A 144,179-nucleotide genomic window follows, 5' to 3' on the forward strand; every position below is an offset into this window, starting at 1 on the left:
GCCTGTCACAATAGCACATTTTGAAGTATGATATATTTCTGAGGAAAATATAGATGATAAATGATAATATTGAAACAAATTTATCCCACTTACACAAAAAGCAGGATCCTCAAAAAATATTCTAATTGGACAATGTACTTAAAAAAAAAAACAGAACACAATGAAATACTTTAGTAGAAAGGATACATCTTTACATCTATAATGAGTCATAGAAGTTTTTTATGCAATCCTGATTAACAAAAACTTGCCCACTAGTACAAAAAAAGTGCCCACGATAAATACTGACCCCAAAAATACTTGATCCATCTTTCATATATTGAACAATAAGTATATAGTAATTATACAGGCCCAATTGGTACAAACATCATCATATAGTGGTTAAAGTTGCAGTACACAACTTTTCTGATGGAGGGTCCGCTACCTACTTGTTTCCATGGAGATGTTATAGCTTTTCCATGGTTGATTAAACATATCTGTCTGCATTTATTCATTGTGGGTGTTTCTATTACTAAGAAATAAAATAATTCCTTCTGTGAAGAGGGGCGACTCCACAGATCTGACTGGTAATGCAGCATAGTGCTGTAACCTGCTTGTCCGCCTTTGATAGATAGGTTTAATCTATACTGCGGAACATTCTAGACAACGCAATAACATTTTCATGGAGACAAGCATGTGGCGGACCCTCCACTAGAAATGTTACGCAGTACACCTTTAAGAGTAACACACACAGAAATCAGATTAGCAACATTCATGGGATGCAATAAAAGACCAGGCAACCTCTTCTATAGGTTTCTACATGTGCATTTCACTGGTGTCAGCACACTCATAAATCTCAGCTGTTTGGGCGAGCGGGGCCATGTAAATGCACAGATAAAACTCAGCCGTGCATGTTGTAAAAGCAGCCTGGAGCACAATCAATAACTTCCTGCTGATGAAGAAGAAAACCTGATGACAGAATATTAAATTAAAGAGATTGTTTTACACTGAGAATGTATTAACAGCTCACTTAGCAGAATTACTGAGCAATGATGACAAACAAGGCTTTCTCTGCCAGGCATTGCTGCTTGTTAGCATGAGAATCTGTATCAATAGATTCAGCTGAACACTTACTGTACCTGACCATATTTGATTAAGGGTGGCGGTGGATTAAATAAAGCTAAAGGCAATAGACCCTACAGCTTTTAGAGGAATTAAAGTCACAAATTCAAAGCGGTGTCTTCGCAGTTCACAGGCAATTTCCTCCTCGGGCTAATCAAAGTCATATGCTACAGCTACAGGCTCTGCCCTTGAAGCTCTGGTCTGTTATGGGGACGTGACAACATATCATCACTGTTTACAAGCCAAAACCAAAGACTGCATATAGACATCATACTTAACATGCTCAGTGGGATGAAATAATAAATATGCAATAGGACTGGACTGGGAAAACCGGACAATGGAACAATACGCAATATACTTACATCGATTTGTTTTACTTTTAGGGGTGACACAGGTGTTATTTTGTTAGTTAGTAACTGTTCAGTTTGGAAATCTACATTCACCTAGGCCTGTCACAATAGTACTATACTATAGTACTAATAAACTATAGTAGTATAGTTTAAGAAAATATAGATGATAAATGAGAATATTGAAACTAATTTAAGCAACTGGCACTGACACAAAAACCCCTACTGCAGGCTTATCCCCCAAAACTATTTTAAATGTACAGAATAGTTACACAAAAAAAACTGCAGTAAATAAATAAATAGCAGATTTATATTTAAATCACTCTCCACAGCTCAAATGTAATCATAATGCAGAAAAATACTAAAAAGTTCCTCCAAAGAAAAAATCCCCACAATAAACACTGACCCCCAAAATGTATTGCTCGATCTAAGATATGTTGAATGATGAAGTCAATATAGTACACTATAGTAATTATCATGACCAGCAATGACCAATGACCAGTCATGTATGCCATGGTAAAGGAAAACTGCATTTCACTAAGAGCATGCAGGTATTATAGCTAACTACTCTGCCACTGCAGACATAATGAGTAAATTGTAAAATAAAAACATGTAAAAGAGAAGTAAAATATAAAAAAACAACATGTACCTAGGCCATGTGTTTCAGAGTAATGAAAATTTTGCAAAGTTTCCATAGCACTTACCGATTTAAAACAAAATAATGTATCGTTTGAATGGCGAAAGTCCTCAAAATGTCACCTATAAACAAACTGAAACCCAATATGATTCCATGTATTGTTTCGATTCACTGCCCATTGTGCATATAACCCACACATCCTCAAATTGGCTCAACATTGCCCTTTCCCTGCCTTTGTCTTCCATTTTTTTTGCACTAACAAGCGCGCTGTATTGTTATGAGCTTCCAAAATAAAAGTTTATGCAATATAATTATTCCTCCCTCTTCAGCACAATGTAATGATTTTGATGTCCCCGCCCTCTTGATTGATTTGCATTCCAATCACTTTTTATTGGACGAGGCAGAACCCTGACTGAGTGGGACTAATTTGCCATGCTAATGAGATGGCTCCGACAACACAGCCAGCTGGAGACCAGAGTAAATGATCCTGTCATCAGTCAAGAACACAAACACGGCTAACAGCTAATTAGCTCGCGGCAGTTTGTAGAGGTGACATTCTATCTGATCTCTGCTGTGTGAGAAAAGAAGGAAGAAAGGAGCAGGGGACAATAATGGGCAAGAAAGCAACATTTTGCTTTCCGAAAATGCTCACTTGTGGTATGTCTGGACACACATAGACACGCACATGCTGCCATCAATCCACCCTTTCTGTTCCCTGTGCACAGCGCCATGCAATAAAGATAAGAGTGAATACGTGCCATCTGAGGGGAAAGAATATGCTAAGCAGACAATCAGAGGTGTACCCCCCAGCGCTAAACAGCCAATCACGGCTGTCTCAGTGTGTGCCACCAGCCAGCAGGAGGCAGAATTAGTCCTGGTTAGCGGCCAGAGTCCTGCCGAGTGCTTGATTAGTCTTTTACACTGAAGAGGAGACAGAATGTTAAGTCCGTCCGCCCATCCCACTATGGTCTACACACCACATACTGGGAAGACTGTAACCAAAAAAGTTAGCAGCTCTATTGTGGACTAGCAACTGGGGCCCCGAATCCCTTTTAAAATTTAACATGAAATTCATCATTACCACAGTTTGAACAATTTGATTAAATTATTTGCACAAGACAAGTCAGGTGAAAAAAGGTCTTAGAAGCAGTTGTGTATGAGAAGTGCTCGCCACCCAGTCACAAATGCACATTCAAACTAGCAACACGGGCTCATTTCTGTAACAGAATTTTAAATGGCTCTACCAGCAGAGCTAATGATGCAGAGAACGCATGTGACGCCATATGCCATATGAAAGCACAATCCCAAAACAGACAGCCTAACAGACCGATAGCTAAAACATCGAATCCCTTCTGTGTTGTATAATGGTGAAGTAAATGTTTTTTGAGCTACAGCACTTTGTTTTCAGAAACTCTTGTTAAATTCAAAATCCTTGGACTACAAGTGCATGTTATAGTGAGAAGGTAGAGGGAATTAGTGTCATTTACTTGGCGTTACTCTTATTAGCTTGCTCCAGTCTCCAAACCCAAAGGAATAGGTTCTTGTACAGTTTCTGGATGTCACCACTTCAGTGATAATTAATTGTTCCTCATAGGTCTGTCTGCTTCTTTTGTGCTGTGAGGAATTGTCATTTGATCGTTACACGCTGTTCTGGTTTTACCCGAGCAAATACTTCATGCTTCTATCTCATTTGTAATCTAATATAGAAATGGCAGCAATTTGTACTTTCCATTTTCGGGCAGGGGGACTAGATGACTTTGAACACCAGATGCTGATGCTGTAGCCCTGAAGTCGTTATGGTGACAGAGCCCATTCTTAACTGTCTCCCATAATGCCACACACAAACATACAGGCACACGATGAGTTTCTATGCTTAGTGTTTTGGGGACCTTACATTGATTTACATTCATTACCTGGAGACTGATCCTATAACCGATAGATTCATACCATACCCAAAACAAGACATCCTAATGTAATAGATAATGTTATATCATGTCCATTTTCATTTTTTCTTCTTACCCTGTCTTGTACATGACTTAGATATATTTTAAAATTCTAATATTTTATTCTACTTCTATACAAACATTTGTGATTTATTTGTTATTTACTTATTTAATTATTTCAATTACCATTTATCTTTTGTGTCCAAGTTGTGTCCAAATAATTTCCCTTGTTGATCAATAAAGTTTGTCTAAGTCTAACCACAGTTACTAACTTTTCTTAATCTTCACCTAAAACCCAAATCTTAACCTTAACCTATAAAACTGACTGATCTAATATTGAAGGATTTACGTCATGCAGACCTCGTTTTTGGCCCCATAAGGAAAGCTGGTCCCCATGAATCGAGCACAAATTTCACTCCCCACAAAGTGATAAATACCCGCTCACACAAACACACTCAAACTGCCTTACCGTGCCTGGCCCAGCGTGAAGTCCGGATTAACCTGCTGCTCGCCGACTCAATCCAGCTGCCTTCACCGTGTATTGCAGTGTGAGGAGGTCGCTTATCCCTCGACGGCGCTACCCATTGAAAAAGGCCAGGCCGCTGGGGGATTAATGGTGTGTTAAAGGGGAGATCACGGAGGATTGACGCGCCGCTTGCTGTAAGGACAGGAGATTTGAGGGAACACGGGCCAGTGGTTAGTGCTCAGCGGAGGATGATTAGTTAGACATCAAAATGATAGACAGGTGCTATATTGTTATCATAGGGAGGAGGAGGAGGGGAGGAGGGGAATTCTTGAGGGTTAGATAAACAGTTAGTGTGCTGGTCCATCCCGGTTGACCAGTAGGACGACAACGGCTATGTCATGTCAATGTCACCAGATTGGAGTTTGTGTCAGCAGCTATGGCAGTGCTATGGCAGTGAGTGACAAGGTGCAAAAGTCACATAAAATACCAACCAATATTTTTTTTTTAACAAGCATCGACGAAGACTGTGCATGTAGAATAAAAAATGCACTTGTGATAGAGTACCCCACAAAAACTAAGATCTAGCCAAGTTAAGATTACTTGAATTAAAAAAGTTTTCATCTTTCACTTGACAAGTAAAATCATCTACCAATGGAACAGACTTTTTGTACTTAAAATATGAAAATACATTCTACTACACTAGAGACAGAAGATAAGAAAACAGCAACTTTCTGCACTAAGAAACACAATCTAAAGTTAATTGAATTAAGGAAAACACACCTATTGAAATTGTATACACAAAAAAGTAAAAAAAAAATAATTTAAGTAATTACTTTTTGCAGTGTAAAAAAGCGATCAAAAAAGGTCAGATGCACTTGGTTGGAAATATTATAAAAGTCTTTTATTAGTTACATGGGACAGGCCAAATGCATTTCGACCCAGATAGTGTCTTCATCAGGGGACATGATATGATCTCTTCTGGCCGTTTTTTACTCTATCACTGTAAGTTTTTATTCCACTAGCATGGTCATCTTCACTGTTTGTTAGCTTTTGAGCCTTGTCCTTGTGGAGCACCTGTTTTTGGACTTTTAACTAAGAAAAAAATCCCCTGAAGTTCTCACTTCTGGTATGTTTTCATATTTATTTTACTTCTGCTATACACAGGTACTCAGTGAATGCATTGAAATGACTGGGCAGTGCTCTACTTTCAAAGATGTGAGTTTGCTCTGAGGGTATGCCCGGGCAGGAGTTTCCACAATTTTTAAGGTATATTGTGCCAAACTGACTCTTGCGAGCTTTAAGTCCTGTTAGAATGTTGTTTCCTCATCGAAAACATACCTGGAGTTGTGTTTTGTTTATTATATTATTATAACAGACATAAAAAGAATTATATGGGTCCTTTAAGGCTTTCAATTAAAGATGCACTAAGTAATTGTCAATAGGGGGTCTGCCTCTTGTCTGTCTGTATGGAGGTGTTGTTGCTTTGTCTGAAGTATGGCTTTAAACTTACCCCTCTGTATGTAGACAAAATAGTGGCGCCATCAGACTAAGTTACAGGTCTGCTCTGTGGAGAGATGACCCCACTTTAAATAAGAATACTTCTTTTCAATGTATATTTAGACAATAAATATCTGTAACTGAATAAATGCAAGTTAGCTAGGTGTAATGCCACACTGTGAAACACTGCAGACAAAGTAGAAATATTACATAGAGCACATTTAAAGAAGATCCTTGTGATTATAATTCATACAATATGCTAAGAATATGCTAAAAACAAATAAATTTTTAAATATATATATATATATATATATATATATATATATATATATATATATATATATATATATATATATATATATATATATATATATATAATACATAACAAGTTTCATCATTATTATGTTGTACTGCCATTTTGTAATATAATAGCAGATCACTGTGTGTTCTGAAAATATTATTATAAATTTACTACAATGTTTTTGATTTTTCAGACAGACTTTATATTTTCTGGGGCATTATCCGCGAAACAGCCTTTATTAAGCTGCTTGTTTAACTTGTGCAGCAATGTGTGAGGGTGTTGAAAATAATGGATTTTGTTGTTGCTACAGCGTTACAATCTCATTAAAATCTAAAATGCCCCGGGTGTCTTGTTCAGACTGAAGGTGGCTCACTCACTGGATCAACTGTGCAGACTGCTTTCAGGGTTTCACTGTTCAGATATGGACCAGCCAAGTCCAAATACTGTGCTACTATGAATAATGGACTTGAAAAGAAGTGCAGGAGATGTGTAAGATGGGAAGAATATGGAGGAGAGCAGTGTGAAGGACAGACTGAGAATGACAGAAGAGCAGCGGGCTGAGGTGAGATTAGGAGACATATGTACAGGTGATGACCGCTCAGGATCAAATGTTAAGGCCAGCTCTGGTCCCTGCCTCCTCCCCTTAATCCCCCTCCCTTGATAAACCACTCCACTCTTCATACTCACATCCAGCCAGCTACAATCTCCCATCAAAATCCGCTCGGGCGCAATCTCCTGTGCATCAGCTGCCAAATGAAGTTCCTCTCTAGGAAAGAAAAAAAAACTTGGTTGTTGAATGGTGTGAGGCCTGGCGGGCAGCGAGCATCGGCGGGCGGCCCTTGTGTTGAAGCCAATAATCCAGCGGCGGGCTTCAGGTGCGCATGGGGCCATGATTGACAGCGCTTGATATGAGGCCCTCGCCTCACTTGACATTTGGGTTTCATAAGGTCTGGAACAAAAGGCAGGGGCAAAATAATCAGAGAGGGGCGCAGGCAAATAAATCTGTTTATTCCTCTTCACCTGCCCCCCCCTCACTCCGCTCCGCTCGCCTACACCACTGCTCAACCCTCGGAGGCGAACGAGGGAGGGCACGATATTACCTTTTCGGAGCCTTAGTGGATTCACGCTCCACGACAGCAGGTCACTTTAGGCCCTGTGCTTACCTGAGATATTAGTTTGTATGTGTGCCTCACAGAAATGTGTATTTGGAAGGCTGGAGCTGTACGTGCAGTTCCTTGTATGTATGGGGTAGAAGCTGGGACAACAGTAAAGAGACAGACAAGCAGAGATGTGGAGCCATATAGAGCAGAGATAACCATTTGTGTGTGTGCCGAAGTCTGAAGGAAAATATGAAAGATACATAAAACAAAGACAGAAGCGGCTTCAATGTACAGAACTACAATATAAGGGAAGAAAACAAAGGGACAGCAAATTGAGGAGATCTATAGAGGGTAAAGTAGCACAAGCACATCATTAGTATTATAGGAGCAGTCAGTTAGAGCAGCTAGATGACTGAACGTGGTGATTAGGCCAACCAACAGTGTGTTTCATCTGCCCACACCAAACATGGCCGCAGTGGTAGATACAGCCAGGCACACTTGCTCCCTTCAACTCCATCAGCGTGAGTCTGCAGGGACATAAAGAGAAAGCTGACTCCTAAACTGTGAGCTTAGTTTAATGATTGCTATCATTAAAATCAACAAAGAACATAACTTATTTAATCTGTGTAAATAGGACAAAAATATGGATTGCAGAGAATTCATTTACTGGGTCTTGAAAATGTAACAAAGTTTATAAGGAAATCAACTTTCTCACATGCTGTTTTGATGCAAAGCTAACTAACAGCCAAAAATAACAGTGTGCAAACAAGGAATACAAAGCATGTATGAAAAGTCTACTGCGCTACATACACTACCAAGTTGCACTTTGAATGCCCCTGATAATTGCTTCCTTCCTGCATCCTCATTTTGGTAATTGTCTGTCCTATGTACCAGGATATGGGTACTTCCTTAAGTACTAAAAAGTATTAATTAATAATGTTGTTAATGTGGATGAACTGCGTTGTATACACTTAAAGGGGATTCATGGGGATAAGAGTGTAACTAACTACCTCATTGGCAAGATGCTTTCCTGGAGTAGGTTGCTGGTTCAGTCATTAATTATTATTGCCATGGTGTATCCCTGAGTAAAACTCTTTAAGCCAATTGTCCACTCCAGTAACATTAAGGTGGATTGTGAAGACAGGAACAGCATCTGGTGTAAATGTCAGATCACCACAACTAGTCTGCAAGGCCAGATTATTAAACCATATCATGTAGTGTACTGAAAGACAGTTACGAATTACTGACCAATCACACATATTAGACCTCTATAGTCAATAAATAGAAGCAATTATATCGTCGCATTTGTAGGATGCATGCTAACAATGTACAGTTGAATGAGCACATATTTTGAGCTATAAATGTAAATGTTTTCAAAGGTTTCAATTAAAAACGTGTAAAAGGCAGTGCACCTGGGAGCTGTGTAGTCTCTGGAAATCTCTATAAAACACGGGAGGCAACAGATATTACATTAATCCTTGTGACATCTTTTAGCAGCAGTCTCCTCTGGACCCCACGTGGGGAGAGTGCATAAATTGCATCCTGGTGTCAGTGATTGGGCGAGAGAAACAGCGATGGAGCGCACCTTGTCTTGTCCATTGGTTGCCATTAATGGGCGCTCCTCCTCGAGACCACACACCATTGGTTTCTGGGGGCATCGTGGGAGCAACCGGGAAGTTGTAGTTCTTTGGACCAGACGCGAATCGGCAGCGCTTATTATCGACTAATATGAATTAAACTACACGTCCCAACGTCACGCCACACGGGCTCGCGTAATCGTCGTGGATGTGTAATTGCGTTCGCTCGACTGGTTGCTTCTAAATTTGGCGTAGCATGGGTTGGCCGCTCCAGTCTGCGAGGTGCTCTGCTGCTGCTGCTGCTGGGATGTGTGGAGGAAATTGAGCAGAGTCACCTATGCATAAGGACGGAACTCACTGGAAAGGATTGTGAACAAGGGTTATGTGACAGGGGACACTCAGTTAGATGGCATTTGCCGAAGATTATCGAGGAAAAATGAACTAACTCGCACTTCTATCAAGAATGGACTTTGAGGATGTTTTCCCAGATGGCTACTGACTGACCAGCCGTCGCGTCTTGTGCTTTTGTTTTCACACAGAGGAACTTTGCTATTGCTTTTTTAATGATTCGAGATCTGAGTAAGATGTACCCCCCGGCGCGGCATCCGGTAAGTGCTCAGCTCGTGCATCCCCAGACAGTGCGCAGATTAACAGCAGCGCGCATAATCACTTTCAGTCAGTTCCCGTGCCACCGCGCGCTCGCACGGACAATCGCGCCCATTGTCGCTGGTGCAGCTGTGTGTATGCCGTCTGTGTGAGAGGAATCCAAGGCAAACCGAAAGGCCATCTGAAGCACAGGCGCGTATTGTCACCCTCGACTGTGCTTCGTGTGTGCGTGCACTCACTCCTGCGTAAAAAGGGCCAAATAAGTGAGCGGCTGTTTCCCCTCAAAGTGAAGTCATCTTTGAACCACGCACCTATTTTCCTCATCTAAAATGGGTTCAATACAAGCCTAGGGTCACGTCAGGAGTACAATTTAGTTGCTGTTGTTGGGAATCAAGGTTATTTGCTGCTGAGCTACAACCAGGGAATGACCATGAACTTGGGGCAGGGTACATGAGCTTTAAATCATGTGGTCATGTCTTGTAATTGCCTAAATTGTTTTATTTTGTGTTCTGCTCAGTATCTAATTTGTCAGTTTTTCTCATCTAATTGTATAAATCCTGTATGTGTAGGCTACACACCATGCATTATTGCCTAAAAATCACCTAGTCTTACATTTCTCCTCTCTTCTCTCCTGTGGGTTGGGCTCATTGTGGAGGTCCCACACCAGCCGGGTCAGCCGTTCAAATTTACTGTCACAGAGTCCTGTGACCGCATCAAGGAGGAGTTTCAGTTTCTGCAAGCCCAGTACCACAGGTAAGCACAGCCAGCACAGTCAACAACAGCTCAGCAATGAAGATATACTGTACACAAAGTCCTCTGCATTCATCACTATTGTTTGGAGTAAGCCTCAGTGGCAGATTATATTATTATACATCAGGTTTGACCATGACTGGTGATACACAGTACAATGGTCTGCTGCAAATGCCAAACCTGCCGTTCAAATCCACCAAGCCTCCTTTGTATAGAGTAAATACTGATTCATATCTTGTTATACACTCCATTTTTTACTTATGATAATACAGTATTCTCTTACAGGCTAAATTCTTATTTCTAGTTTATTACAGAATTACATATAACACTGACACTGATCCTGTGTTGCCAGATTCCTACCAAAACCACTGCGTATGAATCATCTTGTGTGACAATAATTTTCTGGGAAATGTATGACACAGTGACATGAAATCAAAAGGCAAACACAGATGTTTGCCCAGAAATTAAATTTGCATACTGTGAATGAATTCCTTGAGGAAGACTGCGCTTGTTTGAGGTCATCTATCACCAGCGCACTCTCGGCAGGTGAACCCATCAACCTTGGTATTCACGTCTCTCTCCTAGTGCAAGTGCTGTGAAATACTTTTAGCCAACATGATGAAGTGTGAAATACATTGCTCAGGGCAGAACCAAAAACATGATACCAATGCATAATAATGGCCCACCTCTGGCCAACCCATAATTATAGACCAATGGCCTTGTGAGATGAAGCAGGCTGCTGGTGTTCTCGCCTGTCCCGAGGATGAATGGACTCCATAGGGCAAGTTGATTTACAAGCAAACGCATGGGGGGAATGGGTGTCTTGACAAATGTGTGAAATCTCTTTATCTCAAAAATTGTTAGGATGGAAAAGGCCAAAGGAAATAGGATTATTTATTTATTTATTTTGGTCTATATAGAAATTTGTTGTACAGATGATGGTCCCCTCACAAACTATAATACGTTGTTTCAAATATTTCAAAACATACACTTTAGAACTTATTTTTGAATGAAAATTGAACTCAATTGACATCACAATATATACTACGAGTCATCTCTATTTATATTTAAAACTGAAATTTTGGACTGCAAATTATGATGCATTTGCAGTATTTTAGATGTTGTCCTATCTAAAAACAACAGTAACATTGGGCTACATTTCTCCACATTGTCAAATATTTGATTGTGGTAAGGTTTTTGTTCGTGTTTGTTGAATTTTCGCACCGTGATTTAAAAATAGACCACCCCAGCTTTAATTTTCTGAAATGACTCGCTCTTTTTGTTGTTTTGTTGATTTGTTTGCTCACAAAGGCTTCATCAGACTAATTTTTGTTTCGTTCACTCATTCCAAGGAGGGGTAGGGTTCTTGTGTGTCCTGACATCACCTGCATCGCCCACCTGGCCATTGTCCTAAGTAGCAGATGCTTAAGCTTTTTTCCTGTAATAAGCAACATTTGAAGCTTAAGTGTAACCACTGTTAAGATGGATCCTCATTATCCTCCTGCTTTTTGCCTATGATGCAGTTTGAGCATCCTCTTCGCACTGTAAAAAATATATGATGAGGTTTGTGTGGTCACATATTGATCCATTAATTACTGCTCCGTACCTGCTGAGTAAGTGTCTGCCTCTCAAGGGGAATCTGGTCGAGTTTTTTGTCTTTGTCTTAGTTGTAAGCAAATTTAGAAATGCAAATGTAAGGAAACAGGATGTTGCTTTCACTTCTTAGTTTTTTTTTGTGCTCTGTTACTGCAAATGGCACCAGAGATTTAGAGTCATGCCTCTGTGATATGTTGGTGTAATCATTTATAACACATTTTTCAAGGCTGGTGACAATGACTAAAATTTTCTTTTCGCCTCTCAGTCTCAAGCTGGAGTGTGAGAAGCTGGCCAGTGAGAAGACGGAGATGCAAAGACACTATGTCATGGTGAGTCTGCGCTCAGATGTTAAAATTATGCTAAAAAGGAACAAGACAGAATACATTTGCTTGATTCGGCTTTGATCTGTGTCTCTTCAGTACTACGAAATGTCGTACGGGCTCAACATTGAGATGCACAAGCAGGTAAGATGCATTGCCACATGTATCTTCCTCATCATAGCTTTTCTATAACTTATTTTGTAACAACATATTTTGTCTATAGAGGTGAAAGCAAATAGATTTCTCTAACTTAAGCGCTTTATTTGGGATTTAAAATGTTTTGTTATATGTTTTGGGTGTATATTTTTTGTTTGTGGCTACAAAGTGGTGTCACGATAATTACGATATAGACTTATCATTCAACGTATTTACTGTGTGTATGTTTTCTTTGCAGTACTAAAGATATTTTAGTTATTTTAGTTGCAATACAATCAGATTTAAGCTGTAGAGGGTTGAATAAGTAACTTCTATGGCTAATTATTGCTTCATTCTGCTATTCATTTGTTGCATCTTAGGCTTTTTAATGATTCTGCCTTTTTAAAAAATGGTTTACTGGGATTATCATGCTTTTTATTGTGTCAGTGGCCATAGTTTCCATAATATCGTTTATCATGCTATCATCACAGGCCTAGATAAATTGAAATTCGCAGTAGTGCTGGTGATAGTAGTAGTAGAACGATAATTGTAATCCATTACTTATCAGACCTGTATATGTATTTTGTTACTCAGTCTAGTAACTGATGACGTGTTTTCGTTAACTTCTATAATATCCAATTAATGCGATATTGAAATTGTAGCTATTTGTGTTATTCCTTCCAACCACTGTCTTAATAGTTTTTGCAGCTTTATTTGTATTGATTTAGTCTTTCTGCATTGAAGACTATTATTGTTTTTCCCAACTCATGTTTGTTTCTTTTTGATAATCATCACCCATAAACACTTTCAGTTTCAAGGTTGTTGTATTCTAGCAAACACATCCCACATTTACACTGTATTTCATATCTTGTACAGGGTCCAAAATGGCCACCCTGAAAACGCCAGTGCCATTTGTCATCTCAACTGTTCTAGCTTAGCTCTGGTGTGAAGCTAAGGAGAAATTCATCAGCGTTAGCAAATGAGGAAATGGTGTGAAAAATGAGCGCAGTGAATGAGGAGTTCACCTTTACATTACCGCTGCCTCTTTTAAACAGGGCCAGTCATTAGCATAAATGTCTCTGTTAACCACACATCAGCTGCCAGGTTAAATGGGCCAGGGAAACGGTGTGTGTGAGAGCAGTGATAAATGGCCCCCGTTGTCTTTGTTTCTTCTGCATGTGTGTCTTTGGCCTATATATATTCTACGCGTGTTTATTCAGATTGTATGCATAGGCCGTAGCAGACATTTACTCAGAGCTGTTTGCCGGTTGTCAGTGTGTGAAGGTAGCAGCTCTTCACACTCGCACTAATCACACGTGTCTGGTGAATGTGGGAGTAGGCTATAAACGCGCTGTCTAAGTGTTTGTGTTTATGCTGCTGTTGTGGAGATTGTGGTTCCTCTGTCAAGCCTGTGTGGAAGACATTAAGGCGGCCAGTCTGCTTTAGTAACTCTTTACTATTTATGAGCGCAAAGAGGAAATGTGTCCAGGTTTAGTTTGCACAACTTTGGGCTTCAGGTTGGAACACTAACGCTTGTATTCTTTATTTATTTTTTGTATGCCATTTGTAGGACTTCTGACAGTTACAAAGATTAGGTCTGTCACGATAACAAATTTGGAAGCATGATATATTGCTACAGAGAAATATTGCAATAAGTGATAATATTGAAACTACACTCTACCACTGACACAAAGCAGGATAATCCCAGTAAAGCAATTTCTAAATAGACAGTATCATGAAAAAGCCTGAGCTGCAACAAATAAAAGCAGAATGAATTGATAATTAACCATAGAAGTTAATTATTCAACTCCATTGACAGATAAGTTGATTACTGTGACAGGCTTAGCAAAGATCTTTATTTTGTTTTGAATTGTTAAATATATGGCACTTAAAAGTCATATTATGTCCACTATTAAGGGTGCACTTAACTTTTCCCAAGGAGATACTTTGCGTAGAAGGTTCCACAGTATCATTTAACTTCTATCTCCATGGAGACAATCAGACAAGCCAAGTGATGGGTTGAATCTGTGTAGTAAGCTGTAAGAATGCTGGCTTTTCACTGTATTTTTTAGCAAAAAGTGCCATAGGGTGGAACAATAAGTCAAAAAAATAACATTTGCATAGATACAGTCAGGTGGCGGACCTCCCAACCAGAGACATTACATAGTGCAGCAACATTTAGGCTGATTGTTTCACTAATACAAGCACATATTCTAATGGGTGGAAGGAAATTGGTAACACAGGAAACAATATTGCCATGCCATCATGATCAAATCCAGAGTATTGTTGCTGGGAGGCACCATACACTCTTTAAACTGGTACATTTCAGTTTTGGCTTTAGCTTGTCTCAGTTATAGACGCACATTTATGCTTGCTCTACAGTTGGAGGCACTTGAGAAAAAAGTTTTATATAATCCCGCCTTGACACTGTATATATATCAATAAAGTAGAGATCAGGACAGTAACAGTATATGGCTATTCCAGAGTGCATGTGGAGACTGAAAGCACGGCGCATAGATCTACTGTGCCATTAGTAGCCAGGGCCTCCACTTCCAGGCGAATTGCTAATATTGCTTGTTTAGCATTTTCTGGGGGTAATAGGCCCATTGATTTCTGGCTCGGCTCTCTGTTTTATTTACACAGAAGGGCCCGGGTGCCTGGGGAGTGAAATGTAGCGCTCGTTAAAGAGAAATTGACTCGTCGACAGAGCAGGGGTGGGAGGAGAGAGGAGGCGAATGAGGGAGGAGGAGGAGGGCAGAGGAGCCAGTTGCTGGAGGACAGATAATCAATTGCAAATTAGCGGGACGATGGGAGGAATAAGGCAAAGCGGGGATAGGGAGAGCGCGGGGCTGAAAGTGCTGAAAAAAGGAAGCAATAAGACAATGTGATACTGAAGAGTGGCAGTGGTTTCAATCAGCCCTGACAGCTCATTTTACTGCAGCAGGCATGGGGCTGTTTGGCTGATTTGGCAGATTCGGTTCCATTATAATATATACAGTTTTATGTATGGCCATATTCTTTGTCTAATAATGTGAATTACATGTTATTTGGGATTCTCATATCACTTTTCTAAAAAAGTCAACACTGATCCCCAAAACACCACACACTTTCTATATAAGATAAAAGATGCAACAGTTAACAAAAATGGCTAGTTATATTAAGATAGATTAGTTCAATGTTTAATAATTTGAAACGTGCCATAAGAATAGGCTCTGCAGAAAGGAGCAATTTCTCACTGATCTCAGAGTGATCCAAGTTAACCGACTGTCTCTTTTGCTTTAAAGACTTCATGGTGTTGTTGTGCACGTTTAACTCTTGATTTTGATACTACAAATGATTAAAAACAAAAACACTGTTTATACAATAGAAAGTCATTTTTTAAATAAAATAATAGTAGTTTCTTTACGATTACCATGTGCGTTTATACGGGTTCTGATAAAGAAGAAGACCATTGGAAAACTATTTAAGGAATGTCCTAATTATGATTTTTCTAGTTTTAGTGTTCATTAGTATCTGTCTATTTTTGAAAATCCTTGAGCATGATTAAAACAAAGTAATGAACTTTCACTAAAACATTAAAGGGCCCATATTACGCTATATTCTGATCTATGTTATAATGTTGTTTCCCCAACATGCATGTTTAACACAAACGCATAAGTTCTTCTCTCAAATGGAAAACACACTTGTGTTGGCATGTGGTAATAGAGGAAGTGCTCCATTGTGTTTTTAAACTTCATACAACTTCACTACAATCATTTTGCCAATCTCTGCTAAAAGCTAAAAGGTGGCTGTTAATTTAAAAACTACCACTACATTACATCACGAGGTGGAATGAGTTCGAAGAGCATTTTGAGCTTTGAAGATGCAGACAGACTTGAAAATGTGTGAATGAAATTAAACAATTCTAGGTATGCTTTTGGTAAGGTAACAGCATTATAACATAGAGTATCTTAAAGCCCAGAAGAGTCGATTTTGTACATAATAGGACCTTTAAGTTATACAGCCAAGGTGCTGATTATTTATTTATTTAGTGCTTTACAGTTAAGTTTACTGTTTGTGTGCATGCTTCTGATAATCCATCTTTAGTCTTTTAAACTAGCTCTGTCTGGGTGAGCATGGATGTGCGTCTCACACTCCCAGTCTAACCTCAGGTCTCTGGGGAGGGCAGCCTGTGTGCGCTGGGGTCCATTAGATGTATTAGCTGCTGGTGAAAAGTGGTGCTGCTGATGTGGTGCTTACAAAGCTCTGTGGGGGAGATGGACATTTGATCTTGTATCTGACCCAATCTGACTCCAGGGCCACAGTCTCACCTCACTTTAATGTGTGTGTGTGTGTGTATGTGATGGGGCAAGGGGTGAGGGTGGGGTCTGTTCTCTCTCCCCTGGGCAACCTCTGATGGTAACCGCTTGGACCTTTAATGTTTCTGAACTTCTCAACATTATAATCACTAGTCTAACTGAAGAGCCTAAAGCTTAAAGTGAGAGTAATAAGTACTCTTCTGACTCGTCTGTACTTCAAAGTATTGAATGTACAAAGTAGGACTAATAACAACACTGCTACCCCTGCAACTTCAAACATTGCCAAACATACTATTATACCTAAGCTATACATGTTTTACTCTAGTATTTAGATCTTACTTCACTAGCAAAACATCTCATCAAGCATGTCCAATATAGCTTTACAATTGTGATGTGAAGTTAAATAATTCATATTTGAAAGATACAAATTGGGTCCTAATATATTGTGACAGTTAAATTTTGAAGTGATCTGATTTCTGTGATGGTCCTGTTTTGGTGATATCATCATGTCATGATTCAGAGCTTCTCTGTCTGATGCAGCTCTGTGTACAAACACATAGCACTCAGCCTACATCAGGCTCTGAGTGAGTGACAGGCAGACATAACCAATCACACGAAGACAGTTGTTACATTGTAAAGATGAATCATGATCAAATTGAAATTATGATCTTAGCTATAGAAAAACTGAAATATGATTTTTTTTTTGTTTGGCAGGTTGCCCAGCCCCTATTTTGAAACATTTATAAACTTTCTTTTTCTCATATTGTCTATGACTAAGATCTTTGGTCAAAGTTGAGTTCAGTCTAGTCTCATGTTTTTGAGGTTACCTGGTGGTTTGTGACCACACAGTGCTCACACCAAACCATCCAAACTCCTCTATCGACTCACAGCTCTTTTTCTAACCTTAGAGTTTACTGGTGTGTCCCATTCCTATTATTTATCCACTGACAGGACGACGATATGTCTGGGTTAAAGACAGGGCTGGCTCACCAAAGAAACAAATCCCGGTCGCTCATGGTTTGTACATAACCCAGGGCAATTTGACACGACACAGAGAGGAGACTTTTCCTTTGGTCTTTGGTGTGAACAGACAGGTTGGTCAAACACACACAAAACACAGCAGCCAATGTCAAAAGTTACCTGAAACTGTCAGTGCTACCTCAAGGATTGGAGTCTGGTTTACCAAAGCCATTTTCTCTCAGTGAACAAATCAGTTGTATGTACTTTGTGACAACAAATAATTGAATGTTATTTTTCAATTTTATTATTGATATTGTTGAGAATTGGTTTAATTCCAGACCATTATAAACTGCATACATAGTGCAATTAAAAAAAAAAATCTGGTTCACCAACATTTCACACCAGCATGAGCACAGCTATGGGCAATTTGAAACATTCATTTCAGTTTAAGATCTCAACTTGTAATTTTGGGCTATACTTAAATTTATAATCTGGAGTTGATTTTGAATTCAATTTAAAATTCCAAATAGTGTATTTCTTGCATAGTGGCTTTTTGTAAGGTGTTTCTTAGCACTTTTAAGCTGGTTGCATTCACTGTATGACGAAATACTACCTTATAGATTCCAGCACAATTGATTATCATATTTGTACATATTTAGTATCAGATTGTGGTGTTTTCTGAATCAGAGCAATTTCTTATGTTGTTTGTGTGTTGTGGATTGGAGCTGCACTGCTAGCACTCCCTTTGGGCCAGTGGATCAGGAAATGTGGTGTTAAACCCCACCTGAAGGCAGCAGAGACAGGCCTGTATAATCTTTAAAGGCAGCCCAGGGGTGCTGGAGACATCAGATGAATACAGAGCAGGCTACCCAGATGTGTGTACATGTGTGTGCGTGTGTGTAGTTTGTGTGTTTGGCCTCCGGGGGCGTCTGTTAGCCCTGATATCGAGGGGAAGATCAGCCCTCACAAGGTTACATGAAACACCTTACCACTGGAACCTGTTACCAGTTATTTGCTACGTATGGAATGCTTTGACTTCATGGTAAAAATCTGCTCTTGAGGATTTGATTTAAACTTAAATTAGTACTTAAGTACTTGAGGACTTATGTTTTTATTTGCTGATAGTAACATTTTTGGATGCCCCACAAACTATCATATAGTAAGATGTCATAAGTAAGTAGTCACAAATGAAAGCAACAATTCACTTGTGGATTCTCAACCACTCTGTGCAGATTAATGGACAGTCCATTACCCCAAACTTGAAATTCATTGTTATCACATTCGCATAAACCAAAGTCAGAAGTTTGTACATTTGTATTGAATTACTATGAAATAGGTTTTATTATCCAATAATGCAGAGGCAAATAGCCTCTCAGAAACCATTATATCTTATCGTGCTTTCTGTTTTTAATTGATTTCTAATTAGCATTAATAATTATACTCAGAGAATCAGCTCCTCATGACTTTATTACCAGCAGTTAAAGCTATTTTTCCTGCATATGCCACTTTTTATATAACTTATTATCGACAAATGCTCCATTGCTCATTTTTCTTTTGACATTAAACAAATATAGTTCAAATAAACTAAGAAAATAATATTATGTAAATTCATTCAGAGCCGCCTTTTCTTCTTTCACATACCTACCTATAACCTATCATTTTATTGACCAATCACAATCCTAGTTTCCATGATAGGCTGTTATATTTGGCTTTGTTTATTAAAACAAACACATGAACAGGCTGTACAAATGGCACAATTGTTTATTTGTCACTCTTGATTGCAGTGTTAGAACATGTCTATATGCATGTATCAACAGAATGGATCCTAATGTAAACACTAAACCTCATATCTACAAGCACACACAGCTAAAATACTGTAAGTAGGTGTGTTAAGATGTATTCGTACTAATTGTGCTTCCCTCCCCTCTCTCTCTTACAGGCGGAGATTGTCAAACGTCTGAATGCAATCTGCGCCCAAGTCATCCCCTTCCTCTCTCAGGAGGTAAGCCCCCCATGGCTGTCAGTGTTGGTTAAATGCAGGTGGGAGGAGAGGGAGGACACGTACTGTAGAAAGAGCAGAAGAAGAAGTGTGCTGCGGATTGTGCGCCCAAAAGCCTCACGCAGACATACACATCCCCAGAGATTATCCTGGGCTAATCCTCTCTGCGCAGGATAGCCAGATATGCAGTAAACTTATTAAATGTCTCCCACTAACATATGCACAGGCTGGCAGCTCGCGTGTGAGGAAGAGCTTTGGGTTTGTTTAGCACCACTGTTTGTCCACCTGCACGGGCATATTGTGCTAAGGCGCTGCAATATGTTGTGGTACAGTGGAAGGTGTGAGGCGCGTTTGATTTTTACACTTTGTTTATTGCAGACGGCGGGGCTGTGTGTTTGGGTCTGATAAATGCGTTCTCTGGAGGAGTGGAGCGTGTTTGTGTGTGGGGTGGGAACAGCAGGGAAAAGTGTGTGTGGGACTCCAAAGCTCTCCTCCAGATTAGCCATGGATTAGGAGGGTTTAGGGTGGATTAGGAATAATGGCATTAGACTGTAGTGCTGCTACACAGGCCCCGGGCCCGCAGAGAGGGAGGCAGCCTCTCACCAAGCAGCTTTCACTGCATTGTTTTGATGCCTCAGACACTGCAAGTCAATATAAGGCAGAACACAGTTGTATTATTAAGCACCAAATGGAGTGTATGTGCAAATACATGACAGTGTCTTTATTTTTAGGGATGCACCTATTCTTCTTTTTCAGTTCCGATACCAATATCTGTACACTGACTGCTGATACACAATATTAACTGGTCCCAGTGTAGGGATGAAAAGGCATTTATTTCTTTAAAACACAGTTAACCTATTACACAAAACATCCAACTGTGTTATGTAACTGTGATTTATCCTTCACATCACTACAGAACAACTTTGTATGAATAAAAGTTCAACCATTGTGAGACATTTTAGGCCAAAATCAGTCTGAAAATAGTCTTATTACATTCATTTAAAGGTCCAAGGAGGATATTGACATGACCAATATTATTGAAGTTTTCCAATACCTTGTCAATATCAGATATCAGTATTGATATCAGTGCATCCCTATTTATTTTAAGACCACTGTATGCAAATTATGCACCGTGGGCTAGTGTGGACAGTACTCCTGACTCTCAGTGAGGAGGTTGTGGGTTGGATTCCTCATATATTATTTCACTGTTCAGTGACATTGATATGTTGATGAGTCCAACCCTAGACTCCATTTTCATCCAGTAAGAGAACAACATTGTTCACATCATTTTATTTAAAAAAAAAATATCCACCCTCCTTATCACATTGTCTATATCACCTATAGGCTAGACAAAATATTGCGTATATGTTGACGAATAAACAGATTGTTGTTTTTGACATGAAAAAGTACAGTTCGTAATATCCAAATTGTAAATCTCTGTAGGACATTTTAGGCCCAGCACCAAAGTAAAACTACTTTCATGTGTATGTGTGAGTTTAATGTATAGGAAGAATAAATTCTCCTTATGAAGCATTTGCTAATGTGAGTTTTTAGGTTGGTGTGGTTTTCCTCTGTAGCAGGCGTGTCTCTGAACCTGGTGGTCCGGTTCATTTCCACACCTGATAAGCTCTTTCATCTTGGGCCCACTTTGATGTGTGCTGCAGGTGAATCTTCTGCCTTCTGTGTACCCTCTGGATGACTTTGCCCTGTAACCGCCTGTCCCCGCGTATATTCATTTTTTTGTGCTGGTAGGAAACAGACTGGTGGTATTTTGGAGAAGGAGAATCGCTAAGGAAGAAGGCACAAAGCAATAACAAGGGCTGGAGTTTACTGTTGCATTGCTTTTTAGATCTCTCAAATTGGATTTTCAAATGGCAAATCAGAACGTTATTTTTACGTGCAGGACCATACATACATGTTCTGAGAACACAAAAATATAATTATGTAAGAAATACACAGAAAATGTACACATACTGGTCCTCACTTTATCTAAATGTATACAGTACAAGAGCTATGCAATTATGCAATTACTGCTCCAATCAGTGAATTACCCTGCATATTTAGGCTGAGTCTCAAACTGAAAACTCTCTGTTCCACCTTGTAATGTGGAAATACAGCAAGTGCCCCACTGTGTTTTTAAACTCCATACACCTTCTTCACTAGAATCATTTAGATAATCTCAACCCTGGAATTTCTAGTCGTTACTGAACAAAATGTTAAATGTAGCTATTAACTTGAAAACTACTGCTTCATGACATCACAAGGTAGAACAGAGCATATTGAACTTTGGAGCTGTAAGCACACTAATAAACCAGGAACCAGAACCAAAATAAAACATGTGTTTGAGGAGATAACAGCATTATAACATGGCTTAAAGCTCACAAGAAACCATTTTGTGTAATATAGGACCTTTAAAGCTTATATAGATGTATTTTTAAATTCTCTCGAACATCTGTGCTGCATATAAAACGTATTCCTTCTTTTACTTGCAGCATTTCTTTTAATAGATTCATTGAATTATGTGTAATATAATTAGTTTCTGCATTCCTTTCTGTTACTGTGCTGTGGCTAATGTTATCAGTGCTACGTGTGGCTGCTTTTACAAGACAAAGTGTGTGTAGAGGAAAGGTCAGTGGTGAGTACATTGAGCGCGAGGGCATTTGTGTAAATGGTAAAGAGACAGAGATGACTCAGAGGTGTCTCCAGTGCCTTTTAAATCACATTTGCTCAGACTCAGGTGCACGGCTGTTTAAACTGAGAAAAAAAAAGGATTGCTCACTCATTTACTCATGATTTCTCAGCTCTTAAAATCAGGCTTTGAGAATAGTAGGTTGGGCTGGGTCTGTATTCATTTCATGAGGATGTTTTTGTCTTTTAATTAGGAGCATTTCCATTTTTTAAGAAATAATGCATGATTTTGTGATTGCAGTTATATACTATATATATAATAACGTTATAGAAGTTTATGAAAATGTAGGTAGTTTGTGTCATTTTTCATTCATTTTATTAGTGAACATGCTGGCCACCCAAACATGTCTACTAATGAAAAATATAACTGTTTTATGATTAATAAAGTTGACAGAACAGTACTTACTACTTTATCTAATAGTTAGAAGCAGTCCACATTAGGGATGGGCATGATTAATCGATTAATCGATAATTGATCATTAAGATTTTCATCGATTACGTAAATTTTAATCGACAAACCGAATGCAGGTTGCTGTGCGTAGCGTGACCAAACAGGGGTTCGTACATGTGTCTCTCTGCACTCAGAAGGAGCGAGACACAAGCAGTCGGTCAGTCTGCAACGTACCGAAGCGCAAATGCGTATTTAACGATGATTTGTACAAGAAATTCCACGCTTTCCGTTGCGTTCGGGACAAGTGTGAGTCCATGTGGACAGTGTACAAAGCAGGAACATATGTTTCGGTGTCCCGTGGGAAAAAGTTTTGCCAGGTGAGAGTCGCGCAATGTCGATGACAAGTCCCCACCTCCGGCCCCTGTACGGTGTCCTGGTTTTGACAAACGCAAATATGGTCACACTAACCTGTATTCCACTGAAGTCATGTCTTTTAATCCGACAGAAGTTGACCGCATCAGCGACACAAGAGCTGTAGTTTTATCTTCGCTGAGTTTATGCAAATTAGCGATGCGGTTTTAAGTTTCGTTTCTGTGAGAGTTGCGCAAAACTGAATTAAACACATTATAATTTCAAATGGATTGATGTGGCTCTAGAGTCGTTACGGTTTATATGTCGTAAAGTTGAATTTATTTATGCAGATTAGTAGTGCAGATAGTAATAATAATGATGATCATTTTAATATAAAAACGTTAATGATTAATCGATAATTGATCGTTAATTCTTCCGACGATCGATTAAGAAAATTTCATCGAATGCCCATCCCTAGTCCACATGCCTTTCCTTTCCTAATCTGCAGTTTTATTTGACCTCTTTTAAGGACCCCCTGGGGACTCACTGAAAATCACTGGGTCCCTTAGTTGGGAATCACTGCATTAATGTATAATAGTAACCTCAAGTATTTTATCTTTATTGATAGCAACTACTATTACTATTACTAGCGAATCTATGAGCATATGGTATGATGTGTTATTTTTTATTGAATTACAATATTACAATATAACATTTTATGTAATAAAATAATAAAATGTTTAATTTATAGTTTTTTGCACTGGGTGAGGCCATATTCAGCACGTTTGTAGACATTTGTAGAGATGGTCTTTTTCTGCAGTATTCGGAAAACATATCCAGCTACAGGGCGACCCATTCATTGTTGTGTTCGTGTCCCCCAAAGCTTGAAAGACCCTTTCTCAATTCATTTTTCATATCTGTCCTCTGGTTGGCAAAAAACTGAAGTTGTCTAAAAGTAGTGAGAAGTGAAGGAGTGCTCCTACACCCATTAACTTAAAGACTTTAAAATGCACAGCTTGTGATTCACAGGTGTGCAGGACTTTTCTGATCATGTTTGAAGGCGTTTTCTATCTTTACGCCATGTGAACCTGCGGAGGAGGTGTGATGTGTTCCTGTAGTGTCCATGAGGTCAGGGGCATCTCAAGCCTCTCCCAAACCTCACACAAGCACAGTGTATCAGAGACTAATGTGTGTGTGTGTGTGTCTGTGTGTGTGTTTGTGTGTGTTTCAGCATCAGCAGCAGGTGGTGCAGGCGGTGGAGAGAGCCAAGCAGGTCACCATGGCTGAACTCAACGCCATCATCGGAGTGGGTGGACTGCGCACACACACACACACTCACCATAAGTATAATAAAAAAAATTCACGATGACAAAATAAGATCCAAAAAGTATTTATTAGTTGACTAAAATAAATATCAAATATTATCTTTAATCATTATACAATTAATGTCATGTGTAATACACTTATTTCAGCGTAATTTTTTTATGTTGTTTATATGGCAAAGTTGAAACAGAAAATACAGAAATCAGGATACCGCTGATTCACTGTTGTGTTTATGCAAAAAGTATTTTCTTTATGAAGAAGAGCTGTACAGTTTGCATTTGACCACAAAATCAACATGGTGGAATTGACTTTGCCCACACAGGCTATATTTGCACATATAAACTGTGATTAATAATAGTTTACTTAGAATTGTAATAAAATTAACACACATACAATATTTTTATGTATTTTAAAAATAATGACATTGTGTTAATTCTACACAATGCCACAGTATCACTACACTTACAGAAGAGACATGTAGAAAACATGGCTAAGTCTAACTCTTCTTCACCACATGAAACTCTTTCCTTAATGATGCGCTTGTGTGTTCCAGCAGCAGCAGCTCCAGGCGCAGCACCTGTCCCATGGTCATGCCATCCCTGTGCCCCTGACGCCCCACCCGGCCGGCCTGCAGCCCCCCTTACCCCCCGGGGCCAGCGCTGCCAGCCTGCTTGCCCTGTCCTCCGCCCTCAGCCACCAGCTGCCACTCAAAGACGAGAGGAAGCATCACGACAACAGCACTGAGCACCAGAGAGGTACTGCTGCCTATATATGTCTCATGTGGTGGATTGCACTGGCAAGGATCCATATAGGCTTGTGTGGTTAATATGTTCTTTATATAATTATGATATCATGCAGAAAGAGAGCACTGTTGAGGAAAAAATACACTTGCTACAATTACAGATACACCAATACAGCTTTTTCAGTTCCCATACAAATACACAGAAGCAAATAGGCTACCTGATATCAATCGATATCAGTGCACACTGAAAATACCATTTATTTCCTTAAAACTCAAATAACGTACAACAAAACTGATCCACAAAGATATTGGCCATACCGATATCCTGTAAGTGATACATTTGTGCATACCTATTCTTAGATGACATTACACATAAGAACTGGAAAAGAAGTGTTGTAAAATAGTCATTAACAAGGTTAGAATCAGATGTCACAATTACAGTATTACTTGCCACATTACATTAATAGGACTAGGGTTGCAAATCATGTAGTAATACAGGGAGGGCCCTACTGTGTTTTTAAACTCCACACACCTTCACTAAAGTCATTTGAATCATTTGCCAATTGCTACTGAATGAAAAATCAAAAGTAGTTGTTTACTTGAAAACTGTTGCTTCATGACATTCGCAAGGTAGAACTGAGCATTTTGAGGTTTTGGAGATAGACACTCTAATAATGCAGGATTACTCAAATATGTGTGACCGAAACAAAGCAAAACTGATAAGGTAACAAATTTCTAACATGTCTTAAAACTCATGGCATAGGACCTTTAAGTAATGAGTCATAGAAGTTCATAATTCAGCCCTCTAGAGCTCAAATCTCATCGTATTACTGAAAAATAACCAAGTATCACAATAAATATTGACCCCCCCACAATTATTGTTCCATCTGTCTTTTAATGAATGATAAATCGATATAGTAATTATCGTGACAGGACTAACCATAATAGATATACATAGGAACATAAGCTTTAAAGCCTGTTAAAACCCAAATGACCCAAAGTACTGGATTATTACACCATGTACTGACAGGTGTCTAATTGTTGGTGCTCTGAATGAACAGTCTTCAAAGCAATTAACAGCTGATTTGTCATTATGCCATTTTAATTGGCCTAATAGGGAGTGAGACAAGAGCTCCACAATGCCTCTTTTCTCTGGTAAACACGCACTGATCTTACTACAGCTGACTTTGAGCCGGTCTGTTTAATTAGCGTGCGGAGGTGTGTGTGCTGCAGAAACGCACTGTGCCAGCTCTTAATTACTGCGTGGAACTGTGGCTGGGACTTTTTCATACAGTGCACTAGAGCAGTTAACCCTGCCCTTTAGCAACAGAAAAGCAAGCTACTGATAATTCACATAAAACATACACAAGGCCCATTAAGAGTGCAATCAATAACAATGCGATTTGCTCCCTCAGCTGACTTCCTTCCTGGGCTAAAAGTGGATTAGTTTGGGGTTATTTTTGCATTTCCCAGCCTGCTCTATTTACAGTTTTCCAAGATTTTGTCCTTTATTGGCAGAGAAATGAAGGTAGCTTTCACCTTGAATTAATAATACTTAAGACTTAATAATAATAATAATACATCATTTTTATATATAGCACTTTTCATGGTAACTCAAAGATGCTTCAAAACTGTGTAAAACAATAACAAGGACAGGAAAGGCAAAACAACTAGTGAGGAAGCAGTGATGTGGGGGTTATAGCCTTTGAGGAAGAGATGAGTTTTGAGCTGTTTTTTGAACGTGTTTAGTGAGTTTGAGTTTCTGATGTGGCGGGAGAGAGAGTTCCAGAGGGTCTGCCAAGGTCCGACTCTTTGATTTGATTGTGGGAGTGAGGCGGTTAGAGTCAGCTGATTGGAGCCAATGGGAGGGGCTGTATGTATGCATACTGTTAATTTTGTATTCACTTTAAATGGCTAATGATGGTGTTGCTTTGTTTTTACAGATCGAGATTCTGTGAAGGTATGTCACTTTAACATTTCTTTATGACTCCAAAGAAAATACATTTTATATTAAATTATACTGAGTTTGGTCTGTCTCAGTCTTTCATTCTTATTAACAGATCAGTGAAATATATCTTTGTTATTAGTTATTGTGTTGAACTAATTTAATTTTAATACATTGTCTATCATTATTGCAGTACTTCCCTAACAATCAGTACCTGTCAGGGCGTGAACACACCCACTTGAACATAACTCAAGAGTGTTTAAAAAAAAAATTTAAATAGGAAATTTTAAAAAAAATTTATTAAAACTCTATAGACATTTTTTTTCTGCTACACTGCAAAGAGTCACTAATTTTACCAAGCACAGTAGATAATTCTTGAATGTTGCATCTTATAAAAAGCTAGATTTAAAAACATAAAACCACCTCTTCTTTACAGTTGTATTAGCTACAAGTAATACGTAATAGTAGGTTATATGTAAATTTATGGTTAAGTTTTTAAATGTATCCCCATGAGCAGTACGTTGCCGTCATTTTCATTTACTAGTGCACCTTTGATATGATGCATGTGAATGAAGACAAAGGGCTGATACAAAAACCTTTGATAAGCAGAATAAACTGTGCGTCTATGGCAGGCAGCAGAGAGTGGAGTCAGGCGCTGCTCTACATCCCCTGCTTGTAGTAATTAGTCCCTTAAGCACAGCCTTTCTCCCAAGGCAAACATTTGGTTTGTTGAATACTCAATGAGGAGATTAGCATTTCTTTACTCCAGCAGCCTCAGCTCTGTGACACTCTGGCATCCGTTTAGCGGCTGGTGTTTTCTCTGCTGTTTCAGAGTCTGGGAGACAAGAGAGTGTTTAATATGTGATCTGCTGCTCGTGCCTCATGCGCATATATAGGCTTGTGATTAGCAGTTTGTGAGAGGTCAGAATGCAGGGGTTAAGATGGGGATGGATGATGAATGGCGTTCATTAGCACACATGGTGATGCCTGCCTGCGCACACACATTCAGAGCTGCTCTTTGACACAGCGGCCAACAGTCACTTCATGAAACCAATAAGCCCCTCGTCAGTGGTCCACAGTTGCCCTGGCAACAGTCCACTGGGTACAAGTGTGTGTGAATAGCATGAACATCTGTGCCTAATGTCCTTGGTGTTAGCACCTTGTGAGGGCTGAAGGTGTGGCGGTGTGGGACGGAGATGTGTGTCAGCTTCTTGTTGTCATGTTCAAGGTCTGCTAGAGGAATCAGTGCATCTGTTACAGTCATCATATCAGTGCAGTTTATATCAAACCCAAGTTCACACCATGTCAAGACAATCTGCTGGCATTTTCCAGAAAGGGCTTTTTTTGGTTATTAGATAATGTTCTCATGAAAGGTCGACCACTAAAAGCAGAAAATGTGAACAGTATGATTTTGATGGTTTAGACAAAGATAGAGAGGCTTAACAAGCTGAAATGTGCCAGGAAAATAAGTAATGGACCAGAAAATGTTGAACTTCACATTCAAGAACATTCATCTAGAGCTTGATTTACCAAAAGAGAAGTATGTCCTCTGTTTCTAAATGAAGAGAGTAAACATCTTTCATTTACTCTGTCCTAATATAAATGGTACATCATAAATGGAAGGAAAACATTAAAGAAATGCACCATTCACTCCACACATCAAGCAGCAGTGGGTTGACTTTTTTTTTTTGAATGGGACAGAGATATCATTATCAGGACTTGTGAAATCAATTGAAATTAGAAGCAAATATAATTATATGTGGTAAATGAATAGTTTTATCCAGATGTGTTTAGTCATGCTCTCAATGCGCCCTGAGCCCACAGAGCCTCCATTTGTCTCTGCAGCCAAATTAATTTGCCTTGATGTTTTTGAGAAAGCTAATTTTCAGACTAATTAATCTAATCAGTGTGGGAAGAGGAGGAGACAAGGTGAGGCTGTGACCTGCTCTGTCTCCTTCACTCACTGTTTGTCCTGGCGCTGCACTAAATGCAAACAGATACTAGTGACCTGGGCTGCAGACACATACACATGCACGGACTCCTCCCTCACACAATCTGTGGCATCAACACTTGCAGCACGCCAAAGGGCAGCCGAAAGGTTACAGGCGTGAGTTAGTAGAAAGGTCGACTTAAAGGTCCTGCTTTATTTTTCTTCTGTGAGCCGAGGAAGACAGGGACGCACTGCTCAGGAGGGACAGGCAGAGAGAGACGTGTTCTGATGACCTTATTTTGAAGATTAATCCCTCACTAATGGTATTTAAAAGAGGACATGTTTGATTACTGACTTCCTTTAGTGTGCTAATCTCCACTGCCCTCAAAGTAATTGTCATCAGACAAAGTCATGATGGTATAATTAACTGTAATGAATACAGCACTGGCGTTGCCTGGTTGAAAGTGAAATGATTTAATAGTCTTTTAATTGGCAACTTTAAATGAGATAATCTCAGTTCTTGAATGGTGAATCCATTGTGAGCTATGACAATGGATCTATTGAATTTGTAAAAGATATTTTTTTTTATTTTCAGAGCTCCTCTGTGTCACCATCAGCCAGTTTTCGGACTGGAGAAAAACACAGGAGTTCTGCTGACTACACCTCAGACTCCAAAAAACAAAAGACAGACGACAAGGAGTCCACACGATATGTAGGTGTAGCACTAAATGCTGTAGCTGTAACTTATCCAAATGGGACATTCAGGGTCTCTTTGCATTGGGATGTATTAAAGTGTATGTTTCTTGCTCTCAGGAAAGTGACGGAGAGAAGAGCGATGAAAACCTGGTAGTAGACGTCTCGAATGAGGTAGACTCTATTTCATAGTTCTGTTAATACTTTCACACAAGAGTTTTTTTACAGAAAGCAATCACTTTATCTGCACCTCCAGGAACCAGGCTCTCCAAGAGGAAGTCCTGCCCACTCTCCTCGAGAAAATGGGATTGACAAGAGCCGCCTTTTGAAAAAGGATGCCCCTCTCAGTCCTTCCTCTATTGCTTCTTCAAGCAGCACACCTTCATCCAAATCCAAAGAGATCACTTTGGTGAGCTCACATATTGTGCAGTTTATTTTTACATTAATCAGTGGATTTTCATTTCATTTATGTTGTCTTTTGTTTTAGAATGAAAAATCCACAACACCAGTGTCTAAATCCAGTAGTCCAATATCTCGCACAGACGCTCCGACCCCGAGCAGCACCTCCACCCCTGGTCTGAGAACATCTGCTGGCAAACCAACTGGCATAGAAACTCTTGGTGCTTACACTTTAAATTGTTTATTCCTCAAAGGAAAGAGAAAATACAAAAAAATGGATTGATTGATTTACTGATTGACTGGTTTTATTTATTTATTTAATTTGGACAACTCAAAATATCCATCATTTTCCATAATTTACAGAACATAGTCAATCATATTAACATAACCTTACCCAAAAGGAGTAAAGAGAGAGAGAGAAAAAAGAAACTAAAGCCTTTGATTCTTTTCACTGTGTAGCCCCTGGCCTGCGGACCCCCCTGGCAGTGCCCTGCTCTTATCCTGGACCGTTTGGGATGGTTCCTCACCCGGGCATGAATGGGGAGCTGAGTGGAGCAGGAGCAGCCTACCCCGGCCTGCACAACATCTCTCCTCAGATGAGTGCGGTGGCGGCTGCAGCTGTGGCTGCCTATGGACGCACTCAAGTGGTATGGAAACACACTCATGTATTTATTATGTACCACACTAAATAATTACTTTGATTACAACAAAAGCCAGTAATCAGTGAATACACAAACTCTACATATTTCTCAATTCCGGTACATTTACAGACACTCATATGCATTAATTACAATACAGGCGATGGAGGACTTAGATGATATAAGAAATGGTATAAGTATAATGCTTTATTTTGAGCTCTCAACCTCATTATATAGTTTTTTTCCTATGAAGTTGTGTTTTCTCCACTTAATGCTGTTGTAATCCAGCTTGTTTATGCAGTCAACTTCTCCAGCGCTTTCCCCCTTCTGATCCATTCATGTATTTTATGTCCACACCGTTTCACAAGACTCATACTGATAATTTTAACACTCAGTATACCAGGGCTGTCAAACTCATTTTGGTCTGGGGGCCGTATCCAACCTACTTTGATCCCAAAGGGGCGGGAAAAAAAATAATGGCATATATACCCCAAAAATAGCAAAAAGTTTAAATATTTGTGCAGAGAAATGCAAGTCTATTACAAAAATCTTTTTTAATTGATAAACTCTTTTACAAAATATTATAATATTATGAACAACCTGAAACTTTAAGAAAAATGCAATTTCAACACAATGTTTTAACATTAACTTGTACGCAAATAAGAATAAGTAAATTTTTCTTGGAAAATCCTGCACTCGCCGTCCACTCATTTCATTTAGTTTCATTGTTGTTTCATTTGTTCATTTTGCTGATGAGTGTGTCACGATCAACCGTCAAAACGATTGTCCTTTAAGAGCGTTTGGAAAGAGGCAAGTCTTCATTGTGCTGCTCTGGTGGGAGGGGCCACGCACAGAGGCGCTGGAGACACTGCTATGCTAAGCGGCGCAGAAAATGACCAATATTTTAATAGAAAATATAATTCAAATATTTTAGTAGAAAATCAGCCGAGGGCCAGATTAAAGGCCTTGGAGGGCTGGATCCGGCCCCCGGGCCGTATGTTTGACACCACTGCAGTATACCTTCAACTTAATGAGATGGATAAATTGTACCCCAGTTTTGAAGGTAGCAGCTACTGTTTTAAGTCTGATTTAACCTGCCTCTGTCCTTAATACATTGTCAGAAAACAATTGTGGTGTACTTTTTCTGTTTTACTAATTATTTAATTCTTGAGACTATACCTAATTGACACAGATGCCATGCGCAGCTGTTGTTTATGATAAAATTCATATTTCTCCTGTATATAATGTACCTTATGTTTTTATTAGTTTCTTATATGTCTACAAGATTAAATTTATACAGTATGTTATATGAGTGTGTCAGAAACTTCACAAATAGAAAGGTAGTTAAACAAAAGTTGTCCAGTTTATTAAACTGTAAATTCATTTAACGGAATGCAAAACTTCTTGGCATTAGACACATGTTCATAAACATATAAATAAAATAATAATCTGTTAACAACTGTTATTAATTAATAACAATTTATTTATTTGTGTGTAAATGTTCTGTCAGTAGGATGTAACAGAAACCTTTCTTTTTACTTGTTGTCCATATTGTTAAAAATCTTGCTCAAGCCATGTCATTGTTTGCTGTAGGTGGGATTTGACCCCCATCACCACATACGAGTTCCTGGACTTCCTCCAAACCTGTCAGGCATCCCTGGGGGAAAACCGTAAGTGTTTTCAAGTAACACAATTCCTGTACATTAGTTAAAATGTAAAATAAAAATACCTTTGCATAACTCCACTATGTGTTGTTTAGAGCCTATTCCTTCCATGTGAGTGCTGATGGACAGATGCAGCCTGTTCCTTTCCCTCCGGATGCTCTGATTGGTCCTGGCATCCCACGTCATGCCCGACAGATAAATACCCTGAGCCACGGAGAGGTGGTGTGTGCTGTCACCATCAGTAACCCCACCCGTCATGTCTACACTGGGGGGAAGGGCTGCGTTAAGGTGTGGGACATCAGTCACCCAGGAAACAAAACCCCAGTGTCTCAGTTAGACTGCCTTGTAAGTACACACCACTATATTGTTAGGTGCTTTTGGTAGCATTTACAACAGGGAAACACTTGATTCACAATAATCATTTAGCAACATTAATCATCAAAATGTACAAATGGGAAAAGCAAATGTCTTTTCAATCTATACAGTGCAAATCTTTTTATACAATTATTGGTTGAAGTTCTGAGACTCATTACAATAATATAGTTCGTTCATCAGGTATTAAAATGCTTCGTACACAGACATCTTACTAAAGTTAAAACTCCTGCTTAGCTTCAGTTCCAAAAAGGTTGTTTACTTATTATCATGACAAAATATTATGATATTTTAATTTCTTTTTACAGAGCAATACCAGTATTTTTGTCTTGGAGTAAGTTGTGTGTGTTGTAACAGAACAGGGATAACTACATCCGCTCCTGTCGCCTCCTCCCTGATGGACGGACTCTGATTGTGGGGGGCGAGGCCAGTACTTTGTCCATCTGGGATCTGGCTGCTCCCACTCCGCGCATCAAGGCAGAGCTGACCTCGTCTGCACCTGCCTGCTACGCTCTGGCCATCAGCCCAGACTCCAAGGTCTGCTTCTCCTGCTGCTCCGACGGGAACATCGCAGTGTGGGATCTGCACAACCAGACACTGGTCAGGTATGAAGCATCAGGTCACAGTATGGCCCCTTCTGCCAATTATGAGTTGGATTTGCTCCACTGAGCACAGTTACACATCTCCATGAAATGTTTTTGCTCAAATTAAAATGTACAAATGATTTATAGTTGCTAATGGTTCATTTAATTTTTGTTCACTTGTGTGTACATCAATTTAAAGGGCAAATATTACTCTATTTTCTAATCTATGTTACAATGTTGTTTCGTCATCAAAAACAACCGGCAGTTGTGTTTTGTTTCATTCACTTGTAAAACACACAAGTCCTGCATATTTATGCTGAGTTAGAAATACACTCTGTTCCACCTTTGGATATCATGTGATAATACAGGAAGTGCTTCGCTGTGTTTTTGAAGTCCATACACCTTCATTAGTGCAATTTCAGCCATGAAATTGCCTATCTCTACTTTTAACAAAAAAGTAAAAGGTAGCTGTTAACTTGAAAACTAGCGCTACATGACATCACAGGTGTAACAGAGCTTTGGAGATGGAGATGCAGACAGACTAATAATAAAATATTACTCAAACGTGTGAATGAAACAAAACACAATGCCAGGTATGTTTTTGACAAGATAACAGCATTATAACATTAACAGCTGTTAAGAGTAAATTATGTGTAATATAGCACCGTTAAAGCTCAAATTCTGCTTTGAGACAATTTGGTTACAAAGACAAACATCACTTTATTATGTTTCATAAATCTTTACTTAACTACAGAATAAAATCTAGACTCTAGTAACATTATTATATGACTCTCCAGTCTGTTTCCAGTTTCTTTAAGTGAATCATCTGTTTTTGCTGTGTTTTTGTACAGGCAGTTTCAAGGCCACACTGACGGAGCCAGCTGTATAGACATCTCTAATGATGGCACTAAGCTGTGGACCGGCGGCCTGGACAACACTGTGCGCTCCTGGGACCTGAGAGAAGGTCGGCAACTCCAGCAGCATGACTTCACCTCTCAGGTAAACACAACAAATACACTTACGACAAATACAAGCTCGACCTCTAATGTACTCTTTTGTCTTACAGTGCATCCTGCCCTGGTTTAAGATAGTTAAATTTCAGATTTACTTGCTCTTTATGGCAGTTACATTTACAAGTCTGTTCTCACAAATGTTCCCTTTGCGACATTTGTGATGGAAAGTAAAATGGCCCAGATTGGGGTAAATGGTGCATTGCGAGACCAGTCACACACTTTTGTGATTACACACGCCTGGGCTGTGATTTATTGCAGTCATTCAGTGGCTCAGCTCACAGCGTTTAGCTGACAATAAAGGCCGAGCTGAACACTGGCTTTCCAGCTTCAACTCACATACCATAATAATAGTGAATTTTGATTTTTTTTTCTCGATAAGGAGAAGAGCAGCAATAATAGACTATTATAGCAATTTTCCTGAAAAGCCCATTTCACAAGCTCAATGTGCACAGGAGGAGGCCAGTGTGTACTGTATTTAAGAAAGCTTACAGTGCCAAGGTCTGTGAGAACAGCACATCAAACGTAATATCAGCTATTTACCACTGCTCTGCATTCTCTTGTGTAACATCTTATTGAAAGTAAATGTCAATTTCATTTAAAGAAAACTATGTTATATAGTAGTTAATAGAGATAAATTCACTGCTCATGTAGCATTAGTGGGATAGAGTAAAATATTAGTCAGTAACAATTGGAGTGTTTAATGGGTTGCATAAAGTCAATAATTTGGACAGTATATTTAAGCTAAACCTTTGTATACATATTGTGTTGCAGATCTTTTCTCTGGGCTACTGTCCGACTGGAGAGTGGCTGGCTGTGGGAATGGAGAACAGTAACGTGGAGGTTCTACATGTGACCAAACCCGACAAGTACCAGCTCCACCTGCACGAGAGCTGTGTGCTGTCTCTGCGATTCGCTCACTGTGGTAAGAGCTCAGGCAGTTACCAGAGAAAATAAAGGAGGGATTTTTTTTTTTTTTTTACTGCTTTTAGGTATTTTTATTGGAGCCACAGCAGGTGAATACTTTTCTTTGAGGATTAATACAATATTCTGACTATTTTACTACTTGGCTAATACTTGGCTGGCAAGACCAGCAGCAGTAGCAGTAGTCTCATGCCACAAGATCTTGTGAGATAAAACTGCACACAAGAGAAAAATTATTTCATGAGATTTTCCCCCCATTGTTTTTAATTTTAAATTAGACAAAACGGGTCAAACACTAGTGAGTTAGGTAGTTAGTTGAGAAGCTGTAGTCTCACAATTTTATTTATTACAATTTATGTCAAAATCTTACCTTGTCTCTTTCTCGTGGACCCAATCTCGTATCTAGTCTTGGCTTTTGTCTCGTCGCAACCCTAATAACCAGTACAAGTAAGGCTGGACTTTAACTAGTGTCATTAACTAGTGTCACACAATAAAACCTTTTTTTCTCCAAAGTGTGACCTGTGCTCTGAACTGCAAACTGAAATAATTACATTTAAATTCTATTAAAATTCAATTTGGCATTAATAGGATGCTTTATAAAATAGTGCTTTTGCTAAGTATTTATGTAGTTACTATTGATCTTTTCACCTTTTAACATTAACGTATTATTGTAGTATGAGTATTGTAATTCTGTAAGTATAATAAAAATAGAGCTTGCTTCTTTCATCATTCCTTTTCCTTATTGCCCTCTTTCTCTTCTTAGTGATTATATTACTTTCAGTCTATATTGTGCCTTTTTCAATAGAATCGTATGTGGCACCTAATTGTAGGCTATAGTTTTGACCTTTTTTGTCTCCTCCAGGAAAATGGTTTGTGAGCACCGGAAAGGACAATCTTCTCAACGCCTGGAGAACACCTTATGGGGCCAGCATTTTTCAGGTAAAACTTGTTGAAGAAACTATATATATATATATATATCGCTGTCCAAAAGCATATACATGGGCTTCAGCTTCCTGATATATGCAACAATTTGAGGACTTTTCCCCCATTCAAAATATCTAATATCTTTTTTTTTAATTGTTAAATTCTTTGTCAATGGTGCAAATTTTTTGTCATTCTGAGACCCATGGCTAGGCTTTAAATACAAATTACAGAATGGTTATGAACCATAAACAACAGAACACAAAACAAAATGTACTACATTAACTCAGTGCAAACCAATAGCTGATATAGATGCACACATAATGGAGTCAATATTTACTTATTTTTTGCTATTTTTTTAACAATGGACACATTTGTAAAAAAAATAAAAATAAAATAAAAAAAGACTACCGATGATGAATGGTCATTGTTATTACATATGAAATAAGCAGAAAATTCATGAATTAAAAGAAGCAAATCATTACGATCTTAATCTTGTACTTGCACATGTATCTGAGAATGATAGTGTTCACTTCTCTTTTGGGTTTTGTACAAGCGAAGAAGAGTGCTCCAGTCATTGTTAACCCTCTTTTCTTCTCATTGTAGTCAAAGGAGTCTTCATCAGTGCTGAGCTGCGACATCTCCATAGACGATAAGTACATTGTGACGGGATCTGGAGATAAGAAAGCCACTGTCTACGAGGTCATTTATTAGGAGCCAGTGTATGACATGTCCTCGGCCCCCTGTACAGTTTACAATGTGTTTCAGTAGACGTGAATGCATTGGAACAAAGTGGACCTTCACATGTACACTCCTGTTGTATGATGGACTAAAACCGGAAAGCAGATCTAAGCACAGACTTCTTTTCCTTTCTTTACTTTGAGTGTTTTGTAATGATGACTGAATGTTCAAATGCACTGAGAAGAGGATACTTATCTCATAGCACTACCCAGTATTTCTTCAGTTTTATTCTAAGGCAAAGCTACATTTTGTACAATGTTTAATAATTTGTGCTTTATTTTTTAAGTGTGTCATATTTGCCTTTGTATGTTGTACCTCACACCAAGATTGTCTTATCTGTTTACACTTAAGGTTTTGATCATTCATTTGATAGATACTTGGGCAGGTTTGGCCAATATTACACAAATACAGCTACATACTGAATCACCTGTCCTCTATATAGTAACTTGCAGTGGTTCATACTACAGTGGCATAGGTTTAACCATAGAGCAGTAGTTCTTTTACCACCTTAGAAAATATCTAGCCTTGTAAGTACCACCCAATTGAAACCAGGTCTATACTAAAATATGACTACACTATTTCTCTATTAGTTTTAAACAATGACTAACTCAAAGTTAGTCTTAAACTTAAATTGATTGCACTGCAGAGTAACATGTGTACCAGCTCCCGTACCACATTTTGAGAAACACTGCCATAGAAGTTATTAATGAAGCAACCTTTTATCCAGGCCTTGGACCAAGAGTATACCTGCTAGTGGAGGATGATTCCAGATTATTTTAAAAAAGCTATGTACAGTAAACATTTCTTGAATTAATAAGCAAAAAGGTAAAAAAAAAAAAAAATCTGCTCTTAACTATGTAAAACTCAAATGACTTACCAGTGAAGTTTGTTTATTTCAAAATATTCAGTAGAAAGGTACATCATAGCCATTATCTTCCATTTCATTAGGACATTCCCAGCATTGCTATATTTTAAGCCCAAACATAAGTAAGATTTAAAGCAAATTTAACATTATTTTGCACTTACACTTACATTTTTTACGTTGTGTCTTTTACCTGCTTGTCTGTGTCTATTTTTTTAATATTTATTGTAAAGACTTTTTAACTCTTCTGTTGACATGTGCAAACTGAAACTGGACTACCTTCTGAACTATGACTACTGATTGATTCAACATTGCTCTGCCCACAGTTTCAATGGTCGATGCTTACTCCACACAGTTGTCACACTGACTTTAAGAGGTCAACCATTCCTTCCTTTGTGAAATTTCAGTTGAAAAGACAAAAAGTGGACACTCGGATTTCCTGGTGTTGTACAAGTAACACAGTGCCTTTTATTCTGCGCGCTTCTGCCTCCATTTTAGCCACACAAACACGAAACGCAATGGACTTTGTTGTCGAAATGGTTTTACAATTACCGATTTCAGTGTACATTTTGAAACTTTGGGAATAGATTCACTGAATAGCCCCATTATGAGCAGATGAACATAAAACAGTGTCACATTTTCTGGTCCAGTCTGTAACTCTCTGTGGTCGACTTTGATGTTTGCAGGACCAAAGCGCTCTTTGTTTTGCTGTGCTCTACACTTGCACGTTAACCCTCATGGCTTCAGTTTACTGTAAGATGCATGGCACTGGTAAAACTGTATTTTCTTTACTGTGCTATTTATACATTAAATACTACCATCTAGAGCTGCACAATAATTTACCACACATTTTAATTTGCAGTAATGTTGAATAGTTCATTTAAAATTAATTAATTGCCAGTTTAAAATATCATTTATAGGTCTCAACACTATTGTGAAACGTCTATTTTTTTCAGAGCATTTAAAGGTGCATTGTGTAAATTTTCTGGTGGAGGGTCTGCCATCTCCTTTTCTCCATGAATATGTAATTGCTTTGTCTGAAATGTTTCACAACATGGTATTTCTGTCACGGAGACCAAACCAGGCCAAGTTACTGGTCAGATCTCTGGAGAGGCAACCCTGCTCACAGTCAGAATGCCTGTTTTTCTAAGTATTTTGGAGCAATGAAACCACCAAACAAGATGGCGACAGACCCCAATCAGAAAGATTAGTGCACCTTTAAGGCAACTGCTTCCAGGGAAAAAACACATTTGGGTTCTGTGTTGCAGAATAACTCACCCCCTCTGGATGGAGTCAGCCTGTACTGGCGATCTAATATGTTTATTGAATTAATGAGAGGGAATAGTCACCAGTCCGTCAGTGGCTGTCTAGTTGCTATTAAGCAATGAGTTATTGCGTTTCCATGATATAAAAACATACATACATTTTCAGTATATTGTGCAATGCTACATAAGCCTCACACATTTCAAAGGACACTTCTATTCGACACAGATCAGGAAGCGTATATTTAAGTTACTGCTTTACTATCTTTTATAATTGGCTCCAGTCAGCTTTAAATGCATTTTCATTCAAAAGCAGTTGTTGACTCCGCTACCATTGATGCTGTGCAATCTGCTTGTACATGATCAACTCACCCTGACACCATCTTTTGTATGTAATGGATACTCTGCAACCTTCAGCCATAGTAATATGAAGTACACGATGGTATTAATGTTAAGAGTCTCTCAATCAGATAGTTGACAAGAGCAGATATACATGATGTGAATAACATTACCTTACCTGGCTCATAAGGTGTAACAAACATGTGATGTTTGGAGCTTACAGTCAAAGACACTTCCTGTTGCTATAGTTGAGCTTCAATACAAATGCCTCTGCTACCTTTTCTAGTCTGTGGTGATTTTATTAAATGATCATGTAAAAGATTTGGGCTGAGATTCATTCATTGCTTGGACAAAAGTGATCACAAACATATCTACTGCTGTGTTTTGTTTTATTCACACATGTTGGAGACACAAACCCTGCATATTTAGGCTGAGTTCTTCTCTCAAACAAAAAAAACAAAAAAACAAACAAACACTCTGCTCCACCTTGGGATGTCATGTGGTAATACAGGAAGCCCTCCACTATGATTTTAACATAATTTTGGAATCATTTGGATAATTTCAGTCCTGGAATTGCCAATCTATACTAAACAAAAAGTAAAAGTTAGCTGTTAACTTCAAAACTGCTTCATGACATCACAAGGTGAAACAGAGCATTTCGAGCTTTGGAGATGTAGACAGACTAATAATGCAGGGTCACTCAAATGTGTGAATGAAACAAAACACAACTTCAAGTATGCTTTTGAGGATGTAACAACATTCTAACATGGCTTAAAGAGTCAATAATATAGGACGTAATATACAAACTTAAAAAATGTTGGAAAAGCATATGCAAAAAGCTCAATATAAAAAGCTCAATTATATAGTTTTTAATTTGAGCAATACTTAAAAAATATATAAAAATCTACTATTGTTATTCACTTATCCATGTGCAGGTTTTCAAAAAAATTGTTCTAAACTGGATTATTACTGAAAGAAGAAAATAACATTCCAGGTATGCTGTGCCGACAGTTAACTTGTCACTCACAAAATTGGGAATGCATTTTGCAGTTTTAAATTTTTTTACTTAAACCATTATGGTAATTTCATTCTAATTATTATAGCAAATGTAACCGCATCGCACTCTCTCAGTGGATGAATGCACTTGTCAAGACAACTCTTAATACACAGTCGAGAGCAGATAGTAAGTGCAAGATTTCAAAAATCAAGATATGAAAAAAAAATATTGACAAAGAATAGTAATTAAAACAACTCTAAAAATCTAAGATTAGTTGCAAAATTACACAGTGGTGGTACTCCAGTTGAACTTATTGTGCTGTATCCAGGACTGCATTGGACTGGTGAAGATGAAGAGATCCAAGTGAGAGTTGTGGAGGAGTCTAGTGAATGATAGAGCGCATAGACACTGGGAAGAGGAGGTGATGCAAAGAGGGACCCTACTTCAACATTTTTATATGAAGTGCACTTAGCTCTTGCAAATTACCCACTTTTCAGCTAGACGTGGTTTAAACAAACAGACCACACAATAGCAGTAAGGTGTGTGTGGCTCACTGCATCGCTTTAATGAGAATAATGTTGGCAGTTTGTTTGTCCTTGGCCACCGCTGCCACATGAAATTTTAATGGGAGGACCTGTGTGGCTGTGTCAGTGACCCGGGAGCTGGCTGACGCTGTATCTGTGAAGAGCCACTTTGTAGAGCCATTACCACTCTGTGCCAACACAAGAGCACTTTGGAGACTGTTCTGAAATTATTCCAAAAAGATTTTTTACATAGTTTAGGAAGGTTAACATTCAGAAAACATGGATCAAACAATATGAACATGTCTTTTTCTTTAAATACTTTTCTATGAAAGTGGAGAATTAAATACAAATTATGCTTTATTTACATGCAATTTAAGCATCTTCATAATATGTTACTGAAGCAAAAGTTGCTCTTCTCAATGCAGAGCATACTAAACAGACTAACTTCTTAAAACAGCTCAAACTTGGGCTTCTTTCGTTTTCTACTTCTTAAACAGAGTCAAAGAAAGTGTCAGTCAAACGACTGTATAAAGCAGAAAACTTCTATCTCTTAAGGAAATCCCTTGTTTCTTAAAGTTTGGCAACTGCAAATATGTGGCAGTGCTGCTTATCCAAAATACAGAAGCAATAATAATGAATCGAAGCCCAGAGCTTCCTGAAGCAGAGCCAGTAGTATCAGTTCAGTTTAGTATATGCTATGCATACTTTGAAAATGTTACTTAACAAAACACAATGCATTGTATGCTAGAATCTAACTGGTTTGTCATTTGTTTCCTTTGTGAGACTTTTGTGCATAACTTCAAACAGACTTAAATGATAGACCATTTTTTGATGGGATACATGGAGACAGACGGAGGAGACCATGACTGCAACAGTGTCAAGCTGTTGTGCATGTAAAGAAAAACAGAACCTTTGATGAATACGGCACATAATGAACAATTACATCTCGCAATGTCACAATCTTTCAATTATATAAGGCAGACATTTCTTGCCTCATTTTATCATTATGTATTTTTCTGGTGGGTGCCCACCACCTGCTTGTCTACAGATATTGTTGCCTGGTATTTTTTACATGTTATCATTATTTTCTAGTTTATTTTTCATTTTAGCTGTTTTAACTAAAATATCTTGAAAAAAAACATGCACAGCCCTTTCAAGATTTGACATACATTTTAACATGTAACATGGCCTGGGCGATAAACCACCTTCATGGAGCTAGATAAGTTTAATGCCATAACGAAGGACATTCCAGGCATAGCTAAAACAACTCCTTGGAAATTAGCAAGTGGCAGACTCCACCAGAAAAGTTACATAGGACCTATAACAATTTCTATTGGCCTTATTTCTTATTGGTGTTATTTGATTCAAGAGGTAGTAAATAAGCATTTATGAAATAAAATGCTGAAAGCCATAAGAATTCTAGATATAAAAGATTATGGAATCTTGTCAAGTACCCTACATAAACAATGGCCCGTGGGCTGTACATCAGACATATTTGATCTTTTACCTTTTGTAGGAGCTCAGTTCTGTTAACCGACCTATTGCTAAGATCAAACCTTATGAACCATTATCAGAGAAATGATATTGTGAAGGCAATATTTCTGTTTGAATCAGAGGATCAAAACAAGGGGACTGCTGCAGCTTATACTGTTATTATTGTGAAGGATTGTGAAGGCAGCCAATATGATTGTACAATAGGCTATATGAGTCCTCTCTGCTCATAATTTCTATTGTACTTGACCTCACACGACGTGCCCTCATTCATTTTGCTTATCACATCTGCCTCTGTGATATCCATCTCCTCCCGTTTTTCACCTTGCCACTCTCATCATATCCGTGCGAGAGATTGGGAGATTGGGAGAGGGCGCATAGGGAGCCAGCGTGTCCGTCATTTTATCTGCCGGAGTAAATTTGGCACTGATCCTACAACGAGATGAAAGATTTGTAAGGATTTTTTATACAGTCTGAAGGGATTGAAAAGCAAATTTTTTTTCTTTACAACATCTGATGCCTCTGCTACTGACAGTCTGGCGGAGAGTTACAGGTCGACCATGATGTTTAATTCATGTTTGTTTTAACAAGGCGGTGCGGTTAGTGGGCGGGACGGGGGCGCACTCGCAAAAGCTTTGATATGCTACATTCAAGGCTGTGTCACACATTAATGACTTCTTTGAGCCTGGAAACGAGAATCATTATCTCCATCCAAAAAAGAGGAGGATGAGTTTTTTTTTTTTTTTTTTTTTTTTTTAACGCAGCTGGCATGAAAACATTTGGATGCACTGGTATGTGTGAGCAGTTAGTAGCATTTTTAAAGTGTTAGGGCCTATAAACTGACAGACAAAACTTGAAAGTGAAGGCATTTTGAGGAACAAAATGTGGTAAGGATGTGGTAAAGGATAGGATACAGTATGCAGAGGACATAACTTTTCTGGTGGGGGTTCTCTACCTGATTGTTTCCATGGAGATTATTGTTTTAATCTGGAATGTTTCACAGTATGGCATTAACCTGATCTGTCTTGTATTTATTTGACTACAGGTGTTTTAATTGAAAAACATGCACTGTGAATGAGGTGGCTTCTCAATGGATGTGACCAGTAATGTGGTCTGGTAATCTGCTTGTCTCTGTGGAGATAGATAGACATTTAAAGGGCCAATATTATGACATTTTATTATCTCTGTTATAATGTTATTTCCTCATCAAAAACATACCTGGAAGTTGTGTTTTGTTTCATTTAAACATGTTTAATACACAAATCCTGCATATTTAGCCTTTCTTCTCTCAAGCAGAAAGCACAATGTTCCACTTTGTGATGTAATAAGTAATATAGGAAGTGCTTCACTGCGTTTTTAAACTCCATACACCTTCACTAGAATGATTTCGATCATTTCAGTCCTGGAATTGCGAGTTTCTACTAAACAAAAGTTAAAAAGTAGCTGTTGTGGTGAAAAACAGTTCATGACATCAAGTGGAACAAGGTGGAACAGAACATTTTGAGATTGGATATGTAGACAGATTAATAATAAATAAATCTGTGAATGAAACAAAACACAATTCTAAATATGTTTTTGATGAGGTTATAACATTTGAACATGGCTTAAAGCTCACAACAGCCAGTTTTGCGTAATATGGGACCTTTAATACAATACTGTGTAAAATTCTGAGCAAAGCATTATAGCCATGGAGACAAGCAGATAGCAGACGCTCCACCAGAAATGTTAGTTAGAGCACCTTTAAATAGCCTACCACTACATTACTAACAGATATTCTACCTGACATTACTATCATTGCTATTACTGTTACTGTTAGGGCCTGCCACAGCACATCATCTGAAATGGCCAGCTCTTGCTCTTATTGCATGTATCTTGACCTGGCACAAAGTAGAGTAGGCACAGATTTTTTTCTAACAGTCTGTGTCTGAATTACTACCACTTGGCCATGTACTATGACAATTTAAGAGACCATGCATATTTTATACAGGTCTATACTATTACTACTACAAAACCAAGCAACACTGAGCAAAAGATATATAAATAAATGCATTGAGGACAAAAATTAAAATCAACAATAGACTGTTTTCTCTCCATTCTGTGGCCTCACCTGGTCCATTTTTATTTAATTCATTTCTTTTTTTCTCTCCACTAAGAGGCTTTTCATGCCTCTACATTTATTCCCTCTCTTCACGGCTGCCGCAGTGAGAAGGTCAGGGGCCACGCTAAAGTAGAGAGAGCGGTATGAGTGAGAGGGGGCAGGTTCAGCGCAGAGTGGAGGATTGTATATTTCCTAAGAAAACAGGAGCAGTCATTTGAGTGGGGGTCATGGCTGCCTCTGTGTATGCTGATAGAATTGGTGGGAGTGCTGGAGGAGAAAAGGCCTCTTACAACTAAATGAACTAAAAGCTCTTGGTTTGAATGCTCTTCAGTTTGGACTCTGCCCAATGAACCTGGAATAAAGCGTGCAGGTCAGAAGGTGTGGATTTTTAAAGCTTTTAGGCTAACTCTTTAAAACAGATCCACATACTCTTCAAAAGAGTTTATCAACAATTTTGGCTTTATTATGATAAAGTGGAGGAGAGATAGTTGCTAGAGGTGGTACACAAATATCAAGAAAATACACATTCGGTGCAGTCCATTATTGTGGAAGGCAGTGCTCCTGTCTTCTGAACGGTATCAGCTATAAAGATGACATTGTTTAGTCCATGTCTATACCCTCATTAATATCATTGTGTATTACCACAGGTCAGGAGTCAGCGCTCTTAATGAGCGGCTGGTGCCAATGCCAATTTAGTAGCTGTCTGTGGCACCTGAGTGAGGCTCTGTATTGAAGTAAATAGGGCTATTTGGTAAATCATACCCTCCTCTATAAGAGGTGACTGATGGAACCTGTGGGTTTATGCCTGTCTAATCCACTAGATGGCAGTTTAGGGCTTCAACCGTATTACAATGGGCAACCTTTCAATACAAGTAGGATACATTTTTAATTTTACTTAAATTCTTAATAAGTTACAATAACACCTGTTGATACAACCTTGAAAGCAAAAAATAAATAATTAGAGCTCAGAATCATTACGATTGGCAAGGAAGTTCAACATGTCTGTGATATGTAGACATACAGAAGCAAAATTAAATAGAAATGTCAATTATATGTGGATCTTCCAGGCTGGAGTTGCACATTTGGCTTGTTTAAGACACGCATCTTGGTAAAGGGGTGTGAGTGTCCACAGTCAATGTTATGTTTTCTGTAATGGACTAAAATTTCCAGCAGGTGACGCTGCGGTACAAGGCGTCCTGTTTGACTTTACCAGAAACCTAGCTCTGTGTTTTTAGGACATAAACCTCCGAGAGTACCATTTAATGAAAGAATAGGGCTATTACAGCATCCAGCTTCACCAAGGAACTTAACACGAAAGTCTAGACCTCCACAAAACATTTTTTTAATGCATTGTCAATGCTAGGTTAGCCAGCAAGCTAGTCCCTCCGTGCTCACCTCAGGTACATTTCATGTGAAAATGCTCGTCCGTGGTTTTAGGCCATGGCTGCTACGCTGCAGGACGCTCCCTGTGACTGCTGCACGACCTTACCACGCAGATCAAGTGGCTCGATTGGGATCGCAGCCTGATAAACAATCATCTGACTATCAGGTAGGTTAGCCAAATGCTAAGAGTAGCCACAGACCTCTCTGTGCACAGTAGCCTTGGATTTTGGATGTCCACAGCTACTGTGGTATAATTTAATGTAACATCAGTAAAGTCATTCTAAAGTTAGAATACACATTTAATTTAAGTAATGTCATTTGTATCACCCCTCATTAAAATATACGCCTTACGATATTGAATGTTCATGGAAATATGGGTTAATCGCATGTAGTTTTTATACTGTATTCTCCTATTAGTGAGACTCTTAACATGGTAATGGTTGTGCAAATGCCTACATTTCCCTTTTTCCACAGGAAAACTATCAGCGTATGAAAGTTCTTGTTGATGAATTGAAAACACGGACAGGGAAGATCAAACTGGGTATAATGTGCCAAATAATCTTTCAACAAAAATGGCTTTATTAAATACAGTGAATTAAAGATTCACACCTAGAATGTATTTTAATTAGGACACAAGTCTATGCAACCTTTCCTTTTAGGTGGTGGTGAAAAGGCTAGAAAACTTCACACATCAAGAGGGAAGCTTTTACCTAGAGAGCGCATAGACCGACTACTGGACCCAGGGTACTGTAGATATTATAGTTTTTTTTTTATATTTTTAAAAATGTTTTATACTATTTTACATGTAACACTCTCAATTTACAACAATGTATTGTAAATTTGCCTGCTTTTACAGGAGCCCTTTCCTAGAGTTCTCTCAGTTTGCTGCATATGAGCTGTATGGGAAGGAAGAGGTGCCTGCTGGTGGCATCATCACAGGGATTGGTCGAGTTTCAGGGTAAGCTCAAACAGCAAATTGCCAATAATTTATTCTAAAATACATTTTAAACACTACCAGTTTTCTTTTTCTTTTCTCCCATAGAGTGGAGTGTGTCATTGTTGCAAATGATGCTACTGTCAAAGGCGGCACATATTATCCAATCACAGTGAAGAAACACCTTCGTGCCCAAGAAATAGCTCAACAGAATCACTTGCCATGCATTTATTTGGGTGAGCAAATAACATACATGTAGTTGGAACTTTACATAATATCAGTGTTCATTATTATTATTATTATGTATTTATTTTAATTTATTTTTTCACTTTTCTCCTTTAGTGGACTCTGGTGGTGCCAATCTGCCCAGACAGGCTGATGTCTTCCCAGACAGAGATCACTTTGGCCGTATTTTTTTTAACCAGGCTAATCTATCATCACAGGGAATAGCACAGGTAAATAATTATAGTCAAAAATAATTTGTTAATTTGATCAAAGTGAAGCTCAATTGTGAAGACGACTCACAATTTCTTCTCCTATGGCAGATTGCAGTCGTCATGGGATCCTGTACTGCTGGAGGAGCCTATGTACCAGCTATGGCAGATGAGAGTATCATTGTCAGGAAGCAAGGAACAATTTTTCTCGGGGGACCACCTTTGGTATGCTAAAATGATTTTAAATAAATGTCTTACCTTTTTGTTTATTGTAATAATTCAGTAATGATAATTAATTTTAGGTAAAAGCTGCAACTGGAGAAGAAGTATCTGCTGAGGATCTTGGAGGTGCTGATCTGCACTGCAAGTAAGAACAATGGCTTACATGATGTTTTAATATGTTGTTCATCTCACAATTACTGATGTTATTTTTAAAAAACAGAAAATCAGGTGTAACGGACCACTATGCTTTAGATGACAACCACGCACTCCACTTAGCAAGAAAAGCCGTAAGAAGTCTCAACTACAGGAAGAATGTGGATGTATGCTCATGATTTTAACTGTTTTAGTGTTAGTTATGCAGTGGGAATAATATATGTGTTTATTTTAGGTGACCACAGAACCAACAGAGGCACCTCTGTTCCCTGCAGATGAGCTCTATGGCATTGTGGGAGATAATCTAAAGCGCAACTTTGATGTCAGAGAGGTATGCTAGTGACAGTGTTGTACATATAAAATACATATTCAGAATACTAACTGAGTAAATGTATTCTGGTACAGTTGCTTTCTCATTTGGTGGTATTCAGAATACAATTACTTTCCTAAAATCAAAGAAATCCATTTCAGTGCTTGATTACACAAATTAGGGTTCAAACTCCACAGTGTTAGTGGGATAGATAGAAAACACAGCTCCTGTGATGAGTGCAAATGTGATTTTAACTTTCAGTTACTGATGCTATTTCCTATCCTGCTGTTTTTAATCCTATGTTGCACTATAATTTAAATGCAACTCTGTGTAAAAGTATTCTAAGTGTACAGCATACCTACAGTACTCTGGTATCAAAATATGTTACAAAATGCATTTTAATTCATGTATTCAGTATTCTGTAGCTAAATGCATTTTCAAAGTACTCTTCCCATTACTATTACTTATATATGTATTGTTACCTTGAAGAAAAATGCAGTATCTATACAGCTTTTAGACTTTTTTAGGCTGGGGGTGCCACAGATGGTAAAATCTGCCAAACTACTGTGTGACTGGTTAGATGTAACGCGCCTGAATCAGGAAGGACTTTGACTAATGAAGAGAAACAGAGAAAGAATTATTGTGGATTTTTTGTATAGATCTGTATCCTTTTCATTGCAGGTCATTGCCAGAGTAGTAGATGGCAGCAAATTTGATGAGTTCAAGACTTTCTATGGAGATACACTAGTTACAGGTAAAACAATAAATGAACAATAATACTTTTTATTCTTTATCAACTGACTTGTATTTTCTGCTCAAAAAGGTTTCGCTCGAGTTTTCGGATACCCCGTTGGTATCATTGGCAACAATGGAGTCCTGTTTTCAGAATCAGCCAAAAAGGTAGATTTTATTTCATTGTTTCATTGCATTCAATGAGTATACACAATTGGAAAGTTTCACACTTGTTTTCTCAGTTACTATGTACAGGGTATATACATTCTGTTTGTACTGTAGCAAGCACACATACACAGAGTAAGCATGATTTTCAACACGCAAAACATATTTTATTTATAAACCAACTGATGCTTGACTGAACTGAGCACCACCTCCACCAAAGCAACACATCTATTTGCCATTACAGACTTGTATGCCTGCGCACTGGTTAAATTAGGTTACTAGATTACACCAAATATATTTTTTTTACTTTCATTTTTGTCTGGGACCTCAATTTGATGGTTGAGGTATGATTATCTCATCACCAGCATGACTGTTGTTGTGTGAGGCACTGTGTTCAGATGGACACCGACATGCTCTGAAAGCTAATCCACAAAAATCAATACAGCACACACATTTTATGACACCATTTCATCACGTGCTGTAGTTTTTATTCTTCTAAACTGCTGAAAGCTTTCCCAAGTGTCTGTGTTATAGACTGAAATTAGATTTTATTCTCTCTAAATGACATAGTCTTATTGTATGTAACCATTCTCTTGATCGTGTCTCACTCCAGTTAAAGCTGTTATATTTGGCTGTTGTATTTGATGGTTTCCTGTGTCTTTGTAGGGAACACATTTCATTGAACTATGTTGTCAGCGAAACATTCCTTTAATTTTTCTCCAAAACATCACAGGTTGGTGATCACGAGTATATTTTGTTTGGCTACACTTTATAACTTGAAAACTACACTATTTGTAGCCTTAGTAAAGCATGAAATATACTTAATGCTTAATGAACAACTTATTTATTAAGAATGATTCAGGCTTAGTAACTACTAATTAATAATCCTACCCCATAGTTAAGTAGTTACAATGCCTGAATCACACTCAATTCATCATCATGCTTTAGTAACAGGCCTCTATTATGCTATTTTCTGATCATTGTTATAATGTTGTTTCTTTATCAAAAACAGACCTGGAGTTTTATTTTGTGTCTTAACACACAACTCTTGCATATTTAGGCTGACTCTGTTCCACCTTGTAATGTCTTGTGGTAATACAGGAAGTGCGCCAGTGTGTATTCAGACTCCATACGCCTTTACTAAAATCATTTTGATGATGTGGGACCTGGAATTATCCATCTCTACTAAACAAAAGACAACCACTACATGACATTACAAGGTGGAACAGAGCATTTTGAGCTTTGTAGAAGCATACAGCCTAACAATGCAGGATTATGCAAACATGTTGATGAAATGAAATACAATACAGTACAACACAACCCCAGGTATGTTTTTAAGGAGGTAACATGACAAGCTCAGTAAATTTTATGTAATGTAGGACCTTTAATGCTAATTAAGGTGTAGTTAGTATAAAGTGTCACAATTTGTTCTAATAAATAAAAATAAATAAATACTACAAATTTCAAATTTCAAAGTATTTAAAAATGTCACTTCTTAGGCTTCATGGTTGGCAGAGAGTACGAAGCAGGAGGCATTGCCAAGGATGGGGCCAAAATGGTGACTGCAGTTGCCTGTGCCAGTGTTCCTAAGATCACTGTCATTATTGGAGGTTCTTATGGTGCTGGAAACTATGGCATGTGTGGAAGGGCTTACAGGTATGGTATTTTATTGCTATTATATAACTGTAGTCCTGTCACGATAACAAATTTTTAAGCATGATGTATTGAAACTACTTTATGCTACTGATACAAAGCAGGATAATCCCAGTAAATCTATTTTTAAATATACTGTGTCAATTAAGAATCAAATAAGGAGAATCATAATTAGCCATAGAAGTTATTTATTCTTCTCTCTACAGCTCACATCAAATCATATCATAGTACAGAATAATGTCAAAAATCTCCTCACAATATATTGTACCAGCTTTCATATTTTTAAGTCTGTATAGTAATTGTTGTAACAGGCCTATGTAACTGCATAATGTATTGTGTGTCTTCTTGAAGTTATTTCTGTTATTTCTAGCCCCCGGTTCTTGTACATGTGGCCCAACTCTCGTATTTCAGTGATGGGTGGGGAGCAGGCCGCTACTGTGCTGGCTACCATCACCAAGGATCAGAGGGCACGCGAGGGAAAGGAGGTAATCTTTCATATTAATTACAACTGCTAAAATTAGACTGAGGAATCGCTGCCAAAAGCGTAAACATTATGAACCACACTTGTCCTCGTCAAATGGTTTTAACTCGATTATAGAATAAAATCAAGTGCCTGTAATTGGACTGCATCAGAAAAGCTGTTATGGGTTTATTGAGAGTGCATTAGCGGCTTTATTAGATGGGGCATTAGACATTGGTAGCATTTAATTCACTTCAATCAAGGACTTACTGAAATCGCCGTCAGTTTTCAGGAATGTAAAGATATGATCAATATTAATTGTCAATATAATGTAATAGTTCTTTTATCTGATTGTTCTTCTGTCTTTATTATCAGTTCACTGCAGAAATGGAAGCTGCCATGAAGGAACCAATTGTGCGCAGATTTGAGGAAGAAGGCAGCCCGTATTATTCCAGTGCTAGGTGAGATTGATTTTAATGGATTTTAATATTAGTAATGGTGCATAAAAGGTGAAAATTACTTCTGTAGTTGAAGAGCTTGGAAAAATATCTAATCAGATTCTGTGACTGCAAATTATGATTTATGTTTTATAATACACTTCAGTGCACAACAACTTGAGCATGTCCCAGAGTCTTAACATTTCAGATAGAACGAACATGCTAAATACAATGTATATCAGAATATGTTTTTGGAGGTCTGAATTACAGCATTTGTAGAGAAAAAGAAAAAAAAAAAAGACCTGTCGGCTTTTTGCCAGTTTTTATTGCGATTACTTAGAAATGCTGAGAACTTCTTTCCTCAAATTTGAACAAAATCTGTTTTAATATTTTTATTTGTGATTATTGCTTTGAAAGAGAGCCAAGATACAGCTTGTTCTGTATCTAACGCTTATAGCTGAGCGTAGGCTTTGGCTGTGACCTTGAGAGCAGAGCAGAGAAGAGGAAACAGACAGTGCTTGATTAAGACGTGAGGGCATTAAAACAGGAAGATGAGTGTCACAGCATCTTGATTAAAGTCTCCCATTATAGAGCAGTGCTAACGTGCTACAGGAAGCCTCGCATGAATCAGGCATAATGTGCATCTAATAATGTGATGGCTTTTTTGCAGGCTGTGGGATGATGGAATTATCGATCCAGCTGATACACGGCTGGTCCTTGGGCTTAGTCTCAGTGCTGCGCTCAATGCACCAACCAAAAAGACACATTTTGGAGTTTTTAGGATGTAACTGGACTTATTTACAATTTGTAAAAACATATACTTTACTTAATATCATGTACTTTTAGCATAAACTTTAAATAATAACTTGTAAATCTGAAGCTATTAGCAGTTGAATTGATGATGAGTGGTACTTCTGGACTTGTGCCTTATTAAATTCTCTTCTACTGTAAATTGTATGTAGTGTATAGTGTGGAACATAGTGGTGAAAAATAAAAATGTGTGCTGGCTGTTACAATTCCTATGATCTACATTGCTTTTTTAATATATAATATGAACCATTATTTTGCAACTAAGTTATCATTCTTGTTCCTAGGGGGCGCCATTAAGCCATCTTAGATCTCAGCGAAAAGCATAAGTAAGGTAACAAGTATTGTAGGTAGTGTATTATACTTGGGGTTAATTGGTGTTCCATTCAATTATAAAAACTCTTCTAAAAATAAGTTACTATAAATCTACTATAATTGTTTATTTAGCAGCACAAATACTCAAGCTGCTCAAGTCATTAACAAATATATTGCACAATTATCAGTACAAAGAAGTCAATCGTGAAAGCACAAAAAAAAAAACCTCTGCAAAATGATTCTCTGTGCCTTTGTGCCTTTGTCAGAGCAGAAATACTGTCCATGATATAGCCTGTGAGCCTATGAGGGTTTATGCCGCCTACACACATCCTCCTCCAACTCTATTCCAATTTTTTATTATGTAGTTTGTGGAATAGTTTGCCCTTTAAAAGTCCTGGGGTGCTAATGTGAAGTTACTTGTTGGGTTTACTCAGTGCTGGGAAAAACTACTAATGACCTCTGTTTTTTAATGAAGCTTAATGTTTCATGAGAAGCGCCCTAATAGTAAGAAAATAGTCATGCGAGACTAAAATCTGTAACTCATGAACATATAATTGTAATTTTACTGCTTGCACGTACAGTTTAACTTTATCATAGAGGGACACATTAAAGAGACCTGGTTTAAAAAGGACCATAAACGCTAGCTGCACTAAGAAAATTCTGTCCACTGGCAAAACTGTTAAATCAAAGCATTAAAGACTATTTGTATTCGACCCGATGTCATATAAAGAACATTGACCAATTTTTACATTACAGGAGAGTGAACATTTAGCCATGTTAGAATGTTGTTACCTCATTAAAAACATACCTGGAGCTGTGTTTTGTTTTGTTTGTAATCCTTTAATATTAGGGTGTTCAGGCCTCCAATGCTCAAAATGCTCTGCTCCACCTTGTGATGTCATGTCGTAATACAGGAAGTGCTCCACTGTGTTTTTAAACTCCACACAGCATCACTAGAATCATTTGGGTTATTTCAGCTGTGGAATTTTCAATCTCTGCTGAATGAAAGGTAAAAGGTAGCTGTTAACTTGAAAACTACTGCTTCATGATGAGGTGGACCAGAGCATTTTGACCACTGGAGACCAAGTTTTCAAATGAACAGACTGGAAGTTTCACATCTGAACTAATTCAAATGATTCTAGGGAAGGTGTTTGAAGTTTAAAGCACTTCCTGTATTACTACATGACATCACCAGATAGAAAAGGGTGTTTTCTGTTTGGGTTTGTGTGTTAAGCATGTGTGAATGAAATAAAACACAACTCCAAGTCTATTTTTAATACGGAAACAATATAACGAAGATCAGAAGCGCAAGGCCCTTTAAATGTAATAAAATTTAGTTCAAAATAATGATTGTTAATAGAGCTTTTTTCTCCCATTAGTTTTCTTTCTCTACTCCTATTTCCCAAACAAACGTGAGGTATCATGGTAATATACAGCAAGCTCTCATGTCACTTCAAAGACACTTCTCTCCCGAGGCTGCCTGTTTTTGTCAATACTAATGAAAGACAATGCAAAGTGCTTGTTAAAGATCTTCTCAACATATCAATGAAATCAATGGTTGTCACTTGGTAATAAACAAAGAGTGTTCACTATGACTGACTGTGGAATCAAAAGATACACAGAGAGACATTTATTGATACTTTGCAATGACATCGTGCTGGGGGTGTTCTGAACCATCCACCATTAGAGATGTATGTAGTAGTTACCATGGCGATACAATGAACACATTAGCAAACACTGACAAAAAAAAGTTTTTAAATCATCTGAAATCTCAAGAAATAATACAAAATGGGTGGAAACAACACATTTTTGGGAGCCTGTGTTCAATACGTGTGTTCATGGTGTCTGACTAATTGAAAAACTGTTGACCATGCTGGGCAGCTTGTGATCGCAATTTTATATATGTGAGACTTTAAGAGTACAAATCACCTCACCTGTTGTAGTTGAATCAAGTCGGCTCTTTCTGGTCAGATTCTGTTAAAGTAAAACTCAGATTAAGGTAATTAACAGAGCTTCTGACAGAGTAGTGCTTTCGGTTAGCATCACACCCCCAGGGAATGTTCATAACATCAGCTGCAAAGTATCAATATGAGATGTAACCTGCCACAGATCAAGAAATGTCTTCTTGTTCTTTTAAGTTGGCGCAGATTTGCCCATAGTTCAGTGCTAACACTTGAGTTTAATGGCTCATTAAGTCATAAATTAGAGCCGCTGTGATTTAGGAGCTCATTCTCTGGTTGATGAATTAGCTTGGACAGATATGAGTCATGCTCTGGTCCCCCACAACCTAAAATAATCCTCACAAGGACTTCGGCCTTGTCCCTGCAGTGTCTGGTGCTAACCCGATCATTACAAAACTACCATGAATAACAGACAGTCATTGAGCGAACCTTCACATTTACTTTGATCACTGGTGTGCAAACAAGTCTGCTGCTGTCCTTCGCAGAAATCAGTAATTAAGAAGATGGGGCTGATTTGATTTGAAGATTACTATTATTACAAATTGGTGAAATACAGAATCATTGCACATTTTTAATAATAATCATCATCATCATCATCATGCAGTGGTCTTATATAGTGCTTTTCACAGTAACTCAAAGATGCCTCGCAATAGTATAACACAAAAACATTTGGTCCTTTGGTCTAGAGACACAAACAATAAAGAGCTTTCTTCATGTATTGACATTTACTTCAAAACAGTCCACTATGGAAGTGCCACGTACATTTACTGTACTAGTGTATATGTGAATGTTATATGAGATTAGATTCTTTGGTCTTATATAAGTCCACATTAGAGCTCCCAGTCAGTGTGAGGACATTTGTGGTTGCGGGAGCTGTTCAAATAATGAGAGCCAACACGTGACTTGTTTCATTATTTAAATGGACTCAATTGATTTCTTGTGATTGGTCTGCAAGTGAAATAGACTGCATTGCAGACCTTGCTGCAACATACATTAAATGTAGTTTTATCCAAAGGGAAATGCCGGTGGAACAGACCGGGCCAGATGCTCCTGGTCCCGGTATGGGGGTGCAGCCTCGGGGGGCAGAAGTGTGTGAGCTGTGTGGTGGTGGCCCGCACGCCGGAGCGACGAGCTGCTGCTGCAATCTACGTGCGCACTGCGGCCAGACTGACAGGGCCTCGTGTCCAATGAGCAGCTCCGACATATTGAGGTTGTCAAATCAAAGCCAACGAGGAGGACGTCGTCTTCATTACGTCATGCACAACAGCTGGTCGTTGGCAAAAGAGCTGAAGAAATGTAGAGCAGCAGAGCGTCTGAGAACCGCAGCCGGGCTGTAGCCCATCGCACACACGGCGCTCGGAAAGATGTGGCAGCTGGCGCGGTCGGCCCGGGGATGTAGCCGCGCGGGGCTGCTGGTGCTGGGGTGCGCCTGTCTCTGTGCGCTCGGAGGTGAGTCCGCTGCACTCTGGTCCGCTCTGTACGCGCGGCTTCACGGGAGCTGTTCCTTTGTCGTGGTGCTGAAATCCAGCAGTAACAACAACAAGCGTCGCGTCCCGCTTCATCCGCCACTCATAACGACATAAACCACAGTATGACAGCGGTTGCTCTAACACGCGGACAACTCGGACTAATTACGTCTTGACAGATAGTCTGTGGTCTTGAGATTACTGATGTGATGTTAGCAGCGGACACTGGACGGGCTGGACGTGTAGTCTCCGGGCTCTTTTAGGCGCTCTTGTCGTTCTCAGACGTGGCTTAAGATCAGATAAGAAGTTTTGGGGAGTTTGGAGGAATTGATACGACACATATTTAAACTAATCATCTCTTTTGACGTAAAACTAAAGCTGTTCTTTTGGCACCACGTCTCGCAGTGTTTCCATCCACTGAGCTGTGTGACAGAAGCATAAGAGGGGAACATAAAGCGCCGTGCTCTGTTATGGGATGTAAGCTCATATCTGAGGCGTGTGGGAAGATGCGGTGATTCGGACTTACTTGTTGCTGTTGACGTGGCTTTTGGGAAATATTGTGTCACTGGGCAGCTCAAACTGCATCGCACCGCAAAAACTGCATCATCCAAATTTGTTTTGTTAAATCATTGTTTACATTTTATATTATTGCTTTGTAGACTTGAGATGAGATGAGATAACTGGAAGAAGTCCTTTGTTTTGGCTATGAACAAAAAGACAATAGATAGATAATAGATGTACCCGGAGCATAACTTGTGTTCTGTTGGCTATTTCAACTATCTTTGACTTATATTACTATTAGAGTAAGTGAAATCCCAGTAGTGTGTTAACTGCCCAGTGTCTTCAGTACTAATAATTTTGTGGCCGCTGCTGAACCGTGGGAGGATGTTGCAGTTCTTGTCTGACTTGTTGCTGTTTATTTGTCTATGGGGAAATACTTAATGTGTGTTAGTGAGCTCTGATTCTTATATAAGCAAGTGGCATAAAACATAGCTAGACGGCTTCGATATAAAAGGACAAATAATAGCTATAGACATTGGCGTGTCCTTGCAAACATATAATCATTTTGTAATTTCAGTTCTCCACTTCAAACACTGGTCTATTTTAGCAGCCCACATCACTTACACACACTTCTCGAAAAATTAGGTTTAAGCAGCATTTTCAAAGCGCTCTGAGTAAATCTGTAGTGCAGATGACAAAAAGTGGGATTATGTCTATATTAAGCCTGTAACTGAATAAAACAGTGGTTGGGGAGGTGCTCATTGAAGAGATTAGCGCATTCCCAAACACGCTGCAGAGGAAGCCTTTGTGCTCTGAACGTGATGTCTGTATTAGCTTGCTGTCAGGGTTACACAGTTGGATATGTCACCTTTTTGGCTATTATTATTATTGTTATGGTAATGCGTGGAGATGCAGTTACCTGGAGACAGTTGTCACAAGTACATGTGGATATAGTGAGGTTAATTACCCATGTGGCTCTCGTTAAAGTGCTTTCATTGAGGAGAGCTTTCAAATGGCATTTTTTAAATCAGTGCTTTAATGACTGGTGTAATGTATGCGATATCCTTGTGGGCGTAGGTTGCTAATGATTTCTTATATGACACTCGCAAAAGGGAAAATGTGTAATTAAGGGATGCTTTTTCTCTGGGTTGAGGGTTCAAAGCCAGGGCTAGTCACTCAAGATTTCTGAATAAAGAGAAACTCATTGGTGCCTTGCAAATAATTTTTTGTTTATGTATTTGTTTGCATTGGTTGGTGTATAGTTATAATAAACACATCTTCAAATCTAATGTTATGTCAGGCTTCATGTTGTACAGATAAGTGGAGTTATCGACAGAGCGATCATCCAGTTGTTAAATCAAAACCAAATCAAAATCACTTCAGTTTAGAGATTCATCCATCTCAAACAAACCCAAAATTGTGAAGTACATATAGACGAAATTAACATTAAAAACTCACATACCTAAAATTTAAAAATATAAACTGTTGCAGACAAGTACAAACAGAAAGTCTCCTATTATTGAGTCACCACTTCATTCATCATATTTACCCCATCAAACATCTTTTCACACTCATCATTGTTCAGCTTTCTCTCCTTCAACTATCTCCAATCTGAGGCCCATTGTAGATGTAACAAACAGCATGAGATTAATTTGCTCCTTTTTCTCAAGAGCATTCCAACCAGGCTACTTTGTCAGTATTATAGTCATAAGAAATGGAAGATATGCAGCATAGGTTTTTTTTCTGTGAAAACTAACATGGCTATAATTACATTATTGGCGAATTACAGTCTAATTGAGCTAATTGAAAAAGTGAAGGCTCAGGGTCAGCATGGGTATTAATTACAAATTTTTCATAATTGGACTCCAAATTATTATGTAATATTCATTTTTATGAATTTTTTACTTTATAACATAGAGCAGGGATCCCCTACTAAGCATCTGGTACTGGGGCCTGGAGAAAAAATATATATCTATATAAAAAAATATAAAAATCCTTTTAATCTACCACCGTTTTACTCAAAAAATATAATGCAAGAGTTATAAGCTTTTTGTGCTGTTATTACTGGCCCTAACCTCTCCATAGGTCCCTGTTATGTTATATTTATAGCATAGTGCTGATTTCAGAAATGCGAAATCCTTCTTTGCAAAGTTGAAATGCAGATATACATTCACATTTCTTCACATGACCAAATAAAAAAAGGCACATACTGTGAACCCACAGCCTTCAGTGAGTATTTGTGACATGTGTTTTGCATATATAGGTAAACATGTAATAAGAATCATTGCATAAAGAGAGTCCATATATCAGCCATTACCGCGAGTGCAATAGATGCCCATGACCAGAGCGAAACAGGACCTACGAGCTTTGTCTGGGATTAGACTTCAGCTGTTGACACCCAGATTGCTTCATCCGTCTGCGTTTGCACCTCCTTACTGTGCCTTTTAGTATTCCACTCTGCTCCTATAGGTGCTAGGCCAGGCAATATAGTGCAGGAGACATACATTAGACCTGGGAGCCCATTGGAAAAGCCTATCTGTACTCGTGCCTCTGCGCTTGGATCATCGTCAAGGCACTGGGCGAGTGTGCAGTCACAAATCAGCATTAGTACAGTGGGCTCACTTACTGTCTCGCTATTAACTCGCGGCAAATTGGTGTCATGCTGTTTTAGAGGCGCTCTCTTTTCATTGCACACTCTGGTAATATGGCTCTTTTTGTACACATTACAGGTGGGCAGTCTGTGAGAATTATTCTGAAGAGACTGTAACTAAACTGTGCTGGTTTTCTGGGCAGAGAGAGGGGAGATTAGCTGTAGTTTCGAATGGGACAAGATCTCATGCCTCAAGATTTTACAAATTATCCATCTGGAGATTGGAGAATGATCTTGTGATATTTTGCTCTTTTTCATTTGCTACCAATTTGCAACCAATGTAGGTTAAGTTACATTAGACAGCTGAACTATTATTACTATTTACCAAGGAGCCTATGCTTTTATTGAAATAAGACCAAATAACAAAACAAAAGAGAAATAAATACAAACTAAATGTATTCAGTTATGTTTCGTTTGTATAATGAGACAGGAACAGTGCACAATATACAGAAACACTGTACACCTTAATATGACAGATGCATTGTACCAGGTTGTGGCCTTATTTCTATCTAGTAGTAGTAGTCCCTGTCTAAATCTCATCTTGTCTTGTTTTCATGGCCCCAGTACCATGTATAACGTCTCGTGGGGTTATATCTCATCCCACCCCTATTAGCAATAGCAGCAGCATGTGTCATATTCATTGATTTTAAGCACACATTTTAAACTGTGCTACAGCGGTGATGTTTGCATAATTTAGTATATTCCATATATAATCTCATGCACATTTCTTTGATCGCTGCTGACACTTTCCTCTCTACTGTTCCCAGTGTGTCTTATGTTAAAAGTGTTAAACAAAACATCAGATCAAACCTATCAGTCCATGCTCTTCACACAAACTGCAGACTCCTTCTTCAGTGACACATGACTGCTCCATCACCCACACCACCACCACCCAGCCACGTCTCACTGTTTAACAGTCTTATCTGAGATGTGCCCATAGTAATTATGGGGCTCACTTGGTTACTCTCAGCTGGGCCCACCCAAGGGGCGTGCTGCTGCCTGATGGTTCCCGTAGGTAATACATGTAGGTAATATGGCAGATTACACCTGTCACTTGTCCTCTGCTTTTATATGCAGTGCCTGCAGTGGATGTAATCCCAGGACATTATGCGGGACGAGAGTGAGTGTGCATACAGACACCCTCTCAGCTGCTTATAAAGGAGTTTAAGTGTCTGATCACATATTGAGATGATCTAGCCTTGTCCAGGCTGTTTGCCAGGTTCAAGGAGAAGCTTGTCATTACACTGAAGATGAGGTAGTGATCCTCTTGTAGACAGGGTGGCCATACGGTATTAATCATAATTTTCTTTTTAATCTGGTTCCTGAGCTGTGCTGTATACTTTTCGTCAAATCCCTGTGTTTTCTCCTCCCTCAGACTGCCTCTTTGTCACTGAGTACTTCACACGAACGCCTCGCAAGCTCAATGCTTTCAACTCCTTCGCCAGTGTGGAATTGTTCCACTTCAATGTGCCTGATGACACCATGATGGCCGTTTGGAACCTCATCACCTTCAAGGAGCAAGGGGGCACTTTCGGAGACAACTGCCCAAACCGCAACGTGACTGTGTAAGACCAGGCTACTGCACAAGAAAATGTAGTGCGTGAAATGGGTCGTAGGCTGAGTTGTTTTCCCTTTGACTGAATAAGAATCTGCGGTTCTCTTCCTGTGTAGTATAAAAATAGTCTGTACCTCACAGTTTTATATAAGCGAGGTGATAGAGCCTAGTTCACAGTGTATGTGATTACTGTGGTCTTCGGCATAAGGAGCTTCTGCAAGAGTATTAGCTCAATATTCTGCATTAATCAGGCCAATTTATATCTGACAGCCATGTAGTGCATCATAAGGAGAGTTACTTATGTTTGATTGACACACACATGATTAATATGATTGGTTTTACTCTCTTCTTAAAGGTGTACCATGTAACTTTTTCTGGTGGAGGGTCTGCCACAGTGAAGATGTTATTGTTTTACCTGAAATGTTCTATATTACGGCATTAAATGTATATATGTCCATAGAGACCAAGGCAAGTTAAAGGTCAGATCAGTGGAGAGACAACCCCCCCTCACAGTAATAATAACTGTGTATTATAAGTCTGGATAAAATAGATGGCTAGAATTATTGAGAATATTTTTCCAAGCATTTTAGCATGGTGCATGTTTTAAGGGAAGTGCCTAATATTACGTTGTGATTGACAGGTACTTCCGGTCTGGGGCTCCACCTGTAATAAACCCCCTGTACACCAGATTCCCTCGGGACACGGTGGTCCCCGGGTCTTTTGCAGTGACACTGACCTGGACACTTCCAAACCGGACGACTGGAGCATTTAATGTCACCAGTCCACTCCCTGGAGACTGGTTCCTGGCTGCGCACCTGCCCAAGGATGAAGGCAAGATCTCAGTCAAGGTAAGATACAAGTTTATCCTGATGACGATATTCAGATGATTTTATAGTAATCTGTCAGTACTGTGCCTGCAAATATCATGGTATTCCAAAAAACACAAACCTATGTTATATATATATTTTTTATCTTAAGTGACACACATTCAATTTCCATTTTGCATTTTTTATTTATAATATTGCATCTGATTCTGAAAAATTAGCTGGAACAGATATCAGCTTTTAAATATTGGTTGAGCTGATATCCTGTTTAGACATATAAATTGATGTAATAAGACGGTTGTATGGCTACTGGTTGTATTTGGCCCTTAAAGTTTCATAATGTTGAATTTGTATTCATACAAATTTGTTCTGTGGTTACTTTAGTGATAAATAACAGCAACATAACACATTTCTATCAGTTTTGTTGAAATATATGCTATTACCAAAACTGAAAAAGCTGTCTCCCTAACAAAAAAGCTAGCAAAATATGTTGTTTTTTGATATATATATATATATATATATATATTATATATATATATATATATATATATATATATATATATATATATATATATATATATATATATATATATATACTTTCTCCAAATAAGTTTTGTTGTTGCTCAGTTATTTTGCTACTGATCATAGTTTGAACATGGCTGACAGCACTTTTTCATTATAGCTTAGTAATTGCATTAACTCTATTGTAAATGCAATTGCTTATCAAGCTGTGAAATGACTATTAATGTGCTCCGCAATTATTTCATAATCAAACCACAAGCTGCAGAACTTATACTTTGTAGACTCATGGTTATTAGAATCAGGGATCTAGAAGTAATGTTTGGCAGAAATGCTTTATGTGTATGTGTATGTGAACACCCATTCACCAGCAACAGTGTCATAATGTCTCTAGATAGAAGTTGGTCTAGCTCGCATTTATGTGAAAAGGTAGTGTTCATTAAATATTCACTATTAATTAAAGGCACTGTACCCATTTTTTTATGTCTTGAAACGTAAAAACAGAACTAGTTAATTTTAAACCATGTGAAGTGGTCCAATGTTCTTCCTTACTTACCTTGAGCATTCTGAGGATCCTAATTAGTCACCATGGTGAGTTTATAATACTTTTCACAACTCTCAGAGCCCATTGGAGTGGAATTTGATCATAACATAATGAATAGTTTGTTCATAGTTTCTCAAAAGTGATTCAGGCGTAGTGTTCAGAATTGGGGAATTAATCAAGTTAATAATAAAAAAAAATCGTTATTAATTAAGTCTTAAGTTATTTTAAAGTGTTAGCAATTAGATTTATCAGATCTGATTATCTTGTAATACCAATATTATTACTAAAATCTGAAAAAAAAAGGCCTTTGACATATAGAACTGAACTGAACTGAAAGAATATCACCCTTTTAAAAAATACACAATTTACTTTTTTATGTAGGAGGTAAAATATGGGTTGAAAGGACTTTCATTTTATTTTGTTGTCAGTATGTAGTCTCTGGGGAATATTGCTAGTGATGACATCCTCTATTATTACGCTGGCTCGGCATAGAAAGCAAAATGCACAGACAAGCATTTAATATTTTTTATACAATTTCCAATTGTCAGTGCTGTAAATCTGAACTCTGAATCACTGTTGTACTACTTTTCAATCAGAGTTAGCGGAGTGCTAACAAGTGTTATGTAATTTCACTTTGATGAAATCTACATCAAGTATTCTCCCTTCACGGTTACTTAGCTCTTGCTTACAACTCAAGAATGTAAAAAAAAAAAAAAAATGTCTACGCACCAACTGTGTAATGTGTGACTGAGCTCAGAGCAGCAGAACAGTGGCACAACGTTTTTGGTTCTATTACTCTCCTCTATTTGACCACCTAAACTCCTGCTGATTTCCATTTCAGCCAATTTATTTACCACCGGTACAGCATTTGCTTTGTGGGTTTTTTTACAGGCTGGCAAAAGTGCATCTGCAACAAACAATCAAAAATACCATCAAAAGTTGCCATCCGTGCAGCGTGTCCAGAAAAATTGGTTTTCTTTCGAGCGCCATGAGAATAGGAAGAACCGCGGTGAATGTGACCAGTTTCTATTGAATGGTGAAGAATAACACACCTATTGTAAATTGTGCTTAGAGAGGTATTCTCATAGCAGTCACAATGGGATGTGTCCTCTGAAGGCAAAGAAAGCAGAACAGAGATTACACACCACATTGATAATAATAACACTATAGATAGATTGAAGGCTTTAGCGAAGAAAATATTCTTGGTGTTTTTTTCCTGTTGTCAATACAAAAATAATTTTTCTCATTCCTTTCAATGGACTCATTCCTTTCACAACACCTTTTGAAGATGAAGAGGTTGAGGAGGCATTTCAGATTGGGAAGAGTAGGGTTGTGGGTTGTAGCAAAGACAGAAAGATTAAATCCTGAGCCCATAAGAAGCAACCTGTGTAGCACCAGTTGTACATCTACCACAGTACACAAAAACTCTGGATTATACCTTTACAATTCATGGACTTTCAGAATTTATGGACTTTTGCAAAAAAATGAGGACCATTGCATAGCTATTAACAATTCAAAACTAAATATTATATCTTTTGAAATGGTCCTCAGAGTATAGCCTATAACAAGAAGCTGAAACCCATGAATACTATATGCCTTTACAGTGTTAGACAAGCAACAAGGAATCAGACAAGGAAAGGGAAAATTATTCTTTCAGGCTGAATTCACGCTACAATATAAATATTAATACAACTCAATGTTCTTCTGTTTCCTTTGCTTTGCCTGTCATTGGCCTATCTTTTATCAGTCTTTAATCTTCACCTTATTTAACTGCTGATTCAAAATGCATGCTCTACCGTGACATTTGTGAGTGAGAGGATTTACATGATGAAACAGGGAACTGGAAAAACCAAAGGTAAACTGTAGTTCACGTTGTCAGATTGCAGATCTGTTACGGCATGTTGCGTTAGATTATTCAGGTATCTCCTTCAGACTGAAAACTTCACCAGTGCCTCTGAGTTTTTTGTCTTTCTAAAAGTGAATATTCTCTGCGGGTCGGTCTGAGTGAAGGAGCTAACAGAATCCAATTAGTCAAGGTTTCAACCGGGACTTTGTCTGTTCTATGGCCTAAATGCACTTTCGCTGGCAAGAAAAGGGCAGGAATTTGAATAGACAGAGCAAATTAAGCACATATTCTAGCAAAAGATAAAAGTCTAAAAAGATGTCTTTAGAAAACAATGGTGTGAAGTCATATTTTACAACTAATTAATACTATTATAGCCAGTATTCATTGATTTTAGCTTCCTATAGGCGCTATTTAAAGGACTACAATTCTTATCTTAAGACAACATTAATGCCATACTGTGAAACATTCTAGCAGTAACATTTCCATGAAGCAGATGGCAAGTTACATAGCATATTATAGCAAAGCAACTATTACATATTTTCTCACAAGTATCACAGTATTGTATATGATTATCATTTTACATTACATTTATAACCGTTATTCTTTTTTACTATTTGGATCAAATATAATGGCATTTTTCCAAATTCTTGCTGTAAAAGGGATTATATCTCTGAAACCTATAGCAACACAAGCTCTTTGTTCTGTGCTGCGCCTTATTTAAAACACAGCTCCACACATGCTGCTCGCTCTGACAGGCTGCAATAAATCAAAGGGTCACCCAGCAGCACCTCTCGGACTAATGACATGTCACGGTAATTGTGGCTGGAGCAAGAGGGGTTAGCCATCAGATGACAGGATAAATGACCTTATTTGGCATTCACACCTGTCCTTTTCAATGAGATGGGAAAGGCGCTGTTCCCCTAAAACGCTTTTTAACACAAGATCATGCATGGCCCAGTGTATGTACGTCATTGTGCCTCAGTTTATCAGGCAAGCACATAAATGTTATTGTGAAGGGGAATAGTGTGGTGGAGCATAGGACAGTGCTATTATTAGAAAGATAACAGCTTCCCTTGCAGGATTTTGAGGCGTTCTCCTTTTTACTAGCTCTGACGTGTCATTGGAGACTTGCAGTAAATACTTAAAAGTGCCAATGGCAAATAAGGCTGCTCATTTCTCCAAAATACAGTTAACATAGTAAGTGTTTTAAAGGTCCTGTATTATGCACAATTGACTCTTGTGAGCTTTAAACCATGATAGAATATTGTTGCTTCCTGAAAAACATGCCCGAAGTTGTGTTTTGTTTCTTTCACACATGATTAAGTAATCCTCTATTATTAGTCTCTCCACATTTCCAGATCTTAAAATACTGTATTCCACTTTGTGATGTCATGAAACGTTTTACCACCAGTACTTGGTGTCAATGCTTGTCTAATTTACACAATGAAATAGCGACTTATATATTAAGCACATTGTTAAATCAGTGTTTAATAGACAGATAAAAATATGTTCCTTGCATCTACATTTTATAATGGCAATGAGTCTTTATATTATCCATTTGTTTTGTTAAGGTTATATGTTGTGCTTGCAGGGCCTGTCTGAAGAGTGCCAGTACCTGTTCCAGCCTCAGCTCATCGTACAAAGGCTCATTGGGATCTCAGTGTTGTACCCTGGATACTTCATAGACCAGATGATCCCCGCCCACAACAGATCTGCACTTTACAAGTAGGTTTTTTTGAATTTTGAATCAGGGTACACTTTTGTTGGTTAAAAAGATTACATGGCACACCACCTACAAAAATACTATCAAATTGCACCATTTAGAGAAAAAAATGCAAATATTTTTCTTGCCCCTGTGTCTGGTCCTTTCGATTTGACAGTGATAATTGTTATGCCTTTTCATTTTGTCCAGAAGTAGCTCAGTATACTCCGGAATAGTAAAGATAGTAAAGTTCAGTTAAATGCATGTGACTTTAACTATACTGAAATTTGATTTTTTCCCCCCAACGCACACCTGACAGGATTTCAAGGCCCAACGTGTTACCCATCACACTGGTTGATTAATTAGACCAATGAGGGATTACACTGAAGAGTGACACTGACAATATTAGAAAGTAATGATGTGTTGTTGTTTTTTTTAATGTGGTAAAGGTGTAATGGGTGGTTGAAAGGCAAATTGATCATATTTTGCAGTAAATTAAGAACTGAAAAATAACCATTAAAAATATAAATCTTTGCAATGCTGATTCTAAGTTTTACCCAATCTGTGTTTTCATATTCATGCATACTGCACTGATACGTTGCAGTGACATCAAATTGGGGGTGTTCTACATGGATGCGTATTGGAATACACTGAATGTTTATCAGTTACCATAACACAATACACAAATTTTGTAAACACTGCTAAATAAATTTTAAGATCGTTGGAAAACTCAAGGAAAAAAAAAATCTAAATGTATTTAAAAATCAAATTTTTAGGAGCCTTTGATCCATGGTCCGCTTTAGGCATTAGATATTCAGCATAAACGTGAAAGTGAAACTAAAAAACTGTTGGCTTGTGATTGTAATTTTATGAAAGACTTTTTTAAGAGCACATATCAGTTCACCTATTATATTTCCAACCAAAATTTGCTCTTTCTGGTCAGATTGTGTTATATCAAAGCTCAGATTAAAGTCTAACTGGAGCAACAGAACTTCAGACAAAATAGTACCTTCAGTTATCATCACACCCCCAGAGAATGTTGATGACATTAGCTGCAAAGTATCAATACTAAGTGTAAATGTGCAGATAAAGGCCTATCTTTTGTGCTCTGTTGCAGCACTACTCTCCTCCTAGCGTACATTTGTATTCTGACCATCTCTCTGTGTGTGTCTGGGCTTTTGCAGAGTGTTCATCCCCAATTATGTATCAAAGGTCAAAGTTCAGCTGGTAAACTGCAGCACAAAGAACAAGAGCAGCGACAGTTGTCCCGTGGTGCTGAAGATAAGAGCCCGGGCGCCTCCAGTGCATAACTCAAGTGCCCTGGACTGTCGGGAGTGGAATCCCTGTGAACTGGCCTCCGCCGCCCCCGCCTGGGAGCAGTGGTACTACATCCTGGTGGAGCGCTACCTCAGTAACGCCGATGTCTACTTCCGCATTGGAGTCCAAATCACAGGTCAGTGCTCAGTTTGACAGCATAGTTCAGTTTTATGAAAGGTATGGTATGTCCAAAGATACTGATTCCAACCACTGGGAGTCATTAAAGATATGTTGTTTTTTTTTCTTAAAATTTGCTATAGTAGAAAATTTTGTGATATTGTCATATTCATATCATATTTTTAATCTACGGTATAATGTTGTTTCCTTGTTAAAAACATACCAGGAGTTCTTTTTTGTTACACTGACGCATGTTAAACACACAAATCGTGCACATTTAGGATAAAGAAACAAAAACATCACCTTGTGATGTCACGTGGTACTACAGGAAGTGCTCCACTGTGTTTTTAAACTCCATACACCTTAACTAGAATCTAAAGATGATTTCAACCCCAAAATTGCCTATCTCTACTGAACACAAGGCAAAAAGGAGCTGTTAACTTGAAAACTACCGCTTCATGACATCAAAAGGTAAAACAGCATTTTGAGTTTGAAAGTGCAGACTGACTCTGTGAATGAAATGGTATGAATGAAACAGGTTTGTTTTTGATCAGGTAACTACATTCTAACACAGCTAAAAGCTCACAAAAGTTCATTTTGTGTAATATCTAACCTTAAATTAAATAGCATATACAATTTAACTTATATACTTAATATTCAAGTCCATGTTTGGGCACAATTTCAAGTCTGTGTCATTTAGAGATAGATTTAAAGCTTTGTAGGTCATGATTGCTGTGACTAAATTTATAATATATTTTTCCTGATTATGGTTGTTGTGGCCGATCTCTCTGGATTAGAGGCTAAAATTGTTTTGAAGCAAGTTGAAGTGTGAATGAGATCTAGTTCTCCTTTGCTCCTTGTATTAATTTGAAAATTAGTTGCCGAGTTGCAGTAGCTGCTCCCTTTGAGGTTTTCACACTGTGAGCGCCTCGCTGTTGTATAAATAAGAGTGTTTTACCAAATTTTCCAATTAGCCTAATTTATTGAATAACATCTTGGAGGTACTGTTGATTTCCATCTTCTTGTCATTGTTTTCAAATAAATTGTGATCTATTCTCTGTGACTGTGGGCTGCTGGCTTCCTGTTGGTTCATTATTTTTCACCCTGCTGCTTCTGGAGTGGTGCTATTGCATGACTCATAAATTAGGCCAAACAAATGCCTCTAGTGGAGCTGCTATATAGCGTAATCTAATACAAATGATTATGGTCTAGAACTGCATAATATATACAAAATCATATTATTATTCTATTCTATCTGAAAACATGGTATTTTTTATAAATTTTCTAGTTTCTTTTTTCAGCAAGTCACAGTTCAAATGTATTTCAATCCTGTTCCCTTATCCTGTTCTTTTCAGTGGCACATATTGAGTGTTGGACATGTGTTTTGATTGAAAACACTAGACTGCCGCTAAGGGACCATTAGGAGTCTTGCTGGAGGAAGACTGAAGCCCAAATAGCCCTGATTCTTGTGGGATTGCTAAGAGGCCAGTGATCGCATGACTAAGTGCTACATGCTGTTTTTTTGGGTATGGACAGCTCCTGTATTCTTTAGACTGGCTCCACGGGGATGGCCCTGATATCTGTAGGAAGTCCTCTCTCCCATGCAGCGCTGCCCTCCGCATGCTCTGTTCTGCACTTTGTCGCCATGGCAACACCCACACTAATTATTCACACTCTGTCTTTTTCCCCCGTGGCTGGCAGGCAGATCTTGGCGTGACCTTTTGTGGATTTAAATTGAGAAAGGGCTCAGGTTGGAGTCAGCACCTCCTGAGATGTTGTGGGCTCTCACTGGTAGGAGCTGTCTCATGAGTGTGGCCCTCTCGCGTCAATCTGTGCCAATTTACAGGTATCAGAGTCATGGCCACCACCTGTCAGCCCAGAATCCACTGACACTTAGAGATTTTCCTCTTGTTAAAATAGTAGCTTTGCTGCTTCTGTCTGGATTTCCCTTTAAAGCACTAAAGAGCTCAAGTGTAAATACCTCTATATGTATCATATATACTATTATGGTAACTTTTCTATTTTATATGCAAGGCGTCATCCTATCCAGTGAACCCTATCAGATTCTCGAACCTACGGATACCAGTTGAAAATTACTGATTGAATCTTTAATTGATTTGAAAGGTAATTTTAATAATACTATGGCACTTTATCTCAAATCTGTTACCATCCTTATACAGTCTACCAATGTAGTAGCCTATATTATTTAGATAGAAACAGATAATGAAAAAAGTACACTAGCTGCATATTTAACTTGCTTAATAGCCAGTGTTTTCTAACCTGACACTCATTTTAATTACAGTGTTGTCAGTAATATCTTGATGATAAATGGCATTAGATAGCATCAGGAGAAAATGTCCTTTGAAAGCATAATCTATCATTAAACTTTATAATAACTACACCTTTATTAGCTCTGATAAAACATCCATCCACCCATCCATCCATTTTCGTCCGCTTATCCGGGGCCGGGTCGCGGGGGCAGCAGCCTAAGCAGGGACTCCCAGACTTCCTTCACCCCAGACACGTCCTCCAGCTCCTCCGGGGGAACCCCGAGGCGTTCCCAGGCCAGCCGAGAGACATAGTCCCTCCAGCGTGTCCTGGGTCTTCCCCGGGGCCTCCTCCCGGTGGGACATGCCCAGAACACCTCCCGAGGGAGGCGCCCAGGAGGCATCCGGAACAGATGCCCGAGCCACCTCAACTGGCTCCTCTCGACGTGGAGGAGCAGCGGCTCTACTCCGAGCTCCTCCCGTGTGACTGAGCTCCTCACCCTATCTCTAAGGGAGCGCCCAGCCACCCTACGGAGGAAACTCATTTCGAGCGCTTGTATCCACGATCTCGTCCTTTCGGTCACTACCCAGAGCTCATGACCATAGGTCAAAAACATGGACATTCATAATGACCAAATATGTATAATAGTATAGTATTAATTGTTTATTAAGAAGAGATTCAGGCTCAGTAACTACTTAACTAAGGCTTTTAATTACGGTAAGTAGTTACTAAGCCTGAATCATACTTAATAAACAATTTTTTAATTATAATTTCAGATTTTCCTGTATAATGTTGTTTCTTCATCACAAACATACCTGGAGTTTTGTTTTGTTTTGTTTTATTCACACATGTTTAACACAGAAAAACTGCATATTTAGGATGAGCTCTTCTCTCAAACAGAAAACATACTCTTCCACCTTGTGATGCTATGTGGTAATACTGAATGCGCTCCACTGTGTTTTTAAACTCCATATGCTTCATTGCAATCATTTGATGAGTTCAGCACTGCATGGCATTGCCAGTCTCTACTAAACAAAAGGTAAAAGGCAGCTATTAACTTGAAAACTACATGACATCACAAGGTGTAACAGTGCATTTTGAGCCTTAAAGCTGTAGACAGACTAATAATAAAAGATTAGCCAAACATGTGTGAATGCAAAAAAAACAAAAAAAACAACTTTAGGTATGTTTTAGAGGAGGTAATATCAACATATATCATGGCTTAAAGACAAATCAAGAGTGGCAAGAGCAAATTTTGCATAATATAAGACCTTTAAGGCTAATTAAATTCTAGTTATTACAATGTGTTACCTAATATGCAGAGCCTGTGATACATTTCTTTGGATGCATTCTGTGTTCTCACAACAATATGCAGTATTAAATATCTTTGCTATTACCAATCAACAGAACTACATGAACATCAAACTCCTCCAATGGTCAGAGACAAAACAGCACACCTATAAAACAAAGACATCTATCGCATTGTACTGTTTTTGTTGTTCAGTGAGTTTTGATGCTGCTCTTCCGATGACCATTTCTTCTGTGAGCTGGTTATGCTGAATGAGGGCTTATCCTGTTGGCAATTACTGTGAATCTTTGTCTCATTAAAACGCAGTGTACAGCAGCTCTGAACCTTGCTGTTTACATTGTGGCAGCCAGCCGACGGGGATCATTTCAAACATTTGCAAAAGCCCTTGGTTGCTCAGTGTGCTTAATGATGGCAGTGAAAGAAGTGACTCTCTGCAGCCTGTCTGTGGGAGAGTTCTCTGTGAGTGGTTGTTTGATTTTATGATGATGATTATGATATTACACAGCTGTCAGAATGTGAAGGGTAAAAAGCTTCTGTGTCAGAGATATGATCATGTAGTAAGGTTCACAAACCTTCACTTCTGTAACAAAAAAATTTACATAAGAGCTTCCTAATACCATCATTGATCATTCAAAATGGATTCAAACCTAAATTGTGCCTCAGCCTAAATGTAAACCTTTAACACTGATAACAAATCATGGCATGTTAATTATAGTCAAAAGCAGGCTAAAAAATAGTAATACTGAGAAGACATTTATGTATAATTATTTTTTGCTATATGTATTTTATTTATTTATTATTTTTTATTTTTTCTATTTTGCAGTCACATAATACACATAATACACACATAAGACTTTGTAGACCTCATTATAGTTTCCTCCCACCATTTACTCACCCAAAGTTGTATTTGGAGTGATTTGTGCAATCTTTAATCGACGCCATATTGCCGATCAATCCCTGTTTTCACTGCCACAAGCATATGCCCACTGCTCTCCACTTACTTCATTCTCAATTTTATTTTCTTAATTTGTGATACGCACAGGATTCAGCAGCATTGTGTAGTCATTTTGGTGCAAATGAAAAAAATAATAAAAAATCTGCTGCTTGCTAATGTGCTGTTCAGTTATCCGTAGGAGGTGCCAACCCTTTGTCGTGATTGTTGTATTTATGGCAATGTCAGCTCCCACTGGACATGCGGAAGTCAGTGTGCTGGTTTCTTTTATCATGTCATTTTAGATGAATAATGCAAATTTAAATGTGAAAATTATATTACAAGGATCCACTGGTGTCCTAGGTTATAGCTATATAGCAGACACAAGCACAATAGGTCTTCTTTAAAGCATTACTCCCTAATGTATCTGTTTTGCTGCTCCAGTGGCATCAGATAATTTAAAATGTATAACACATGTGCCATCTGGCCATTTATAATTAACCAGAAAATACATTATAGGGCAAGCAAAAACATAGTATGGCATACCACTCACAAACAATGACCTTTAACTAGATCTAAATTATAGATCAAGCTAGAATTAAATAAGGACCAATCCAGGAGAAAATCGAGCCTAACTAAGTATTAACTAATAACCAAACCAGAACTGAATCAAGACAGAACCCCAGCTAAACAATCCAACCTGAACCTCAATGTTAAAGCTAAATTTAAATTAGTGTAAACTAGGACCAAACCAGGCTTAAACCAAGAACATAATAAACCTGTGTACAGGGACTGTAGGGGTAATATTGCAATTTTCTTTGAACCAGATAACCAGATATCAATTTTATCATTATTTATGAAGACTTAGAATGTGTATAATGCCTTTAAGTGGTAAGTAAAGTGTTCTGCTTGTTCTGAGACTTCATACACCACTGTGATTGGTTAATTCCACTTCAATCACTCAGAGCCTTAGAGAGGTTGACTAATAGGAGTAGTAGGTGGGACAAAAGTGTCTGTGTTTGAGAATGGAGCTCAACAGCGACCACCAGTGACTACCAATACATGACATCACAAGGTGGAACAGAGCATTTTGAGAGAGACTAATAAGGCAAGATTATTTCAAAATGTGTGAATAAAACTCAACGCCAGGTATTTTTGATGAAGTTACAGCATTATAACATTAGCTTGCAAGAATCCTTTTAGTGTAATATGGGGTCTTTAAATAGATCACTTCACTGAAATAGAATGAATGAGATCTCAAGGGTCAGTGAAAACCTCTGCCTGTTGTCCCTTATCTAATTTTGTGTTTATCTCCTCCACAGACTGCTCTAAACCAAACTTGTCAAAGGAACAAGCCCAGCCCAGCTCCTCCATGAACATGCCCCAGTCTTTTGGAACGCCCATGGGCTTCTCCCTGTCTGAAACTATGTCTCTGGCTACTGTCCCAAGTCTGTCTCAAAACTCCAGCCTCCAGCCCCCCTCGGAAAACAATGGTTTACCTAGCCCCAACCTCGGACCCTAACAAGTGCTGGCCCATCCGTCCTACCCTAAGGAATGAGCTGGACACCTTCTCTGTGCATTTCTATGTGTTTTTTGGACCAAATATCTCTGTCCCACCTGATAGAGCTGCAGTGTTTGCCATCAACCTCATGCCAGTTTTAGACAGCGGAGGAGTCCTCAACATGGAGCTCAAACTTAACATGGTGAGTGCTGTTAATTATATAAATATGTGGAAAGATATACTATGTAACTTTTCTGCTGGGAAGTTATTGCCTGACTTGTTTTAAAGTATGACATTAAACAATTACAGATATTTTTCTTACATTCTTATTCTTAGGTTGGCCTCTCCTCAGATCTGACCTTTAACTTCACATGCTTGTTGTGATAGATACGTTTAATGGCATATTATGGAACTTTCCGGGCAAAGTAATAACATCTCCATGGAGACAAGCCAGTGGCATAAGTTCCATAAGAAAAAAAACATAGTGCACCTTTAATGTATTTTTTTAATGTTTGTGTTTTATTGTCAATACTCATACCCATACACAAAATTATAATCCAGTCCAATAATGCTATTAGTAAATGCTTTGGATTCATATTATTTGCATAGTGGAAGTGAAATTAATCCACAAACATGCATGTAAAGATGATCCTAGGAAAGATCTTATATTGTGAAAAATTGAGGTTCGTGAGTTTTAAGCTATCGTAGACTGTTGTGATGCCACCTACAACCCAGAGTTGTGTTTTGTTTCATTCAAGTGTTTAAACAATCCTTTATTATTAGTCTGTCTACATCTCTAAATCTCAAAATGCTTTGTTACACCTTGTGATGTCATCAAGCTGTAGTTTTCAAGTTAACAGCTACCTTTTAATATTATAACAACAATATTATAACATAGATTAAAAAAAAATGTGCAATATTGGCCCTTTAAATATGTCTGGATCTTTGTTTATCAAATGTGTGCCGATCTCTCAGCATTGCAACAAACAGGGAGCTGTCCATGGTGCTAGTCCATCTATCAGCCCTTAGCTGTTTGAATACACTTTAGCCATCAGCACCCCTATAGAAAGTCATATTTGGTATTTGTTTTGTATTAAATGTTCGGCTCCTTCAAAATTATCTTGCCTCCGCAATTAGTTATCTCGACCCAAATTGTATTACAGTTTCTACTAGTGTCATACAATACAATATTTCTGCCAGACAAAGTGGCTTGTAGTTTCGAGATAAATATTCAACAGTTGCTGTAGGGAAAGGAATGAGACTGAAGTCAGCTGCTAAATATGGATGCTCAGATGGGCAGAGTGAGGAGTTCACAAAGACACAGAAGCCAATGTTTGGGCTGGTGACATATGGCTCTCATTGAAAACGAATGAAATGTCCAAATTCAGGCAAGCTTCTGAAATGTCTTTGTTAAGATGCTCCTTGAACACAATCTCATTAAAAATACACCATCAGTGTCTCCAGGGATGAACAGTAAATTGTATTCAAGTGGTCTTCAGCTTGATAAGAATAAGGGCATTTAAATATACTGAGAAAAACTAAATAAATTGATAAATAACACGGGCACATCTAAAAACAAAATAAAATGAAATTATTAAAATGTGTTAAATTCAAAGTGAATTGTATTTTATTAGAAGTAAAATACTACATTTTACAATTGTTTGTGCATATTGAGCAAGTTTACCTTAAATTGATTACATTTGTGTATGGTTTCGCCACATTTTTATTTCTTAAAATTAGGCTAAATCACAAGTTATATTATATTGTTTATAATTATAAAGTAAGAACTACTATTTAATTTGTACTAAACCAGTTTTATTACTTTTCCACAATTTTCTCCAACAGCATAATTTATTGTGATCCAGCAAGCACTTGCCAAAAAAACAAAAAACAAAACAAAAAAATACCTCTAAAAATAAATCTTGTAAAATGCATCATAGACTACACTTTTTCTCTTATGCACAGCCTTAACCTAAATGAAATTAAGGCGGTGTCCGATCTTCCTGTCTCTAATGAAAGCAGTCACACAATGGAGGCTATATTGTTAATGTTGTGGGAAATGAGAATAATTGGCCTGATAAATAACTGTGAGGTTTATTGACTAATTCCTGGTGCAATTACGTCTCCGCTCCGGCCACAGCCCTCTGAGGACCTGGCAACAGGAAGCAATGTGATATGACCATAATGCCGCACTTCAATAGGTCATTCCACACAACATCCATCATCATCATTATATAGGTCACCTCGTGTTCCCATGATGATCAGTTCACCGTAATTCACCGTTTCAGTCCTGCTATAATGTATATCTGCATAGGGCATTCAGGACATTACCAGACAGTAAGCAATGCATGATGTACGACGTAGAGCGACTAATATCTATAAGGCTATAAATTCAACCACAATGTCATTGTTTATGGTAGGTGTAAATTACATGTTGTTGTGCTAAAATCATATTTATGGTCAGATTAAAATAGAAAAATCAAACCACTGTGATAACTTATCTTATAGCGTATTTTCCCAGAAAAGCATTTCATAAAATCCTTTCACATAAAACCTTGCACTGTGGAAATTGAACAGCATATTTTATTAAGTAAATGTTGTTATGACAACAGCTCAAAAACACAGGAGGCAACATGAGGTACAAAAAAACTAATAATGGAAATAATTATTGCTATAATATACAATACTTGTCCATACCTAAGTAATTTTTGTTCCTAATAATTTCAAAATGACAATCTTTAGATTAGTAGGCAAACACTGAGCAATGAATAAATAACACTATTCAAATGCAAAAATAGGAGATATATGCGGTATCTACATTGTAATAGTTGCTCCTTTGTTAAGATGATTGTGTATTCTTAATTTCATCATCATATAAGTTGTTTACTACTGTGATGTTTTACTGCCATTCACTTCACTGAGGGTTGTTTGGGGAGCAGCAGTAGCATCTAGACGGTCTGTGTTGAGTTATGACCTGTTATGTCCTCCCCCATTAAAACGGTTGTGGTCAATATATGCCTGGCAACCAAACCACAAATCAGACTACCCGGAGCATTCCTCCCAAAGATACAGTATACAAACTCTTATTCTGTGCTGGTGGTATTTTCAAAGTTGTGTTTATTTTTTGTTAATTGGAGCCAGCACTGGCTGTAGTGTTTGTCCACTAATCAAATGGTTGGCAGTTTGTTTCAATCCTCATTCTCTGCACAAACTGCTGCCTCTCATGGGCTTCAGCTTCCAACACTATTTTGAGGACCTTCAAAAAATGTATTACATTTTAAAACATGGCATATCACTTTATTTTTATTGTTAGATCTAGACCTAGGATTTTGGACTTTGCTGTAACTGAGTGCTTGTCCATAGGTTTCAAAGTTACAAAATCTAGCAGTGTTGCCATAGCAATTAACAATTCAAGATTCTCAAAATATCAAAAATTCCTCAAAAAGTTTAAACCCATAAAACTTCCACAATGTCTTCTTCCAGACATTCAAACTTCATCCATTCTCCTATATTTACTAAAACTCACCATTTGACCCTGGGCAGGTGTGCGTCTTGTTACATTTTCTGCACATGCTGTCACTATATATGTATTATATATTATACATGTTATTCCACTGACATGTCTCTCCCTTTGGCGATGACATGTCAGTGGATGGTTGTCAGTGTAGCTGCGCATATTGGCGCCTCTTTAGGAGACAATACAAGTGGCGTGTGTGTCTCCTTTTCTGCTCTAAAATAATCTACAGCGCCTTTATTTGCTCCAAAACCACAAAGTGTCATTTCACCACCAAGTTTTTAGTTGATAGGAAGTGCTGAAAGTCAATGTGTTGGCTGTTGCCTAGCAGCAATGGAGGTTCACATATGAAATCCATTTAAAGCTTCCTATTTGTTCAAGATACTTGATATATGACATTTTCCCACACCACAGAGTAGAGCTGCACAATTACTAGAATTGAAAGGACGATAATAGCAAATCACAAAGTCTGTATTCTTTTATGTACTCTAATTGCTCCACAAACAACAACATAAAAGCTTCTAACAATGTTCAAACACGTTCTGAAATGTAATTCTTGTGCCTTTTTGTCAATTCCTCTGGACAAGTTTAAAATGGGAACTCCTATTATTAAAACATAAATCGCAAATTTAATCTCCATCGCAACGCTTCGCAATTAGATATTTTTCCCAAATCGTGCAGCCCGACCGGTTTATGCAATATTTTTATTAACTCGACATTTTAATAAGTAACACTGTTGCTTTGGGTGTTTTTTAATCCTTAATCCTACAAATGAGACAGAAAGATCAACTTAAGTTCAGCAAGTCAACAAATGTTTTTTTAATAATTTTTGAAACACTGATATAAAGGCATTGTGTGTATGTGCCATATAAATAGCATGGCAAAATGGGATCATTGCTTGGGTGGAGCACTGTGCTTTCAAAATGCTACCAGCGTTGATATCTATTAGTTTCTGAGCAATGAAACATTTACCCCATTGCCATAGTAATCAATTTTCACATTTTCACATTTTTTCATTCTATTTATCTTTTGAATGGCAATATGTACTCAAAGTAATGCTTATGAACAGCACACTGAAATGTATGAATAGGGCTGTGAGCCAGTGAGAAAATATATTTGATAGGCTACTTGTAAATGTAATACTAAGATTGATGCTGTGGTTTGTGAGTCCTGCCACTCAAACAAAACACAGACAGATGCTATGACAAATACACATCGATCAACATCTGGAAAATCAAGCAGGTTTTAAATGGCAAAATTAGCAATGACTAATGCGGCAGTGTGCTCTGAACAATGTAACACAAGTCTTTACAAGGGACAGATGTAACTCAAGCCCAAACAAACCATTAAAACAAATACAGCCATTACACGCTCACTGAGTCGTTAGAAGGACTTTGAACATTGGCACAAGTAAGAGTTCATTCGTCCATTAATGGCTGTGCTATTTATCAGTTTGTATTTATAATTAGAAGAATGTTTTTAAAGAATTAAATTAAATTTTAAAAATCAGTTGCAGTTTTTGTAAGTATTGGAAGTATAGTGGTGATTGTGAGTTGCGATATATGTTTCAAAAGTAGTATTCTGTTCAGATTGGACATAAACAACCTCAGGAGCATTAATATTTGAGAAATCTGAACTGACAAACTAATACCAGAATCTCATGCATTTTACAACATATTAAAGCCTAAACTACAGGTGCCAAATTTTTTCATTAAAGAGACAAAATTTTTTTATTTGCAACTGCACAAACTCAAATTGTAATTCCAATTTGATTGCAATTTATTATGCAGCAATAATAATTACATACAACAATTATTAATTACTATAAATTATTTGTTTCTCTGACCTCTAAAACCACCACCTGATCCACTCGAACAACTGTCTGCGGCGAGTGCAGGATTCCCAAACGTAAGACAGCATTTGGAAACCTAACCTTTTCATGCGCGGCCATCCGTCAGTGGAACATGTTACCAACAGAACTGATCACAACTACAAACTATGGCACATTCCCACGCCTGGCGAAACAATGGCTCCTCTCAAACCAAACCTGTGCCCATAATGTGGACTGATGAGTGTCTGGAGAGAGTGTTCTGATGGATGTTTGTGGATGATGGATGATGATTTTAAGCTGCTGTGAAAACTGGGTGCGAATGTTGTTACAGAACTTTTATGATGGTCTGGTTATTGGAAAGACATTTTCTCTGTATGTTTGATTTTATGAACTATTACATCAGCCTGTCCAGGAACTATAGCTGGAAATTAGCACTAACGCTACAACCTGGTACAATGCATCAAGGTTAATGTATATTGTGCACTAAATACAACTAAATATTGTGCCATAAATTCAAACTAAACTATTAAAGCCCTTAATGTCAAACTTAAAGTGTGTATGACATGCTTCGATGATGCTCTAATTTTGCATTTGGTGGTATAATGCCTGTTGTAAATATAACTGATATTTTTATACCAATCAAGAAGCAGTTTGCAAAGAAAAGTTGAAAAACATGTTGAAAATTACAGAAGTAGATAGTTCCATTTAAGAGACTTCCATATCCATGATACAGTAGGAAGAATTTTATCCAAACATTAGGCCCAATTTTCACGCCACAAACACATTTTTCTGATACTTTAAACATTATTTCAACAAAATAAAGGTGTTTTCTTATCTTTTTTTTTTTTTTGTCATATAATAATTCATGTGTACATTAGAGGAGTTTTGACCCAGTGTACAATATGGTGACAGTTATGGAATTTCCTGGTGTCATGATTTCTCAGGTGGTAAAATATTAAACCTAAAAAAAGTGTTTAGTCAAATCTATATGTAATGTAAATTTCTTATCTATGTTTAGTCAAATTAGTAACTTTTGACAGTAGATAAATAATTGTTTTCTTGATTTAGATTATAAGACAACTCATTACTTGCTATATTTTATAACCTGTTTATTCCAAATGACACATACAATTGACAACATTTATTTTTCAAAGATATAATAATGCACTAAAAAAATTTAGCGTTTGACACAGCTTCATGTTATTGTGAATGAATCCACGTTACTCTCAGTGAAATATATATAGCTTGTTGTTATAGGTTTATTTAGCAAAGCACGCATTCAGTGTCAGTGCTGTACAAAGTTCTTTATGGAGCTGAGCAGAGCCGCAGTCTGATCTAGTCTTTCTTCCCACGCACTCCACGGTCCAGATGGTGAGTTTGGGGAGCCTGGAATCTCATCTCTGCACCTGGCAACGTGTTTGTGGAGTCATTACATTAATCAACAACTTTGCCAACTCCCCGCATATACATAATACTATTTAGAGCATAAGGGCAATTTTAGTTATAGTAGAAGCATGTAATAGTGGAGAAGAGTAATGCTTTGGCTAGTTTAAAGGCCAGGCAAGTCTTTTTTCTCTTATTTTATTTTAAGTGCAAGCAGACATCTGATCTAATTCTACGCGGGACTTGTTCCAGTAGCAATTTTGTTACACTTAATTTAGTCTATTTCAACAAATTTTAGTCCTTTTGTCTGAAAAGAACTGAGCACTTTTGGGTTTAGTGTTACTTCACAAATCATTTACTCAATATAAGACCCAGAGCCTCACCCCCATAATAAATAGACAGCTACTTTAACAAGCACAATACTATTGATTTCAGCTACGATTTGATGATCCTATTTTACACAAAATAGATTCTTGTGAGCTTTAAGCCATGTATTAGTCTGTCTAGATCTCCAAAGCTCAAAATGCTCTGCTGTGATGTCATGTAGTTTTAGTTTTTAAGTTAACAGCTACCATTTATCTTTAGTTCAGTAAAGACTGGCAATTCCAGGAACAGAATGATCCAAATGATTCTAGTGAAGGTGTATGGTGTTTAAAATCACAGTGGAGCACTTCCTGTGTTACAATATGAAATCACAAGGTGGAGCAGAGTATTTTCTGTATGAGGGAAGAATGCACGGATTGTATGCTAAAGATGTGTGAATGAAACACACGTTTTGATGAAGAAACAACATTATGCCATAGATTTAAATCCAGTAACTTTGTTGTACCATCAGATCTTTTATAGGTTGTAACGCCTGTCTCTCATTTTTTTCTCTGACTTATTACTTACTCAGCCTTGTTCCATCTACTCCAAAAAAAAAAAATAAAATAAAAAATCCAATTAGAAAAACAAATACCAACTTCTTTTAGTCGCTCTGACTGGCATGGTAACAACAATTTGGAAAATACTTCTCATAACAAATTCTGAATACGTAATAAGATTAAAAGCTTTCCTGTTGCATTTAGACCACATTACTTTATTTATCATTTGTTATGAGGGAAGTATTTGCCAAATTATTCTCAATGTAGGAAATATGTGCTGTGCTTACTAGTGCGCAGTGCTGTTGGTAATACATTCTTTTACTAAAGCTGTAAACCCTTCTCTGCTGCGTCTGGTAAGAGCAGAATAAATGAAGCCATTTAGAAACAGATAGCGCCACACATTTGTTTCTTTAGCCTCGTTCTAATAAACAAACCCACATTTCTCTCAGCTCATTATACTAATGCTGTTGTCCTGCTGTTAAAAAATTAGACGTGTTTTCTTATACCCCTGCACACAACAAGCAAATGTGAGTATGTTAATGCAATTCCCAATGGATTGAAAAGTCCTCTCTGAAAATATTTTAAGAGGCTGCATATTTAATCCCTAACAAGTCTTTAAGGTGATGGAGTGTTGGCATCTTCATTGAGGTGCCTGGGGCGGACAGAGGGAGAGCACTTTTGGCTTGATTTGTTCCCTTTAAAGTGGAGCAGTGGCACAGCTGAGGGCAAATGAGGCCTAAGGTAATCATGAGCAGTGTTAGCGTAGCGCCGTGGCACTGGCAGATGGCTGATACTAGGCACCCGCTCTGACATTTGTGTGTGATTTCGCCTCTGTCTTCTCTTCCTCCCAGTCAACGCTGAAGGGTGCCAATGTCACTGTGTTTGGCTGTCTCAACCATGGCATGCCTCTGTTTCTGAGGGAAAATGGTACACTCAAATGTGAATCAGGTAAGTGCGTCTTATTTGTTGACAAAACCAAAAATCTAAAATCTTTTTAAAAAGGGGGCATTTTAGGCATTTCTTATTGCACCTGTGTGTCTTATTTTACTGCAGAGTCTGTTGCTGGATTCTTTCTGTCTGTCAATGCATCCTCCAATATCACCAAACTGAGGATCCCCTACCCCCAAACAGGCACCTGGTACCTCAGCCTGCGCTCGCTCTGTGCCACTGAACATGGGTAAGTTCCACTTAACCCATATTTAGCCTGTACACTCTTGGGTCAAGTACACCAAATAATAAGCATAACAATAGACACAAGGTGCATTTACATGCCCAAATAAACTGTATAATCAGGTTCCCCAATAATTATTTTTGTGTGTATTTACATCTGATAGTCAGAAACACCTGGTGGCATGTGTCAGTTAATCAATGGATTTGGAAGACAACGTCCCGCTGCTTATAAACATAGCAACATGTCCTTTTGTGTAACTAATTTGTTCAGTTTTGAATCTACACATATTACAGAACTGTAGAGTGGATCAGAGCCCCTAAATGACAAGTAGTCCTTTGTTTAATTTATACTTTACTAAAAATGGCTCAAAAAGCTATGGATTCAGAATATTTGTCTTATTTTGATTAGTTCCCATTCTTTTCAGTTCAGTTCTGTTCAGATGTAGCCACATAAGAGTGGAAGATATTACAACTTTATAACTATCAAACTATCCTCCTCTGCTGGCTGATATTTGCTTGGCAATATTTGTGTGCATGGGGAAAGGGTTCATGAAGAAGCTTTTAGTTATTTTAAACTTTGTCAACATGTATGACTTAAGAAACAGTTGTACCAACCATGTGTCAGCAGAACCTATCTCTATCTCATTATTCCTTAATGATGAACACAGATAACGTGCAGGGAGCACTGGTGACTGCTCTCATCGTGAACCAACATAATAGCACGCTAATGTGCTTGTTTGAATAGAGCCCAAATGAGCCTTCTCCTGGCTCATTAACATGTAATAATAGCTGTGATAGAAAGCGCCACAGTGTGCTATAGTGACACAATAATAGGCCATCATTTTACAGATGCAGTCTCCAAAATCACCAACTGCAGCTTTGTGAGGGGCAACGGTGCACAGTCGATGGTGCTGTGTGAATCATTAGAATGAGTTCAGAACAAAAACACCTCACACTGTCTTTTGTCTGCCCGCAAGTTTCACAGTCATGCACACCTAAAGAGTTTAGATAAAGTTGGGCCGTATTTGCTGTCCATATACTTGTTGTTTATCTTGGACAAAAAAAAATTGAAAGAAAAATAGCAAAGATAGAGCACTGATTTCTGAACTTGAAGATTCTCAGTCAAGGCCTTCTTTCTTAACTCACTTGTAGTTTCTAAAAGAAGTGTACAGACAGAAATTACAGCCAACCAACTTGTGCGTTCATAGACTCAGTAATGACGTAATGGTGATATTTTTATTACACACTCCCATTTATGTTTCATAAACTCCTTATAAGTTTTAGTAGTTTGTTTACAAAAATGAATAATTAATGTGAGTTTTGGAAACAGAGCTAAGTGTTGATTGAAAGAGAGCGGGCTGTCTCAGTGAGCCACATCCTGGCCCATCTGTTGCCTCCATCCCACTGTGCTCACCTGAACAGTTCATTTACTGTCAGCGTGCTGGAGGTGGGATCTCATCAGTGTAACACAGTACAGTGACTGCACGTTCTGCTGATGTCTACACAGTATTCTGCAAGATTTATTAAAATATTAATGAACATAACATTTGTCCAATATCAGGATAATTAATCCAATAAGGTTCCTTTTGGTCTTCTCGTCTAATCTAATTCTATTCTTCATCTTCAGCAGTATGGAATACTTTTATTCTTGGATCCAAATCAGGATTCAGATTCACCCACAAATACCTGGCTTGACCCTTTGTCATCTGTTTACTATTTAATACGGTAAAACAGTATCTACAATCATACGCAACGCATTAATATACCATTACTATAAGAACATGTTGTTTGTGAAACTAATGTGGAAACTTAACACTGAAACGATATTTTTGCCTCAAACAATTAAAAAGTTGTTCCTCCTCTACTACTTTCCCCGCACTTTTGACAGTCCTGTATTACCTATTCATTGAGCCGTTAAGGCAAATATTAATGGCACCAAAATGTGAACAGACTGAAATGAGGCAGATTTTTCTCACACTTGGGACTTCCAATTGAATGCGAGTAACAGATATTAACAGATGGTGTGGGACATGAGCTCATTCTCACATGAGTGCAGTGCTGAGGTCTAGGCTTCCCAGTAATATCCGTTAGATCTGCACAAGCACTTAGTGTTTGTGCAAAGTTTGGGCAAGGTGACAGAGTGGCACAAATGACAGCCATCTTTAAGGTGACAATTAAGTTGATGGATGTAACTTCAAGATATAGAAGTGAGCAGATGTGTCAACTAAACCATGTTCCGGTACAAGCGGCAAACATGTTTATTACCCCCCTCAGTGACTGATTGTAAAACCTGGCAATTAGAGAAGGTACAAACAGCACCTACATACATGTTATGTGGATATGATTCAGTTTGGTGTCAGTACACAGCTGTAATGTGGGTGCGTTGTGTGCTATTGTCAATAGTAAATAAGGTAACTAATCTGACACAAAAAACATGTTTTGTTTGCAATATTATACATTTCAGAGTTGGCACTTGACGATTACTTAGTTAGAGGATAATTGTGATCATACCTTAATTAGAGATATGGATAGGATTTGGCAGGATGGCATAGGCATTTTGGTATGAATGAAAAAAGTCTGCTGCACGCTAGCGAGATCTGCAGCTACCCATGGGAGATGCCGACTCTTTGTTGTGATGACGTTTACGCTGGTTTCAGCTCCTATTGGAAGCACAAGTCAGCGGCTTGTTTCTTTTATTAAATCATTTTTGATGAATAATGAAAATTTTAAAATGTTTTAAATGTAACATAATGATCCAGGGGTGCCATAGATTATAGCTGTACAGCAGACACAAGCACAATAATAATTTAAGTAATTCCCTGCTATTTTTATGGTGCCAATAATTGTAAATGATCCATAAAACATCATGTTGATATTCTAGCATCTCTTTTTTGCATTTCTAATATTTCCCTATTTGTGCTTTAGTGTTTAAATCAGTAAAAGTAATATTTGAATTTACAATATTCAGTTGAAAAACTATTTTTTTTCCTTCAGTCGCGTGATGAAAGGATTGTATGATATTCAGTAAAAAATTTATGTGCAGAATATATCCATCTCGATAACACCCTTCATATGTTAAATATTGATGCCTTCACCAGGTGGAGGACCCTTTCCAGTAATGCACCACTTGTGTAGTCCCCACTCTCACTTCCATCTAACTCTACTTTATCTTCTATTTCCAGGTTTGAGCCTTGTACCAATGTCACCGCTGAGGTGTACATGAGATCCTACCTGACTCCCTGCATCAACGACTGTGGCACCTACGGCCAGTGCAAGCTCCTACGCACCAACAACTACCTGTATGCAGCCTGTGAATGCAAAGCAGGTGACACACTTATAAATATGCTGCTTTTTATTAGACTTTTAAGAATAGATGTTTGTTTTTTTATTGAAGAAGCTAATGTGTGGCTCGTGGCTCTTCATCATTGACAATGGGAAATGTCATGGCAACTCTTCAACAGTTGCAGGAAAATTATTGCTTCCTGATTTTGAGTTTTTTATGTAATTTGCAATAGCATGGCAGACTGTTGCCTATGGCAACTTTAAACCCGTGAAACACAAACTATTAAAAAAACTATACATTTACAGTATCTGAGCCTCTTTAAACAATTGATGAATTACATCAACATCTATGGGTTTCAGAGTAATGGAAAATTTGGACTGTTGCCATAGCAAATATTAATTTAAAACAAAATGTTCTGTCTGGAATAATCTCAAAATGGTGTCTATAACAGTTAACATTTATGTGACTGAAACCCATGAATAGGTCGTGTCCAAAGCAGTGGAGAGTTTTGTAGAAGAGACTAGTGTAGTTGGTGGTTAGTGGGCGACTGGCTCTCCATACTGAGCTTCAGCTGCTTCACTGACTATATTTGGTATTAGCTGGGTTTGCACATTTTCTTATTTGTTGGCCATTATTTGAGTTCATTATGCATGCCTAAATTTCAAATAGCCTGTACACTTGTGATCATTTCTCACACTAACTATGCTTGGCTACCCTTTAAAAGCGCTTCCCAAATAACAATTAGCCTAATCAATAATGGAATTTGCAAAATGACGGACAGAAAAAGCCCTTTAGATTCAAAAAACATCTTCACGATTTAGATTAGATAAAACTTTGTATGGAAAATGGGGTCATTAGATTTCCAAAGCTATTCTAATTTGATTCTAAATATATCAAGCATAGTGAGTGAGGCGGCGAACTGACAATTCAGCGATTAAAGTGCATGGAGTTCAATGAGTCAGTGAGTGGCCTGCATTAATCTCCCAGTCTAAGCCATTTTGAAAAGACAATAAAACTAACCCTTAATTAAGATCATCTATTCAATAAAGCATAAGCTTGTGAATTCAAACAAAGCGTGTCCTTGGGGGCGTTTTCAGAATCCCCCTTTGATCTGCCTTTTATCAGAGCCCCTCCATTGGGTTCATTGTCAGTCTTCATATGTGTGAGTACTTCCTGGCAGGCGCTTCGCATTCTGCACTCGCCCTTGTCCTGTCTCACCGCAAAGCCTCTGTTTGCAAACCCTGGGCGTGCTAATATTTCATTCACACTGTCTTATCCAGTCCAGTGCTCCGGCGCTATCTAACTCCTCTGAAGTGAGAGGGAGTCGAGCGCGCAGGGAGTTCACACCAAGAGCTACTATTGTGGACTACAACCATTTTATTTTTTTTTTGCTCATGGAGGAGCATTAGTTTTATGTGAGAAGAAGACAAAATCTTATTGTACTTTCAGAGAAAACTAAAAGAAGTACCTTAATGAAATGACTTGAAATCAGAATATTGTATTTACATGTCTACTGTACATTATATAAGCTGTTTCATGTTAAAGAAAGGAGGAGTGAGCAAAGAGAATCAAAAATAAAAAATGAAACCAGTAAAACTTGTTAATGCATTGCTTTTTCGCAAAAATTGCATTTTCAAAACAATAAAACATAACATGATGATCTACATATGTTACATGTTAGCACCCTCTTTCAAGGTGCGCTGTGTAACATCTCTGGTGGACGGTTGCTTTGCGCGGAGTGGCATTACACTTTTCTATCTTATATTTTTCAATAACAGGTCTTTTTATTACTAAAAAAATACCTTGAAAAACACGTATACTGTGAGTTGGCTTGGCTTTCCACAGATCTGACCTGTAACTTGGCCTGATAGCCTCACCTGCTTGTCGGCATGGAGATAAGCATTATAAGTGGTACATTCCGGGCAAAGCAATAACACCTTTGTGAAGACTTTTTGGTGCAAAGTAAACATTCTTCTTTTAAAGTTGATTAGCTGTATGAGAGTGCACTATTCTTATTCCACTTGCAGTTAATTTTCTGAACTTGTCAAAACTACTACCAAAATCAAGATTAATATTGTGAATTTTGAAGTAAAGTTATTATAAGTTCATTTTGCACAGTCTAAAATGAGCACTGTTGATGTGATTTTGTTTGTGTGCTTTTAGGCTGGGATGGCTGGGGCTGCACTGACAACACAGAGGCCTACTCCTATAGTTTCCAGCTCCTGTCCACTCTGCTGCTGTGTCTCTCCAATCTGATGTTTGTGCCGCCTGTGGCCATCGCCATCCGCAGCCACTACCTCCTGGAGGCCTCCGTCTACATCTTCACCATGTTCTTCTCCACTGTGAGTCAGAGCCATTTCATACAAGTAAACAAACTGTTCCCGAGGTGTCAAAGCAGCGGGCAGCATAGTGGACTCTCAACTTTTGACTACAGGGGATGGAACAAGCAGATAGTGAATAAACCACCCCTCAAGACTGTCTCATACTACTATGTGAATACAAGAGGGGAAAATGCAAAAAGGGATCTGATAAACAACCAGATTATTAGATTTTCAATCGTGTTTTCACTGGATCAACTAGAACACATTTGCTCTGAACAATGTCACTTTTCTTATCTGAAATGAATGTTCAGATTTTAAATGATAAAATATGCCTGTAAATTTTTTGCTTTTAATTATTAACAAGCTTCTTATTCCTGCTCTGCTCTGCATTGGTCACCTTAAATCTATTCAATTATAAAGTAACCCCTATGTCTAACCAAGAGGCCACAGTCGCAAATCTATTATTCCCCCAAACCAGACAGGCCTATATTTTATTCATAAAACAGCATGTCTACCCTGCCAGTATAATAGATAGGATAGGTTCAGCCGCTGTTGTGCCCAGTAGCGACTTTGGCATTCTTGTATATTACTAAAAAATGAAAAGTAGCAGTGAGAAATAGTTTGAATTTTACTCAGACATATTTCTTTTTAAGTAAGAGAATATATAACCACTAAGCTCTCCATTCTTTTTCCATGTTGGCAGTTCTACCATGCGTGTGACCAGCCTGGGATCGTGGTCTTCTGTATAATGGAGTATGATGTGCTTCAGTTCTGTGACTTCCTGGGCTCCCTCATGTCCGTGTGGGTCACGGTCATCGCCATGGCGAGGCTCAAGTCCATCATCAAACAGGTGCAGCTCAAACCACACCCAGCTCCACAGAGATGCATCAGTACCCCGGTATTTGATGCCACCTCAAACCTATTTTAATTTGTAGATACACTTAGAAGCTACCATGTGTAAATTTATAAGATTTTTTTTTTTTACCTGTAGACACCAGATGTGAAACTTGTGCTCTCTGTTCTTCTTCTGTCAGGCCAAAGCTGGCACACTTTTAGACTGCAGTAACGTAGATAGCATCTAGTGGTGATATGTGAGAATACAACAGGGCCATGTCTAATTACATACCTTTAATTATTTTTATTTTTTGTTTTATTTATTTATTTCATTCATAAAGCATAAAAAGACATCAACAGTGTCACAATATCCGACACACAAGAAATGAGAAAAAGAAAGAAAGAAGAAGAAAAAGAAGAAAAAATCTTACGTTATCTGCCCCTCTTTCCTTTTTCAAGACAATACATTAACACCGATGGTTACTAAATATTCCATATCAGTTCAGGCACAATTACTTATCAATTGCAAACAGTAATCTTCATTATTATAGACAACAACTTAGTTTTATTTTTCATACATACACACTGCATTCGATTTTATATGTTTTTTTTTTAAATGTCATCATTGTACTTGATTCTTTTATTTCTTTGTCAAGACTATTCCATAAGTTAACTCCTTTCACAGCAAGCTTGGTTCTGAATCTGGGTTTCTTAAACATGTAGGTTCCTTTTAAATTGTAGTGGCTTGTTCTCATCTCAAACAGTCTTTGAATATTTACAGGTAATACATTGCACTTTGCTTTATCCATGACTTTGAGATACTTAAGTGAACAATATCCTGCATTTTCAACACTTTAAGTTGAGCAAATTGAAACAAGGAAGGGAACAGATGCTTGAAAAATAAAAACTCACACGAATAACTAAGAAAAAAACAAGAATACTGATCTTCATTGACAAATAAAGAGTTAAAAGTTTTATTTAAGTATATGGTTATAATTGATTCTAATAATATATATTCAAATATTCAATAAAAAAAAAAAATCCAATACAAACTGCAAATCCACTTCAATTGTCTTTTTGTTGTAATAATTGTTATTTCAATATGCAATCAATGTAATGTATGGCAAAACAATACATGAAGACCCCTGCCCTTTGTTCCTCACCATAATAGTTATTTTCCCCTCCTAAGACAAATCTTAATATTTTTACATCTCGCCTCATTGCCACATTTTTGGAGTCATCTTTCTGTGATAAACAAACAAAATCACCACTGGCAAAAACATAACCTCCGTGACCGAGGTGAAAAAGTTCTTTATGTGAATTTTTTATTTTATTTTGGGTGCAGCACCGTAAGCAAGTTCACGTTAGATGGGTGACAACTCGAGATAAGCCCTGAAGCGAAGAGCTATTTTGTGCCTTCATGACAAGGAGGGGAACATCCATAGGTGACTGCTGCCATATGAGTCATTTTTTAACTCTGCCTTTAGATTTACTGTTATTGGGGCCAAGGCAGTGCCACAGTTTATTCATATTGAAATATTGTTGCTGGCTCAAATATATAATAGTAAAAGCAGGTGCTAAAGATGTTCATTTTGTCTTCTTATATACTTTAACTTCTTGGGTTCTTTTTAAAGACAATGCAGTAAAGTGTATTTACCTTGTTGACATGTTTCGGCTGCTAGCTGCAAACCATCTTCAGAACTGTCACCGGTGTTGGTGGTGACGTGTCGTATATCAGCTGTTGTTACTTCCTGTAGGCGTGGTCAGCCCAATGGACCTGGCAGGTCGCTCGGACTGACCACGCTTCCGCCCGGTGTTCTCTGGAGGAGGGTGTCCCAGGTGTGTGAAAGGAGGAACAAGAAGTTAAAAACAGGTGCTGTTCTGAGTGGCTCATTATAGCTGCACACACATTGGACACACTGCAAAACAATGACTACATAAGTTTAAAGGGACAGTTTGGAATTTTGGACATAGGACCTCATTTCCTAGTGAGCCAGAGTGTTGGAGACATGTGGAGACACGTTTTTAAAGGTTGTATGGAGGATTTTTTTTGTTTCACATTGTCAATGATAGCATTATAGAGGTGCAGTAGCCCTGTAATTATGATGACCAAAAAAAAGAATAAAAATTCATCAACTCTGGACGTGGTGGGGCTAGCTAAACATTTGCCAATAGATAACGACATTGCCTCGTTATCTGTTAGCTGACAGGCTGTCAATCAAACTCCCTACGTTTCTAGCGTAACTGACTTGCCTGCGCGCTGCCGTTATGTGGTTTGCGTACGCCTGTCACGCAGTCCACAGACGCAAGACGCTGTTTACTCCACCAACGCAACAGTTCTTAGCGGCTTTTTTTGACCTATATCTTCCTTGCAGTTCGCACAAAGTTTGTTGCAATGGCAGACAAGAATCCAGGAGCAGTTAGCCGCAAAAGAAAGTCCGTTTTTGAGATTGCTGAAAGAAGAAGACAAGGGGAAAAGCAGCGAAGCCAAACTAAGGTGATTCTTGTAGATTCATTCCAGCGATGGCGCAACTGAAGCAGACGCAGGGTCTAAAGACTGACGCATTGGTCGCCAAATTACTCCTGGACAGGAAACTTCTGCTTATTATGAAAACGTACTTTATTTCCAAGAGGTAGACAAACGTTTTTCAGGACACGAAAGCGATATCCTATGTCTGAAAACGTAATTTTCAAGGCAAAGAAAGAGTCCGCTTGCTGCTGCGTGTTGTAGCTAGTTCATTCGCACTGAATCTCCGCGCAACCTTCTCTGCACCCCTTTCCTGCTCCTGTCCCCGCTGCCCGTTCCGCTCTTCCCCCTGCTCCTCACTTCTCCGGGCACGGAATCTCCGCGCACCGCTCCCCTCTCCTCTCTCCTCTCCTCTCCCCTGCCCGCTCCCTCTCTCCCTGCTCCTCACTTCTCGTCCGCGAACGAAATGTCCGCACACCCGCTCCCCCGCTCCCCACTTCTCCGTCTTGCCTAACCAACACTGTAGTTAGTTGTTTACAAGTCATGTGCAGCTCACCGGCTGTAAACAAACCTGTTTCTGGCGTAAGGAGGAGGCGGGAGGAGGCGTTTCTACGTAGGGAGCTGTAGGGGAGGGGGGGTGGTTTCACGCATGCGCAACATTTGAAAAAGGACAAACAGTCACTGGATTTCTCGTTCCTTGGAAAATCCTCTATACAACCTTTAAATACCGTATTTTCCGGGTGATTAGGCGCTCCGGGTTATAAGACACACTGTCATCTTCCCGAACTTTTTTCACATATAAACCGCACCGGACTATAAGGCGCGTTAAACGAAACACAACAGTTAGGTAAATCAGTCAAACTTTATTTAACGCGTTTACTCGTTACGTTAACTCTCAACTTTCTTCATTTGTAACACGTAAAAAACAAAAAACTGTCTGAGACCGATAAATTGTCAGCGCATTCACAATAACTCATAATTGTTCGGTTATAACTAAAAATAACACATTAGGGCATTTTCACACCGCTAGTTCGATTATTTGGTCCGCACCATGCAATAAAATTGTTATTATGTAGCAAATACACTCCAGTGTGGTCCGCTTTCACACCGGCAAACGAACCAAAACTGGTTCGATTGACATGTCTCTGTTTCCCGGGAAAACAGCGATACCTCCAGTTATCAACACCGATGTTCCTGTTAATACCACGGGCCGTCCTCATCTCAAATTATCACCATGAACTCATAAAACAGCAACATGTAGAACTTTGTACAAACTCACCGCATCAGCCCAGAGTTCGGGTAACAGCAGCAGCCAACAGCGCTCACCGTAGCGCGCAGCTCCTCAGGTCGGGGCTGGGGTCTGGTCCTTGGTCTTCTGTTGTCTTACAAGCGCGTTGGTCAGATGTCCGGAGGCTCTGTCCTCCATGTGCTGGTTCCAAATGGTGGCGAGTAAGACCAGTGCTTGATGGACTGAGTCCGAGCGGGTACGTTCCGTCGTCTGCGCGCTGTTTCCGTGCGGGAAAAGCAAGAATGCGCTGTGGACTACAGGTCCGGGTGGGCTGCTCTGGTCTTCCGCGCTCAAGAACTGCGGCTGGTTCCGAGGTGGTGTAGCATCCGGACAGAAGCGTGAGCCCAGTTTGGTTTGTTATATGTTGTTCTGAGCGTCCGTCCTCCGCACATATGGTTCTTCCCGGGGAAAGCGCTTCCTCAGGTCGAGGCTCCCCGCTCCAGCTCCTCTGAGCCCGGCCTGAACCGGAGCTGCCCCCGCTGGTTCGGGACTCTGGTTTGGATTTAGTCCGAAAGTATTTCTCACACTAGGCTAAAAGCAGGGACTTTTTGAAGTTGTGTCAATTGAATAGGCTACTGTCATAAAATTATTTGGTTAATTAAAGCCTAAAATAACAAATGCTGATTGGTACATGATCGTGAACAGACGTACACACCCTCAATTTTGACTCAGTCTGGAGCCACATGTTCGCACACTGGTACTTGCTCTGATCTTCATGTATTACATTCTCTGTATTGGCCATTGTTGGCGGCTGTGTCTGGACAACAATCTGTTACTGCACTGGAGTCGCAGATCAATAGGGACGGAGATGTGTGGAAAAAGCCATCCGGTCTCTTAAGGTAAACTTCTTGCAGCCAGTCGCTGATCTTTTCCTCGTCCACAGGAAAAATGAGGAATCACAGTGCGTATTACTCCACGATGCTCCTGACTACGGTAGCCGTAATGCTGCAAGTGGTGCGGCTTTGTCGATTACTGAAGTTGTACTGGAACACTCGCGGAAATTCATATAAAAGGCGCTCCGGATTATAAGGCGCGGAGTCGTTTTTGGAGGCTGAAGACCGCGCCTAATCGCCCAGAAAATACGGTATTCCATCCATTCCTTATATTTGCAGAGGTCGCGGCTAGGCTGTTACGTCAATGGCCATAGTTAGCCTGCCACTAAATACAGTCTTACCTACTCCACAAAACACCCGAGGCAAAACCATTTTAACGCCAGACTGTCGATGTGAATGTCTGTGTTGATAGAATAATTTTAGAAGTAAAACCAACCTTGCATTTGAAGGATTTATGTCTGAGCAGCAGCAGCGAGTTGTATTTTTTGATAGAAAGTTTGGCAGCGGCGGACTGATATCACCTAGCACCTATCTTACCGGCAAAGTAAAATTCTGCTGCTGGTGACAAAATAGTCCCTTAACATGCATCGATTCATGTGATGCAAGGTTAGTTTTATTCCAGACATTATTCTATCAACACAAACATTGACCTTGACAGTCTGGCTTTATAACTGTTTCACCTCAGGTGCATTGTGGAGTGGGTAAGGCTGTTTGTAGTGACAGGATAACTATGCCCATTGACCTGCATTAGCCTAGCACCACCAACCTCTGCAAATACAAGGACTGGATGGAATATTTTAAAAAGTGTCTTCACACGTCGCTAATACTCTGGCTAACTAGGAAATGAGGTCCTATGTCCAAAATTTCGGATTGTCCCTTTAAAGGGCCCATATTACACTGTTTTCTGATCTATGTTATAATGTGTTTCCTCATCAGAAACATACCTGGAGTTGTGTTTTGTTTCGTTCAGGTATGTTTTAGAGGAGGTAACAATATTCTAACAAGCTAAAAGCTCACAAGTGTCCATTCTGTGTAATATAGGACCTTTAAATATCTTAAATCTAAAATATTATTAGACTTGAATATTTTTTAGATATAGTTACTTAGTCTTTAGTTTACTTGAGGTTTATTGGCACAGTCTGCCATCTTTGTTGCAGAGCCCCTTGAGTAGCATTAGACAAATTAAAACAGTGAACTAAAGAGCCATGAAACAACCTTTTCGGCAGATGGGTCACTATTGGTAAATTTGTCGGACTATTGGTTTAAAATAGGCTAACTTAGAATTTTGTGAGATTTGACGACACCAGCCAAATCTCTATTTAAGACTTTACAACTTTTTCATTGACTTTTCTGTCAATGAAATAAGATAAAAATGCAATAAAAATCCCATTCTGTGAACTAATGAATGAAACTCTTATAGAAAATACATTGAAGCTCGTCTGAGTCGTCTAAATTCTACACTTGCCAACTAAATAAATTTGAGATGAGTCAAGATATATATTCTGAACGGATGTCTTTTAAACTTTAGATTTTCAGTTGCTGCAGAAGTGTGGTGTAGTGTGTATAAGTTTGACAAAGGGGAAAGGAGGAGGAGAGAGGGGAGGAGGCTATGAACATCTGCTGTCCTCCAGAGACTTGGGACTTGCTTAGGCCAGCACTTCACAGTCACTAATCAAATCGCACATGTCAGGACTGGCAAGTGGGGAAACAATGTGTGTGTGCTGGCTGTTTACATGTTTGTGTGTGTGCGCGTTTGTGTGTGCACGTGTGTCTGTGACCGCAACAGCAAAGCACAACCACCACAGTCTGCAGTGTGTGTTTGACCCCTTGACCTTCTATGTGCTAATATTCCAAAATCAGCAGGATGTGATTTTGTAACCAAGGGCAACAACGACTAGTGTGGAAGTGAAGTAAGCTGCAAAAGCCTGTAATATTCTCTTCATTATTTTCCACATTTGAAATGATATATTATAATGAATTCTTGTTTATGTGCTGTCAGGGTCAAAAGATGCTTTGATTTCTGCTCTGTGGGCGGTGATTGTCAGGTTTGATTGGCGGCTAACTTAGCACTGCCAGATCCACTGTATAAAAAGATATATTCTTCCTGACTGACAGCTATAAAGGTTGCTATATATACTTGTATATATACTCAATATACTCAAAATGTGTTTAACTTCAATCCAGAATATTGGACTATTGGAAGCCATTGCTCTTGTGCCATTATATTATACATTCTGTGGAAAGCCCAATTGCCAAGAGTGGTTTGTCTTGTTTCTCAGTAATACATATTTGGGTAAAAACTTGCCTGAGCAGCCAGTCCCAGTGACAATCCTCAGTCCAAACTTGAGACGATACAACCACAGCTGCCCATTTATAACATATGTCTTTCAAATGTGGAAGAGACATTCAGAACAAAATAAATCTTTTACTAATTTTTACCTTCTCTTGCTGATGCTGTAAAAATCTACGCTGTTTCTTGGTCCATGCTGTTTTTTTCCCTGTTTTTACATGTAAGCAGCCTCTCTCTGATTGGTTATTCTGCCTGTCAGTCATGCCCTCTGAAATTTTGAAATCTTTGCAAAGTTTTGTCTGTGTGTAAAGAGAAGTTGATTCTAGATTTTTCCATAGGATGTTTTGTTCTTGCAGATTATCTGATTTGTTTTCATGGCCACTCAAAATGTGCTTTTGTTTTGATTACAGCACTTGTCCAAATTTTATCCCATCTCAGAGCTATGTTGTACAGATTGGCTGAAATATCTTGTCACTAAAAAATGCAAAAGCTAGTTGGACAATTGGAAGACTTTAGATTGTGTTGAAATATAAATATAAAAAAATATATTATCATTGCTGCTTCTTAAAATTTCACTCCAGACTGTTGTGTTTTCTTTAGTCGTAAACCAGCCAACTTGAGAACAGGTTGAAATGGAGCTAGCGTAAATTCCACCTGGAAGACCTAACTTCGCTCCTGTCTACCTCAGAGCTTCTCCAGAGTTTACCTGCTCCTCAGCCTTCAATACCTCCCCAGTCCCATTACTCCTTCTTGCTGCTCATTCCACCTCCTCCGCCCCAGCACCCCTCAGCTTCTCCTCCCCTCACAGTCCCCTTCTCTCTCCTCACCACCTCATCGTCTCCTTCACTCTTCTCGGCCTCCCCTCTCAACATCTAATCGGCCATGGCCTTCATTGTAATGTCTTTTGCTGGGGTGTGAGATCCAAAACTCATTTAATAAAACTCCTAATACTTTCTCTTTGTGTTTGCCTGGGTCTCTCCAAGTCGAATTGTAAACAGCTAATCTGCCACAGTGAGTCAGTCTGTTGTTGTGTCTTTGTTATGCTGCTCTGTATACCACCACTACACATGAACACCATTTTACTGTAGGTAAAAATAGACGACACCAGCAAGTTTATGGCCCCTCCTTTCTCAGTGACACCTAATGATTCATTACAGAAGAAGCCATGGCGGGCGAGTGTATAGTATGGCGCACATGTTAGTTTGTCTGTGTTCTGTGGATGGGATGTGTATGAGTGATGACTGCTGTTGCTCTGCGTCCTCAGGCTGCTCCTTACTGCCCCTCTCTGCTCTGCTCTTTGCCAATTAGCCATCCTCTCCTCCAGGCAGGTCATCCCTCCTCTGCTCCACCGGACCCATTCCTCTTGTGTTTTTATACCAGACACAAGAACGCACACCTCAGGCTTTTTGGATAGACTAGGCCTCCCAAATAACCATAACCCCCATACCATACACTCTGGCTCTGTGCCAAATGTAGAGCTTCTGCAAATTTTGTCTGCTACAAATGTGGGTTTTGTATGTTTTGTTATGATAGGGTACTTTTTTTTTTTTTTTTTTCAAACCTCCCGTTGAGGAACTCATGCTGGGATTTTGGATTCAAAGCTTCCAAATTTGGGAATGTCAGGGCAAATTTTGAATTAATAGCTTTTAAAACATAATATTTAAAAGCACATCTACAACATCGCAGTGTTCTAGTAATTAACAAAGCAAAATATGTAACTATGGCAACTGTGAAGTCAAACTAAGAAACACTGACAGTAAACATATTTTTTCATCCTTGGATCACAACAACTGCTTAAACTAAAACAATAATAATACTGATAATTGATTACAGTGATAATATTGGGATCTGTGAGTCATAATTAAAAACACTAACTGATCTGTTTTTGTTTTATCTGAATATAAAGTTTAGGCATGCCCCGATAAATGGGGAAGTAAGGAAGGTCATCTGATGCATAAATAAATACATCACATTAAGAAGGTATTTGTGGCTGCCTTGGAGGTAATAATAGCCCAGCTTTGCCCTGCTCTCTCAATCTTACATCTATTTTGCCATATATAACCTTAGCTATATTCCTTGCTGTAAAACTAGCCTGTCAGTGTGAGTTATTAGCCCCACACATCTCGGGTTTACTGTTGCTGAGAGCCTGTATTGATCTGTGGTGCTTGTGTCCAGGTGCTGTATCTGCTGGGGGCCATGTCTCTGTCCATGGCGCTGCAGTTGGACCGACACGGGCTCTGGAACCTGCTGGGACCCAGTCTGTTTGCTCTGGGCATCATGGCGGTAGCATGGGTAAGTACTACCTGCTATGAAACACAATACAGTCTACTGCTATGTGTATGAAGCATTGTTTATTATCGGTAGCATATGATGTCTTGAAATCTGATTACTTACAAGGACTAGACCAACTGGATGGGCCTAGGGATTTGAGTTTGACATTGACAAAATAGGAATTGATAAGGACTCGATCAATCATAGCTACAAAACTGTGACTCTTAGGGTTTTCTTGATTTGTGGTAGTTATATATAAAGCTAGTAATCCTACGTTGTACTATATGATTGATTAATTCATATTCAGTGTATGTAAAGGGGTTTAATGCTACTACTAGTACTTCTAGTACTACATCGATAAATAGATAGACAGATAGATAAATACTTGACTTGAATATTGATAATTTTTACAACTACTACTACTAATGATAATAATAGTAATTACATTAACATATTATATATTTACAAATCCAACCTCAAAGATTAGATAAAAGTTATTGTTGTTCTCAAGACAGTATTTCCAATTTCCAAAAGTAGTGTGAATCACTTGCTTTGGGTTGCCAGACTTTACAGCCAAACCAACTTGTGTGTGTGTTCTCAATATATGGTAGCTAATGACATCCGAGTTTGTGATTGGAATGAAAAGTAATAAACAAATCAACTGGAGCATAAGATACATACAGCTTTTAACAAAATTGGGAATTGGATAGATGATGCCAGAATGCCATGTAGTGCGCTCTGTATTGTACTTGAAACTAGTTGGTACATCAGAATACTTGGTGGGCTGAATTTAATAATTTCTACCACTTTAAATTGTAAGTGCTTAACATTCACAGACAAGCTTCTCAAACATGCTTATGAAAACTCAACCACAAGAAAGGCCTAATCCTTCATCCAAGGCCCTAACATGCAAATGGCCGAAACACATCTTATGACAATGAAGCTTGAGCCTGTGCTGTAAGTTTTTTGCTGCCTTTGGGTATTAGTCATGGGCTTGTAGTTTCATTATAAGTGTGCCTGTACTTCTCTCACTCTGCTTCAAGTCATAATGTGTTCCCTCAGCTGAGAGTGAGATAAAAAAATAACAAGTCTTTTATGCAGGGTTTGAGAAAAGGTGGGGAAAAGTTTTAAATGGCACGTTTCAAAACAGGACGCACTTGTAATTCCAACATAAAGCTCCCCTAGCTTTAGTGGAAGCCTGTGTATTTCACCATATTCTGCCTCAGAGATTAACAACTAGCTTTTCCAATTTATGCACAATATCCCTCTATGATTCCAGTCTTTTTAGAGATTTACATAAAAAAACATGGGGTTGTGCGTTCAGCTGCTTTGCTTGTTTCATTTGTAATTCAATTATGTGTGCTATGTTGACAAATATATGTAGCATGAAAATATCACAATCACATATATGCAGGCATTATAGAGCAGTGTGAATGCGTCATGCCTGCCCCTTTAGTGATAGCAGTATCCCTGCAGCTTCTCCATAAAAAGTCCTTTAGATCGGATGGGGCATTTTTCAAAACTGAGCCACTATTGCTTCCTGACACTCAATAATGTATTTGTTGTTCAGCGGTGTGTGTTTTTTCTCAGTGCGGTTACACCTCTAAATTTCAGTGTCACAGTTTTCTCCGGGAGCCCTTTCATTTGAGCTTGTCATGTTGCAGTGATGCCTGCCATAGCCAATGTTACCAGCCCAACTGAATTAGATCACTCAAATGGAGGACACATGGCTCTCATATCCGGTGGTGTGAAGAGATGACTGAAAACTTGTCAGTGGCAAATATGTCTGCTTTTACCAGTTAAAATATGCAACAGAATCGTAATCTGTTTAAGGGTAATGATGTTTTAGGAAAAATGCATAAGTTCAACAATTAATCCTTGTGAGGATGGTGGACGTCTGGTAATGCGTTGTCCAATTCCATGAACAAAATAAAATAGATTTCTTTACTTTTGATCAAAGTTGCTGGATATTTTGAACCCTACTGTACTAATTTTCTACTGTGCCAAATGAAGATGTACATGTGTCTTAAATTTGTCAGTAGTGAGAACATTTGGCATTTTTGTTGAATTCTTGTGACTTCTCAATCGGGCCATCCAGTGAAACAAGGGAAATGGAAAATAACTGCAGGCCTATAATTATTTATTTCTTGTTCAGTGTTACACAATGTGTCTGTATCATTCTTTTGATCTTTTTCCATCAGACGGTGCGCACCATCCGGAGGCGCCGTTGCTACCCGCCCACCTGGAAGCGCTGGGTTTTCTTCCTGTTCCCGGGCACCATGATCGCCACCTCTGCAGTGGCTCTGTATGCCTTTGTAGAGACAGAGGAGAACTACTTCTACATCCACAGTATTTGGCACATGCTGATTGCAGGCAGCGTGGGCTTTCTACTGCCACCTCGTGCCAAACCCGATGCCAAGGTAACGCCCCTAAAACGGCGGCGTGGCTGTGGGTACCAGCTGTGTGTGAACGAGCACGAAGAGCTGGGCCTGGTGGACCCCAGCCTCATCTCCATCAACAGCATCTGCACCAGCTGATAGGCCAGGCCACTACCACTGACTCTCCATTGCCTTTTACTGGGAAATCCACTCTACTGGGAAATAAGCCACAGAACTCCTACAGCAGTGTAAATATTTAAATGCCAATACTACAAAACACTGGATTTGTTTTACTGTACTTATTGTTTTGATAATGATTAAACCCAGTGGTACTTTACAGCCCAATGCCCAAAATAAAGGTATCAACAGATTTTTTAAATTGAAATTTTCATGAAAGATGAAAAATTACATAACATATCTACAGGCATCTAAATAAAATATATTTTCATTATTGTGATTTTAACTTTAAATGCTCTGGTGTGAATGAACCAGTCCTAAGATCTCACCTGTACTTAATCTTATTTGATTTGAGAAGCTGAGCAGGGTTGGACCTGGTTAATACTTGGATGGGAGATTGTGTGAAATACTAAACTGTCATTGTGTAATTTGGCAAGACACTTCACCTAACTTGTCTGGTATGAATGTGGTGTGTGAGTGATCCATGGTGGTCGGAGGGGCCGTTGACACAAATTGGCAGCCTTGCTTCTGTCAGTCTACCCCAGGGCAGCTCTGGCTACAGAAGTAGCTTACCGCCATCCATTATGAAATGAATGAATAATGCAATGAAATGCTTTGGGTGTCTTCAAAGGCACTATATAAAACCAATGCATTATAGCCCATGTAAATACATTATTCCATATATAAGCTTTCGTTTGTAATGAAAAAAATGTTATGTAATTTTTCATATAGCAAAATTATGGTTACATTGTTTGATTTCTGGGTTTACTGGACATGCAGCATCTCATTTTCTCCTGAGGCTGGCTTGTATCTTCGGTAGTAAAAGTTGAATTGTGGGTGTACAGTGACACACTGTTCTTTGTGAATATGTATTTAAAGTCCGAGCTGAACCACTGCTGCTATCTGACGGTGACTGTAAACTGCTTGTGTGGGTTATTTATTAGTGGTCTTTTACATGGACTACTTCAGATCACTACTGTTTTGGGCTGAGGGGTGGACACAGGGGTGGTCATAAGTGAGGGCACAGCTTTTCTGAACATTTCAAAAGGTTATCTTTTGCACTGAGACACACAATGTAATTCTGTACATTTTTATATTTACTAGAATTGTCACCAATGTAATCGTCATGTGGAATGTTATATCGACCGTTACTTTTTTGCAATTGCATTGTACTGCTTTTACACGAATGTTGCCCAAAGCCCGACTGCCTGCGGAAAGCAAAGGGGAGACCTCAAATCAAGACCTCAGCTCCCCATCGCGCTCTGACAGGCCACACCATCACACTCATAAACAATAAATGTTTTTCTTCTTTTCTGGCCTGGTTTCGACTCGTGCTTTTGTAGCTGTAAATGTAGTAAGCCCTCCCAGAAAGACATCACAGTGCAATTCCCTGCCTAATGGAAGCCAGCACTAGTCAGACAGTGAGATGAGAAGCTGTCAGTGTTTTTCTCTAGGGAATAGAGTTGAAATAAATAATTCCCCCTCTTCCATGGTGGGGTTATACAGGCAGGCAGCTTGAGCACACTGTCAATACGCTGGGTCTTTACGGGGGAAAAGCCCGGGTTTAGAATTCACTGCTCCACTTCTTATTAGGTGTAATCCATCACTATCTGCAGCTCTGAATTTATCATCCTGCACAGAGGAAGTCAGCTTCATCTAATTATTGAGGAAGAGATGAAAAAGTGGATTTCTTGTGGAAGGTGTTCATATCAAATCGCTCACAAAACAGAAGGCGCTCATGTTTAGACCATTTGAAAAATAACCATTATGGAATTATGTATCCTGTTTGGAGACGGCTTTGGAGATCTCTTCCACTATGGTGCATACATGATTTGGAAATAAAAAGGTTTCTTATCTTCTCTTCTCCATTTGCAGCCACTATTATTCACCATTAATACTGTCTGGGAGTGTCATATTAAAGTCTCAACACCTCTAGTGGAAAACTTTGACAAAGAACAGTCATTTTCAAAGTCCTTTTGGTCACAAGGAATTTGGTTGGATTTTTAAAGTGGCTTTCCTGTACTATGAATGGAGTGAAAGTTTTTTTTTTTTAATGAAGTTTTAGTTTTTATATCCTGGGTTTGTGTTGTATTACAACACAGATATTTACACAAATCCTATAGTCTTACATTAAATTCAGAATGAGAACCCATTTAATGTAATTGAGAGCAAAAAACACTACTGTATATGTATGGTACACCTATGTGCACATGTACTAGTGCACCTACTCATATGCATCTTGTTAGACACACTTCTGTCAGACTCACTTCATAAATAGCAACAGTATCCAACCAAACATAGATTAAATGGTAATGTACCATTCTCCAAACCAACATTTTATTCAAGCCTCAGGTGCAAAACATTTATTTTTATTCCAATTAAGGTGAAGGGGAAACACACTGAAATATTTTTGCAGAATTGCCAGTGCAGTAGCTAATTAGAGGACATTATAAGGAAAGGAGGTCAGCAGCAAAGCAAATAAAATTCATCTGAAAATATATTGTAAATGATGGTCCATGTTACTGGCCTTGCCTTGCAAGGCTACATTCAGGGCTAAATGTCCCATTCATTTATCCAGACCTTCAGAGCCATCTCACAAGAAGATTTTAATGGCTTCCACTCTATTCCACACCATGTTTGATATACCCACTGACAACAGGAGGGGATAGTATTGCCTTTCTTTCAGTGACACTTTTATTGTGTTTAATCATTGTGCTTTGTTAAGGGAAATTTGTTTACCTGACGGTATATTTATCATGACAACTTTAGCTGTGGTTGTTTGATTGCCATGAAAATGCACACGAACGTGTGTTTTTACAGAATTTTAGACATTTGTGAGTTTCATCCCGATCTGACCAATTTTGGTAACGTGAGAAGTTTTTTAGACATTTAGTGTGTTTCAGAAATACGTTGGTGAAAATAATTTTTGGTGCAAGTTTAAATTTTTCTGGAGTGAACCCAATAAATTTTAGTAAAAAAATTTCCAAAATTCACCAACTTTTAGCCCCTCTGCCCCTCACTTCTACAAAACCCTATGTGAAAAATACCCAGCGTTGAACAACTAGTGCCAAGAAACCAGGGGAGAATTTTTTTTTTCTTTTTCACCAAAAATGATTTGTGTTGGTAGTGAGAAAAATATATTATTTCAAATAATGTTTCTGGGGGTATTTGAATCAGAAGCAATATGTGCTTATTAAAGAAATATATTAAGTGTTCATCATGATCATGATGATCAACTTTGGCTGTGGTTGTGCAATTGGCATGAAAATTCACACAGACATGTATTTTTATAGGTTTTTAGACGTCAATTTTGGCAATGTGAGAAGTTTTGTATGCACTAAGCATGTTTGAACTTAGTGTATCCACTGACGAAAATATGACCATCACGATACAGTTCATGTTATCCGACTTGGTGCCGATTGTAAATTTAGTCTTTACAAAATACAAGTTACTATTTTATTCAGGTCATATATATCTTTATTTGGTTTTAGCCCATTTCAGAATAAAGTTATGTTTTATGTTTAGATAAAACTCAAATGCAATAAGAGATTTTATATCATTTTTGCATTAGTCTGTGCGGCTTTGGTGTAGCCTTCAGTTGATCATGCAGGACTCGTAGGTGGGCACCATGTACTTGATGTTGATGAAGGCCTCCATTCCTCCGTAGCGCTCCAGGATCTCCAGAGTTTCCTGGATGAGGTCTCCTATGTTCTGCCTCTTCTGCTGGCTGTAGTCGATCCCATCTCCGGAGTTTATGTTCATATTCTTGAAGATGTTTAAAATGGGCAAGATTTGTCGGTAATATGGCACTAGAGACTCTCCTACCATCTCTCCGGACATGACCAGGTGTTGAATGACTTTAAGGGTGGTGCAGATGACCTGGCGGTTCCTTGTGTTCAAGGCATTCCGGATTGGGATGATGAGCTGCGGGATGACTGGTTGAATCTTGGGACCTCCATGCTCCAACATATCATGGATCCCCTGTCGAGCGAAGAACTCGTATGGGTGCACCGTCTCGCATAGCCCGTCGAAAAACAGTGGCAGGTAGTGGTGGTAGTCCAGCTTTTCTATTTCTACTTTCCAGGCGATTTGATGGCCTTTGGTGTCGTGTTTCAGCGCAATGGGCAAGTCGCCTCGCTCGTAGAATTTCCGAAAAAGGGTCGGTTTTAACGGTCTCTCCTTGAAAGCTCCGGCCGCGGGGGTCCTATCACCACGGAGTTCTTCATTTGGGCCTTCATTGTGAATCCTAGTGTTTTGAGGTCTGCCTTTGGGCAGACTTTTAGACTTATAGTCTTGTAAGCCATCTCCTTATAGTCTTGTAGACTTTTAGACTTATAGTCTTGTAAGTCGCCCCCTTATAGTCTTGTAGACTTTTAGACTTCTAGTCTTTTAGTCTTTTAGTCTTTTAGACTTTTAGACTTTTAGTCTTTTAGTCTTTTAGACTTTTAGTCTTTTAGTCTTTTAGACTTTTAGACTTTTAGTCTTATAGTCTTATAGTCTTTTAGTCTTTTAGACTTTTAGTGTTTTAGTCTTTTAGACTTTTAGTCTTTTAATCTTTTAGACTTTTAGAAGAGGCATTTTGGGGAATGATGAAATCTCATCAAATATCACAATTTAAAACATTCTCCATGGCAACCAGGACATAGTTCAAAGACAAAGAAGGAAAATCCCCCCCCCCTCCAATATACAGTATATCCCCTCCCTATCAGAGTATAAGAAAATATGACCATCCGACTTGGTGCCGATTGTAAATTTAGTCTTAACAAAATACAAGTTACTATTTTATTCTGTGCGGCTTTGGTGTAGCCTTCAGTTGATCATGCAGGACTCGTAGGTGGGCACCATGTACTTGATGTTGATGAAGGCCTCCATTCCTCCGTAGCGCTCCAGGATCTCCAGAGTTTCCTGGATGAGGTCTCCTATGTTTTGCCTCTTCTGCTGGCTGTAGTCGATCCCATCTCCGGAGTTTATGTTCATATTCTTGAAGATGTTTAAAATGGGCAAGATTTGTCGGTAATATGGCACTAGAGACTCTCCTACCATCTCTCCGGACATGACCAGGTGTTGAATGACTTTAAGGGTGGTGCAGATGACCTGGCGGTTCCTTGTGTTCAAGGCATTCCGGATTGGGATGATGAGCTGCGGGATGACTGGTTGAATCTTGGGACCTCCATGCTCCAACATATCATGGATCCCCTGTCGAGCGAAGAACTCGTATGGGTGCACCGTCTCGCATAGCCCGTCGAAAAACAGTGGCAGGTAGTGGTGGTAGTCCAGCTTTTCTATTTCTACTTTCCAGGCGATTTGATGGCCTTTGGTGTCGTGTTTCAGCGCAATGGGCAAGTCGCCTCGCTCGTAGAATTTCCGAAAAAGGGTCGGTTTTAACGGTCTCTCCTTGAAAGCTCCGGCCGCGGGGGGTCCTATCACCACGGAGTTCTTCATTTGGGCCTTCATTGTGAATCCTAGTGTTTTGAGGTCTGCCTTTGGGCAGACTTTTAGACTTATAGTCTTGTAAGCCATCTCCTTATAGTCTTGTAGACTTTTAGACTTATAGTCTTGTAAGTCGCCCCCTTATAGTCTTGTAGACTTTTAGACTTCTAGTCTTTTAGTCTTTTAGTCTTTTAGACTTTTAGACTTTTAGTCTTTTAGTCTTTTAGACTTTTAGTCTTTTAGTCTTTTAGACTTTTAGACTTTTAGTCTTTTAGTCTTATAGTCTTATAGTCTTTTAGACTTTTAGTGTTTTAGTCTTTTAGACTTTTAGTCTTTTAGTCTTTTAATCTTTTAGACTTTTAGAAGAGGCATTTTGGGGAATGATGAAATCTCATCAAATATCACAATTTAAAACATTCTCCATGGCAACCAGGACATAGTTCAAAGACAAAGAAGGAAAATCCCCCCCCCCCTCCCAATATACAGTATATCCCCTCCCTATCAGAGTATAAGAAAATATGACCATCCGACTTGGTGCCGATTGTAAATTTAGTCTTAACAAAATACAAGTTACTATTTTATTCTGTGCGGCTTTGGTGTAGCCTTCAGTTGATCATGCAGGACTCGTAGGTGGGCACCATGTACTTGATGTTGATGAAGGCCTCCATTCCTCCGTAGCGCTCCAGGATCTCCAGAGTTTCCTGGATGAGGTCTCCTATGTTTTGCCTCTTCTGCTGGCTGTAGTCGATCCCATCTCCGGAGTTTATGTTCATATTCTTGAAGATGTTTAAAATGGGCAAGATTTGTCGGTAATATGGCACTAGAGACTCTCCTACCATCTCTCCGGACATGACCAGGTGTTGAATGACTTTAAGGGTGGTGCAGATGACCTGGCGGTTCCTTGTGTTCAAGGCATTCCGGATTGGGATGATGAGCTGCGGGATGACTGGTTGAATCTTGGGACCTCCATGCTCCAACATATCATGGATCCCCTGTCGAGCGAAGAACTCGTATGGGTGCACCGTCTCGCATAGCCCGTCGAAAAACAGTGGCAGGTAGTGGTGGTAGTCCAGCTTTTCTATTTCTACTTTCCAGGCGATTTGATGGCCTTTGGTGTCGTGTTTCAGCGCAATGGGCAAGTCGCCTCGCTCGTAGAATTTCCGAAAAAGGGTCGGTTTTAACGGTCTCTCCTTGAAAGCTCCGGCCGCGGGGGGGTCCTATCACCACGGAGTTCTTCATTTGGGCCTTCATTGTGAATCCTAGTGTTTTTTGAGGTCTGCCTTTGGGCAGACTTTTAGACTTATAGTCTTGTAAGTCATCTCCTTATAGTCTTGTAGACTTTTAGACTTATAGTCTTGTAAGTCGCCCCCTTATAGTCTTGTAGACTTTTAGACTTCTAGTCTTTTAGTCTTTTAGTCTTTTAGACTTTTAGACTTTTAGTCTTTTAGTCTTTTAGACTTTTAGTCTTTTAGTCTTTTAGACTTTTAGACTTTTAGTCTTTTAGTCTTATAGTCTTATAGTCTTTTAGACTTTTAGACTTTTAGTGTTTTAGTCTTTTAGACTTTTAGTCTTTTAGTCTTTTAATCTTTTAGACTTTTAGAAGAGGCATTTTGGGGAATGATGAAATCTCATCAAATATCACAATTTAAAACATTCTCCATGGCAACCAGGACATAGTTCAAAGACAAAGAAGGAAAATCCCCCCCCCCCTCCCAATATACAGTATATCCCCTCCCTATCAGAGTATAAGAAAATATGACCATCCGACTTGGTGCCGATTGTAAATTTAGTCTTAACAAAATACAAGTTACTATTTTATTCTGTGCGGCTTTGGTGTAGCCTTCAGTTGATCATGCAGGACTCGTAGGTGGGCACCATGTACTTGATGTTGATGAAGGCCTCCATTCCTCCGTAGCGCTCCAGGATCTCCAGAGTTTCCTGGATGAGGTCTCCTATGTTTTGCCTCTTCTGCTGGCTGTAGTCGATCCCATCTCCGGAGTTTATGTTCATATTCTTGAAGATGTTTAAAATGGGCAAGATTTGTCGGTAATATGGCACTAGAGACTCTCCTACCATCTCTCCGGACATGACCAGGTGTTGAATGACTTTAAGGGTGGTGCAGATGACCTGGCGGTTCCTTGTGTTCAAGGCATTCCGGATTGGGATGATGAGCTGCGGGATGACTGGTTGAATCTTGGGACCTCCATGCTCCAACATATCATGGATCCCCTGTCGAGCGAAGAACTCGTATGGGTGCACCGTCTCGCATAGCCCGTCGAAAAACAGTGGCAGGTAGTGGTGGTAGTCCAGCTTTTCTATTTCTACTTTCCAGGCGATTTGATGGCCTTTGGTGTCGTGTTTCAGCGCAATGGGCAAGTCGCCTCGCTCGTAGAATTTCCGAAAAAGGGTCGGTTTTAACGGTCTCTCCTTGAAAGCTCCGGCCGCGGGGGGTCCTATCACCACGGAGTTCTTCATTTGGGCCTTCATTGTGAATCCTAGTGTTTTGAGGTCTGCCTTTGGGCAGACTTTTAGACTTATAGTCTTGTAAGCCATCTCCTTATAGTCTTGTAGACTTTTAGACTTATAGTCTTGTAAGTCGCCCCCTTATAGTCTTGTAGACTTTTAGACTTCTAGTCTTTTAGTCTTTTAGTCTTTTAGACTTTTAGACTTTTAGTCTTTTAGTCTTTTAGACTTTTAGTCTTTTAGTCTTTTAGACTTTTAGACTTTTAGTCTTTTAGTCTTATAGTCTTATAGTCTTTTAGACTTTTAGACTTTTAGTGTTTTAGTCTTTTAGACTTTTAGTCTTTTAGTCTTTTAATCTTTTAGACTTTTAGAAGAGGCATTTTGGGGAATGATGAAATCTCATCAAATATCACAATTTAAAACATTCTCCATGGCAACCAGGACATAGTTCAAAGACAAAGAAGGAAAATCCCCCCCCCCCTCCCAATATACAGTATATCCCCTCCCTATCAGAGTATAAGAAAATATGACCATCCGACTTGGTGCCGATTGTAAATTTAGTCTTAACAAAATACAAGTTACTATTTTATTCTGTGCGGCTTTGGTGTAGCCTTCAGTTGATCATGCAGGACTCGTAGGTGGGCACCATGTACTTGATGTTGATGAAGGCCTCCATTCCTCCGTAGCGCTCCAGGATCTCCAGAGTTTCCTGGATGAGGTCTCCTATGTTTTGCCTCTTCTGCTGGCTGTAGTCGATCCCATCTCCGGAGTTTATGTTCATATTCTTGAAGATGTTTAAAATGGGCAAGATTTGTCGGTAATATGGCACTAGAGACTCTCCTACCATTTCTCCGGACATGACCAGGTGTTGAATGACTTTAAGGGTGGTGCAGATGACCTGGCGGTTCCTTGTGTTCAAGGCATTCCGGATTGGGATGATGAGCTGCGGGATGACTGGTTGAATCTTGGGACCTCCATGCTCCAACATATCATGGATCCCCTGTCGAGCGAAGAACTCGTATGGGTGCACCGTCTCGCATAGCCCGTCGAAAAACAGTGGCAGGTAGTGGTGGTAGTCCAGCTTTTCTATTTCTACTTTCCAGGCGATTTGATGGCCTTTGGTGTCGTGTTTCAGCGCAATGGGCAAGTCGCCTCGCTCGTAGAATTTCCGAAAAAGGGTCGGTTTTAACGGTCTCTCCTTGAAAGCTCCGGCCGCGGGGGGTCCTATCACCACGGAGTTCTTCATTTGGGCCTTCATTGTGAATCCTAGTGTTTTGAGGTCTGCCTTTGGGCAGACTTTTAGACTTATAGTCTTGTAAGCCATCTCCTTATAGTCTTGTAGACTTTTAGACTTATAGTCTTGTAAGTCGCCCCCTTATAGTCTTGTAGACTTTTAGACTTCTAGTCTTTTAGTCTTTTAGTCTTTTAGACTTTTAGACTTTTAGTCTTTTAGTCTTATAGTCTTATAGTCTTTTAGACTTTTAGACTTTTAGTGTTTTAGTCTTTTAGACTTTTAGTCTTTTAGTCTTTTAATCTTTTAGACTTTTAGAAGAGGCATTTTGGGGAATGATGAAATCTCATCAAATATCACAATTTAAAACATTCTCCATGGCAACCAGGACATAGTTCAAAGACAAAGAAGGAAAATCCCCCCCCCTCCCAATATACAGTATATCCCCTCCCTATCAGAGTATATGAAAATATGACCATCCGACTTGGTGCCGATTGTAAATTTAGTCTTTACAAAATACAAGTTACTATTTTATTCTGTGCGGCTTTGGTGTAGCCTTCAGTTGATCATGCAGGACTCGTAGGTGGGCACCATGTACTTGATGTTGATGAAGGCCTCCATTCCTCCGTAGCGCTCCAGGATCTCCAGAGTTTCCTGGATGAGGTCTCCTATGTTCTGCCTCTTCTGCTGGCTGTAGTCGATCCCATCTCCGGAGTTTATGTTCATATTCTTGAAGATGTTTAAAATGGGCAAGATTTGTCGGTAATATGGCACTAGAGACTCTCCTACCATTTCTCCGGACATGACCAGGTGTTGAATGACTTTAAGGGTGGTGCAGATGACCTGGCGGTTCCTTGTGTTCAAGGCATTCCGGATTGGGATGATGAGCTGCGGGATGACTGGTTGAATCTTGGGACCTCCATGCTCCAACATATCATGGATCCCCTGTCGAGCGAAGAACTCGTATGGGTGCACCGTCTCGCATAGCCCGTCGAAAAACAGTGGCAGGTAGTGGTGGTAGTCCAGCTTTTCTATTTCTACTTTCCAGGTGATTTGATGGCCTTTGGTGTCGTGTTTCAGCGCAATGGGCAAGTCGCCTCGCTCGTAGAATTTCCGAAAAAGGGTCGGTTTTAACGGTCTCTCCTTGAAAGCTCCGGCCGCGGGGGGTCCTATCACCACGGAGTTCTTCATTTGGGCCTTCATTGTGAATCCTAGTGTTTTGAGGTCTGCCTTTGGGCAGACTTTTAGACTTATAGTCTTGTAAGTCATCTCCTTATAGTCTTGTAGACTTTTACACTTTTAGACTTATAGTCTTGTAAGTCGCCCCCCTATAGTCTTGTAGACTTTTAGACTTTTAGTCTTTTAGTCTTTTAGTCTTTTAGACTTTTAGACTTTTAGTCTTTTAGTCTTTTAGTCTTTTAGTCTTATAGTCTTATAGTCTTTTAGACTTTTAGACTTTTAGTGTTTTAGTCTTTTAGACTTTTAGTCTTTTAGACTTTTAGTCTTTTAGTCTTTTAGACTTTTAGTCTTTTAGACTTTTAGACTTTTAGACTTTTAGACTTTTAGTCTTTTAGTCTTTTAGACTTTTAGACTTTTAGTCTTTTAGTCTTTTAGACTTTTAGACTTTTAGTCTTTTAGACTTTTAGACTTTTAGTCTTTTAGTCTTTTAGTCTTTTAGTCTTTTAGACTTTTAGACTTTTAGACTTTTAGTCTTTTAGTCTTTTAGACTTTTAGACTTTTAGTCTTTTAGACTTTTTTTAGTCTTTTTAGACTTTTAGACTTTTAGACTTTTAGTCTTTTAGACTTTTAGACTTTTAGTCTTTTAGTCTTTTAGACTTTTAGACTTTTAGTCTTTTAGACTTTTAGACTTTTAGACTTTTAGTCTTTTAGTCTTTTAGTCTTTTAGACTTTTAGACTTTTAGACTTTTAGTCTTTTAGTCTTTTAGACTTTTAGACTTTTAGTCTTTTAATCTTTTAGTCTTTTGTGTATATATATATACACATATATATATATACATATATATATATACATATATCATATATAACATATATATATATATATATATATATATATATATATATATATATATATATATATATATATATATATATATATATATATATATGTTTTTCAAGTTTTTCAAACATATTTATTTAGTCCCTCCCCCATGACCTCCACTGTCACCCTACACAAAACATAGTCACATTTTGGCAATTTGTGCCTGAAAAATCAGATGAAAATAGAGGAAGTCACCAAAAATGGATTGCATGGTTTGGTAGTGAATATCTCTTTGAGTCTGAATAGCTGGAGTAAAAAAAAAATATTTCAAGGAGTGTTTCTGCTGCTATTCAGATCTGAAGTGCTGTTTTCCCTTGGCTGTTTTCCCTATGTAACAGCCTATTTGTAAATAAAGCAATAAAACTAAAATTTTTGGTCCCTTGAAAATGACAAGGAAATGTTCAAAAAATCATGAAAATAAGTATTAATTTTAAACCTAAGGCTTCAAATTTTATGTTTTAACCCATGTTATGATGATTTGCATAGTCTGATCTAGTGCAATAGAGGGAAGCAAACATGCTTGTGAAAAAGATGGGGAAAAAAAGAGAACTTTGGAAATTCTCAAAAAATATTTCAGATCTCAGTGACAAGAAATTTAAGAAACTAGATGAAACTTGTGACCAAATACACAGTTTGGAGTGTGGCTGGCACTTTCATTCCAAAATGAGCTGGGAGACATCACAATGTGAAACAGAATGTTTTCTGTGACATAAGAGCTAAGCCTAAATATGCAAGATTTGTGTGTTAAACATGTGTGACTCAAACAAAACACAACTCCAGGTATGTTTGTGATGAGGAAGCAACATTATAACAGAAATCAGAAAATAGTAGAGGCCCTTTAAAGTAAAATATGTCATTTTGACAATGTTGTCAATACATGTTGTACCAGTACCGGCTATAGTACTGTAAATTCATTGTTATGATTCTAAGTAATCACAAGAATTATTTATGAAAAAAATATAATGCATAATTGTAAACAAAAGCATTCTTATTCAACTTGAACACAGTAGGTCCAGTCAGAGCATAAGTTCTAACATACTATGTTCAAGGGCTTGTACAAACCCAAAGAAAAGTAGATTTGAGGTCCGGCCATGTCACTTCAGTAAAGAGCTCAGTAATAGAAGTGTGGGTAATGGTAGCGTCTATATCTGAAGTGTGGAGCTTGGCCCTCTGTGTGAATAAAACAGCTTGTGACTGAACTTAATGATACCAATTAGGTTGAAATGACAGGGTCTCAGATATTGGAATTTCAAACACTGAATCTCCTTGTACTCGCGCTGCACACATGAAATCAAAGCAAGTACCTTCTTTGTATTCATGGATTCGGGCCTAACACGTCTAACAGGATTATTAGTGTGACACACCATAAACCCCTCAGCTCTCCAGCTCCTGCCTCCTGCCTCCTTTTTATGCCTTTTTCTAAACATTATGGTTCCCAAACACACAAAAATACCATGTTTGTTTGTATTCCACTCAGCAACAAAATATGAAAGCATAACTAAAAGCACTTGGTGAGCAAAGGCCTACACAAAGGCACTGACCATATCTCGCAATGTTGAGCATGTATAGATTTGTGTGTTAAACATGCGTGAATGAAACAAAACGACCCAGGGTATGTTTTTGATGAGGAAACAACATTATAACACAGATGAGAAAATAGCATAATATGGACTCTTTAAACTCAAGCCAACCTTTGAGTTAAAAGCTGTCTTTCCCATATGAAAAACAAAAAAAGCCTCAAATAATCATTCATTTTTCTAAAGGTTAATTCCTTCTTCTTTTTAAGTGATTTAAAACTATATTTTCAGACAAACAAAAAGAACAAACAAGGCAGGGAAATCTCATATCTGCCTAATCTGACCACTGCAGACAGAACCGCAACATGGACTGGAAAAATGCCAGGGTCATCTGTGCCCAAAGAAACAAACACCACCTCTAGATCAGAGAGGTCAACATCTGCACTGGAGGTCCACGAGTATAAATCATGACCAGGGAGATAATGCCTTATCACACACCAGCAGTTGTCAGACAGTAGGGGGCATAAGCTTCTGGTTATTTCCAGTGGGCACTTAGAGCTTCAAATAACGGTTGGAAAAATGTTCAACAGAAAATGTAAGCACCAAATAGACACTCAGCACTGATTAAACCAATAAAAAGGGACATATTATGTGTTAGTTGACATTTATGAGCTTTAAATGCTGTTCCCTCATACTGTATCTGTGTAATCCCTCAGCTGTCCAGGTAGGCTTCATAGCAGAAAAAAAGAAGAAAAAAAAAAACAAACTTCCATCTCTTGGACAAAAGTTTTTGAGTGAAGACATTTCGCAGCTCATCCAAGAAGCTTCTTCAGTACAGGTCAGATTGCATTTTTTTTTGCAGATTGTATTTTGATTCATATATGTTTGAAAATGTGTGTTTTCACCTACCCCTCATTGCTATAATTGACATGCAATTATTAAAAAATCTGTATACAGTCTTTCTTTAATAAATGCTTAATGAAGTCCAGTTTTCACACAGATCCATTTCCATGCATGTGTGCTAAAGTGTGTGGTTAACCTGGCACATCTGCTGACCAGTGTTAACATGATGGCCGATCAGTGACGCTCCAAGGCTCCATCTGGGCAGTGCACACGCAGCAGGTGGGAGGTGGGAGATTATACGGCATCAGAAAAATGAGCCACTGGGGGGCCATGGTGAGATGGTAATTGAATCAGATACATCTCAAGCAGTTTGATTAGTGTTAGAAGACCACCACCGTCATTTGCAACAAGGGACTGGCTCTTTCGCCTTGGCACACAGGACACTATTCAGATCAGATGTAGGCTAGTTCAATAGATTAATAGCCAGATTGGTAGCCAGTTATTACTTAAATGTGCCACTACAGTATAACTTTTCTGCTGGAGGGTTTGCCACCTGCTTGTCACCATGGAAATGTGATTGCTTTGCCTGGAATGTTCCTCCTTTGTACTGCATTTCATATTCATAGGGGAATTCATCAGCCAGTTTCACTTTGTAGAAACTGCCTGACCTTGCAGTGTTAGAATTCGTTCGCTCGACGGTAGGCAAGTACTTTTTTTCATTTAACCAATTGCTGCTATTTGGTCGTGATGTATGTAATGCGCTGCTAACAGGGCTAACAGGTATATTAAGCTTTTCTCAGATCCCGTAGGAAGAAGGGCAATAACGTCTTTCCCCTTAATAAAATTCACCAAACATTCTCTTTATTCCTGCTTTAAATCCTCAATCTTGAGAATCGCTGACAACACACAATGTATGGCTTTTCGCTGATTGGCTGTTGTCCGAACTTGCACTTCCGAAGTTTTTGTGAGCCGTCTAGTGTATTCTGATTCCTGACCTAGTCACTGGAGAGAAATTAAATTGAGCGGAGGCACTAGGTTGTGTCAGCCTGGCTAAAAAGACAGTGAATCTGTCCTGAACCCCCTGTATCACATTTTCCAGGTGACCAATAAAGCAAAAGTAATTGAATATATGCAAGGTATGCAAGTTTAATGCCATACTTTTTGGAACATCTACAGAGAGAAGAAGGAGGAAGACCCTGACCAGAAAAGATACACAGACCTTAAAAACGTCCTATATTTCTTAATATAAGATTTGTGTGAACTTTAAGTTATGTTATAATGTTGTTGCCTCATCAAAAACATACCCAAAGTTGTGTTTTGTTTAATTCACACATGTTTGGGTAACCTATCTCTCTAAAGCTCAAAATGTTTTTTCTTTTACTTTTAGATCAGTAGAGATTGGCAATTCCAGGGCTGAAATGATCCAAATGATTCTAGTGAACGTGTATGAAGCTTAAAAACACAGTGGAGCATGTCCTGACATCACTATGTAGAACAGTGTTTTGAGCTTCGAAGATGTAGACAGACTAATAATAAAAGGTTACTCAAACATGTGAAAATTTAACAAAACACAACTCTGGGTATGTTTTTGATGAACAAACAGCATAAATGAGAAAATAGCATAATATGAACCCTTTAAAGTTTGCATTGAATAAAAACTAAATCCTACCACTTTATTTTTAGTGCTAAGTTGAATTCTAGGTCACATTCAAATCCCTAAAGTTTGCGTTAAAGAGGCTTATTTTGCTCCTGAAATACACTTGAGCACAAACTTCTGTGGACATAAACGAGAGATTAGTGGATGTCCATGGGGAAGATTAGACCGGAAACTCCGTGGTGAGAGAGCGTCTACATCAGCAGCTCTAGGAGACAGGAACTAGAGTGCGTAGTCACAGGTTAAACAATGGAAAACAAGCCCCAACAGCCAACAATGAGTCTGGAGAATTGGGGAGTGCACTAACTTGGAAACCAAACACAATGGCATCAATTGGGGTAATGTACACCCCAGCAGCTTGTCGTATTGATTTTTGATTGGAACTTGTGTGACATCAATAGTAGATCCAGCTCAGCAGAACATTGTTTAGTCAGACAACAAATGGGGTAACCTTAACTGACACCCTCCGTCAAGTCCTCCTCTATCACAGCCAGTACTGACAATCAATTTCACATATAGACATCCAAGGACCAAATCATATTCTCTGGATCTTCAACCAAGCTGCAGTATTCATCTTTGTTTATTTGCCCCAACGCCATATTTGCCCGCTGGATTTGATTTATTTATCGTGCCTTTAGACAGATTAAAGAGAATAAATATTGCGTTGAAACTGTAGATCACCGTCCGGAGGGAATATAGCTGGTGGTTTTGTGAGCACGGCTGAAATTGAAGTGTAAATTTGGCCCGAGATGACAAACAGAGGAGTTGTGCTGTCTTTCTTTCCTCGAGAATATGCTTCCTAAATTACATCTTTTGTGTAAACATTAATAATTCAGACGGACTGTAGATCGTGTTTATTAGAGCTACAACACTCTGCACGCTAGCTGCAAATATCATTACATTATTATTATGCAGAAATCTGACACCATGGAACGTAAATTCATTTAGAGACACAAACAATGTTTTTGCTATTTGTTTTTGTCACTTAGTTGTAAGGCTTAATTAGATTTGTATAGGTGATTCTGTTATCTGTCAGAGCACTGAGATACAAAGGGAAATTAGATAAATTGGACATGCTTCAAAGTTGCAGCACTCATCCATTACCGTGTCCACACAAGGAAGCAGTGCACTAATGATGTAGTTGTAGAAATGTGAATAGTCCCAGTATAATGTCAAACAACAGCTGTCTCCAGTAAGTCACATTCTCAAGAAATACATGATTTTCTAAACCATAACACAAAATAATAATAGGTATATTTTTCACATTTGTAAAGTTTGATATAAAAAAGCAGTCTCTATCAGTCAGCTTCTGGTATAATGAGAACCAATGTTGTTCAGTTAATACATTTATATATGCAAGTTGTCTGTCTGAATAAGTGTTTCCCAAAGTTGGGCCCAGGCACCCTGGTGGTCCATGAAGGCACTGCATTTCACATCACTTTTCAATGCATATAAAGGATAGAGTGTTGAAAAAAAACAAATACATTACAGTTTTGGTTTCTACCATATTTTGGTAGAAATAACCTGATTATATAGGACTTAATGCCTTAAAGATTTATGTGGTATTTATTATGGCATTACCACAAATTGTTGGTATATTGTAAATGCCCTTTAATATATTTTTACAGTAATCATGGCTGCAAATGTGGCAGAAGATCTTCCAGGAAAATACTTTAAGACCCTCCAGAGGAAATACTTCATTTGCGGCATGGTGGCTGAGTGGCTAGCACTCATGCTTCACAGCTCATACTCATGCTTCCTCAGGGCACTCCTGTTTCCCCCATCAAACCTAAAAAACACGCACCAGGGACTGCAGGTGGAAATTAGTTCTAGTGCTACAACCTGGCACAATGCATCTTTCCTGTTAAGGTTAAAGTATATTACCCCTGTCTCATAAGTAAATTAAATTAATTAAATAAATTACATTTCATCACCAAATCACCAACTGCAACAACAGAGCAGAGTGAGGCTTAGAAGAGGCTTTCCTGTCTGCAGAGTTCATCTTGCTCCCCATGGAGGTTGCTGTGATAGGGCTTCAGGACACAGAGGACAGAAGGACACAGAGGAGAGACACTTTTGTCCTGGGGGCTGTTCCTCTCCTCAATCTACTCTCACACAGGATCTGCTGACTCCACCTGACCAGTCCTCCTGTTTCAACTGCACTGAGACCTTTGACTGAGAAGCACAGTACTTTGCTGCAGCTAAATTTAAATTTCCCTTACAATCAATATAGTATCTTTCTTTATCCAGGCGTTGGACTTGAGTCAGGAGCAATTAGAACACTGACATGTAACTTATGGTTGTCCAATAATTGTATTTTCATTACTATCATGGAGGCAGAATCAGCAGACATATTCTTTCTAAATGTGAAAAAGCCTAGATGCCCCATGACAATATTCAGGCATGTCTTACCTGGTCTTATTTGTCTGTGGGTGTTCCTCTTTCGTGATTCCTGTCAGCACACACTGCTCTTGAACGCATCACAGACAGCAGACAGCCTGATGGTGCCGCAAAGGTCAGGCTACAATTCAGAGGCTGCGTTCAGGGAGATCCTATCATTTTTTGGGAAATGGGAGGTTTAATAAAGTTTGTTGTTGTGGGTATATACAGCTCCACACAGGCATCTGTCACTGAGGAAGAAATTACAAGTGGCTTCTATGCCGAAATCTGTGAGTGTGAAGAGTGCTAATGATTTCAGAGACTTGTCCTTGCGGTCAAAACTCCAAATCTGGCTACTGGTCAGGAGGCTTCAGATATTTTTGCGCGTCAATCTTATTTAGTGTCAAGTGAGGCAATAGTCCGGTCACCATAGCTAATAAAAGAGTTTAGATAAATAAATGTGAACATGGCACAATGCAAACTATTGGTGCTTGATAATGATGTCATGCTCTCAGATCAGGTGCGAGAGCCACTTTTTCCTATTGATACTTTGTAGCTTATATCATCAACATTCCCTGTAGATGAGATGCTAACTTCAGGCACTGCTCTGTCTGCAGCTCTGTTATTCAAGTTAGACTTTAATCTGAGCCTTTAACACAATGTGACCAGAAAGAACTGACTTAGGTAACTACAACAGATGAGCTGATTTCTGCTGTTAAATAAGTGTTCTACACATAAAAGATATCTAGTATTAGTTAACAGTTTTTCAGTTCGTCACTCTCACCTTTTTGTTGAAAATCAAGCACCTAAACACGACCATGAATCAATAATTTTTTTGTTTTGTTTTGACTTTTCAAACAGATATTAACACGTATTTGGCATTGTGTCTCCATGGTAACTGCTGAATATTCCACCACAGAGATACAGAAAACACCCCAAGCACTACTGCAATGTATCTATTGATTACATGGTGCTCATATAAGAAATATCTAAAATTCATATTCATTCATGAATGTTGAACCTAATAATTTCTGTTACTTACCTAAGAACATGCATTTTAACAATATTAATTTTACCTGCCCCGACCATCTGTATTGTTGCCCTCTAGAATGTTGTGATGCCATCCAAAACCCAGCTATAGTTGCTTCTTTTACTATCTGCAATCATAATTTTAATCATCGGAAACATCTGGTCACTTGGGTTGTTGTTCTCTATGAGGCAGAACAGCAATTCAATTCACTGGCAGCAGGTGCAGAATGCTTTGAAATTATACATTGCGATACATATTTGAATACAACTTTTAACTGCTTTTAACTCTTGAAAACAGATGGTATTTTATCACAGAAAAACATGACAAAGCCCTGGCTCACAGTCGCTTTTGTGATCCTGTTTGGGTGTGTGTATCTGAAGTCACAGCAGCAGTCCTGGAGATGAATGGTGATGACAGTGCATTGTTGAAGCGCTCATCTTTCACTGGTTTCTTTTGGACAGTTATGGTCTGCTGTGACCTGGGAGCTGTGATCTCCTCTGGGCGAGTGTCACTCATATATCTAAGGATCAGCTTTTTGGCCTGTGCTCACAGCATCGTCTTATCTGAGGTGCTTTTAGTTTATTTTGGTGGATCTTTTTGGATGACTTTTGAATGTTGTTCTGAAGACTAGAAGAAATCTGTTTTGATATAGTGATACTGAAGCATATAACTAGTTGCATTATTCCTGCTGTGACCATTGTGACAAATTACAGTTTAAAGGGCCAATATTAGGCTATTTTCTGATCTAGGTTATAATGTTTTCTCCTCATCAAAACATGGTATGGTCTTTTGTTTCATTTACACATGTTTAACACACAAACACTGCATATTTACGCTGAGTTCTGATCTCAAACAGAAAACACTATGTAATTATACATGAAGTGCCCCTCTGTGTTTTTTAAACTCCATACACCTTCAGTAAAAGCATTTGGATAATTTCAGCCCTGGATTTGTGCATCTCTTCTGAGCAAAAGGTAAAAGGTAAACTTGAAAACTACTCCTTCATGACATCACAAGGTGAGCTTTTGAGATGTAAACAGACTAATAATAAAGGCTTACTCAAAAATGTATGGATGAAACAAAACACAATTCCAGCTATGTTTTTGATGAGGCAACATTATACCATGGCTAAAAACTGGTCAGAAGACAAACATCAATAGGATCTACTTGTAAGAAAGAAAATAAGAATACAAAAAAAAATCTATTTATAACCATTTGAAACTTTTGTGCAAGATCCCAAGATTCTAAGAAATGTGGTAAGTGTTTGGAGTAGAGTCGCAGTTCCTCCATATTGAGAGAAGCCAACTGAAGCGACTTGATCATCTGTACTGAATAAATAAATCTCCTGATTAGTAATATGTCAACAAACCAACCAGCAAATGCACAAATAAAATAAACAGTAATAAAATAATTAGCAGACTGAATCCAAAACAAAACTGTAAGTGCATTGATTTACATGTTTTTTGTGGCTTCATTTATTGAGCCAAAACAGAGCATTATTTGTTGCTTGAATATTGTTGACATCTTTGTGACAGGCCACTTCAATTACCGTGTCAGACCAAATCCAAACCTATTATTACCCAGCACTCTCATGTTTTTGCTGTCCCTGTGTGTGCTTCAATTAGCTCAACATGGTGACTGACTCTTCACAAAACATGGCATTTTTAATTGACAACACAATTAGATACAGCCTGTGCACTTCTACCATCAAACTTTTTGTGATTCATGTAGGTTTGTGTGTGTATTGTGGTTCCCAAGATGCATTGCTAGGCCCTAACAAGCGTTGACAGCCAGCATGCAGTTACAGTCCTGTGGAGAGGAAGACTTTCTGATTGGTCTATAGCTTTCGGGGAGCATAGACTTTCCAATTAGAGGCTCCAAATATTGCTTTGGGGAGGCGAGGGACAGTATTCTTGGGAGATCAGGTCAACTGCTGGGTCTCATCTGGTCTGCCCTGGACAGCTTGTACCTCCTGCGGTGGAGAGGGAGGAGAGGTTTTGAAATGTATAGGGTTTAAGGCATGACTATTTTGTGGAGCGGGTTAAGAAAATGTTTTGCACAAGTGAAAATATGTCATTGCAGAGTGGGGAAAAAACTTGTTAAAGCAAGAGTTATTTTGGGAATAAAGAGTTGTTGGTGTGTTCCACATTATAAGTCTGTATGCATCGTGCTCTGCTTGTTCACCTGGAACTGACAGACAGGAACACAGAATTTGGGAGGCAGAGGCACTGCCAGATTAAAATGATACAAAAATGTGTTGCACCTTATCAGATCTGTGGACTTCATGACTTCATCCACAGGTGACAGACAAGGTCTATCTGGACAGGTTCAGCCTCTCTGCTTTCCGATCTTGTTTAGCGCATGGGTATGGTTAGATTTCTAATCTTAAATTTGGCTAACTTGGGCAGTGGAAATGGGTTTGCAAAGGAACTGGAAGGAAAGGACTTTGACTTAAAAACAATGCCTACAGTCTCTCTTTTACATGCTATAGCCACACATGTATTTTAAAAGTAGGCCAACTTTGTGAAGCTGCACTATGCAACTTTTATGGAGTACTGTCTGCCCACTACTCACACTTTGTTTGTTCCTCTGAACTGAGTTCTACACTTTATCAATCTGGGATGACTCTCGCTGAAAGCAATCAGAAAATGCAAAGTGTCATGATGACTGTTTGAATCTGATTGGATGAAGCGTCACAACAGCAAAATAAGCTGAAAAATCAAACTTTTGTTACATCCAGTTGATAGAAACAGACATCCATGTCCACAAAACACTTACCTTCTGCATGTCTTTTTTTACAAATGGTAAAATATGCCGAAATACATCTCTCGGCATAGCCATGTTTGTTCGGTTCATTGAGGTGCTTCGCCTTTGGTTTTTGCATAAACCTCTATACTGCTCAGTGACTGGTCGCCAACCACCTGTCGGGTCCTATTGCACCAGCAGGTGCCAGGATGGATTCTCACGAGTTTGTAAACTCACAATATCACGGGAATCCATCTTGCTGTGCAAGGTTATCTACCACCTGCTTCTCTCCATGGAAATATTATTGCTTTTCCTGGAATGTTCCACAGCATGTGACCACACCCTGCCAAGTTACAGGTGAGCTCTGTGGAGGAGCAAGCCTGTTCACAGTATTAATTCATGTCTTTCAAGGTATTTTTCAGCATGCAAACAGCTATAATTGTAATAATAATAAATGCAAGATAGATAGGCTTCGTAACATACTGTGGAGAATTCTAGGAATTTTTTCATCTTTATAATATCAGATTTTGCAGAACAATGAAGCTGACAAGAGACTCAAATCTAAAGATAAACTGTTACAAGAGCTGTTAGAGCGAAACTGTTATAAAAAAAGGTGTGAGCACAAAACTGCAGTGTGAATGTGTTAAAGACAGGTGATGAACAAGGTGTAAGTGTAAAAAGTTAACAAAAGTAACAATGTTCCTCCACATCCGCTATTATAAAACCAGCTATGGCCTTTGATTAAAAATGTTCACATCAAAAGCATAGCCCAAGAGGTGGGAGTTGTTTTGAGTGCAGATAATTTCCCTCCTCACCCACAGCGGTAATGAACACAGGTGCACCCTAGAGGAGCGTCCTCACCTCACTCCCATTCACATTTCACCCATGACTGCGTGGCAAAATATGATCGAGACCGCGTCATTAAATTTGCCAGCACCCAACAAGGAATTTGGAATAATGATGAGTCCTTTCACAGTGAGGCATTTGTCATTTACAGCGAACTGAACGAAGAAATAAAAGAGATTTAAAATGGCACCAAGATGAAACAAATCAATCAGTGGGAGAAAGCCTCTGCGGCGTTGCAATCACTGCGTTCAATATGGTATGTCTTAATGGTAAAGTCAATGGGCAATAGTCTAGCATGACCAAGGGAATTTTCAGTCTCATATTTGTGCCTTAAGGGGTTTAGGGACAAACTTCTCCATACGCTGGGGTTATCTGAGTGAAAGAATAGTAGTGGTATAAAGACAGACTGGCCCTCCCTCATCAGGTACAGCTCCACATAAGGGCTATTCACACACAGGTCCTAAACACTTTATTCAAATGAGTTTCTCTCTGCAGCTTCTGGTGGAATTGTAGCACCATTTTAGTGTGGTTGACCTTTGCAGAGAGTTGTGTTTTTTTTTTTCTGGTTTATCAAGAGCAGCTTCCATTATGTTGAATATGAATTAATGTTAGTGAATGCCCACTGTAAAACCAATCTGAAAGAGGTTGACACACAAGATATTACACAACTGAATGAAATGATATTTAAATGCTTGTTTTATTTGTTATGCTTCAAATTGATAGCAGCAACGAATACAGCATTGTAGGACACATCTAGGCTTCTAAAGGTTAAAAAAGGTCATGGTAAATGCACCATATTAGTGGATTAGAGCATGCATGAGATGTGTTTTAAAAAGTATCGCATTAAAATAGCTGGTTCTAAAAATTACTGCATGAACTTAAAGGAAAAAAGTAAGTCAGTATTTAAAGCAACATGATGCATGGTAGATGCTGTCCTATTGTTGCTTTGTTCAAATGTAGATTTTTTTGATTTCTTTTAGAATTGCCTATGTCCATTTTAAATGAGCTGAGGAGATATGTTCTGCGATGAGCTGCTGCTCCATCTTGGTATTTATATTAAACACCAGACTGTTGGTAAATGCAAAGTTAGAATTTGTGACATTTACAAAATGTCATGTATTAATAACCCATCTTTATTTCACAAGGATAAATTGAAGTGTGAAAAAAGCTTAAATCATCACAGCGGTCACCAGGGATCACTTTTGCTGAGTGAAGAGATCTGGACAATGCTGCTAGAGCACATTTTTAATGTGTTTCTAGCCTCGAGTGCCAGACTGCTTATAAAAGAGGAGCTGCGGTCAGTCTGGTCCAGTCCCTTATTAGTCGTGTTACTCCTACCTGTCTACCCGCCACAGACAGACAGTAAAACCACATCTGAGTCTATAGGGTCAGATATGAGTCATCAGACATTTAAAATGATGGGAGATTATGCTACAGTGTTTAAATAGGAAATTATTGTACCAGAGGCCAATGAAACAAAGACAAAGAGTAATAAACAGAAGTAGTGTACTCTTAATTACATTTTCATACACTGTTTATTACTGTATTATGCTGGAGAACTATTAAGCATTATTAGTTAAATTTCTGAATACAAAGTAATTTTATTACAATTTTCTATTTCCGCAGCTAAATTGGTTAACCTGTGTTGTCGTGGTGATGTTCAATATCTACATAAAACTTTAACTTGTTGGCAAAACATTCCTGTTGGATGAAAGGGCAATTATTCTGGTCCAATGCTAACTTAAAGCACAAATGGAAATAGAGCCAGTGCCAGTGAGTAATGGAATACACATTAAATCCATGCAACATTTTACAAGGTAGTCAGAATGTCCTTGAAAATTATAGAATTATATGTATAAAGTGTAAAGTCAGTCTTGAGTGAAGATAGGAAAGTAGAAGTTGATGGTTAAAATCTACTTAGCATGCAATGACTTTTGGACATTATAGGACCTGCTGCCTCAAAGCTCCAAAACACACTTCTAAACACTCTCTGGGGAATCCGTGTGTGGGAGTTGGGCCGTCTGAACTTTTTTTAGGTCAAGGAAAGTGAATTCTAAGAAAGCCTTTACTTAGAGCAACATGCATTTGCTTATCTGTAGTCGCCAAAGCCATAATCACATTGTCACTCTCGAAGGGTACACTATTTAGGGACTTAACTTATAAACTGTAAATTACCATGAAAAGTCATCATCCCCCAATGTCGTAAACCCAGCCAAGCCATTACCCTCTCCTCCGTCCTCCTTCACACAGAGTTACCTGCTTTTTGATAGCTGAATGCGCCTGGAATAATCATAGCCACTTTTGTAACATTTAAATTACCCCATGTGGAATCAGAGGTTTGAGTATTTGCATATTTTAACGCCGTGTGCGTGGCCTTGGAATGTTTATCTGTGCTCCAAAAGTAGGCATGCCTACTTTGGACTAAAAGCTTAATGTTGTCCCGATAGAAAGAGGGGAGGGAGGCTCTTGTCTGCTCGCACACACGCGCATGCACGCGCACACACACACACCCACAAACGCACGCGCGCACGCACACACACACGCACGCACGCACGCACACGCACACACACACACACACACACACACACACACACACACACACACACACACACACACACACACACACACACACACACTGAATATATTGGGTGCATGCAACAAGCAGCACAGTTGGAGCTCAGAGCCCTGCCGGTGCTATACGAGTCAGTTTCACCTGCCATGTTAATTTGTGCTGAAATGCCAAATGTCTTTTTTGGTCACACATTTTCTTTGTCTTTATAAAAGCACAAACACCTCTCAGGAACGCCGAGACACATTTCTCTACAGCTCATTCACCAGTTTCAACATGGCAGTTGCATCATTACAGCGTACTTGGCTGTCAAAAAGAATACATCTCAATAGAAACTAGAATATACAATCTGTCCCAAACACTGTTATGAACATGTGTGCTTGTGAAGCTCACTGGGTTTATTTTTAGGCTAAGTCTGTGTGGAATTTGACACTCATTCATTTGCATAAGTTTGGCATAAACTGGTGATATTAACATTTCACAATGTACTTCATGTTTTGTATAATACTTTGTTTGTCTTAATAACCAAATAGCTTTTCTTTTGAAGATTCAATAAAAAATCCTCCAAAAGTATTACTATTCATCAGCGGAAAAATGTGCAAAAGCTCTCATAGTTGCTGGGCAACATACCTGTAGACTCGATTAGAAAGGGTTCAATAAAGAGACACACAAAACTTGAGTTGTGGGGTCAACCAAAGAAGGCAGAATGAGTTATTACTTTTAGAAGACTTTTATAATGCTTCTTTTAGTGTGCACTATTTGATTTGCATACTTTAATTGAAAACATTTATTTCATAACAGTTGATTAATGAGGCCTCATAATAATTTTACATAGCTCCAGTTTGTCCTTATGGGCGCAAATGAGACAGATCACTTTTACTTCTAGAGTTTCTCATAGTTGTGTTCTATTTGTAAAAGAATCTGGACTAAATAACAACAAAGCAGAGGGCCTGCTGAACTTGAATGGACTGTAACCTTCTTTTATATTGGATTTTGTGAGTGCCGCTGTCAGGCATTAGCTTAAATGACTTCTATTTCCCCCAAAAGCCTGTAAGAGTGTTTAAGAGCTTCTGCCCGCTAAAGGTCAGTGTCTGTCAAAGCCACTTCGAGTTAAATTAGAATCCCGCCATTCTTCCTCTCGCATGACTGCGCGTGCGGGGCTCCCATCAGGTAGATTAGCCCAGTGCAGGGACACAGCGGTCCTCAGGAGAACCGCACTTTCTAATAGCATTTTCTCCTCATTCACCAGGGGCCCAATTCTCAGACAAAGATTCTGACCTTGTCCCAAGCCACAGGAAAGTTGACTGTTAGAGGGAATTTATGTCAAAAAGTTTCACCTCCCTTCAGGAAAATGCAGTGGTGGTATAATGTTCTTTATGTCTATGACCTTTGAGTGCTTGAAGTATTAAAAATAAGAAGTTTTATAATAGCACAGGTTGAGTTTTACTGTCTCTCCAAATCTTAGAGTTTGAGGTTCAAGATGCTTCAGTGGAGTCATATAGAAAGAAACACCCAGATCCAAGAGTTCAAATTTGACAAACAGTACAGGCTCCCAAATGGAGTCCCAGTGTCTGTAATTGTACACAGACCCGATGTGGAAACATAAGTGCACAGTTTGAGCGTCAACAATGCGCTGCGTTGCATAAAGGTGTGCTTTGATCTGCACAGTCTGTCTCTCTTCTTATCACTGAATGGTGTGACAAGAGCAGAGAGCTCCAAGCTAATCTCATTCTGTTATTCTGCTAGAAGTAGTGTTGCCCACAGGGAAAGGATTCAGACTGTTTAATCAGCCATATTAATCATACATTATTTATTACAATTACAAGACTGTCTCAATATGCAGCAGTAGCCTAAACCCTGGAAGGCACTGGCATGAAAAAGCCAGAGTGAATAAATCAAACTACTTTTGGCAAATCTCAAGGAACAAAGTGTGTAGTTTGGGAGATGGCAAGAAAACGGCTTTAAGCATACATCATGTCTGTCCTCAGGCAAAACCCATGTCAACAACTTTATTGAACATGATTCAAACCAGAAGTTAATTATTATTGATAAGACAAAGGGAGACAAGGAAATGACTGATAAAGATAATATAGTTAAAGACATTACAAGAGCATGTCTCTATGTATCACATATCTTGATAAAAATTTCTCAAGTAAATGTAAACAATATTCATTCTGCAATTAGACAAGAAAACAATTATGCAAATGTTAAAACATATTCACAAATATGTTATGTCCTGTCGGCTAGTTCTGACCGTGAGGTGAGACGTGCTATTGCAGGTGTCTCATGTCTTTCCTTCAGGGCAGCTCTGTGCTTGGTGCTCCTGCCCTGCTCCCTCCATCTGCTTCCTTCCCACGCTCTCTGCTCCAGTGCCCTCAGCCCTGTGTTCTTCGTCCATTACCAGCTGTCTGAATGGTGCACCTCTCTTTAACATGTTAGACTGGGCTGACACGTCACACAGTGGCTCTGTTCAGTCATAACCATTTTAGAGATCATTGCCAGTCAAATGGTTCTTGTTTTTGGTTCAAATTTGGAAATCATCTCATCAGTTTAACTCATTAATGTATTGAAATATCAGCTTTACCCCATTATCTAGGCTTGGGACAGTAAATTACATAGGTGGCTGACTGTCAAAATGTAAATAAATGGGTAAGGAATTGATATAAATACATACACATATATTTGTAATTCATACCAAGAATAAGATATATTAGTATGTTGCAAAATTTTAAGTCAAAAATGTTCAACAAGAGAGTGCCTAAAATGCAACCTTGAGGAGTGCACATACTTTGCAATGAACAAGCATTTTAGTCCATTTAATCAGTGTGATGATGTCAAATTGTGAGTGTTTATTTGGTGAACTTAAAAGTGTACAGATTGTGGGACTGAATTACAGATGTATGTTTTTTGAGTTTCTTTTACTGAGATGCAGATGTGAGTCCGTTGCTTACCCAGTTTTGTTCTAATTAGTGTCTCATAATAAGGGGTTGTATTGCTGTGTTGATGAAGTAGGTAACTGATTATTCAAGTCTCTGCTCTGCGACAGGCTCTTAAGATGGAGTGCTCTTATTGTTAGCATGCTAATTTAATGTGGATATGCTACATTTTTCAGTGAATCCATGCAATTCAGTTTCAATTCAGTTTTTTTCTTTAATCTTTCTTCAGTCGTGTTGAGAAAATGCTATAAAAACATGTTATAGTAAAAGGTAACATATTTCAAATGCTTCCAGCTAAAGCGAGAAGAAAATAATGTATTTGCAATAAGAGTTTCTGTCGTAAAAGCCGTCTTACTTATATTTAATGTGTTTACTCCTACCACAGTTACATTAAGAATAAAGGGATTGTACTCCCGGTAGCAGAGGTCATAAAGTGTAATCCTCTAATGACAGTGGGGCTCGGATAAGCTCACATTTTACTTTGAGGAGGAGGTGGCTACAGCAGATCCTGTTAGCTTCAATTTGCTTACTGCTGCTGAGGCGGCAGACTGAACTGAATGATAAGGACCAGGATGAAGCCTAATCTTTCTATTCCCCCCCTCTTTGCATCTTTATCTCAGACTAACCACCACAGTTGATCTGCTATCGCCCTGAGCTCTATAAGGAAGCTAATAAATGTGCTTATGGGTAAATCAGTGTACATTTTAGTCTAACAATCACAGTTTTTCTCAAAGGCTCAATATGGTGTGCAACCTCCGACTTTCACTTATTTTATCATTTTTGCCATTTCCAAAAGGTGGCCCCTCTTTGGTCTGGTTGACATTATGTGGCAAAGCTGAGATGACAATCGGAGCGACACAATCTCTGCCTCCCACAAACTGCCTGAGATTGGAGTCGTGCTGATGTTTTTGCTCACACAATCTGACTGCAGTTACCAGTACAGCAGCAGCTATTTAGGAGACTTTGGGAACAGGCTTTAATGCGGCAAGTCTTTTACATTTGAACACTGAGCTAATGATAAATAAAGTGCCTCTGCCTAATAGTCTCGTCACTTTATTGTCACCTTGAATAAGAAAACTTTGGAAGCTAAATTCTTGTGAGTTTTGAAAAAAAAAAAAAACTTCCTTTGTTTATTGTTCTTCATTTGAGCGTGGCTGTTTCATGAGCATCAGCAGCATTTGAGAGGGCTCAAAGCAGAACCTTCGTCTGAACCGGGAACACTGCAGGAGCGGAGCAGAGGGAGGCAGACGACCCAGATACCCACCTACAATTCTGTGTGTGTGTGTGTTTGTGGGCACGTGTATGTGTGTGTGCAGGAAGAAGAGACCGCATAATGTATCAGAAGAGAAGGCTGTTTATATGCACACATCTCAAAAGAGACTTCATATGTAGGCCTATTAGGACAGACTTTGACCCAAATCTATCTGTTCTTACTAACATCATTATGCATGCCATCAACAATGTTGATTGTTGCTGCTGAAGGGAATAATAACCCACACCTTCATATTCATTATATTTATTCCATTCTGGTAGATCCACAGGCTAAGGAGTAAAAAAAAATAAAATAAAAAAATCTGATTAAGATTGCCCACACACCTAAAAATGGAAAAATCAGTCCTTAGCACAGAGACTTGTGGTGCTGATGAAGCAGAGACTTTCAGAGTTGTGGAGAGGACCAGTGCAGGGTTAGAGCAGATGGTTGTCTGTTTGGTGAGGAGAGCACCGCCATTCTACTGCCCTCCTCTCTGACCCATGTGTTCCTTGCTCTGTGCGGAGGAGCGGCTCAAGGCTGAGGCTTTTTATTATGGAGCGAGTCCTTGGAACAGAGCCCCAGTGGAAGCAGATGAGCTCAACTCTGTCAGAGGGCAGAACTATTATTCTGACAGAATGGAGTAAAAAGATCTTTTAATACATAAATAGGATTTGAGTAACACATATCAACACAAAACAACTAATATGTTTATTTTTATGTTTATGGTTATTATCATTATCCCTTCCCAATTTTTTTTTAGTGGAAATAATGGATTTTTAACAATGTTTAGCGATTGCCACATACAATCCCTCTTTACACTCCCATGAAATGATGCAGATGATGATGACATGTAGCCTACTACAATCATTCCAGATCTACTTTTTTTGTAGAAATTTTATTTTAATTATACATGCTTTGGTAAAATGTAATAAGTTATTGCGGTTTGTGAGTGAGGATCTGTGCTCTTATTGTAAAGACCTATTGGAAAATAACTCTTTAAATTATGAACGTGCAATTCCCAAATAACCTAATGTCTGAAGAGTGGTGTGTAGGGCAACAGCAGTGATCTCATAGTCTCCAGAACAAAACTGAAATTTAACACAAATGTCATGATCCACTTGGAGTATATGCCATCATGTAAAACACTTCTCTTTGAATGTGGGGCACAGAAGAGTCTGGTCTGTGGAGAGGAGCAAACTACTTCAACAAAACACAACGAGGTATAATATGTTTGTGTTGAGACCGGTCCTAAACCTTCTAATGTCCTAAACCAATAGCAATTAAAATATCTCAAAAAAAAAAAAAAAGTTATAATGTATTTATTATTATCTCTAATAGGATTATATTTTCTGTTATTGTTTTGGGGGGTGTTTGGTTAGTACATTTGAGGACTGGAAATTCAACAGATTTAAATTGTATCCACAGTAGGCCTAAGTTAAGAGTCATTCAGACAACAAGAGCTTCAAGTTAATGTTTGTAAATTGAAATGTTTGATTATTATTAAAAGTTCAAAGTGAACACCTTTTAATACAAAATGCTATTAAACTGATATTTCACATCTTGGGTCTAAAGATAAAGAATACATTTCGTTCTTGAATATGTAGAATATATTCTGATGCGTGTAATCATAATAACATTTAATAAATATCATCCTGCCTTTGTACCTGAATAGTGTTCAGAGCCAGTGTTAAAAAGCGAATAAAACATTGTCTGACTTTTCAGTGAAGGTTAATTATTCAAGCTTCCTTCTTCACACAACAAGCGGAGAACAGCAGGGATCATGGGGCGCGGCAGCTTTTCTTTATTCCCTCAGAGAGTGTGGTTGGAAGTTTAAAAACACTGTTGGATATATTTGAAATGCATACATTGAAACCGGGACTCTGCCTTAAGCTGTAACAGTAGAACACTGACAGGCAATCAGTGGTCCAGTCAGCAAGAACACATCTTTTCTTTACAGCGATTATATCTTGGTCTTTGCAGTATTATTATTAAGCTGTGACTCATGTATGTAATATTCCATATCCTCTGCCACAAGACATAACCACTCCCACATGTAAGTAGCAGCTCTAAATCTGGATACTAGAATTCCAGCTTTGAACCTTTGGGTTAATCAAAGGAGAATGATGCAGTATGTTGTTACAAATATTTGAAAGACTATACAACTATAATATTTGATTTTTGATTATATTTTGCCCAACCAGTCCACATGTGCTTTGTAGATCTGGAGAAGGCATTCGACCGTGTCCCTCGTGGTGTTCTGTGGGGGGTGCTCTGGGAGTATGGGGTTCGGGGCCCTTTGCTAAGGGCTGTCCGGTCCCTGTATGACCGGAGCAGGAGCTGTGTTCGCATTGCCGGCAGTAAGTCAGACCTGTTCCCGGTGCATGTTGGACTCTGCCAGGGCTGCCCTTTGTCACTGGTTCTGTTCATTGTATTTATGGACAGAATTTCTAGGTGCAGTCAGGGGCCGGAGGGGGTCCGGTTTGGGGACCACAGGATCTCATCTCTGGAGGGACTATGTCTCTCGGCTGGCCTGGGAACACCTCGGGGTTCCTCCGGAGGAGCTGGAGGACGTGTCTGAGGCGAAGGAAGTTTGGGAGTCCCTGGTTAGACTGCTACCCCCGCGATCCGGCCCCGGATAAGCGGAAGAAAATGGATGGATTATATTTTAGTTTTAACCATTAAACCAAGTAAAAAAATATCTCCAATTTTAATTATCCATTAGGCACTTCACGGTGTCCATAAACACAATGAACTTGTAAACCATTGTAAACCAGTGTCCCGTTCAGCTTTGGTTTCTATTTTGTGTGACTTCTGCTGTTTTGAGAATATTTCAAAAACACAATTTACCACAGGTGAATCAGTTGAAAGGTCTCCTGTGTGTATTCTTTTGAGTAGAAGTTTCTGTACAGAGTGAACAGTTGTAAGCTCTCTGCCCAGTTCTAACATAAAGTCTGTCTCCTGTTTGTGTTTTTCATGCTATTTGATGCATCTGAATTTTTCTTCTACTGCACCCAGGATCAACTGGTCCTTTCATCTTCTCTCTCTGTAGTTCCTCCATATTATAAGCTATCCAGTTTATGAGGACATTTCTCACATACAGAGCACCCACAAACACTGATCTACCACTTCTCTCTTTTTTTTCCACCTCATAACATTGTAATATTTAGAATTAGTTGCGAATTTACTACGCCCATTACGGTAATGTTGCATCAGAAGCAGTACATCCGGGTACGTCATCACTCGCCGTCACCCGGCACTTTGACAGTCTTCGCCACATTTGGGTCCAGTTTTATAAAAGTTGACTGTGCATCTCGGGTTTTTTGGACAATATTATGGCCGAAGAGGCAGTCGCCGAGAAAATGAGTGAATTGCAAGTTAACGAAGGCAAAAAGGTGATCATGTTTTTCTATTTGAACTCCTATCGCATGTTAGCTGCTAACTATAGCTCAACTTACATTCATGTCAACGAGTCAGCGAGCACGCTTTAGATATCTATAGCATGTTTAAAAATCTATAGCATGTTTAAAAATCTATAGCAAGTTTATATATCTATAGCATGCTTTTCATGATTGTGACCGTCTCTACAATGAATTGATACACATATTTAATTACTTTACTTAACGCTTTTTTTTTTTTTTTTTTTTAAGTTAAGTGAAATAAAAAAAATAAGTTTATTGTTCAGCATAATTGGTGTCTAATGTGTTGTACTATAACAATGGCATTTACAATTTTAACAGGGAGGAGCCGAAAGCAAAAAGAAGACCAAAGGAGCAGCGGGAGAGACTGCAGGAAGAGCCGAGGTGTGTACAGATATTTTTAGGTCACTAGGAAGCATCCAGTTTTACCAGTACCTTTAATATGTTGTGGAGCTTCTTTTGTTTATGTTAACACTTCACAAAACCATGTCCAGGACTCAGATTCCTTCCTGTACATTAGATACCATTTGAGATGATGAGATAGTGTTAAAAATCTGAATTTATAGTGTCTTTCTTTCTTTATTTCAGCTCTCACCACCTCCTGAATACATTGAAGAGCGACTTTCGTTATATGCAAAGTTGAAAGCAGAGCATGATGCCCTGATCGCACAGCGGGCTTCAAATGAGAGCAAACCTATAAAGGTGACCCTGCCGGATGGAAAGGTGGTTGATGCTGAATCCTGGAAAACCACTCCGTACCAGATTGCATCTGGTATCAGGTATTTTTTACCAATAACCAGTCATGTGTATATGACTACAGTACTTATGTTGGCAATCTTCTGTAATTTGATGTTCTATTTATGCCTGTTCAGTCAAGGTCTTGCTGACAACACAGTGATTGCCAAAGTAAACAACGGTGTGTGGGACCTGGATAGACCTTTAGAAGAAGACTGTACCCTACAGTTGCTCAAGTTTGATGATGATGAGGCTCAAGCTGTAAGTCTAGTTATTAAACATTTGAATTGGCCAAGATCTCCATGATAAATACAAATAGTTGTATTAGATCAAGCTCTTGCCTTTGGTTGGAGTGTTAATCTGAATTTACTTCAAGGAAAGGACACCAAATCTAACATCACACCCGCCTTATTTAATCTTACTGTCACATTATTGATGCAGGCTTTTCTGTGGCTGCAAGGTCATAGTGATGAATTTGAGGCACGTAATCAATATAAAGCTGAAAGCTGTGATTGAATATGTAGCGTCATTAGAAGAGCAAGGAACACATCAATATGATTTAATTTGCTCTAAAATGTGCTTAAAAGTTTTCCCCCTAAAAACAAATTAATATATTTGGAGTCACATTTAACTATAGTAGTAGACATTTTTTTTACAGCTGTCTTATTGTTTTAGGTTTACTGGCATTCTAGTGCTCACATTTTGGGAGAAGCTATGGAGAGAGTGTATGGTGGCTGTCTCTGCTATGGACCTCCTATTGAGAATGGCTTCTACTATGACATGTTCCTGGATAACAACGAGTAAGTAATGATTTGCCAAAGAGCAATCCAGTGTAATTACAGTAATTATATCGTATTACATTGTTTATTTAAGATTCAGTAACAGTGGAGTAATGCTGTTGTCATTTTTTCTTAACTGGTATGGAGAGTGTACAGTCTGATCTTGAGCTGGCCTGCGCTTAATTTGTCTCTGTAGTGTATGCATATTGTCTGTATGGGAAAAAAGAAAAAAATATCAATATATTATTGTGGACAAAAACATAAACAGTTGATTAGAGAATAATTTAATAATGGTTTTAATGAACACAAATTGTGAACAGATACAGCACCACATTAAATCTTTTGAGTATGAATTTACACCTTTTAAAACTTTTCTTATAAAAATCTGTTCCCTTGACCTTTTCCTGAAATGGATGGATTCTCCAGTCTTCAGGTTGCAGGAAAGCTCACACTGTGCTGTCTAATTAATTCTATAACCTCTGTAATGAAGCCTTTTTATGCAAATCACGATTGTGGAGAATGCGTTTTGCAAGGATATTTCGACATTGCAGTTGTAGCTCTAAAGCCAAGGACTTTGTGACCATAAAATACAATGCAGTGGTTGTGCTCAATGATTTCACAGCTCTTTAAACTTGATGAATCACAAAGTTTCATGACATTACATTGACATTACAACATGACACAAAAACATGCGTTTTACAAAATGTTACAAATAGTCTCTCACTGTTCTGTACAGAGGAGTATCAAGCAATGACTTCCCTGGCTTGGAGAACTTGTGCAAAAAAATCATCAAAGAGAAGCAGCCATTTGAGCGACTGGAGATTAAGAAGGAGACCTTACTCGAAATGTTTAAGGTATCTACAAATCACAAAATCACAATACCCACATCAGATTGGTACTAAACCATGTTTGTTTTGACAGTACAATAAGTTCAAGTGCCGCATCCTGAACGAGAAGGTTACCACACCTACTACTACTGTGTACAGGTGATGAATGAGTTCTGACTATTTTTTAAAACATTTTTTAAAGGTGCATTGCATGGACATGTTATCGCTTTCTCTGGAATGTTCCATGGTATGGCATTAAACATCCATCTAGTATTTATTCATGATGTGTGTTTCTATTGCTCAGAAATACTTCTTCAAAAATTTCTTCTGTGAATAAGGCGACTCTCCACAGATCCGAATTGTAATGTAGCGTAGTGCTGTAACCTGCTTGTGTCCCTTGTGGTAGGTTTAATCTATACTGTGGAACACTCTGCACAAAACAGTAATATTTCCATGGAGACAAGCAGGTAGTGAACCCTCCATCAGAAAAGCTGCACAATGCACTTTTAAATAATGTATTTATTATCAGTTTTAAATGTTATTAAGCTGACAAGAAGTGCCTTTTGTCATTGTAGGTGTGGCCCTTTGATTGACTTGTGCAGAGGGCCCCATGTTAGACACACTGGAAAAATTAAGGCCCTCAAGATCCACAAGGTAGCCATACTTACTATATTCTTATTGTGGCTCTTTTTGACTGATGGTTGTTGAAATCAGTTTATACTCTGTGCCCTGGATGTGTAAAAATCTTGTTCCTATTTCCAGTCCGTTTACCTTACACTACAATCCCACGGGAGTGGGAAAAAGTGATGAAAAAGCAAATGTGTTTTTTTCCCTCTGGTATGCTAGAATTCATCTACATACTGGGAAGGAAAGGCGGACATGGAAACTCTCCAGAGGATCTATGGCATCTCGTTCCCCGACCCCAAAATGCTCAAAGAGTGGGAGAAGTTCCAGGAGGAAGCCAAGAACAGAGACCACCGCAAACTGGGCCGAGTAGGTACCCCTGTGTGGAATGAAGGGAGGGAAGAGAGAGAGAGGGCCTTATAATGAGGTAAGGTCATTCAGCGTTAAATAAAAAGATGCTGTTGTGTCCCCAAAGTAGGCTAAAACAAAGTGTAGGTCCCTGGCGTAAATTCTGTTGTTCTAGGTCAAATTGTCTTGGATATTTTTGTTCACTATGTACTGGTCTTATGGGGCATTGGTGTGGTCCTTGGGAAAATGTTTTGCCATATTCAAAAATGCACATGAATGCTCGTACAAGAACTCAGGAACAGTGGTTTTAAAACCTGTTGCCTGACTTCAGCTCTTGACGTCATCTGCTGTGTGGAGACTACAGAAAATCAGTTGATGTATGAGCTTAATGACTAAACAATACTACATTTAAGGGGGGATGGCTATATCATTAGAGCCACAGATTTACTCGATAAAGGTTAGATGTTACAGTTTACTTTATTTAAAAATAAAATGACAATTGATATTTTCTAAACCAGTAACTTCTATCTTCTATATAAAATGAGACCTCAAAATCTTGACCTTCTGAGTAAAAAAGTACATGAACACAATGCATTATAAATAAAAACATTAAAAAAAGAAATATATATATATATGTATATGTATATATGTGTATATGTATATATGTATATATGTGTATATATGTGTATATATATGTATATATATATATATGTGTGTATATATACATATACACATATATACATATACACATATATATATATGTGTATATATATATGTATATGTATATGAATTAACATACAAAACTATAATATACTATTAAAGACCTCCATAAAATCTGTATATGTTTGCCCATTTAAATCAGTTGATTACAGATTTGTAGGCTACATTGGTTCACATTAGATATTTTATGGTTAAAGCAACCACATTGTTCCAGTAAATGAAATTTGAATAATATTAGCAATAATCCAAACTAATCTTGCTTTGCCAAGGATTTTAAATTTAGGGTGTGTGTACCTTCTCCATTGACACAATTAAAGGTGTGGCACTGTATCCTGGTTTTAATGTAGCATTAATAACATTGCATTTTAAACTTGTCTGGGAAGTTGCCACCACAGGAAATAACTTATTGTGTATTTATTTTATTCTGTAGGAGCAGGATCTGTTCTTCTTCCATGACCTGAGCCCTGGCAGCTGCTTTTTCCTGCCTAAAGGCGCCTACATCTACAACACCCTGGTTGAGTTCATTCGAGTGAGTGTGCACATCGCTCTGAAAAGACTAAATGAAATCAGAATTTTAAATTGGCTTCTTGGTGACTCCACTGTACAAAATAATATTGCCATTATTATTTAAAACACTGGAGGCTTTTTGTTAATTTAAAAAAAATAAAATAAAATTCTGAAATTCTAGCATGATTGTCAAAAAATAATTGTATCTATACTTATCAATACAATAGACTAATTCACCTCAGAAATGAGTCACACTGATTTAAAACCAAAAACACAAGAAATTATTGGACTAATATGTTAAAATGAGTTTGTAAAAAAAAGTGCAGTGCAGTCGTTTAATCAACTCTATTTTGTCACAATGATTACCTGTGTAGCAAAATCTAAAATCCCTTTGATTTTGCCACAGTGCCAAAAATATTATAATTATACTTTGTGGACTTTTCAGAGAAGTTTCGGGTTACAGGTATCTGGTGTTCTTTTTCTGGCTTTAGAGTGAATACAGAAAAAGGGGTTTCCAGGAGGTGGTGACCCCAAATATCTACAACAGCAAACTGTGGCAGACCTCTGGGCACTGGCAGCACTACAGCGAGAACATGTTCTCCTTCGAGGTGGAAAAGGAGACGTTCGCTCTAAAACCAATGAACTGCCCTGGACACTGGTGAGCTATGAGACCATACAGTATATAGCAAAGACAATCCTTATTTGTTTTTGAATAGAATTTTTGGGGGTAAATGTGTCACTTATTACCTGTACTAATTCAAAAGCATTATTTTAGAACTAAATTAAGTTACTTCTATAGATTTGATCATACAACAAGCAAAAAGTACCAATACCGATTTATTGCTGAAACTGTGAGGTTAAAAAATGTATTTTGGGTTCACCGTAGTCTCCACAATTAATGGGAAACACTGCTGTACATGTTATTGGTTTGAAAATGAAATCACTAAATGTATGTGACAAGAGACAGATGTTCAGTTTTGAGGTAGATTGGGTCAGGAATCAGTTGTTTTGGTAGCAAGTGGGCACAATTTCTTCAATTTTAATGCCTTACTTTGGAACATAGGTATAGGAATATCATCACCATGGATACAAACACGTACCAACAGTTATATTGTGTGCCTTTTAACTTTTTGAAAGTGTAGTCCCTAATGTCAATACAGGGCAGGCTAATATCTGCCTCTTATCACATATTGATATTCAAAGTTATTCCAGCCCTCTGGCCAGAAGTTGACAGTTTTTCATTTCCTCTGCATGCTGCAGCCTGATGTTTGACCACCGGCCGCGCTCCTGGAGAGAGCTGCCTCTGCGCATGGCTGATTTCGGCGTGCTGCACAGGAACGAGCTGTCGGGGGCGCTGACGGGCCTCACCAGAGTGCGTCGATTCCAGCAGGACGACGCACACATCTTCTGCTCCATGGACCAGGTTAAAGAGCAGGCTCATGAACTGGCATTACTTACCCGCACAGCTAGTCCTGTTTTCAAGTGTCAGACTGTGAATTTAACCCAAGCTTTTATTTTGTTTGATATTGTAGCAAAATAAAATTAAGTTAATTTAAGTAGTAAATAGCATAAAATCAAATGTCAGTCATCTAAAAAGAAATGCTAACCATGCAGTTTGACCTTTTAATGTCCTGAAATACTGTTCATCCCTATTGATGTTGAATCCATGTGCATATGAATCAATATAACAGTAAGAGCCAGGTTATTATAGTTTATTATAAGGGCCAACAACTAAGCTCTCACACCCACTTGTTTGCAGAGAAATAATAGGTTTTCTCAGTTGTTTTGCTGTAATGGGAGATGCATTGAATCTAGTGGTTGTTATACAGTATACTTTGTACTAGACTCACTGCAGCAAACCCACTGACTGACCCTGTCCAAGGCCACAGTAGGTGCTGGGATCATTTTAACCCCTTGTAACTAGACAAATTAGAATAGAGTTTTCGAAGTGCATTTTAGATGGTGAATTTTATTTGCTAAATTTTATTACACTGTGGAAGTCTGTCATTACTGGCCGCACATTCTGCCAACAGGAAGCACTGCTCAAATGGATCTACATTTGGATGATATTTTTGTAATTAATTTGTTGCAAAGCAACATCTCACAGTGTCCAAATAATTTTAGTGCTTCTTTTGTCATTAACAGCAGTAGATTACATATTCAAATATCTGTTAAACTTTTGACGTTTCCCCTTTTGAGACCTCTTTTCTACTTATGTTGTTTTGAAGTGCTAGTAATGAAAGAAACAACTGACATCTTCTTTTATGTAATTGTCTTTTTTAATTCAATGTTAGGGAGTTATTTAGCAGTGCGCACCAACAGGATTTCTTTAACATTTGGGTCTCTCTGCAGATTGAGGATGAGATCAAAGGCTGCCTGGACTTCCTGAGGACGGTTTATGACGTGTTTGGCTTCACTTTCAAACTCAATCTTTCTACGCGGCCAGAGAAGTTCCTGGGAGAGCCACAAATCTGGGACCAAGCAGAAAAGGTAATGATGGATGAGAATGCTCCGTGGTGAGGTGATCAGATTGGAAATGCAGGAGGGAGTCTGCAGGCACGGACAGGCAGCAAATGGGGAGCATGTGATTTGAAGGCACAAAGGGCGTTTAGATTGTAATGAACAAGTCTCATTCGGCTCCTTTTTCTGAGGCTGAAATTGGTCCCCTGTCCTCTGAGAGTCTGCATCAGAGTTATTAGTGTCTGCTTTGGCTGTCAAACAGAACAGTTCTCAAAGCACCAGCTCCAATTTTATTGTTATTCTGTTATATTGTGTGCAAGATCTGAGCGGCTTTGAAATAGCACATAATATTTAGAATGAATTTAAACAAAGTAATGATGCAGGTAACAAAATTATACTGAACAAAAGGCAGTCTTTATTGCTTTTGCCCCCAGCCTTAAATATAATAGCAACGGTCTCATGAGTAAAACTAATGAATGGAGGGGCAGAACAGTAATGGATGAAATAAAAGCTAAATAATGATGTACATTTGTTCTGTGCTTTATAAGCCTCTCAGAGCTGTACACTGTAGTAGGGATGCAATAATAAGCAATATTGTTTATTTTGACGAGAAGGGTACACAATAATTGTTTGTTGGACATTTTATATAATAATTATAATCGCCTACATAGATGGAGATCGCCATTTTATCACCTGAATGTTCAGGAAAAAATTACTTATCCATGATGACATCTTCTAGGTCATTGTTGTTTTCACTTGTAACAAAATACAGTACTGTCATAGTTGTGGAGTTTATTCATAATATTTTTAAAATTATAATTATTAATATCCATAACATTTTTAAACTGTCAGCAACTTGGAATAATTATTGTGATATAATCATGAATCGCAGTTATTGTGGCCATGATAATCATATCACCAAATTTCAGTATCATCCCTTTCCTACAGTGTAGTCAGTATTCGTGGTTGAAATCTTGTGTAGCCATAGCTGCCCAGAGGTCGACTGACAGAAACAAGGCTGCCAATCTGCACTGTATGCCCCTTTAATACATGACTCACACACCACATTTGTACTTAGAAGGGTGAAGTGTCTTGAAAGTGGATGAATCACACAATCACAATATGCAGTGATTGGAACAAATGTTTACCAATAAACTTCTGCCACAACATATTAACCTTTTTTTGGAAAAAGCTAAAATCTAAACTTGTAATATTCACTGATCACAACACCCGTGGCAGTGGCTCAGGTGGTAGGGCTGTCATCTTTTAACCAGATCTATTTTTCTCGGCCAGACCTGAAATAACTTTTGTGCCTGTAAGAATTCAGCTGCAGTGGTGACGAATCAGTGATGAATGTTTGCTTCAACAAAAGTGCCAATTTAGACTCACAAAAATAAACTGTAAATTTCAAACACTTGGCAGATTGGAATGTGTTGCTTGATTCCATCACCTCATTAACTCTCAAAAATCCAGAAAGTATTATTGAAATTCACACTTGACTATTTGATGACTGAAGATGGTAATTATAGGGAGGTCTAATAATTAAATGACATCACATAAATTTAACATTACACAAAATATTACTCAAAATAGATTCTTGTGAGGTTTAAACCATGTTATAATGTTGTTACATCCACAAGAAAATACCTGAAGAACATACTCTTAGTTTTAATGTGCAGAGTTTGTGTGTTAAACATATATGAATGAAACAAAGCACAACTACATGTATGTTTTTGATGAGGAGCAACATTATAACATTGATCATAAAATAGCATAATATAGACCCTTTAATATTTACCAATGTATTCTCTGATTTTTAGCAACTTGAAAACAGCCTGAATGAGTTTGGTGAAAAATGGGTGCTCAACCCTGGTGATGGAGCATTCTATGGACCAAAGGTAAGTGATAAACTGCACACAGACTTTATTTAAACAGCAAGGCTCAAGAATGTTGCCCTTTCTTTGTAGATTGACATTCAGATCAAGGATGCTATCGGACGATACCATCAGTGTGCTACTATTCAGCTGGATTTCCAACTGCCAATCCGCTTCAATCTCACCTTCGTCAGGTTTGTCTGCGAAAAATGTTTGAGTGCTTGGACAAATTGTGATGCCAGACCTAAATGTGTGTGTTTGTGTGGTAGTCATGACGGAGATGACAAGAAGAGGCCCGTGATCATCCATAGAGCCATCCTGGGGTCAGTGGAGAGGATGATCGCCATTCTGACTGAAAACTACGGAGGCAAATGGTGTGTGACTCTACAATTGCCTGGCCAGCCATTAGGCCGGTCACGATAACAAATCTTGAAGTTTGATATATTGCTGAAGTAAATATAAACTATAAATGGGAATATTGAATCTAAATTATGACACTGACACAATAACCCAAGAGCAGATTCATATCACAAAAACTATTTTAAAACCGCAATCTGAAATCAGGGAGACAGGATACGGCGCCAGATCCACTCGTTTTTGTAAAGTTTTGTCAAAGTGTGTGGTTCTGGCTGGCCAGGAAAGCTCTACAGTGATTCAGGCCTGATAATAGTTTCCAGATCAGACCCAAAGTGCTGCAGTTGTGTGGGGGAGTAAATATTAGCACAGGTCACATGCTCTAAATACAGCCCTGCTCTGTTTCAGGCCGCTGTGGCTCTCTCCTCGCCAAGTGATGCTGGTGCCAGTGGGACCAACCTGTGAAGAGTACGCCCAGAAGGTACGTGGCCCAACTGCTGTTTATTTTCTGCTCTTTATCACTGCTCCTCGCTACCACAGACTGTTCTATATTATTCAGTACACGGGCTAAAATACTAGGTAGTTACTACTTAATTAAACTAGGGAAGATGCACCATGTTTTTGTGCACATTGCAATATGACCACTGAATTAAAGGGCCCATATTACACTATTTTCTGAGCTCTGTTATTATGTGTTTCCTCATCAAACATATCTGGAGTTGTGTTATTACATTCACACATGTTTACCACACAGACTCTGCATATTTAGAGTTTAGAAAACACTGCTCCACATTGTGATGTTATGTAGTAATATAGGAAGTACTCCAACTTTTTTTAAACTCCGTACACGTTCACTAGAATCATTTGGATGATTTCAACTTTGGAATTGCCAATCTCCACAAAATGATGCAGACAGATTAATAATAATGGGATACTCAAACGTGTGAAAGAAACTAAACACAACTCCTCGGTATGTTTTTGAGGAAGTAACAACATAATAACATGGCTTCAAGCTCACAAGCGTCAGTTTTGCGTAATACAGGACTGCAAAATATCTTTACTGTGCTGTGTCCTGTAATGGATGGAATTTATTAAGTTAAGCAGCAAGTGAACTTATCCTCAGGCATCCATGAGAAATTAAGCAAGTTTGACAATCTCTAAATTTGCCAAAAAGTAGATCCGAGCGCTGGCTTCTGTGCACATGTAGAATGAATGCTGGCTTGTATCTGTGTATTAATGAAATCAGCCACCATAGCTGAAATCTGCTGAGAAAGTACCCCAATTCTTACAGATGGACTACATAAAAGTTTGACTACAAAATTGTGCATTAGGCAGTTGGTAAAAACATGTTCTCAAACTGTAGTACATGGCTTTGGCACTTAATTTAGTTTGAATTTATTGCAGATCTGCTTTAAACAGCCAAATAAACTAATCATCTTATCTAAGCTATTCTGTCCTAAATCTCAAAGGTTGTGCATTATCTGTTTGATGCTCTAGGTCCGACAGGAGTTCCACAATGCAGGCTTCATGAGTGATGTCGACCTGGATCCTGGCTGCACTCTGAACAAGAAGATCAGGAACGCACAGCTGGCTCAGTACAACTTCATCCTGGGTCAGTACTAGAGCTGGAAATCATAGGGTTCTTCGCTATTTAATCATTTTGTTTTAATCATTAAAACAAAAATATGTCAAGTGGATTACATAAACAAGTTTCCTTCTACTAAGTTAACAACAAAAGTGTAGTGCAGTCACCAAAAAAATTGCTAAATGATACCAAAAAATGCTCTTGGCGATCGATATTTATCTATACAGCAACACACAATAATGATACTGTATCAACAGATTTAGTATCCCGATATGTTGACATTTTGATAGTCTTAGTCCTAGTCCGTCTCACCACTGCTTTCTGTATCACCTGTAGTCTGTAGTCTATTGATTTGTCCTCCCTCTCTCTCTCTCATATGGTGTTTCTGATTTGTAACAGTGGTGGGAGAAAAGGAGAAGACCAGTAACACAGTGAATGTCCGCACCCGTGACAACAAGGTGCACGGCGAACGCAGCGTGGAGGAGTGTATTGAGCGACTGAAGCAGCTCAAATCCACCAGAAGTCGGAACGCTGAAGAAGAGTTTTGAATGTGCTCAA

General features: G+C 38.6%; 9 protein-coding genes and 1 pseudogene across 17 annotated transcripts in view; 4 read left to right on the plus strand and 6 right to left on the minus strand.

Annotated features, from left to right (window-relative positions):
• The first annotated feature begins 9,131 nt into the window (after positions 1 to 9,131).
• Positions 9,132 to 37,708, plus strand: LOC110154432 (TLE family member 4, transcriptional corepressor). Of its 8 annotated transcripts, none has more exons than XM_055161554.1 (20): positions 9,132 to 9,574; positions 10,228 to 10,325; positions 12,184 to 12,247; positions 12,338 to 12,382; positions 19,571 to 19,633; positions 24,292 to 24,366; positions 24,937 to 25,138; positions 27,069 to 27,085; positions 29,596 to 29,712; positions 29,814 to 29,867; positions 29,950 to 30,102; positions 30,181 to 30,313; positions 30,552 to 30,739; positions 32,324 to 32,400; positions 32,490 to 32,739; positions 33,124 to 33,371; positions 34,202 to 34,349; positions 35,135 to 35,285; positions 36,147 to 36,223; positions 36,812 to 37,708. In XM_055161554.1, the coding sequence occupies exons 1-20, from the start codon at positions 9,530 to 9,532 to the stop codon at positions 36,917 to 36,919; spliced, it is 2,313 nt and encodes a 770-aa protein (XP_055017529.1). In that variant the 5' UTR covers positions 9,132 to 9,529; the 3' UTR covers positions 36,920 to 37,708. The 8 variants fall into 8 exon arrangements, with proteins under 8 accessions (XP_055017529.1, XP_055017530.1, XP_055017531.1 ...); XM_055161555.1 differs by having other exon boundaries at positions 24,940 to 25,138; XM_055161556.1 differs by lacking the exon at positions 19,571 to 19,633.
• A 7,989-nt stretch (positions 37,709 to 45,697) lies between these two features.
• mccc2 (methylcrotonyl-CoA carboxylase subunit 2) lies at positions 45,698 to 52,422 on the plus strand. The gene is made up of 17 exons (XM_020941891.2): positions 45,698 to 46,068; positions 46,377 to 46,443; positions 46,562 to 46,646; positions 46,759 to 46,860; positions 46,945 to 47,072; positions 47,179 to 47,291; positions 47,382 to 47,495; positions 47,573 to 47,637; positions 47,713 to 47,812; positions 47,881 to 47,976; positions 48,637 to 48,709; positions 48,779 to 48,855; positions 49,519 to 49,585; positions 50,352 to 50,508; positions 50,876 to 50,990; positions 51,341 to 51,426; positions 52,073 to 52,422. Exons 1-17 carry the CDS (start codon positions 45,937 to 45,939, stop codon positions 52,188 to 52,190), a joined length of 1,695 nt encoding a protein of 564 aa, XP_020797550.1. The 5' UTR covers positions 45,698 to 45,936; the 3' UTR covers positions 52,191 to 52,422.
• Positions 52,423 to 67,424: 15,002 nt separating this feature from the next.
• Positions 67,425 to 101,095, plus strand: tmem8b (transmembrane protein 8B). Its single transcript, XM_020918068.2, has 9 exons — positions 67,425 to 67,545; positions 73,357 to 73,737; positions 81,978 to 82,074; positions 82,180 to 82,303; positions 85,479 to 85,621; positions 87,743 to 87,921; positions 88,604 to 88,750; positions 97,788 to 97,904; positions 100,085 to 101,095. Exons 2-9 carry the CDS (start codon positions 73,525 to 73,527, stop codon positions 100,418 to 100,420), a joined length of 1,356 nt encoding a protein of 451 aa, XP_020773727.2. The 5' UTR covers positions 67,425 to 67,545; positions 73,357 to 73,524; the 3' UTR covers positions 100,421 to 101,095.
• A 2,937-nt stretch (positions 101,096 to 104,032) lies between these two features.
• LOC110154131 (parkin coregulated gene protein-like) lies at positions 104,033 to 104,742 on the minus strand (annotated as a pseudogene).
• A 495-nt stretch (positions 104,743 to 105,237) lies between these two features.
• On the minus strand, positions 105,238 to 106,019 carry LOC129411261 (parkin coregulated gene protein-like). The gene has a single exon (XM_055161560.1). It carries the CDS (start codon positions 105,956 to 105,958, stop codon positions 105,248 to 105,250), a length of 711 nt encoding a protein of 236 aa, XP_055017535.1. The 5' UTR covers positions 105,959 to 106,019; the 3' UTR covers positions 105,238 to 105,247.
• A 454-nt stretch (positions 106,020 to 106,473) lies between these two features.
• Positions 106,474 to 107,187, minus strand: LOC129411317 (parkin coregulated gene protein-like). Its single transcript, XM_055161937.1, is given in 3 exon segments — positions 106,474 to 107,085; positions 107,087 to 107,127; positions 107,169 to 107,187. Coding segments are annotated over 3 exon segments (672 nt in total).
• Positions 107,188 to 107,710: 523 nt separating this feature from the next.
• Positions 107,711 to 108,610, minus strand: LOC129411260 (parkin coregulated gene protein-like). Its single transcript, XM_055161559.1, has one exon. It carries the CDS (start codon positions 108,419 to 108,421, stop codon positions 107,711 to 107,713), a length of 711 nt encoding a protein of 236 aa, XP_055017534.1. The 5' UTR covers positions 108,422 to 108,610.
• Positions 108,611 to 108,944: 334 nt separating this feature from the next.
• Positions 108,945 to 109,659, minus strand: LOC129411262 (parkin coregulated gene protein-like). Its single transcript, XM_055161561.1, has one exon. It carries the CDS (start codon positions 109,653 to 109,655, stop codon positions 108,945 to 108,947), a length of 711 nt encoding a protein of 236 aa, XP_055017536.1. The 5' UTR covers positions 109,656 to 109,659.
• A 461-nt stretch (positions 109,660 to 110,120) lies between these two features.
• LOC129411318 (parkin coregulated gene protein-like) lies at positions 110,121 to 110,831 on the minus strand. Its single transcript, XM_055161938.1, has one exon. It carries the CDS (start codon positions 110,829 to 110,831, stop codon positions 110,121 to 110,123), a length of 711 nt encoding a protein of 236 aa, XP_055017913.1.
• Positions 110,832 to 132,613: 21,782 nt separating this feature from the next.
• tars1 (threonyl-tRNA synthetase 1) overlaps positions 132,614 to 144,179 on the plus strand; it is a 12,245-nt gene continuing 679 nt past the window's right edge. The window contains exons 1-19 of one of the 2 annotated variants that reach the window (XM_020919256.2): positions 132,614 to 132,784; positions 133,130 to 133,192; positions 133,397 to 133,587; positions 133,681 to 133,804; positions 134,219 to 134,343; positions 135,059 to 135,176; positions 135,244 to 135,308; positions 135,725 to 135,803; positions 135,996 to 136,142; positions 137,272 to 137,370; positions 137,840 to 138,006; positions 138,609 to 138,771; positions 139,701 to 139,838; positions 141,629 to 141,706; positions 141,776 to 141,876; positions 141,952 to 142,056; positions 142,445 to 142,517; positions 143,534 to 143,648; positions 144,021 to 144,179. The exon at positions 144,021 to 144,179 is cut by the window's right edge and continues 679 nt beyond it. In XM_020919256.2, coding sequence (XP_020774915.1) covers positions 132,725 to 132,784; positions 133,130 to 133,192; positions 133,397 to 133,587; positions 133,681 to 133,804; positions 134,219 to 134,343; positions 135,059 to 135,176; positions 135,244 to 135,308; positions 135,725 to 135,803; positions 135,996 to 136,142; positions 137,272 to 137,370; positions 137,840 to 138,006; positions 138,609 to 138,771; positions 139,701 to 139,838; positions 141,629 to 141,706; positions 141,776 to 141,876; positions 141,952 to 142,056; positions 142,445 to 142,517; positions 143,534 to 143,648; positions 144,021 to 144,169 — 2,160 coding nt within the window. In that variant the 5' untranslated portion in view covers positions 132,614 to 132,724 and the 3' untranslated portion in view covers positions 144,170 to 144,179. Of the gene's footprint in view, positions 132,785 to 133,129; positions 133,193 to 133,396; positions 133,805 to 134,218; positions 134,344 to 135,058; positions 135,177 to 135,243; positions 135,309 to 135,724; positions 135,804 to 135,995; positions 136,143 to 137,271; positions 137,371 to 137,839; positions 138,007 to 138,608; positions 138,772 to 139,700; positions 139,839 to 141,628; positions 141,707 to 141,775; positions 141,877 to 141,951; positions 142,057 to 142,444; positions 142,518 to 143,533; positions 143,649 to 144,020 lie in introns of both variants that reach the window. The other variant, XM_020919190.2, reaches the window with a different exon arrangement.

Source organism: Boleophthalmus pectinirostris, unplaced genomic scaffold (genome assembly GCF_026225935.1).
Source record: "Boleophthalmus pectinirostris isolate CB_2022bp ecotype Guang Dong unplaced genomic scaffold, ASM2622593v1 HiC_scaffold_4, whole genome shotgun sequence".
In the NCBI taxonomy this organism is placed as follows: domain Eukaryota; kingdom Metazoa; phylum Chordata; class Actinopteri; order Gobiiformes; family Gobiidae; genus Boleophthalmus; species Boleophthalmus pectinirostris.

Excerpts from the sequence above, each read along its gene's own strand:
- LOC129411262 (XM_055161561.1), bottom strand. The coding sequence starts at position 109,655 with ATGGCTTACAAGACTATAAGTCTAAAAGTCTGCCCAAAGGCAGACCTC.
- LOC129411318 (XM_055161938.1), bottom strand. The coding sequence starts at position 110,831 with ATGACTTACAAGACTATAAGTCTAAAAGTCTGCCCAAAGGCAGACCTC.
- mccc2 (XM_020941891.2), top strand. The coding sequence starts at position 45,937 with ATGCTCGTCCGTGGTTTTAGGCCATGGCTGCTACGCTGCAGGACGCTC. Across the intron at positions 48,856-49,518 it reads TTTCAGAATCAGCCAAAAAG|GGAACACATTTCATTGAACT; the intron begins GTAGATTTTATT and ends GTGTCTTTGTAG. Across the intron at positions 49,586-50,351 it reads TTTTCTCCAAAACATCACAG|GCTTCATGGTTGGCAGAGAG; the intron begins GTTGGTGATCAC and ends GTCACTTCTTAG.
- LOC129411260 (XM_055161559.1), bottom strand. The coding sequence starts at position 108,421 with ATGGCTTACAAGACTATAAGTCTAAAAGTCTGCCCAAAGGCAGACCTC.
- tmem8b (XM_020918068.2), top strand. The coding sequence starts at position 73,525 with ATGGTTTACCTAGCCCCAACCTCGGACCCTAACAAGTGCTGGCCCATC. Across the intron at positions 82,304-85,478 it reads CTCTGTGCCACTGAACATGG|GTTTGAGCCTTGTACCAATG; the intron begins GTAAGTTCCACT and ends TTCTATTTCCAG. Across the intron at positions 85,622-87,742 it reads AGCCTGTGAATGCAAAGCAG|GCTGGGATGGCTGGGGCTGC; the intron begins GTGACACACTTA and ends GTGTGCTTTTAG.
- LOC129411261 (XM_055161560.1), bottom strand. The coding sequence starts at position 105,958 with ATGGCTTACAAGACTATAAGTCTAAAAGTCTGCCCAAAGGCAGACCTC.
- LOC110154432 (XM_055161554.1), top strand. The coding sequence starts at position 9,530 with ATGATTCGAGATCTGAGTAAGATGTACCCCCCGGCGCGGCATCCG. Across the intron at positions 29,868-29,949 it reads TAGTAGACGTCTCGAATGAG|GAACCAGGCTCTCCAAGAGG; the intron begins GTAGACTCTATT and ends CTGCACCTCCAG. Across the intron at positions 36,224-36,811 it reads ATGGGGCCAGCATTTTTCAG|TCAAAGGAGTCTTCATCAGT; the intron begins GTAAAACTTGTT and ends TTCTCATTGTAG.